Source organism: Schistocerca cancellata, chromosome 6 (assembly GCF_023864275.1).
Source record: "Schistocerca cancellata isolate TAMUIC-IGC-003103 chromosome 6, iqSchCanc2.1, whole genome shotgun sequence".
Classification (NCBI taxonomy): Eukaryota; Metazoa; Arthropoda; class Insecta; order Orthoptera; family Acrididae; genus Schistocerca; species Schistocerca cancellata.
Window position 1 is genome coordinate 711399819 of NC_064631.1, and position 144179 is coordinate 711543997.

Sequence of the window (144179 nt, forward strand, 5' to 3'; positions counted from 1 at the left end):
CTCTATATACTCCTTCCACCTTTCTGCTTTCCCTTCTTTGCTTAGAACTGGGTTGCCATCTGAGCTCTTGATATTCATACAAGTGGTTCTTTTCTCTCCAAAGGTCTCTTTAATTTTCCTGTAGGCAGTATCTATCTTACCCCTAGTGAGACAAGCCTCTACATCCTTACATTTGTCCTCTAGCCATCCCTGCTTAGCCATTTTGCACTGCCTGTCGATTTCATTTTTGAGACGCTTGTATTCTTTTTTGCCTGCTTCATTTACTGCATTTTTATATTTTCTCCTTTCATCAATTAAATTCAATATTTCTTCTGTTACCCAAGGATTTCTATTAGCCTGCGTCTTTTTACCTACTTGATCGTCTGCTGCCTTCACCACTTCATCCCTCAGAGCTACCCATTCTTCTTCTACTGTATTTCTTTCCCCCATTCCTGTCAATTGTTCCCTAATGCTCTCCCTGAAACTCTTTACAACCTCTGGTTCTTTCAGTTTATCCAGGTCCCATCTCCTTAAATTCCCACCTTTTTGCAGTTTCTTCAGTTTCAATCTGCAGTTCATAACCAATAGATTGTGGTCAGAATCTACATCTGCCCCAGGAAATGTCTTACAATTTAAAACCTGGTTCCTAAATCTCTGTCTTACCATTATATAATCTATCTGAAACCTGTCAGTATCTCCAGGCTTCTTCCATGTATACAGCCTCCTTTCATGATTCTTGAACCAAGTGTTAGCTATGATTAAGTTATGCTCTGTGCAAAATTCTACAAGGCGGCTTCCTCTTTCATTCCTTCCCCCCAATCCATATTCACCTACTATGTTTCCTTCTCTCCCTTTTCCTACTGACGAATTCCAGTCACCCATCACTATTAAATTTTCGTCTCCCTTCACTACCTGAATAATTTCTTTTATCACGTCATATATTTCATCTATTTCTTCATCATCTGCAGAGCTAGTTGGCATATAAACTTGTACTACTGTAGTAGGCATGGGCTTTGTGTCTATCTTGGCCACAATAATGCGTTCACTATGCTGTTTGTAGTAGCTAACCCGCACTCCTATTTTTTTATTCATTATTAAACCTACTCCTGCATTACCCCTATTTGATTTTGTATTTATAACCCTGTAATAACCTGACCAAAAGTCTTGTTCCTCCTGCCACCGAACTTCACTAATTCCCACTATATCTAACTTTAACCTATCCATCTCCCTTTTTAAATTTTCTAACCTACCTGCCCGATTAAGAGATCTGACATTCCACGCTCCGATCCGTAGAACGCCAGTTTTCTTTCTCCTGATAACGACGCCCTCTTGAGTAGTCCCCGCCCGGAGATCCGAATGGGGGACTATTTTACCTCCGGAATATTTTACCCAAGAGGACGCCATCATCATTTAATCATACAGTAGAGCTGCATGTTCTCGGGAAAAATTACGGCTGTAGTTTCCCCTTGCTTTCAGCCGTTCGCAGTACCAGCACAGCAAGGCCGTATTGGTTAATGTTACAAGGCCAGATCAGTCAATCATCCAGACTGTTGCCCCTGCAACTACTGAAAAGGCTGCTGCCCCTCTTCAGGAACCACATGTTTGTCTGGCCTCTCAACAGATACCCCTCCGTTGTGGTTGCACCTACGGTACGGCCATCTGTATCGCTGAGGCACGCAAGCCTCCCCACCAACGGCAAGGTCCATGGTTCATGGGGGGGTGTCAGACATATACATATATAAAAATGAAAAAGCTGGCATACTATGCTTACTTTCATTCCATAATGTCATATGGGATTATTTTTTGGGGTAATTCATCAAGCCAAGCTAAAGTTTTCCGGGCACAAAAACGTGCAGTAAGAATTATATGTGGTGTGAACTCAAGAACATCCTGCAGAAGCCTGTTTAGGGAACTAGGGATACTAACTACAGCTTCCCAATATATTTATTCCTTAATGAAATTTGTCATTAAAAATATATCACTTTTTCAAACCAACAGCTCAATTCATGGAATCAATACTAGAAATAAGAATAATCTTCACAAGGATTTAAAGTCACTTAGTCTTGTACAAAAAGGTGTGCATTATTCAGGAACACACATTTTCAATAAGTTGCCAGCAGCCGTAAAAAGCTTAACAACCAATGAAATTCAGGTTAAGAGAAGCCTAAAGGATTTATTGGTGGCCAACTCCTTCTACTCCATTGATGAATTTCTTAGTAAAACCAACTGATTTGTATATAAGTACAACATAACTTCTGCACAATTTCAGTGCAGTAATGTGTTCACTGAAAATTTGTGTGTGTGTGTGTGTGTGTGTGTGTGTGTGTGTGTGTGTGTGTGTGTGTAAGTATAATCTAACTTCTGCACCATTTCAGTGCAGTAATGTGTTCATTGTAAATAAGTATTTCAGTAGTTGTATTACATGTTTATTACCTTATAAATAAATAAAAAACTTTTTTATTTTAAATTCAGTGCATTAGTATTTGTAAAATGACTCTTAGTGTTCATTAAAAAATGACGATCATTCCACTTGGGACCTGTGGAATGGTACATTAGCTTATTTGTTTTAGTTGTAAATATTTGTCATGTATTGTTGTTTTTCTGACATGTTCCACATCCTGGAGGACCTCCTCACTACGGATCAATTGGAATGAAAGTAAATCTAATCTAATATGTAGTGAGCCACGTTAGATACGTGGTTCTCACCCCCACAGCCATTGTTGCCAGACGACTGTAACGGATATCTGAACCAAGTTTGGTCGAAGTCGCACCATTGTTTTAGGATCTCCCAATCTCTCTCTCTCTCTCTCTCTCTCTCTCTCTCTCTCTCTCTCTCTCTCACACACACACACACACACACACACACACACACTTTTATATTATGTTTGTTTACAGTCCAGAAAACTACGTAATGGGAGAACACTTTAACTATGCCGTGGTGTATCTTCATGACAGTATAGTATTTTAATGTGTTGTCTAATTCATGGATATTATTTTTGACTATTGTTAAAAGCGCGATAAGTGTTGTTTTCCATTGCCTTGAGTTTGGTAGCGTAGACAAGAAGTATGCTCTTAGCTGCTGAAGATTTTGTATGAAGTTGTCTGTGAGTGTCTTAAATGTAGTCCTTGGAAATAACGGAAATACGTTGAAATTGATTCCCGCCTGTTTTGACCAGTACGTTGTTCGTTTCTAACATGTGCACTCCGCACGAATTTAGTTGTGAGTTTTTTATCCCGTCCGCCACATACCGGTAAAATTAGTTAAGAGTACTGCATTTATCTGTTTGTTCTATAATGTGTCCTCGTAACGTGGAGGAGTATTTTATACTTTATATAGATGGTCTATGTAACAAGCGTTGATACGAGCCTTGGCACACGCACTTTTTATTAGTGTTGACTATTGCTGCGTTTTCTGCGCCTGTAATCAAATGGCTCTGAGCACTATGCGACTTAACTTCTGAGGTTATCAGTCGCCTAGAACTTAGAACTAATTAAACCTAACTAACCTAAGGACATCACACACATCCATGCCCGAGGCAGGATTCGAACCTGCGACCGTAGCGGTCGCTCGGCTCCAGACTGTGAGCCTAGAACCGCACGGTCACTCCGACCGGCCGCCTGTAACCTCTTGGAAATGATCACATGTCGAATTCCAACAGTGGATATTTTAATAAATAGAGTCTATGGCGAATATGACGTCATTTAAAAATTTCTGTGAGATTGTGATCCCACAACAACTACAATGTATAAAGATCAGAATGTTTTTACGGGTGTTTATGATTCGAAAAAAAGTTAAAAACATTTCCTGGAATATTATTCAGATTAGCCTGTTGCGGCATACAGGGGATAGGCAAAATAATGTGAACAGTGGCAGGAATGGGATGCTTGTGTTTGACGGTCAACAACGCAGGTAAGGCACGTGTCGCACTGGAATGTGCGTGTTCAGAACACTTCGTACTCGCATTCAAAGCCCGAGGTCGACGTGCAATGAAAGACCTAACAGAGTTCCAAAGAGAGCAGATTGTGGGGGAGCGATTAGCTGGAGCGATGTAGTAACCAAGGCAGCCAACTTATTGAATGTTTCAAGAGAAATTGTTTCAACTGTCATGACAGCCTACACAAATTAAAGACATCATCGTGTAAACGTAATAGTGGGCGCATATCAAAACTATGTGACAGATCATCATACTCTTAACACGAATTGTCTCAAAACACAATGTAAGTAGCTGTTTATGTTTTCTTATTTGCAACGTTACGTAGCGCTCTGTATGAAAATCACTGGCTGTGCTGTGTGCAGTCTGTCGCTAGTTTGCATTGTTGTCTGCCATTGTAGTGTTGGGCAGCTGGATGTGAACAGCGCGTAGCGTTGCGCAGTTGGAGGTGAGCCGCCAGCAGTGGTGGATGTGGGGAGAGAAATGGTGGAGTTTTGAAATTTGTAAGACTGGATGTCATGAACTGCTATATATATTATGGCTTTTGATGACTATTAAGGTAAATACATCGTTTGTTCTCTATTAAAATCTTTCATTTGCTAACTATGCCTATCAGTAGTTAGTGCCTTCCGTAGTTTGAATCTTTTATTTAGCTGGCAGTAGTGGCGCTCGCTGTATTGCAGTAGTTCGAGTAACTAAGATTTTTGTGAGGTAAGTGATTTGTGAAACGTATAGGTTAATGTTAGTCAGGGCCATTCTTTTGTAGGGATTTTTGAAAGTCAGATTGCGTTGCGCTAAAAAAATATTCTGTGTCAGTTTAAGCACAGTCATGTATAATTTTTCTAAGGGGACGTTTCATATGTCGACCCTTAGCCGAGGATACCTCACTGGAATCTTCTGATTTTTTCTTATAGTTTGTGTAATTAGTGTAGATTTTGTTTATTGCTAGCGCGTAATTGTAGAGAGAATCTCTTTTATAGTTGCAGTCTTTCATTGTTGTACAGTAAAACAGGTGTGGCACGCATGTAAATTTGCACCAAGTATTTCGCAGCTGCGCTTGCAATTAACTAGGTATTATTTTCAGTGCTATGTTAATGTTATTCCCCAACAATGATGCCATATTTCATTACGATAATGCACCCATTCACACAGCCAAGACAGTACAATCGTGGTATGAGGAGCGTGCAACTGAACTGCAGCGTCTTCCCAGTCTTCCCTGGCCAGCACAGTCCCCAGACATGAACATAATCGAACCCTTAATCTTCGTTGATCCATCATGGATCGCGGGACGACGGCTGGCACGAACTTCTTGATGCAATAATTTACCAACAGCCGTATGTATTGCAGAAATTTATTTTATTTTATGAACTTCTATGTCCTACCAGTTTCGGCATTACATTGATGCCAGCTTCAGGCCCCACTCGTCATAGTCAGACAGTCTGTGTCGCCTGGCCACCAAGAGCTGTTGCAGGACGATTTGATTCACGGATGCAGTTATATGGCTCCTTCCGTATATAGCGGTTTTACGACTATGACGAGTGGGGCTTGAAGATGGCATGAATGTAATGCCGAAACTGGTAGCACATATAAGTTCATAAAATAAAATAAATTTGTGCAATACACACGGCTGTTGGTGAATTATCGCATCAAGAAAAAAAAATCGAACCCTTGTGGGCTGTATTGGAGCGCAGACCCTGGAGCAGATTTCCGCCTCCCTCGTCACTACAGGAGTTAGAAGAGTTTCTGATTGAGGAATTGCGTAACATTCCACTGGAGACTGTACAATCACTATATCCCAATACTCCAAGAAGAATCGCAGCACTATTACAGGCAAGTAGGGGTCCAACTACTATGCCACATAATTGGAAAATTGGAATAATAGTCCCCATTTATAAGAAAGGGGACAGAACAGCATGTGAAAACTATAGAGGTGTAACACTCCTAAGTACAGCTTATAAGATCTTCACAAGTATATTAAACGAAAGGATACGGAAGTGTGCAGAAGGCATACTAGGGGAATATCAGTGTGGGTTTCGACCGGGCAGAGGAACTACTGATCAAATATTTGTGATAAGGCAAATGATGGAAAAGTTCTATGAATATGATATAGATCTGCATTTTTTATTCATCGATTTCAAACAAGCCTTTGACAGCATAAATCGGCAAGAACTATACAGAGTACTGAAAGAAGTTGGTATATGTGCTAAATTAATAAGACTAATCAGAATGACAATGACAGAGACAAGAGCAAAAGTAAAGGTCCTTAGCAGAACAAGTGAAAGCTTTGACTTTAATAAAGGTGTGAAACAAGGAGATAGTCTCTCCACTGTCCTATTCAACATTGCCCTGCATAGTGCAGTAAATAAAATCAACAAAAGAGGCACCATATTTATGAAAACTAGCCAGATATGTGCATACGCTGATGACATTGCTATAATAGGAAGAAATACCGATACACTCCTAGAAACATACCGGGCAATGGAAACAGAAGCCTTAAAAATTGGCCTCATAGTAAATGAAAACAAAACAAAATATATGGTAATGTCACAATCTGAGGCCAGAAGAACCCCTAAAAACCTAAACATCAATGGGAAATGCTTCAATGGAGTGTCCTCTTTTAACTACTTGGGAGCCCTAATAACAAATGATAACAGTATTGGAAAGGCTATAAGGGAAAGAATACAAGCAGGAAACAGAGCTTACTTTGCAAATATGCAGCTTTTCAAAAGAAGCCTTGTTACAAGAAAAACTAAATTGCTAATATATAGTTCCCTAGTCCACCCAGTTATCACATACGGCTCAGAGGTATGGACGTTGACAGAACACGATAAAAATGCTCTAAGAAGCATTGAGCGGAAAATACTACGGAAAATCTATGGGCCAATAAGGGAGGAAGAAGGCTGGAGAATACGCTACAATGCCGAATTACAAGAGTTAATACAAGGCAGGGACATAGTAAAATTTGTTAAATCACAGCGAATACGATGGCTAGGACACTTGATGGAATGGCAGAGGATAGAATTCCAAAGAAAATGATGAAAGGTACGATCCATTCAGTTAGGCGAAAAGGGAGACCTAGAAGAAGATGGATCGATGAGGTAATAATGGATATCACCACTATGGGAGTCCGGGGGTGGAAAAGAGCAGCAAATAACCGAGAAGTGTGGAGGAAGATTGTTGAAGAAGCCAAGGCTCACCAAGGGCTGTAGAGCTACTGAAGAAGAAGAAGAAGACGAGGGGTCCAACCACTTATTAATAAACCATTTCGAAGTAAGTACAGGAGCTCACATTATTTTGCTTATCCCCTGTATTTTAGATCTGAAACTTCCCGGCAGAGTACTGCGGAGAAATGGCTGGTAGTGAGTCCTGCCCGGCAGACAGTTTTAGTCTGCCAGAAGGTTTCAAAACGGAGCACTCTCCGATGCATTCAGGATTTTTCTGGTAATCTGGAAATAAAGGAGACTCAAAAGGTTAATCACATTCTCTGTAGCAAAGCTGCCGGTCGTGTTTTATATTTGGTAACATTGAATTACATACATACAAAGAATAACAACAATAATGAGAGCAGTTGAACACACTGTCAGAAACATTTTCTGTCCGTACTCCTGTGTTGTAGTGTCCGCGGCAGAGTGGGCGTCGGCACTACTTGACGCCTATGATGGCCTCCACAGAGAACGACAGCCGGGGCTTTGGCTTAGGCGGGGGCGGCACTGCGGTGACGACGGTGGCCGGCGGGAGCAGCAGGTCCGCCGCGAGCAACAGGCGCGGGGGCGGAAGGGGAAGCGGAAGCTGCGTCACGGCCCGGTGTGCCGGCGGCGGCGCTAGCGTAGTCGGCGGCGGCGGCGTCACAGGCGGGAGGATCGCCGGCGGGGGCGGCGGCAGCAGCAGCGGCGCCGCCTCCAGGGCGCGGTCGGCGAAGGCGCGCCGCTTGCGGAGGCGGTCGCGCAGCGCCGCGGGCAGCAGAGGGTGGCGACCGCCGGCCTGGCCCAGACCTGTGGCACGAGCACAACTTAGACGACTGTTTACGGCGTAGCACAGTGGCGGAGGCGACGTCGATACGAACAGTTTGATAGGGGACACTTGGGCCGCCTTCACACGGGACGAGGCAGCTAACGTTGAGGTGGACGCGGAAGGGACATCCGACCTGACAAGGGAGAGAGAGCACTGCCGGCTCACGGGACGAACTGGCTAACGTGCTTTGCTCTCTCAGCGCTCTCAAGAGGTCTTTATCGGCTTTGTTTGGCTCGCAAAAAACAGTATCCTTAAGCCGTCGGCACAGAGACCGTGCATCCGAACGTTGAGCGTTGAGCGTGCGAGTTTCTGACGTCATAGCGTGGAATAGCACGCTCGGGGTCTTTCCGAACGTGCAGAACAGAATCTGGCATGTCAGATATTCTGAGCGTGCGTCTGAGCGTTGACCAATGACATGGGACAACGCCACCTACGTCACACGGACGCCGTCTCCCTTCAGTACAGAGTTGTGAGGCGCCATATTGGCATTCATTTCAAGCCTATACGTGTACAGGGTGTTACAAAAAAGTTCGGCCAAACTTTCAGGAAATATTCCTCACACAAAAAGAAAGAAAATATGTTATGTGGACATGTGTCCGGAAACGCTTACTTTCCATGTTAGAGCTCATTTTATTACTTCTCTTCAAATCACATTAATCATGGAATGGAAACACACAGCAACAGAACGTACCAGCGTGTCTTCAAACACTTTGTTACAGGAAATGTTCAAAATGTCCTCCGTTAGCGAGGATACATGCATCCACCCTCCGTCGCATGCAATCCCTGATGCGCTGATGCAGCCCTGGAGAATGGCGTATTGTATCACAGCCGTCCACAATGCGAGCACGAAGAGTCTCTACATTTGGTACCGGGGTTGCGTAGACAAGTGCTTTCAAATGCCCCCATAAATGAAAGTCAAGAGGGTTGAGGTCAGGAGAGCGTGGAGGCCACGGAATTGGTCCGCCTCTACCAATCCATCGGTCACCGAAGCTGTTGTTGAGAAGCGTACGAACACTTCGACTGAAATGTGCAGGAGCTCCATCGTGCATGAACCACATGTTGTGTCGTACTTGTAAAAGGCACGTTCTAGCAGCACAGGTAGAGTATCCCGTATGAAATCATGATAACGTGCTCCATTGAGCGTAGGTGGAAGAACATACTGACGAAACTAAAATGAGCTCTAACATGGAAATTAAGTGTTTCCGGATACATGTCCACATAACATCTTTTCTTTATTTGTGTGTAAGGAATGTTTCCTGAAAGTTTGGCCGTACCTTTTTGTAACACCCTGTATATGCCGTTTCTGAGCACCAGCAAATTGAGAATCACTGGAAAACTCGTTGTTAACTGTGTGATTCGTTCCAATAAAATAATGAGAAACATCATATTCGTGGCAAAAAAATTATTGTAAGTTGCGTATTATGAGAGTATGCTATTTGAAGGCAGCGACACACTGAAGATCCACCCAAAACGTATTGTTCTTGGTACAATTTGTTATAATTAAATTTCAATTAGCAACATATCTACGATTACGGTTTTCAGCAAGGGGTAACATAATATGCTTATACATAAAAAATATGAATTTGGTTTAGCGTAATGAGTAGCGCCACTGTCCAGTATTGCGTTAGTAGGTGGGCGGTGATTCCCGTCGTGATACTTCCAAATTTTTTTCCGAACTTTCGCGTTTTTATTAGGTTCTTATACTTTATTATTAGTTTAATATAAACATATCTTATAATATTTGATGTTATGTAAATATAAGTTCAACTGTTTTGAGGGGTGACTTTGTTCGATTGGCTTAATCTACAGGACAGCTTGCGGTACTTGTTTATTTTCTCCGTTTTTCTTTTACGCTTCTTAATTCACATGTTGCAAAGATTCTGCTACTAGGTAGGAATAGAGATCAAGTAAGACTGACCTTGGGGTTTTACTAAAATGTGGGAATGATGAAATAATGTTTACCTTTTGCGGAGAAGTATTCCAAATTTGCAACGCACTGTTTGTAATGGAACATTTATAAGCCTGTGTCCTTATTGATTGGACATGGTACTTTCCTCTTCGTGGACGATGGTGGAAACGTGCGTTTTAATAGAGCTAACGTGGGAATATTACGCGAGCCCGTTGAGTAAACAGTGTGATTTACGAACTAGAAACATCCCTCAACTGACGCTGGAGTGCGTTGCGATCGCGTATACCACGTTGGGGCCCACGTACCGTATGCACAAGTCGCATCGTTCCTCAGCGTTCATCAGCACGTTGAACTTGGCACGCTCAACGTTAACGTTCGACAGCACGGCCCGTGTGCCGACGGTTTTACGAAAATGAACGCGCGTAGAACGGCTGCGTTAACTCTGAAAGCAGCTGTCGAAGAAGAGCGGAGAAAACCGCGAAGAAGATAGTAGAATCATCGACGCCTTGAACGGTGGATTTCTGGTAGAGGAAACTAGGTAAAGCGACTTGTGCATACGGTACGTGGGCCCCAACGAGGTATACGCGATCGCAACGCACTCCAGCGGCAGTTGAGGGATGTTTCTAGTTCGTAAATAACACTGTTCACTCAACGGGCGCGCGTAAAATTCCCACGTTAGCTCTGTTAAAACGCACTTTTCCTCCATCGTCCACGAAAAGGAAAATACCATATCCAATCAATAAGGACACAGGCTCATAAAAGTTCCATTACAAACAGTGCGGTACAAATTTGGAATACTTCTCCGCATAAAATAAACATTATTTCATCATTCCCCGATTTTAGTAAAACCCCAAGGTCAGTCCTACTTGATCACTGTTTCTACCCAGTAGCAGAATCTTTGCAACATGTGAATTATGAAGCGTAAAAGAAAAAGGAGCAAAATATCTTTATACAAGTACCGCAAGCTGTCCTGTAGATTAAGCCAATAGAACAAAGTCACCTCTGAAAAAAAAGGGAACTTATATTTACATAAGATCAAATATATACTTATATTAAACTAATAATAAAGTATCAGAACCTAATAAAAACGCGAATGTAAGTAAAAAAATTGGAAGTGTCAAGACACGAACCACCACCCCAACATACAACTCAAACCAAGACAGTGACACTACTCATTACGCTAAACCAACTACACACATATACCATCTGATCATGTTATGTTACCCTTTGCTGTAAACCTTAACCGTAGATATGTTACTAATTGAAATTTAATTATAACAAATTGTACCAAGAACAACACGTTTTGGGTGTGTCTTCAGTGTGTCGCTGCCTTCAAATAGCCTACTCTCATAATACGCAAGTTACAATAATTCTTTTGCCACAAATATGATGTTTCTCATTATTTTACTGTAACGAATAACACAGTTAACAAGGGTTTTCCAGTGATTCTCAATTTGCTGGTGCATATATACATATATGCTTGAAATGAATGCCAATATGGCACCTCACAACTCTGTACTGAAGGGAGACGGCGTGCGTGTGACGTAGGTGGCGTTATGCCATCTCATTGGTCAACGCTCAGACGCACGGTCAGAATATCTGACATGCCAGATATTGCTCTGCACGTTCGGAAAGACTCACGAGCGAACTATTCCACGCTATGACGTCAGAAACCCAGCACGCTCAACGCTCAACGTTCGGATGCACGGTCCGTGTGCCGACGGCTTAATGCTGTTCAACTATCTGAGATACACAATAGTACAAGTTATTACTTATCTGCTTCGAATTTTCATCCCATTTTCGGCTTTAAGTTGAACATAGTGTCTAACGTCAGTCTGCGCATCTACAATATCCATATTCTCCATGTTGCGTTGACTACCAACACTGAAATATCGCGCTACTTCACGTAGATTTCAAGATAAAAATTCGTTTCGTAACATTATTCGAATTGAAGAAGAGGTATTTTCGAAGCTGATAAAGATATATACTGGCAAGATACAAATACGAGCAAATCTATAAACTCACAGATACGAACATATATTTCACACAAAGTATCATAATGGCATAAACTTCCAGTGTGTAACTTGTGTTTATTTTCAGACACAAACTGGCAGTCACGTTAAGATTTCTGACCACTGGGGAAACATTCCATCGTTGGCCTTTGCAACATCAATTTTAGCAAATAGGTTGTTTTTAATAAATAATATGACTTTTGGGATAATACTTGTATTAAATGAATAAGAAAGACACAGAATCTTTTAGAAATGAGAAGGTGGGAAAAAAGTGGTGGGAGGTTGACAAGAACCTACTAATTTTCTTTTCACCCTTCATCAGCTGACGGCACTATCCACTACCCTATAATTTCGACATTGTAGCAAGGTCTCCTTATATTGTATACATCAGGGGTGTCCAGCACGTGGCTCGCATGCGGCCTAATGCAAGTATCAGTGCGGCCCAACAAGTGAGCATGTATCACATGCTAAGTAAAAAAAAAAATCCATTAAACCCTGTTTGTGTAAAGCTATGATGAATGAAATATTTTCCGTTTGGAACTCGTGCCACACAATCATGTGTGTGAGGTATATATGCATCCGACGCCCCCCTTTTTTGTCCGCTGTTTTTCTCAGTATAAATTATATTATGTGTGGCCCAGAAATACTCTTCTTTCAATGTGGCACTCGTAAGCTAATAGGCTGGACACCCCTGGTATGCACTATCTAAAGACTGTATGTCTTTTTATGTCTTTATTTAACATTTAATATGCAAACTGTACCAAAAAGAAGAGCTTTTGGTAAACCATCATTGTGCCGTAGCACTGAAACGGTACATTTTCGTACTAGCACACCAGTTATAACACTGAAAACAGCTACAGGAAGCCTCTATTTACCGATATTCATAGTAGTTTGCTGTCGTTTTATTACAACAAATCGCAGCTAAAACGACTCGTTTTCGGGAGAATCTCAATCTTCTGATGCTTTGTAAGAACTTTTATTCATATCACGTACCTACAAGAAAGAAAACACACCAAATACGGTTTAATGCCATACAGTATGGTAGGTCCTACGTTCTGCTTGTGACGTAAAACAATGTCGCACCTCACTGGCAACGTTCCTCTCGACGGGACAAAAATCTGACATCCCAGATGTTTTATTTCCCACTCCACAGTGCAGCTCCACGCTGTGACGCCACCAACTCCTTGAGCACGTGCGTCTTCACGTCCAGTAACAGTTCCTGTCTACTAAGGCGAGAAACAACAAATTGGGCTGCAAAAGCCGCCAAAGCTCCAGGTTTTCAAATATCCTCTCGCTCTCTCATGGCATCGTCTTAGTCGGTTGTTTTGTTGACATTATTGATCTAAGCTTACCCTTTAGGCTAATGAACCAAAAAAAAAAAAAAAGGATTTTGTAAACGTATGCAAAAACTAATTACGTTTACAGTTCGTTCTAAGGCTCGCATGGTACACATGTGCTTAGCACACATGTGTGCTTAGATAGCCGTTGTAGGCCAATTTGAGGTTACGTCCCGGTTTGATATTCCACAGGTGTCCTACATCAATCCGTTTACTTCGATTTCGCCTACCCGCGTCCGGCCATCCTGGTTTAAGTTTTCCGTGATTTCCCTAAATCGCTTCACGCAGTTGCCGGGACGTTTCCTTTGAAAGGGCACGGCCGATTTCTATCCCCATCCTTGACACAATCCGAACTTGTGCTCCGTCTCTAACGATCTCGGTGTCGACGGGACGTTAAATCCAATCATCCTTCCTTCCTTCCTTCGACTTAAGCTACACTACTGTGGTACGCTGTAAATAGTTACAGTTTACACTCTGTAGACCTAATCACACGCTCATGTTAACCCTTTGAGTACCAGTAGTTTCTGCCTGTTAATTTTTTTTTTTTTTTTTTTTTTTAGTACCGGCGCCTTTCACATCAAACCAATGATGCTACAGCAAAGACAGAGACATCTAGTGGTACACTGAAGTACTTCTACGAATGTAGTGCATTGTAGCAGTCACTTCAGCGTTCAAAGCAACAGTGAGAGCCGAGATTGAGCTAAGTGATTGTAGTCGTGACATGCAATTTCTTTTATCACTGACAGTGAAAGTAAGTATATCTAAAGTTATTGAATAAAATGTTCTCGGGTTTCCAGCCGCGTCAATTGCTTAAAACTACACGAGCTTTCGGCCAAGCACTCCTTGGACATTGTCAAGTGATATCACTTGATATCAGATGGAAACCCAGTTGTAAGCAAAGAAGGGAAAGCTGAAAGGTGGAAGGAGTATATAGAGGGTCTATACAAGGGCGATGTACTTGAGGACAATATTATGGAAATGAAAGAGGATGTAGATGAAGATGAAATGGGAGATACGATACTGCGTGAAGAGTTTGACAGAGCACTGAAAGACCTGAATCGAAACAAGGCCCCGGGAGTAGACAACATTCCATTGGAACTACTGACGGCCTTGGGAGAACCAGTCCTGACAAAACTCTACCATCTGGTGAGCAAGATGTATGAGACAGGCGAAATACTCTCAGACTTCAAGAAGAATATAACAATTCCAATCCCAAAGAAAGCAGGTGTTGACAGATGTGAAAATTACCGAACAATCAGTTTAATAAGTCACAGCTGCAAAATACTAACGCGAATTCTTTACAGACGAATGGAGTCACTAGTAGAAGCCGACCTCGGCGAAGATCAGTTTGGATTCCGCAGAAATGTTGGAACACGTGAGGCAACACTGACCCTACGACTTATCTTAGAAAATACACTCCTGGAAATGGAAAAAAGAACACATTGACACCGGTGTGTCAGACCCACCATACTTGCTCCGGACACTGCGAGAGGGCTGTACAAGCAATGATCACACGCACGGCACAGCGGACACACCAGGAACCGCGGTGTTGGCCGTCGAACGGCGCTAGCTGCGCAGCATTTGTGCACCGCCGCCGTCAGTGTCAGCCAGTTTGCCGTGGCATACGGAGCTCCATCGCAGTCTTTAACACTGGTAGCATGCCGCGACAGCGTGGACGTGAACCGTATGTGCAGTTGACGGACTTTGAGCGAGGGCGTATAGTGGGCATGCGGGAGGCCGGGTGGACGTACCGCCGAATTGCTCAACACGTGGGGCGTGAGGTCTCCACAGTACATCGATGTTGTCGCCAGTGGTCGGCGGAAGGTGCACGTGCCCGTCGACCTGGGACCGGACCGCAGCGACGCACGGATGCACGCCAAGACCGTAGGATCCTACGCAGTGCCGTAGGGGACCGCACCGCCACTTCCCAGCAAATTAGGGACACTGTTGCTCCTGGGGTATCGGCGAGGACCATTCGCAACCGTCTCCATGAAGCTGGGCTACGGTCCCGCACACCGTTAGGCCGTCTTCCGCTCACGCCCCAACATCGTGCAGCCCGCCTCCAGTGGTGTCACGACAGGCGTGAATGGAGGGACGAATGGAGACGTGTCGTCTTCAGCGATGAGAGTCGCTTCTGCCTTGGTGCCAATGATGGTCGTATGCGTGTTTGGCGCCGTGCAGGTGAGCGCCACAATCAGGACTGCATACGACCGAGGCACACAGGGCCAACACCCGGCATCATGGTGTGGGGAGCGATCTCCTACACTGGCCGTACACCACTGGTGATCGTCGAGGGGACACTGAATAGTGCACGGTACATCCAAACCGTCATCGAACCCATCGTTCTACCATTCCTAGACCGGCAAGGGAACTTGCTGTTCCAACAGGACAATGCACGTCCGCATGTATCCCGTGCCACCCAACGTGCTCTAGAAGGTGTAAGTCAACTACCCTGGCTAGCAAGATCTCCGGATCTGTCCCCCATTGAGCATGTTTGGGACTGGATGAAGCGTCGTCTCACGCGGTCTGCACGTCCAGCACGAACGCTGGTCCAACTGAGGCGCCAGGTGGAAATGGCATGGCCAGCCGTTCCACAGGACTACATCCAGCATCTCTACGATCGTCTCCATGGGAGAATAGCAGCCTGCATTGCTGCGAAAGGTGGATATACACTGTACTAGTGCCGACATTGTGCATGCTCTGTTGCCTGTGTCTATGTGCCTGTGGTTCTGTCAGTGTGATCATGTGATGTATCTGACCCCAGGAATGTGTCAATAAAGTTTCCCCTTCCTGGGACAATGAATTCACGGTGTTCTTATTTCAATTTCCAGGAGTGTACATTAAGGAAAGGCAAACCTACGTTTCTAGCATTTGTAGACTTAGAGAAAGCTTTTGACAATGTTGACTGGAATACTCTCTTTCAAATTCTAAAGGTGGCAGGGGTAAAATACAGGGTGCGAAAGACTATTTACAATTTGTACAGAAACCAGATGGCAGTTATAAGAGTCGAGGGGCATGAAAGGGAGGCAGCGGTTGGGAAGGGAGTGAGACAGGGTTGTAGCCTGTCCGCGATGTTATTCAATTTGTATATTGAACAAGCAGCAAAGGAAACAAAACAAAAATTCGTAGTAGGTATTAAAGTCCATGTAGAAGAAACAAAAACGTTGAGGTTCGCCGATGACATTGTAATTCTGTCAGAGACCGCAAAGAACTTGGAAGAGCAGTTGAACGGAATGGACAGTGTCTTGAAAGGGGGATATAAGATGAATATCAACAAAAGCAAAACGAGGATAATGGAATGTAGTCGAATTAAGTCGGGTGATGCTGAGGGAATTAGATTAGGAAATGAGACACTTAAAGTAGTAAAGGAGTTTTGCTAATTGTGGAGCAAAATAACTGATGATGGTCGAAGTAGAGAGGATATAAAATGTAGACTGGCAATGGCAAGGAAAGCGTTTCTGAAGAAGAGAAATTTGTTAACATCGAGTATAGATTTAAGTGTCAGGAAGTCGTTTCTGAAAATATTTGTATGGAGTGTAGCCATGTATGGAAGTGAAACATGGACGATAAATAGTTTGGACAAGAAGAGAATAGAAGCTTTCGAAATGTGGTGCTACAGAAGAATGTTGAATATTAGATGGGTAGATCACATAACTAATGAGGAGGTATTGAATAGAATTGGGGAGGAGTTTGTGTCACAACTTGACAAGAAGAAGGGACCGATTTGTAGGACATGTTCTGAGGCATCAAGTGATCACAAATTTAGCATTGGAGAGCAGCGTGGAGGGTAAAAATCGTAGAGGGAGACCAAGAGATGAATACACTAAGCAGATTCAGAAGGATGTAGGTTGCAGTAAGTACTGGAAGATGAAGAAGTTTGCACAGGATAGAGTAGTATGGAGAGCTGCATCAAACCAGTCTCAGGGCTGAAGACAACAACAACAACAACAACATGACTTGATATCACTTGACTTGACTTGATATCACTTGATAATGGCCAAGAGGTGCTTCGCCGAAAGCTCGTGTAGTTTTAAGCAATTGACGCGGTTGGAAACCCGAGAACATTTTATTCAATGTTATCGCCGCGAGACTGCATTCATACATCTAAAGTTATTGTAACATAAGTTTGAGTTTGTACTACTACTCTTTTGAGTGTTTTAGAAATGACGTCATTGGAGCAGTATATATTTTTGATATGTATTTATTAAATTTTAGCGCCATTTTTGCTTATAATTTAGAACTATAATTTGATTTAGGCATTACGAGTTCATGGAAGTTTCAGGGTATGGGATTGTTTATAGGAAAATGGCGAAATTGCCTTCAAATGTATCTCATGAAGTATTGGGTGATTGAAAACCCGAGGTCCCAGTGGTTCCATAGCGAAACCGTTTTCTTAAACAATTGATTGGTTACTTTTTGCCAATTTCTTCTTGCATTCCTTGCGTACTATGATGATAAAGGTCAGTTTTATTTTTTTATATTGTTGGGACTCAAAGGGTTAACAGGTAGGGCGGTGTAGCATGCCTGCAGGGTTGGTAACAGGGAATATGTTTTTAGCCATGGGTGTACACTATCCACATTACAAACAGCCAAACATCATGTTCGGCGTGATGCGTCGATCATTCGTGATGCGACACTACATTCATTTTACTATGGAACTAAGCGATAAATTAAAATACAGTATAAACCCTTCCTTCTAATTTTCTGCGTGTCTCCGGGACGAGAGTGACACGGAAATTGCTATACATTATTCCCTCTTTATGTTGCTGTTGTGGTCTTCAGTCGAAAGACTGGACTGATGCAGCTCTCCATGCTGCTCTATCCTGTGCATCTCTGAGCTACTACTGCAACCTACATCCCTCCGAATGTGTTTATTGTATTCATCCCTTAGTCTCCCTCTATGATTTACACTCCACACACTTCCCTTCAGTACTAAACTGGTGATCCCTCGATGCCTCAGAATGTGCCCTAACAACCGATCCATTCTTTTAGTCAGGTTGTGCCACAAATTTCTCTTCTCACCAGTTCTATCCAGTACCTCCTTATTAGTTACGTGATCGACCCATCTAATCTTCAGCATTCTTCTGCAGTACCACATTTCAAAAGCTGTTTTCTTCGTGTGATAACTGTTTATCGTCCATGTTTCACCCCCTTACATAGCTACACTCCATACAAATACTTCAGGACTTCCTGACACTTAAATCTATACTCTATGTTAACAAATTTCTCTTCTTCAGAAACGCTTTTTTTGCCAGTGTCAGTTTACATTTTATATCGTCCCTAATTCGACCATCATTCGTTATTTTGGTTCTTAAATAGCAAAATTTATCTACTACTTTCGGTGTCTTATTTCCTAGTCAAATTCCCTCAGCGTCACCTGATTTCATTCGACTACATTCCTTTCCATTATCCTCGTTTTGCTTTTATCGATGTTCATCTTATATTCTCCTTTCAAGACAGTGTCCATTCCGTTCAACTGCTCTTTCAAGTTCTTTGCTGTCTCTAGCAGAATTAGAAGGTCAAAGTTTTTATCTCCTCTCCCTGGACTTTAATTCCCACTCCAAATTTTTCTTTGGTTACCTTTGCTGCTAGCTCAATGTACAGATTGCATCAGGAATAGGCTGCAATCCTGTCTCACTCCCTTCTCATTCACTGCCTCTCTTTCACGCCCCTCGACTCTTTATAACTAATGTCTGATTTCTGTACAAACTATAAATGGCTTTTCACTCCCTATATTTTACTCCTTCCACCTTTAGAATTTGGAAGAGAGTGTTCCCATCAACATTGTCAAAAGCTTTCTCTAAGTCTACAAATGCTAGAAACGTAGGTTTGCCTTTCCTTAATCTATCTTCAATGAGAAGTAGTTGGGTCTGTATTGCCTCGCGTGCTCCTTCGTTCCTCCGGAATCCAAATTGATTTTCCCCGAGGTCAGCTTCTACCAGTTTTTTCCATTCTTCTGTAAAGGATTCGTGTTGGTGTTATGCAGCCGTGATTTTACTAAACTGGTAGTTGGATAATTTTCACACCTGTCAGCTCCTGCTTTCTTTGGAATTATTATATTCTTCTTGAAGTTTGAGGGTATTTCGCCTGTTTCACACATCTTGCGCACCAGATGGAAGAGTTTTGTCATGGGTGGTTCTCCCAAGGCTATCAGTAGTTCTAACCGAATGTTATCTACTCCCGGGGCCTTGTTTCGACTTAAGTTTTCAGTGTTTTGTCAAATTCTTCACGCTGTATCATATCGCTCTTCCCATCTTCCTCTATGCCTTATTCCATTTCCATAATATTGCTCTCAAGTACATCTCCCTTGTACAGACCCTCTACATACTTCCTCCACCTTTCTGCTTCCCCTCCTTTACTTAGGACTGGTTTTACATCTGAGCTCTTGATATTCATACAGGTGGTTCTCTTTTCTCCTAAGATATCTTTATTTCCTGTAGGCAGTATCTGTATTACTCCTAGTGATATATGCTTCTACACCTTTACATTGGTCCTCTAGCCATTCCTGCTTAGCCATTTTGCACTTCCTGTCGATTTCATTTTTTAGACTTCGTATTGCCTTTCGCCCGCTTCATTTATTGCATTTTCGTATTTTCTCCTTTCATCGACTAAATTCAACATGTCTTGTGTTACCCAATGATTTCTACTAGCCCTCGTCTTTTTGCCTACTTGATTCCCTGCTGCCTTCTCTATTTCATCTCTCAAAGCTACCCATTTTTCTTCTACTGTATTCCTTTCCCCTGTTCTTGTCATATGTGCTCTAACTTTCCCTCTGAAACCCTCTACAACCCCTGGTTCTTTCAGTTTATCCAGGCCCGATCTCCTTAAATTCCTGCCTTTTTGCAGTTTCTTCAATTTTAATCTGCAGTTCATAACCAATAAATTATGGTCACAGTCCACATCTGTAAGTGTCTTGCAATTTAAAATATGGTTCCTAAATCTCCAGCTAACCATTATATAATCAAACTGAAATCTTCCGGTGTCTCCAGGTCTCTTCTACGTATACAACTTTCTCTCATGATTCTTAAACCAAGTGTTAGCTATGATTAAATTATGCTTTGTGCAGAATTCTACAAGGAGGCTTCCTCTTTTATTCCTTTCCCCCAATCCATATCCGTCTACCACTTTTCCTTCTCTTCCTTTTCCTACTATCGAATTCCCTCCTCATCTGCGGAGCTAGGTGCAATATAAACTTGTACTCCTGTGGTGGGTGTGGGTTTCGTGTCTATCTTGGCTACAATAATGCATTCATTCACTATATCGTTCATAGTAGCTTAAACGTGTTCCTACTTTTTTACTCACTATTGAACCTACTCCTGCATTACCCCTATTTGTATTTATAGCATTGTATTGTATTTATAGCCCTATATTCACATGACCAGAAGTCCTGTTCCTCCTGCCATGTAATTTCACTAATTCCCACTATATCTAACTTTAACCTTTCCATTTCCCTTTCTAAATTTTCTAACCTACCTGCCCGATTAAGGGGTCTGACATTCCTCGCTCCGATCCGTAGAACGCCAGTTTTATTTCTCCTGATAACAACGTCCTCCAGAGTAGTCCCCGCCCGGAGATCCGAATGGGGGACTATTTTACCTCCGGAATATTTTACCCAAGAGGACGCCATCATCATTTAACCATACAGTAAAGCTGCATGCCCTCGGGAAAAATTACGGCTGTAGTTTCCCCTTGCTTTCAGCCGTTCGCAGTACCAGCACAGCAAGGCCGTTTTGGTTAGCGTTACAAGGCCAGATCAATCATCCAGACTGTTGCCCCTGCAACTACTGAAAAGGCTCCTGCCCCTCTTCAGGAACCACGCGTTTGTCTGGCCTCTCAACAGATACCCCTTCGTTGTGGTTGCACCTACGGTGCGGCTATCTGTGTCGCTTAGGCGCGCAAGCTTCCTCACCAAATGCGAAGTCCATGGTTCATGGGGGACCCTCTTTATGATGAAACATAATTATCCCCTCAGAACAGGAGTAATTCTGGGCCAGATTAACTTCAAGGCAACGCCTTTCACATTGTAAGCACTGGTGGTCTCCAAGATAGCGGTGGCCGTTAGAGACGTTCCTTGGTCTGAAGCAGGATGCCAGGATTTCAGGGATACATTCCTCAGAGATAGTTGGCGGTTAAGACCAGCCGCGTTATGCCAAATGGTTCAAATGGCTCTGAGCACTATGGGACTTAACATCAATGGTCATCAGTCCCCTAGAACTTAGAACTACTTAAACCTAACTAACCTAAGGACATCACACAACACCCAGTCATCACGAGGCAGAGAAAATCCCTGACCCCGCCGGGAATCGAACCCGCGCGTAATGTCAACATAACAGAACTGAAGATTGTAAAATGGAAACTTCGGCGGCGGGGGATGTCAGACCCATTAAAATGTTCGTGATTATTATGCAGTGGTCGGATGAGTTTTTGACTCGTCCCCAGCCGCGGAGGTTGTGGCTTGTTTTCCGCTCCTGCGCAGAAGTGTGACGTCACATGTTTTGAATACTCCAGTGCAGGCATTCGCAGACGCAGGTCTGCTTACCGCTGGTGGTATGCAAGGAAATTTCGGACTGTATGGATACAAGTAAACGAAATACGTACTGATATAACTAAGATTATTCTCTTACGTTACTTTGTTTTTAAAGTAAAATGATAGGCCGGCGGAGGTTCGAGTCCTCCTCGGGCATGGGTGTGTGTGTTTGTCCTTAGGATAATTGTGGATAAGTAGTATGTAAGCTTAGGGACTGATGACCTTAGCAGTTAAGTCCCGTAAGATTTCACACACATTTGAACATTTTTTGAAAATGATAGTGCGAAAACTGATTGATAAAACTAGCATTTGTATAACGTTAAAGGAAATGTATTTACTTCAGAATGTTTGCTTCGAGCCGTACTCGGTATACATGAAGGTTAGATTGTACCCTCGCACCCCCATCCCCCCTTTCTTCATTAGTCGTCGCAGCGTTGGCCGGAAATGATCCATCTTATTTTGAGAATGGCGATATTTTGATCAGATTTTGGTGATAATGCGAAAGTTTTCGTGCTGCTTTGCAACTGCTGCAAACTTGTGTGGTGTAGCGATATGTGGGGCTCAACAGTTATTACGCAGTGAACGCGTTGCTATTGTTACTGTCTTTGTTGCACGTTACGTTATAAGGGTGAGCAAGAGGGCGAAAATAGTTCCCTCCCTACTACGACGGTTGATAAAATATTGATATATCGATAACTTTTACAAAAACTATCGATACATACCGGCGATATTTCTTGCAACGTTATACGTATATATCGACATCGAAATGGCGAATTCGAGTACTGATATTTTTATTTTATATTGTATTTTTTCGCAAAGTAGTTCATTTGAAATTGTAGAAGAACATAATTTCACTTTCACTGTTTGAAGGAGTCTTACTAATTTTTGAGCTTTCATGAGCTTCTTCGTTCTTTGACTGTGTGAAGCGAGTATACATGGCACAAAGAAGTAGTCCCATTGCACAGGGCGTTTGGTGGTGTGAATGGAATAACAAGACATCCAATGTGAAGAAATAGCATACCAGTTGCGTAAAAAAACTTTAACGTAACTAGTGTGCTATTTCTTCACATCGGCATTCTTCAAAGACTCATGAACAAAAATCTAAATGACAAGATTGGTCATTCATGGATGTATGTGCCGTCTTTGCTAGTAAATGAAAGGCAGTTTTTTTTATTGCCTTACTCGTTTCGCCTCTTATTTGTGTAGCATCTTCAGGAGCCTGTAAGACATGTTTCTTTTTATACATATAATGAATGTATTATTTAGTAGTTATTATGTTACACTTTCTGATGTTTTTCTCTTGTTTTTCAGATTAGAATCAACTTTTATAGCACAAACTTCGTGAGGCGAAAATATCGTTCAGTGTTACTTACGATTTGCAGTGCTTTTAGCCCGTATGTGTAGTCGTAGAGATGTGTTCATTAGTCCCCATGACGACAAGATTGGTCTTTGGGGTGATCGGAGGCGCGTGAGGGGAAATGCTGACGCAATTGGCGCTCCCACAGAAAAAGCAACGTTTAACTTCACCACGCAATTTTGACACTGGAGCTGCTAGGTCTCTGGCGTTTGCAGAGATGAAAAGAACAGGGAAGTCGACTTGAAGTGTACCAGACAAATCCGATATGTGTCGAATCCGAATGACAGACCTATCGGACACCTTTTATTGTGCCACTTACGAGCAATTGCCATTGTCAGCAAAGTGGCTATCGCCAAGCTTGAACGTGCATCGTTTTCTTTTCATTTCTTGCCCTAAGGAGGATAAGTAAGCTGCTAGCATGTTGCTGTACAGAACATCTAAGAATAAATCAATTGTTAAATATACAGCTCTAAAACTGGCAGTATATTTACAATGTGCAGCGGATTTTTTTTGCCATGTACGTCGATACTTCTTCCGTTTATATGTCGATAATAATGATTTTTTAAAATATCGATATATCTGGTTCCCCATATTTGTAAGAATATCAACAGTCCTACTCCGTACCGTTCCTCACAAGCCATAGGGAAATCAGAGCTCGTACGCAAAGATACAGGTGTTCATTCTTTCCGCGCGCTATACGAGATTGGAATAATAGAGAATTGTGAAGGTGGTTCGATGAACCCTCTGCCAGGCACTTAAATGTGATTTTATCGATGTAGACGTAGATGTAGATAGTGGCATGCCCAGATTTCTAAAAATGTCATGTGGTGCAAAAAATCTGGGAACCCCTGCTGTAGTGCAGTTAGCCGTTGTTGGTTGCTGTTGGCAGGTATTGTTATCACCCTACGCTGGAAGACTGGTGTACACTTTCAGCATCGGAATCCAGGTATCATTCAGTTTGACACCCTCTTTCTTCCGTTTGAAATTTTGGGGCGTTTAAGATCTATATGGCTTTCTTTTACAATCTTTCATAGTATCCGTTCCTTCGTGGGTCTCTCATTCGTCGCCGCATCTGCGACTGATTTTATGTGGTCGCTCCGCTCTAAATCATTCCGGTACGCATATTCCTAGATATTTTATGGATATGACTGCTTCCAGTGATAGTTCTGCAATCGTGTAATCATATGATAATGGATCTTTTTGCATGTTTGTGTACAATAAGTGACATTTATTTTTATACTGAAGGTCAGCCGTCAAGCCCTGCACCTAACGTCGATACTCTGCAGGTGCTACAATCTTGTAGTGTTCCGACTTCTCTGTGTGCAGCAGCGTCGTTCGTGAAAAGCCTCATGGAACACCCACTAGTTCACTTACCAAATAGTTCACTTACGCAATAGTTCACTTACGCAATAGTTCACTTACGCAATAGTTCACTTACGCAATAGTTCACTTACGCAATAGTTCACTTACGCAATAGTTCACTTACGCAATAGTTCACTTACGCAATAGTTCACTTACGCAATAGTTCACTTACCCAATAGTTCACTTACCCAATAGTTCACTTACCTAATAGTTCACTTACCCAATAGTTCACTTACCTAATAGTTCACTTATAAGGCGTGAGCATTAATAAGACCGACAAACTGCAGGCACGAATTCCTAACTGGAAATAGCAGAAAAAAGGTCCTTCGAACGTATGCCCGGAAATGAATCGTTGCCACGGCAGATGGCGCTGACGAATGAAAGTTCCTCTGACCACGTGTCGTGTATTCCTTGTGTGTTCCAGGCTGTGTGATTGACGCAGCGTCCTTTAAGCAGCACAGTGACTTCGCAATGGTTAGTACACTGGACTCGCATTCGGGGGGGCCAACGGTACAAACCCGCCTCCGCCCACCCTGATTTAGGTTTTCCATTATTTCTCTAAATCGCTTCAGGTAAATGCCGGGATGGTTCCTCTGTACGGGCACGGTCGACTTCCATCCCCATCCTTCCATAATGCGATGGGGCCGATGACTTCGCTGTTTGGTCCCCTCAACCAACCAACTAAGCAGCAGAATGGTCCGGTATTCAGGTCGGGAACAAGCCGATATGGTGTTTGTGTACGCCAGTCAGATGCAAACGGTCGAGAGACAGCACGGCTATACCAAAGTAAGTACCCTCACAGACGCCAACCACATCACACAACTATTGGTGTTTGTGCGATCATGGGTCCTTTCAGACAGATGAACGTGGAGGGAAGCGGCCGACTGAGCGTACACCAGATTTGGAGGACCGGGCTCCAAAGGATGTTGAGACGAAGTCTCATACAAGCTCTAGGGAAGTGGCCCGCCAACACTGTGTAAGGCAAAGTACGATTATGTGTATCGTTCATGATAACTGCTTTTACCCTTATCACCTGCAAAGAACGCAAGGATTATCAGCAGAGGATTTCCCTCTACGGGCAGTATTTTGTCGATGGTTTTTGCACCAGAGTGCCACAATTATGGGATTTCTGTTGTCAGGCCTCTTTGCTACGAACCATTCGGTGTCTACAGTACACCTTCAAAACACAAGGAATACAGGGCACATGGTCAGAGGAACTTCCAGTCCTCATCTACCATGCCAACGATGCATTTCCGGGCACATGTTCATAGGACCTTTTCTCCTCCGTTTCCGTTCAGAAACCTGTTCCTGTAGTTCGTTAGTGAGCCCTGTATATGAAACAGTGAAGAGTAATGGTCATATAACACCTCTTTGTCGTACGTCCGGCGCTGATATTACGTCTGAGGATTTCTATTCGTTCAGAACGACATGTTCTGTTTGCTAGAAACTTTTCAATCCAGTCACATAGCTGGTCTGGCATTCCAGTCGATCATATTTTGTTCATCATGTGACAATTTGGAACTATAATGAATGCCTTGTGGAAGTCAAGGAGTGCGACATGAACGTGGCCGCTGGTATCTTCTGCTTTTTGGGTCTCTCTGACAAACAGAGCGAGCTGGGTTTCACCGGCTCATTTTTTTTTATTTTTTTATTTTTTATACATGTTTATTCGCACAGAAGGGATTTTCTTTCTCAGTAAGTGTCATAACACACGAGCACCAAACGTGTTTCAGAATTTTACAACAGACTATCCATAGTTTTTGTGCATCTGCACAAAAATCGTTTTTGAAAACTATTTATTAACTCCAATTTTCTGTACCATATTTCGATTATGGCCAAGCCGTCTTCTTTAGGTACAGTGACCTGCGTTATGTGTAACCGCTGCCTGGAATCCAGTCAGCTTGTGCAGTGCACGCCCGTTGACACGCATTTGTTACTCATTTGTTTTTCGGAATCCGCATTATTGTTCCGTAAAACGCACATTCTCTATAAGTGCTCCAACTCTGACGAATGATATTACCGGCGAGATCTTATAAATCGAATGCCAGATCCTAAGACTCACTTAAATCGAAATTTTCCGACATCTTTATTTCGACAGATTCCGTATTCACGCTGCCCCAAGGACTTGGCTCTAAGCACCAGTGGCCAGACGATACTGGCGTGGTCGTAAAAAACTTTCATTATTACACTCGAGCCAGTGTTCGGCGACAGCTGATTTGCTCCGTTGTTTTCGTGTCGCTGTTTTCCTTGCACATCTCGACAAATAGCCTGCCTAACATAAAATATGCCTCGTTCGCATAGAATTGATTCCATGTTTTTAGATTTCCAGAAGGCTTTCGATACCGTTCCTCACAAGCGACTTCTAACTAAACTGCGTGCTACTGGAATATCGTCTCAGTCGTGCGACTGGATTCGTGATTTCCTGTCAGAAAGATCACAGTTCGTAGTAATAGACGGAAAGTCATCGAGTAAGTAATACCCGACGTTCCACAAAGAAGTGTTATAGGCCGTCTATTGTTCCTGAGCTATATTAACGACATAAGAGACAGTCTGAGTAGTCGTCTTAGATTGTTTGCAGATGATGCTGTCATTTACCGTCTTGTGAAGTCATAAGATCAAATAGATAATGTGGTGTGTAGAGGAAACCAAAGACTGCAATTCATTGGCAGAATACTTAGAAGGTGCAACAGGTGTACTAAAAAGACTGCTTCCACCACGCTTGCCGGCCGTAGTGGCCGAGCGGTTCTAGGCGCTTCAGTCTAGACCCGCGCGACCGCTATGGTCGCAGGTTCGAATAATGCCTCGAGCATGGATGTGTGTGATGTCCTTAGATTTGTTAGGTTTAAGTAGTTCTAAGTTCTAGGGGACTGATGACCTCAGATGTTAAGTCCCATAGTGCTCAGAGCCATTTGAACCATTTGAACACCACGCTTGTCCAACCTATTCTGGAGTATTGCTGTGAGGTGTGGGATCCGCATCAGGTGGCACTGACGGATGACATCGACAAAGTTCAAAGAAGGGCGGCTCGTTTTGTATTATCGCGAAATAGGGGAGATAGTGCCACAGACATGATACGTGAATTGGAGTGGCTACCATTAAAACAAAGGCGTTTTTCGTTGCGACTGGGTCTTCTTATGAAATTTCAATCAGCAGTTTCCTCTGATTGCGAAAACATTCTGTTGGCACCCACCTACATAGGGAGAAATGATCACGATAAAATAAGAGAAATCAGGGCTCGCACAGAAAAATTTAAGTGCTCGTTTTTCCCGCGCGCCGTTCTAGAGTGGAACGGTATAGGTGGTTCATTGAACCCTCTGCCAGGCATTTTATTGTGAATAGCAGAGTAATCATTTAGATGTAGATGAAACTACTGGGTCGTCATTTCCTTCTTCCTCATTCGAATAGGTCTCTGATTAAAACCATTCCCGAAAAAAGTCTGGGGAAGTAAAAAGACCTAAAACGAACTGGAAATCGCACTGAAAGAGAAAACTAAAAAGCAAGCCAAAAGGGGAAAACGTGCACTAAAAGAGAAAAAAGCGGTAGAAGGAATTAAAATAATGTAGTTAATGACCTGGGCTGGCTGATTGCAAGAATAAAAAAAGGATGAGCCAGCCATTCTGCAATGCACTAAAATCGACACCCTAGAAACATAAGGCTAGGGAAACACAGATAGGGAAAAGACGAACATCAAGGCGAAAAACAGCTAAGAAAGTGCGAGGAAGAGTTAACATGGTGGGAGGACGGGTTAAGTCCTAATCTACCTTTCACCAGATAATAGACTAACTCGCACTCTTTCACGGATCACGTACGCTGACAGGAGAACCTAGTTCCTCGTGGACTCGGTATGTCTAGAGAGTAATTAAACGTGAGTTAATAAGTTGTAAAATACTGGAAAGTTTTTAGACAAGCAGAAAACCTCGGCCGAGGGATTAAACGTAAACACTCCCGGAAATGACCCCCGCCTTTCTCGACCTCACCGTCCGCGGCGGTCCCCAGGGGACACCCAACACTGCGGCCGCCCCGCTGCAGCAGGTAGCGGGCACCCAGTTCGCCCCGACCGTAAGCCGATCCCTTTGTTTCGGACGCGGGCGGAGGCGCGGCACACGACACTTATCGAGTATTTATAAACACGGGGGCCGCGGCAAGCTGTCCGCAGCCGGCGACTACCGGAGGAAGTGGAGCGGCAAAATAAACTCCACTTTACGACCTCTCCCGACCGACAATATGACGGCCCGCACGCCGAAAGGACCGCCGCACTAAAACCGTGTTGTTTTCGCGAAAGAGAAACCTTTGTGAATCCCTACGCCGCGGCCTCACACACGTACACACGACTGTCGGCCCCTTGTATACAAGGCTCGTTCGGAGCGAGTTGTGCTCTCGGCCGTTATCCTGCACGTGTCCGCCCACTATTTCCGAATTTTCCACTTTGTTGTCGAGCGGACAGCGTCTTCGGGCGGAACCACTGGTTAGGTGAGAACTTTTAACACTCCAGCAGTGTGTTCTCCTAGAATAGCACCGAGTTGGCCGCTGAGCTAAACGTCCCCGCATGATGTACAGATGAGCACCGACACCATCTATGGTGTCTTAATAATCAGGTGCATACACCTAGTAATCGGATCGATATGCATCCTGTTACATTTAAACAAACGCCGATGCATACACTGCTCAACAGTACAATCTGCACTACTGGCCATTAAAATTGCTAAACCATGAAGATGACGTGCTACAGACGCGAAATTTAACCGACAGAAAGAAGATGCTGTGATATGCAAATGATTACCTTCTCAGAGCATTCACACAAGGTTGGCGCCAGTGGCGACACCTACAACGTGCTGACATGAGGAAAGTTTCCGACCGATTTCTCACACACAAACAGCACTTGACCGGTGTTGCTTGGTGAAACGTTGTTGTGATGCCTCGTTTAAGGAGGAGAAATGCGTACCATCACGTTTCCGACTTTGATAAAGGTCGGATTGTAGCCTATCGCGATTGCGGTTTATCGTATCGCGACATTGCTGCTCGCGTTGGTCGAGATCCAATGACTGTTACCAGAATATGGAATCGGTGGGTTCAGGAGGGTAAAACGGAACGCCGTGCTGGATCCCAACGGCCTCGTATCACTAGCAGTCGAGATGACAGGCATCTTATCCGCATGACTGTAACGGATCGTGCAGTCACGTCTCGATCCCTGAGTCAACAGATTGGGACGTTTGCAAGACAACAACCATCTGCACCAACAGTTCGACGACGTTTGCAGCAGCATGGACTATCAGCTCGGAGACCATGGCTGCGGTTACCCTTGGCGCTGCATCACAGACAGGAGCTCCTGCGATGGTGTACTCAACGACAAACCTGGGTGCACGAATGGCAAAACGTCATTTTTTCGGATGAATTCAGGTTCTGTTGACAGCATCATGATGGTCGCATCCGTTTTTGGCGGTGAACTCACATTGGAAGCGTGTATTCGTCATCGCCATACTGGCGTATCACCCGGCGTGATGGTATGGGGTGCGATTGGCTACACGTCTCGGGCACCTCTTGTTCGCATTGACGGCATTTCGAACAGTGGACGTTACATTTTAGATAACCCGTGGCTCTACCCTTCATTCGATCCCTGCGAAACCCTACATTTCAGCAGGATAATGCACGACCGCATGTTGCAGGTCCTGTACGGTCCTTTCTGGATACAGAAAATGTTCGACTGCTGCCCTGGCCAACACATTCTCCAGATCTCTCACCAACTGAAAACGTCTGGTCAATGGTGGCCGAGCAACAGGCTCGTCACAATACGCCAGTCACTACTCTTGAAGAACTGTGGTATCGTGTTGAAGCTGCATGGGCAGTTGTACCTGTACACGCCATCCAAGCTCCGTTTGACTCAATGCCCAGACGTATCAAGGCCGTTATTACGGCCAGAGGTGGTTGTTCTGGATACTGATTTCTCAGGATCCATGCACCCAAATTGCGTGAAAATGTAATCACGCCCGTGTTCCCGGGTTCGATTCCCGGCGGGGTCAGGGATTTTTCTGCCTCATGATGGCTGGGTGTTGTGTGCTGTCCTTAGGTTAGTTAGGTGTAAGTAGTTCTACGTTCTAGGGGACTGACGACCATAGATGTTAAGTCCCATAGTGCTGAGAGCCATTTGAACCATTTTTTTGTAATCACATGTCAGTTCTAGTACATATATTTGTCCAATGAGTACCCGTTTATCATCTGCATTTCTTCTTGGTGTACCAATTTTAATGGCCAGTAGTGTATTATTACTGTAGAGATATTCTGGTGTGGCTCAATCATTAAGCAACCTCTGGAAGCCACTAACGGCCAGTTCCTACCCTTATATATCGGATAAAGGTACTAAATCCTAGATATGTTTAATCTGACAGGGACTGACAATACGACACTGCCTGGAAAGAATAACGTAAGAGCTCGGCAGGCGCAGTTTCGTCATTCTGCAGCGTGACTTACCATACAGTTACAAAATTGTTATACAACTGTGACTTCTCATAGACATCTTACTTATTCAGAATTAAGTTAAAAATCCGGAAAAGCGCTAATCACAAAACGTTAGTTTGTTATTACTTCATAAAGTCGTGAGATGGGAACGTTAGTATGACTAAGGTAATGTAAAATGGAAATTTCAAGTAAACTTATTATTTATTAAAGTAATTATTATGGCAAACTCTCAAGCAGATTAATACATGAACCATCCGCGAGGCTTGGGGCAGTCACGTGCTGCCCAATTCCTGAATCGGCAATAAGAGGCTATAAATTTTAGGTTGACAAACCAACGAAAAATAAGCTTCACACGAAAAAACGTGTAGAATTCAATGTTGATTATTTTCGAGGGTGACTTGCTGGTGCTAAAATTACCCCGCCCCCTGGGGGGTGGGGCGGGAGGCAATTTAAAAATTTCAAATGGGAACCCCATTTTTATTGCACAATCAGATTCTACATAAAAAACTACGTACATTTTGTCTTAAACATTTGTTTTGATTCTTGGTAGTTGGCGCTGTAATTCGAGAAAATCCATGTTCTCATTTTTGCGTGGAAAATGGTTACGGATGAATAAAAAATACTTATTTACTTCGTGAATTTTGATTCGCTAAAACTAAAACTCTCCCTCGCCTTTTAACTCCGTAAGCACAGTCATTGTAGAAACTGGAGTGGAGGTAGCACTTTGGCGCTCACAAGTGATTCCTTCTGCTAATTCCAGGCTGTTTTTACAACTACCGTCTGCAATTCTCGACGGTCCCTGTCTGTCAGTATTTCAGACCTGGTTGATCTTAATTTAGCTATGATTGTTCCTTCACTTTCCCACTTCAGAATCAAATCACCGACAGTCGACTTGGGCAACTCTAGAAGTGTTGAAATGTCGCTGATGGATCTGTCGCTCAGGTGATGACTAGTTCACGTTCGAAGTGACTGAAATCTCCTAATCGACCCAGTCTGCTGTTACTGCTACTTTAGTGACAACGCAATACGCCCGCCACCTTTTATACTGACGGGTCCGCCTCTCAAGAGATCTAGTGGTCAGTTCCGCTCTGCAGAGGTGTGTCCAGTACTTTCGATCAGATAGTGTATTTTGAAAAATAAAACCATTGAAATGTTCTGGCAGATTAAAACTGTGTTGCCGGACATAGACTCTAACTCGGGACCTTTGCCTTTCACGGGCAAGTGCTCTACCAACGGAGCTAACCCAGTACGACCTGTCCTCACAGTTTCAGTACTGCCAGCAACTCGTCTCCTAGTTTCCAAACTTCACAGAAGCTCCTCTGCGAACCTTGCACAACTAGTACTCCTAGAAGAAATGATATTGCGGAGATGTGGCTTAGCCATAGCCTGGGGGATGTTTCCAGAATGAAATTTTCCCACTCTGCAGCGGAGTGTGTGCTGATATGAAACTTCCTGGCAGATTAAAACTGTGTGCCGGATTGAGACTCGAGGCAAAGGTCCCGAGTTCGAGTCTCGGTCCGGCACACAGTGTTAATCTGCCAGGAAGTTTCGTATCAGCGCACACTCCGCTGCAGAGTGAAAATTTCATTCTGAAATAAAACTGTTTTTTACACGAAGAAGAAACTTAACTGGCTCACCTTGCAGAAGGTCTCTCGCAATGGCGTTCTGCTGGAGCGAGCGCAGGTGCTTCTGGTAGAGCCGCTTCTGGGCCAGCAGCGCTTCGGCTGACTGCAGGCGAGATCTCACGTCCGGGCTGTCCTCGCTCGACTGCTGTCTGCAACACACCGCAGAGTCCAGTTCCTTATCTGTCGAGCACAGGTTTCTTTCTGTTTAAATAAACTAACGGGAATTGAGAGAGCTTCACAGCGAACACTGGAAAAATTGGAAATTTGTGGTAAGCCCTATGCGACCAAACTGCTCAGGTCATCGGTCCCTAGGCTTACGCACTACTTAATCTAATTTAAACTTACGCTAAGGACAACACACACACCCATGCACGAGGGAGGACTCGAGCCTCCGACGCGGGGAGCCGCGCGAACCGTGACAAGACGCCTCAGACCACACGCACGAACACTTTGATCGAACGCTACCAAACGACAGTTTTTCCATGCCTGTGGGATACGTTAGTTAAAATTGCATCCTTAAGAGATCTTTTCTTTCAGTCTAGATAAAAGCCATTCCTACAGATGAAGGCCGGCCGGAGTGGCCGAGCGGTTCTAGGCGCTACAGTCTGGAACCGCGCGATCGCTGCTGTCGCAGGTTCGAATCCTGCCGCGGGCATGGGAGTTTGTGATGTCCTTAGGTTAGTTAGGTTTAAGTTGTTCTCAGTTCTAGGGGACTGATGACCTCAGAAGTTAAGTTCCATAGTACTCAGAGCCATTTGAACCATTTTGAACCGACAGATGAAGAATGGTGTGAGTAGACGACGGCTTTTGGATCTGCCTAACGTTGCTGGTACTTTTCAAGTGGCCATTGTAAAACAGAATGTCCAGAAGATGTGTACGTGCAGCTTATAACTATTTTTCGGAGTTTGAGAAAGGGAATCGTGGGTATGGGGGCCGTAGCAGCATTGTAACCTCCCCCCCTCACTTATCGACCTTAATGACCGTGAAAAATTAAACCGCGTGTACCTAATGGAAATTTGGGAAAAGCAATCGTCACCGAAGTTAACCTGTCGGTAAAGAGGGAGGAAAGGGTTACATCTAAATGAAAGGAAAAATGCAAATGAAACTGGTGGAAATTAATTTTGAAAAGGAGTAAAGTTAATAAAGAAAGTAAATGTGCAGCCGTTTCGTTAACAATCAACTAGTGGTAATTAGATATTTGAGATTTGGGGGAAATTATGGTCGCCAGTCCTAAGGACAATTACTATAGTAACTGGAAAAGAAAGATTATTACACATATAATTAGCACTAGAAGCGTGGCAACTGAAGGTTGACACGTGCAGTGTGAAAACTGAAAGTTTGTCAGAAGTAATAAATTTCGCTACACTCTGACTTAATTTAGCAAAAGAATTAATAAAACAGGAAAATCGAAAGTTAATTTAGTGACTGAAGTTAATAGTGAGCTTTCTTTCTGCAGCACATCGAAATTCAGTAAAATACAGTTAGTCTTGGACTACCTCAACAATCATTTCTAAAGCTACTTGAATCTACGCAATTTAGAAAGAAGAGATTTAACGTTGAACTTGAATTAAACGATTCTGAACAATTAACAATAGTAAAATTTACTACCTACCAAGCTGAGCTGCAGTCACAGGTATGCTAAAATACGGTAACAAAACTCGCACTCTTAATTCGTGCTTGTGTAATCTAAATATTGTAGCCAGCTATGAAAACTTTAACTGAACTTTGAAATTAAAGCAGTGAAATGCTATATTATTATTTTAATGCTGGCGTTTGAATTTCAACGACACTCGGGTTCATTCCGGAAAAGGAAGGGACCCTGCTTGGTAATGCAATTGGGACAATGAACAACAAATGTTCATGCTAAGTTGCTGTAATTATAGTTACGAAAATGGTACAGTTTGAAAAGCTGAGGTCTGCCATACAGTTCTAAAACTTTACGTGCTTCCAGTCTTCCTTGTTGGTTGATTGAAGGTTTGAAGCCGTCGATCGAGGAGGTGGCGACAGTCACTCATTGTCGGCCGTCGCTGTTGCAGAAGCTGGATGTTGGCGCGCCATCCTCTCGACACGGTCACCAGGCGAAACGGGCTCTTGACGTGCGCCAGCTAATGCTTCCCGTCCGCGACACCGTGTCAGAAACTATCATCGCAAGTCGAGCGCAATTACATGCTGCCAAACCCCGAAATCGCGGCAACTCGCGGGAGCTTTACACAACACACCTGCTCCACTCGCTACTCCAGCCAGACTCACTCTGCTCAGCCCGCGCTCCACGCGGCAGAGTTAACACTACCAAAGATCCTACACACTTTGATTCTTCACACGACCTATCGATGTAATCGTTCGATAGCAGTTTTCCCTAGGCAAGACCCAGCGTAAAAATACAAATAATATTTACGAAACAAACCAATTATACATCGACATAAATGCATATATATATATATATATATATATATATATATATATATATATATATATATATATATATACTCCTGGAAATTAAAATAAGAACACCGTGAATTCATTGTCCCAGGAAGGGGAAACTTTATTGACACATTCCTGGGATCAGATACATCACATGATCACACTGCCAGAACCACAGGCACACAGACACAGGCAACAGAGCATGCACAATGTCGGCACTAGTACAGTGTATATCCACCTTTCGCAGCAATGCAGGCTGCTATTCTCCCATGGAGACGATCGTAGAGATGCTGGACGTAGTCCTGTGGAACGGCTTGCCATGCCATTTCCACCTGGCGCCTCAGTTGGACCAGCGTTCGTGCTGGACGTGCAGACCGCGTGAGACGACGCTTCATCCAGTCCCAAACATGCTCAATGGGGGACAGATCCGGAGATCTTGCTGGCCAGGGTAGTTGACTTACACCTTCTAGAGCACGTTGGGTGGCACGGGATACATGCGGACGTGCACTGTCCTGTTGGAACAGCAAGTTCCCTTGCCGGTCTAGGAATGGTAGAACGATGGGTTCGATGACGGTTTGGATGTACCGTGCACTATTCAGTGTCCCCTCGACGATCACCAGTGGTGTACGGCCAGTGTAGGAGATCGCTCCCCACACCATGATGCCGGGTGTTGGCCCTGTGTGCCTCGGTCGTATGCAGTCCTGATTGTGGCGCTCACCTGCACGGCGCCAAACACGCATACAACCATCATTGGCACCAAGGCAGAAGCGACTCTCATCGCTGAAGACGACACGTCTCCATTCGTCCCTCCATTCACGCCTGTCGCGACACCACTGGAGGCGGACTGCACGATGTTGGGGCGTGAGCGGAAGACGGCCTAACGGTGTGCGGGACCGTAGCCCAGCTTCATGGAGACGGTTGCGAATGGTCCTCGCCGATACCCCAGGAGCAACAGTGTCCCTAATTTGCTGGGAAGTGGCGGTTCGGTCCCCTACGGCACTGCGTAGGATCCTACGGTCTTGGCGTGCATCCGTGCGTCGCTGCGGTCCGGTCCCAGGTCGACGGGCACGTGCACCTTCCGCCGACCACTGGCGACAACATCGACGTACTGTGGAGACCTCACGCCCCACGTGTTGAGCAATTCAGCGGTACGTCCACCCGGCCTCCCGCATGCCCACTATACACCCTCCCTCAAAGTCCGTGAACTGCACATACGGTTCACGTCCACGCTGTCGCGGCATGCTACCAGTGTTAAAGACTGCGATGGAGCTCCGTATGCGACGGCAAACTGGCTGACACTGACGGCGGCGGTGCACAAATGCTGCGCAGCTAGCGCCATTCGACGGCCAACACCGCGGTTCCTGGTGTGTCCGCTGTGCCGTGCGTGTGATCATTGCTTGTACAGCCCTCTCGCAGTGTCCGGAGCAAGTATGGTGGGTCTGACACACCGGTGTCAATGTGTTCTTTTTTCCATTTCCAGGAGTGTATATATATATATATATATATATATATATATATATATATATATACAAACAGTAAAACAATTACAATATAAAAAGAGACAGAAATGTCATATCTTGAGGTAACAAAACAAGGAAAAAAATTAGAGTACACCAGATGGAAATAAGAGGATATGCATTTCCAGCGTTACAGCATCATAGCGACAGTTCGCACATACAGCTGGCTATAATGCAATTACTGCAGAATCACTCGTGATGAGATCAAGTGAAGACGACAATGTAGGGCAAGTCCCTTCCAAAAGGGCTGGACTGCGACATCTTAGGATTGTATTGTATTGTACTGTATGTTAACCGGGGACCTAGAAACGACGCCGTCCCCGCCGCAGCCGCAGTGGTCCGCAACCCCACGACGACTACCGCAGTCCACTTCATCCCTCCGCCGCCCCGCACCGAACCCAGGGTTATTGTGCGGTTCGGCCCCCGGTGGACTCCCCAGAGAACGTCTCACACCAGACGAGTGTAACCCCTATGTTTGAGTGGTAGAGTAATGGTGGTGTACGCGTACGTGGAGAACTTGTTTGCGCAGCAACCGCCGACATACTGTAACTGAGGCGGAATAAGGGGAACCAGCCCGCATTCGCCGAGGCAGATGGAAAACCGCCTAAAAACCACCCACAGACTGGCCGGTTCACCGGGCGGATTCGTGCCGGGGACCAGGCGCTCCTTCCCGCCCGCACGTCTTAGGATAGTTCAGTTGGCTTTGTATAATAGGCAGGTGGCAACAACTGATATCCAAACAGTCGCCACTGACGGGACCATATCACTGAAAGCTCAGCAGGGATCTGGAGTTGCCAAGCGTCTTTTATCCTAGCATCACATCACTGACAACAGAGACTTCAAGTGATGCAAAGCCAAGAGTCAACTGGAACATTTGGTGGGATTCTTCGGTGTTCAGCAATGAGTCTCGCTTCTGTTCGCTGCGGTCAGAGCAGTGCAAGCGCGTCTGTAGACGACATGGTGGAACGTCACAGGAAGGAGCGTTTCTCGAGACTATTACCACACCAAATCTTGAAATCAGGGTGTGGGAAGCCACTGGATATGACAACGACAAAAAATGGCTCTGAGCACTATGGGACTTAACTTCTGAGGTCATCAGTCCCCTTGAACTTAGAACTACTTAAACCTAACTAACCTAAGGACATCACACACATACATGGCCGAGGCAGGTTCAAATGGTTCAAATGGCTCTGAGCACTATAGGACTCAACTGCTGTGGTCATCAGTCCCCTAGAACTTAGAACTAATTAAACCTAACTAAGGACATCACACACATCCATGCCCGAGGCAGGATTCGAAGCTGAGACCGTAGCAGCAGCGCGCCGAGTCAGGATTCGAACCTGCGACCGTAGCGGTCTTGCGGTTCCAGACTGTAGCGCCTAGAGCCGCTCGGCCACCTCGGCCGGTGCGACAACACTGATGTGGTAACTGTTGAAGGGAGGCTGAATGGTCACCAACATTTGGCGAGAATGGTAAACCCTATTGGCGTGCCCTTTTTGACTAGGGTACCACAATAATGCATGACGCTACACTTCACTTCATCCCACAAACAATTTGAGGAACGTACGAAACTTTGACTAACCTACTTTGTCGTATGATTTGTGACCTACAGAACACGTCTGAGATCTGGTATCGGACACTGATTCAGATTCCCCACACAGCCCGAGATTCGATATAGAGTAAAGGTCAGAGATACTCGGGCTTCATAGCACGGCCGCAGCTAGCTCCCTTGGACGGTGCTGCAACGGGCATATCACGTGGGCCTGTCCAATGCTGCAACGGTGTCCGCGAAAGGTGGCAGGACTTCCGGCCCTCCGACACATGATAGTAGACCCGTTACGCCAGTCCATCTGGCATTATTGTGTTTGATTCTGCATATACGCAAATTGCCTTTAATATGCGATGGACATACTTCGTTGTGCAAACCAGTCACCGGATGCTCTGTACCGGCGTGTAAGTGAAATAATTTGCATAGGTGAGGCACGTATTTGAGTACGTCACGGTACCACCACGCCCTTGTGTGTGGGCGGACTACTGAGACGTTGGGAGTGGAGAAATAGGAAGTACCCCATAACAAACCAAAACTCTGGACCGAACACAGTAGATGCTAAGTCGGCTATATCATAACTTCGCACTTCTTCCTCTCAGGCTGTAAATTCTTACGAGTGCAGTTCCACTCGTAACTACAGAACGCAGCATGTCATTCTCAATGGAGAGAAGTCTTTCGAAGTAAGAGTGATTTCAGGTGTGCCGCAGGGGAGTGTCATAGGACCGTTGCTATCACAATATACATAAATGACCTTGTGGATGACATCGGAAGTTCACGGAGGCTTTTTGCAGATGATGCTGTGGTGTATCGAGAGGATGTAACAATGGAAAATTGTACTGAAATGCAGGAGGATCTGCAGCGAATTGACGCATGGTGCAGCGAATGGCAAATGAATCTCGATGTAGACAAGTGTAATGTGCTGCGAATACATAGAAAGATAGATCCCTTATCATTTAGCAACAAAATAGCAGGTCAGCAACTGGAAGCAGTTAATTCCATAAATTATCTGGGAGTACGCATTAGGAGTGATTTAAAATGGACTGATCATATAAAGTTGATCGTCGGTAAAGCAGATGCCAGACTGAGATTCATTGGAAGAATCCTATGGAAATGCAATCCGAAAACAAAGGAAGTAGGTTACAGTACGCTTGTTCGCCCCCTGCTTGAATACTGCTCGGCAGTGTGGGATCCGTACCAGATAGGGTTGATAGAAGAGATAGAGAAGATCCAACGGAGAGCAGCGCGCTTCGTTACAGGATCATTTAGTAATCGCGAAAGCGTTACGGAGATGATAGATAAACTCCAGTGGAAGACTCTGCAGGAGAGACGCTCAGTAGCTCGGTGCGGGCTTTTGTTAAAGTTTCGAGAACATACCTTCACCGAGGAGTCAAGCACTATATTGCTCCCTCCTACGTATATCTCGCGAAGAGACCGTGAGGATAAAATCAGAGAGATTAGAGCCCACACAGAAGCATACCGACACGAACAATACGAGACTGGAATAGAGGGGAGAACCGATAGAGGTACTCAAGGTACCCTCCGCCACACACCGTCAGGTGGCTTGCGGAGTATGGATGTAGATGTAGATGTAGATATGTAGCAGCGCAATCAATCCGGAGCAACTACTTACATGCGCTGACAAATTTAAGGATAGAGCTTACGGACAAGGGAACCTCCCCATTGCACCTCCCTCAGATTTAGTGGTAAGCTGGTCCAGTGCATAGCCCGTGAAAAACTGAACACACATTAAGCATGCAAACAGGAAGAAGGTGTACTGAACTATGAAAAAAAAAGCAAAGTACAAACAGTGAACGGTCCAAGCTTAACAAGTGCAAGCTCGAGGAAAGCTCAAGAGCCGTGGCGTAGTGGTTAAGCGGACACAGCACTGGACTGCGAAGTGGGCGAGCCGGGTTCTTTTACCCTTCATGGCACTTCTTTTTATTATTTTTTTTCGCAACTTTATAAACTGTCCGTCCGGTCATTGGAATGTTTGTTCTTTTTCTGTAGTCTCGTAGTTGTCATACTAAACACTGGTTATGGAGTATCAGTCATGTGCTGAGAATACATTAACGTCGCAAGTAAATGTGATGAATAGCGAGAGCAGGCGAAATACGACATAGACGTCTCACAGAAACGAAAACAACAAATAAACGGATGTGAGCTATGTTACAACAAAGGAGTTTAAGAGTCGAAACTTCCAAAACGGAACGCAACTTCAAAAACGTTGAAAACATATATTTTGACGGAGCAAAAAGAAACTGAGTGACTGTGAAACTTGCGTTCATTTGTTGAAGTTTATGTGACAAACTATTATGTTTTCATCATTTCCTTGGGAGTCATCGCACGCACATTCATACGAACACCTATATCGGGCAAGGATGCATATCACACGCACTCACCACACGTAGAAATTAGGTCCTATCATATGACACAGGTAATGTTACTAATGCCGTGTGTGACACACCAGACGTCTTTTACGAGGATTCGGTTGACTTGTCGCCGTGTCATCAAAAGTTTGCGGTTGCCATTCGAAAGCCACTTCCCTTCGGCTGCTAATAGAGTAGTTGTGCAGAATCAAATTACGGGTCCATTCGTTACACCTCGCTGTTGGAAACGGACGTAACACCACGACACGGACGCAAATCTGAATACAGCGAACAGTGAGAGAGAGAGAAAAAAATTGTCACTGAGTTTTGGACACGGATCGTCGAACGCGGCAGTCCAACACTAACCAGTTACCCACGACGCCTCTATTGTTTCAGGCTGCTCTGTTCAAATGGCTCTGAGCACTATGCGACTCAACTGATGAGGTCATCAGTCGCCTAGAACTTAGAACTAATTAAACCTAACTAACCTAAGGACAGCACACAACACCCAGCCATCACGAGGCAGAGAAAATCCCTGACCCCGCCGGGAATCGAACCCGGGAACCCGGGCGTGGGAAGCGAGAACGCTACCGCACGACCACGAGATGCGGGCAAGCTGCTCTGTACTATACTTCTTGTTCTTGGACAGCTCACTGTTTCTATTTTCCTTTTTTTCCCCACAGTTCCGTACAGCTTCTTCCCGTTTTCATGCTTGATCTGTATTCAATTTTCGACGGTCTCCACTGGGCCCCCCTTACCACTAAATCTGATGGGAAGGGGGTGGGGGGTGGGGGGTGCGATGGCGAATTTCCCTTGGGAGGAACAACGATAACAACGAAAGGAAAAGAATACCGGCACGCAACCCAACGGACCCTGTCAATGGCGCGTCATCACGAGGTGCAAAGCCTTATCGTGGATCTCTGTGGCCTTAATAATCAGCGTGATGACAACGCTAGAGGGATATAATGTCTCTTACCATCCCTTTCTTTTAGCTCTCAATATGTATTAACATAAATGTACTCACAACCCCGTGGAAGTCATACTGTTTCTTTCGTCTCATATCATTACTGAGGAATTAATGTCGACAGTGGTATCTGAAAATTTGTTTCCTTGGGTGGGTGATGTTCACAGGAGTTGCACTCACGAATTACATTGGTGAGAGACTGGATATGCCTGGACAGCACGCTAACACAAAAAAGGTCAGGCTAGGTAACAGTTTTTTCTTGTCTCAAATAACATACTTATACATACCCTTCTTTCTTTTCTAGTGTTATCACAATGCACGCTAGTTTTATTGATTTCTTTACCTTACGTCTTAGCTCATAACTGTAATTTGGAGGAGTACAAGGTGGGGGGGTAGTCTTATGTGATGTTTACATTAGCAGTACTCAGATGTCTTAACACACGCAGTATCGGGGTACACCACACAAACAATTCACTTTAGTTGCGTCACATACGAGTAAGTATCCTTAAGATAGACGATAAGAATTTTCTTTGCTACATTTCATGCTATGTTTGAATATTCCTTTGTACTTGTCAAGTGCCGGCCGCGGTGGTCTAGCGGTTCTAGGCGCGCAGTCCGGAACCGCGCGACTGCTACGGTCGCAGGTTCGAATCCTGCCTCGGGCATGGATGTGTGTGATGTCCTTAGGCTAGTTAGGTTTAAGTAGTTCTAAGTTCTAGGGGACTGATGACCTCAGATGTTAAGTCCCATAGTGCTCAGAGCCATTTGAACCATTTTGAACTTGTCAAGTAAACACGTTACTATTATCAAAATATATTTCGATATTAATTTCGGGTCGCATCCCAAGTATGAAGAACATTACTAACAAGGGAACCTCCCCATCGTACCCCCCTCAGATTTAGTTATAAGTTGGCACAGTGGATAGGCCTTGGAAAACTGAACACAGATCAATCAAGAAAACAGGAAGAAGTTGGGTGGAACTACGAAAAAATAAGCAAAATATACAAACTGAGTAGTCCATGCGCAAGATAGGCAACATGAAGGATAATGTCAGCACAGGTGCGCCGTGGGCTCGTGGTTAGCGTGAGCAGCTGCAAAACGAGAGGTTCTTGGTTCAAGTCTTCCCTCGAGTGATAAGTTTACTTTCTTTATTTTCGTAAAATTATGATCTGTCCGTTAGTTCATTGACGTCTCTGTTCACTGTAATACGTTTAGTGTCTGTGTTTTGCGACCGCACCGCGAAACCGTCGACGAAAGGACGTGCCTCTTCTATGGGAACTGAAAACATTTGATCGCAAGGTCCACAGGAAAACACGTCTGATATATTCTATACGACACTGGTGACGGCATGTGCGTCACATGACAGGAATATGTTGTCGATCCACCTGACTTGTACACTTAGCGAATGGGTAAATAGATTCTTCTACCTTTCCCGATTTAGGTTTCCTTGTGGATGTGATAATCACTCCCAAAAAAGTGGTGAAAACATAAGAGTTTGTGACATAAACTGAAAATAAAAAATTAAACTTTCCACTCGAGGGAATACTTGAACCAAGGACCTCTCGTTGCGCAGCTGCTCACGCTAACCACAGGACCACGGCACTCCTGAGCTCACCCTCTCCTTGCCTATGTTGCGCATGGACTATTCAGTTTGTATATTTTGCTTGTTTTTTCATAGTTCCACACAACTTCTTCCTGTTTTCTCGATTGATCTGTGTTCAGTTTTTCAAGGCCTATCCACTGTGCGAACTTATAATTAAATCTGAGGGGCCTGCGATAGGGAGGTTCCCTTGTAAGTTTTATAATCCTTAATATTATTTTCTTAAGTGATTCAGCTAACGATGATTGCTACTGATAACAATGTTATGTTATGTTAGCCGGGGACCTAGAAACGATAGAGGGGCTCTATCCCCGCTGCAGCCGCAGTGGTCCGCAATCCCACGACGACTACCGCAGTCCACTTCAACCCTCCGCCGCCCCACACCGAACCCAGGGTTATTGTGCGGTTCGTACGGCCCCCGGTGCCCCCCCTCCCCCCCCCCCGGGGGGGGCGTCTCACACCAGACGAGTGAAACCCCTATGTTTGCGTGGTAGAGTAATGGTGGTGTACGCTTGTTTGCGCAGCAATCGCCGACATAGTGTAACTGAGGCGTAATAAGGGGAACCAGCCCGCATTCGCCGAGGCAGATGGAAAACCGCCTAAAAGCCATTCACAGACTGGCCGGCTCACCGGACCTCGACACAAATCCGCCGGGCGGATTCGTGCCGGGGACCGGCGCTCTTTACCGCCCGGAAAGCCGTGCGTTAGACCGCACGGCCAACCAGTTGGGCGATAACACTTTAGGTAAACATTTAGTAAGGGTTGTGGTCAGTGGTTTGGCGAATTTGCGTCCTAGGATTGTGCAGGCGACAACCGAGATGGAGAGACAGAATCATTTGCGGACGCGCACCGTGAGTGGCACAGGATGGTGGGGGGGGGGGAGAGGGGGGGAGGGTCGTTGTTGCACCGGACGTGGGGGGCGCTGGCCTCCGCCTGGCAGCAGGGAGAGGCGAGCTGGAAGCTGGAGTGGCCACTTTCCTGGGTGGCGCACAGAGGAGCGGGCAAAGGACGGGGGGATTCCCGGGCAGCAGACTAGAGATGGGGGATCCGCTCTTGAACTGATTCATAGAATTGAATCTTTCAAAGGAGTGAACAATCAGTGATTCAGAAAAAAAGAATGGTAGCTCCAAACGTTTCCCACGGGAGAGAGAGAGAGAGAGAGAGAGAGAGAGAGAGACGGAGCATATCAGCAGTGCCTCTGCTGGTCACAGCACAGAGCACGCCACACAACACAGCCAGCGCCGGCCTCTGCCCTGCTTCTACCTTGGCTGCCTGCATTGTGCAGTGCCCCATTGGATTTTGTGTTTCACATATGCCGTGCCGTCTCTGTGCGTCGTCTGCCGCGTGCAGTGTCTGGCGCAGCTTAACTTCGCATCGCACTCTGTCGGCGATCGTTTCAGTCGCACGTCCTGCCCTCTGGGCAGCTGATGCGAGCAACAGGACAGAGAGCCACCTAGCGGATAACATAGGAACTACTTGCAACAACCTGCTCGCAAGGGAACGGACGATTTGTATCGGAGTGGGTGAGTTCACCGCTCCCCCCACCCTCGGAACTCGCCCGCTCAACGCTCACCCCACCGTTCTCGACTCTAGCCAGAGCGTTGAGCAAAGCAACTCAGGTGTCACTCTGGTCTCTGCGGTCTTAGCTCACGCAGTAATACAGCTCGCGGCTCGACCTGCTCGACTCAGCACCTCTGCATCGGAGTTTGTCTCTACTCGATATTGTTCTTCGTAGTAATACTGCTATGTATTTTACATTATTATGTTATGTATACATAATTTGTTTTTATTTTATTTTTATTTGTTTAAACTGATCAGATTAGGTTTCTGACGACTCCTCTTACTATATGATTTTTATTACGGACACTCGAATTTACGCTTTAATTATGAGCGAACCGATAAACGTATCGCAAAATGTGATACACCAATATTTTCCTTGTTTTATTCTGCGTCAGGCTATATGCAGCACTTTCGTTTTACAGTGAAATTTATATTTTTTTCTCTTATTCTGGTACGGATTTTGCGATTTTAGGCGTCTTCGGAAGGAAACGTTCACTTTAAAAATATATGGCTTGCGATGTATTTGTATGAGGTTAATGAAATTTTAATACATTATAGCCAAATATATTGTTCATGTAAATCTCAAGTTACAACATTTTCCGATCACTCAAAAAACCACGATAGTGCAAAATAAATCAGTAATCAAAAACTTTGTCATATCGTGGAAATTTCAATAAACAATACAAAATTCTTACTCATTATCTGTGTTACTTCAAAATAGGATCAAATAAGATCAAAATACAGGTATAGTGCTGGAATAAACCAAGTTTAAAGGGCAATGTGCCTTCCATTTATTTTCTATTGTAAATGAGTGGTGAGTCATGAAAAAGAGCTAATTCATTTCAGCGAGTGAACAGTTCTGATCCGATCTCTGAAAAGAACAGTTTTGCCGATCTCTACAGCAGACGCGACCGCTGTAGGCGGCCGAGTCACTCCCGCCGTCGATGAGATGGCGTGTGCCACAGCCGCGGGCGGTCCGTTGCCCAACACAGGGCCCACCAGACAGCCGGGCGCCGCGTCGCATCGTGGCAGAAGGACCGCGCCGACGCCCAGGGTCACACGTCTCCTGGTGGGACGAAGCCGAGAGAAGCTGCAGAGCCGCAGGGCGTTCAGGGCCGCCTGCAACGTGCTGACTGCACGGCCGCCCGTAGGCACGCTAGCCCGGCGATCTCCAAACTACGGCCCGCGTTAGCTGGCCGGACATCCCTGGTATCCGGCCCGCCAAATATTTGAGGTGGTACCTATAAATACTGGCAACAATTGAGTTTCGAGGCCCATCGCGACTAATACACCGCAACATTCTCGGAGTTCTATCTTTACAAAGCGGTAGGTCATGGTTTAACTTGTGGCAATCCACAATAAACAGACAGACCATTCTCCGTGCGATAGTGAAAAAAAAAACTGTTAACAGACTAGTTTGGCGAAAACATTTTAAGTAAAAAACTTCTTTGCATTTTATTCTACTCACGAGTCTGGTGCAAGTCTTTCAAATGGACTCCACTTCGGCGACTAGCCTTAGTAATCAATCATTATGGAAGATGCTTCTTAAGCAAGGTTTCACTTTCTTTACGTATTTCGATTTTCAGAGTTTCCTTGTCTCTTCGAATTCATACTTGTCCGCAGCTCGTGGTCGTGCGGTAGCGCTCTCGCTTCCCACGCCCGGGTTCCCGGGTTCGATTCCCGGCGGGGTCAGGGATTTTCTCTGCCTCGTGATGACTGCGTGTTGTGTGATGTCCTTAGGTTAGTTAGGTTTAAGTAGTTCTAAGTTCTAGGGGACTGATGACCATAGATGTTAAGTCCCATAGTGCTCAGATCCATTTGAATTGTCCCACACCTACTAGCACAGAGCATAAAACACTAAAAAAATCGTGAGACACTCGCAAAATAGACACAATCACGCAACACAACTATCAAATATATGCTCTGGCTCTGCTACTCGCTACAAGACTACATAACTAAACATATTGTTGTGCTGCTTGAAATAACAAATCGTTGACATTATCTCTGTTACGTCTTGTAGTAATAGTGTTGCTAACAATGATTTTGAGATTTCGTTAACTTTGCAGGACGCTTTCGTGAAGAATGTGCAGTGACATACTTTTTTGTCGGTGAAATTCGCCAGAATAAAATATGTCATAAATTCGGTCAGGTACGTCCACCAATCAAAATTATGTAATTAAATAAGAATCGTAGTTCTTTTCAGTGCTAGCTATTCCCACAACCTCAGTCTTTTGCGATTGCATCTTTCCTTTAGCCTTACATTACGGTGATCATGGAGTGCTAGGGTGCTTTAATCCCACTAGGTAGATCTTGGCCCTTATGGAGGAGTCAATGTGGCCCGCAGACTAAAACGTTTGGAGACCCCTGCGCTAGCCTAAGTCGTCGGCACACGGGCCGTGCTTTTGAACGTCAACGTTCAGCGTGCCGAGTTCAACTGTCCCTGAACGCTCAGAAACGATGCGACTTGTGCATACGGCACGTGGGCCCAACGCGCTCCAGCGGCAGTGGTCGGCGTTACCTCGCTCTAAAACCACACTGTTTACGAATGGGCGGGCGTAAAAAGCCTATATAACCTCAATTAAAACGTATATCCCCTCCCCCTTTTCCATATGCTAGTCACGTCGTTCCGTCTGTAGTATACAGGGTGAGTCATCTAACGTTACCGCTGGATATATTTCGTAAACCACATCAAATACTGACGAACCGATTCCACAGACCGAACGTGAGGACAGGGGCTAGTGTAATCGTTTAATACAAACCATACAAAAATGCACGGAAGTATGTTTTTTAACACAAACTTACGTTTTTTAAAAATGGAACCACGTTAGTTTTGTTAGCACATCTGAACATATAAACAAATACGTAATCAGTGCCGTTTGTTGCATTGTAAAATGTTAATTACATCCGGAGATATTGTAACCTAAAGTTGACGCTTGAGTACCACTCCTCCGCTGTTCGATCGTGTGTATCGGAGAGCACCGAATTACGTAGGGATCCAAAGGGAACGGTGATGGACCTTAGGTACAGAAGAGACTGGAACAGCACATTACGTCCACATGCTAACACCTTTTTATTGGTCTTCTCACTGACGCACATGTACATGACCATGAGGGGTGAGGTACACGTACACACGTGGTTTCCGTTTTCAATCACGGAGTGGAATAGAGTGTGTCCCGACATGTCAGGCCAATAGATGTTCAATGTAGTGGCCATCATTTGCTGCACACAATTGCAATCTCTGGCGTAATGAATGTCGTACACGCCGCAGTACATCTGATGTAATGTCGCCGCAGGCTGCCACAATACGTTGTTTCATATCCTCTGGGGTTGTAGGCACATCACGGTACACATTCTCCTTTAACATACCCCACAGAAAGAAGTCCAGAGGTGTAAGATCAGGAGAACGGGCTGGCCAATTTATGCGTCCTCCACGTCCTATGAAACGCCCGTCGAACATCCTGTCAAGGGTCAGCCTAGTGTTAATTGCGTAATGTGCAGGTGCACCATCATGCTGATACCACATACGTCGACGCGTTTCCAGTGGGACATTTTCGAGCAACGTTGGCAGATCATTCAGTAGAAACGCGATGTATGTTGCAGTGCTCTCCGATACACACGACCGAACAGCGGAGGAGTGGTACTCAAGCGTCAACTTTAGATTACAGTATCTCCGGATGTAATTAACATTTTACAATGCAACAAACGGCACTGATTACGTATTTGTTTATATGTTCAGATGTGCTAACAAAACTAACGGGGTTCCATTTAAAAAAACGTAGGTTTGTGTTAAAAAACATACTTCCGTCCATTTTTGTATGGTTTGTATTAAACGATTACACTAGCCCCTCTCCTCACGTTCGGTCTGTGGAATCGGTTCGTCAGTATTTGATGTGGTTTACGAAATATATCCAGCGGTAACGTTAGGTGACTCACCCTGTATATATACATATATAAAAAACATCAATATCTGTGAACATGTTAGAAGGCAGAAACGAAAGTACTACAGATGGGATTACAAGTTCCGTTACTAATAGTGCGGTACAACTTTACAACAGTTTTCCACGAGAGGTAGAAATTATTTTACCATTCTCACTTCTTAGTAAAATCCTACGGTCATTCCTACTTGATCACTGTTCCTATTCAGTAGCAGAATTTTTATAACGTATGAAATACAAAACTTACAAGAAGGAAGGGCAAAATATGTTATTGCTAGTAGCGCAAGCTCTCTTGTAGATTAAGCCAATCGAACAAACTCACTCATCATAAAGAGCGGACCTATATTCACATATCATCGAATATTACTGTATATACTTGTACATCTGTGTGGCCATATGGTCCGTACTAGCTTCACAGTTTCTGATGCATTTTTGTTCCCTCGTTTCAACTACAAGAAAATGCACGTTTTTCTCACCAGACGCGTTTCGCTTTATTGAGGTAAAGCATCATCAGTTGTTTGTAATTAAAGATTTTTTTCAATTTGGTTTGTTTGTAAGATAGAAAAACAGTTCTTTGACAAACAGAAATTACCATAAGTAAAAACCAACAAACCAAGAAAAAAGGGTTGGTGCAGCACTTGTCCCTGAAAGGCAAAGATCCTGAGTTCGAGTCTCAGTCACACACAGTTTTAATCTCCCAGTAAGTTTCATATCAGCGCACGTCCACTGCAGTGTGGAAAATTCATTTTGGAAGCTAAACATTTGCTTGAAACATGTCTTAACACACGCAGCACTTGAAGAATCGTATTTGCCGAAAAATAGTAGCTATTTTGCTGTACGGTCTTCTCTTATTCATCATCGAAGTGCGAGTGTGGAGCGCAGTTCACGCGGGCAGTAATCGAAGATGGCATGACACCTGTGGACTACGTGAATGTTACACGGACCAACTGCATCCTTTCATGCTGAGAGGCTTCAGCTGGTAGTGCCTTTAACATGTCGGTCATATTCCTTTGAATGTTCTCCGGAGTTTCAAAATTACGTTGTTTTAAGATATTTTTCAATTTCAGGAAAAGAAAAAAGTCGTAAGAACTCAGATCAGGTGTACATGGGTACCGTGGATCAACAGGAATAGAGAGCCCTTGGATAGCATAACTGGCAGATGCGCAGTCGAGAGGGCACGTGAGGGGTAGAGCGGTAGTGGTGGGGGTTACTGGCAGGCGCTGGAGGGGAAATGCGCAGCGCTGGAGGAGAAGTGCCCGTTTAAATTGAAACCTGCGTTCTCATTTTTTCTAAATATTAAGTGGAGCCTCTCCACAACCACACTTGCATGGTGACCATTCAAAAAGATCTGTCACCTCTGCTTTGGTTAGTATCTAAAAAGAATTCCGCTGAAAATGAAAAAAATTATTTTCGCCTGGCGTGTTAACCATTTGTAACTTTCAGAGAATTGTCATCAGTGGCGAATTTTGAGTAAAACCTACAGGTTTCTCTTATAGCCATGTTACAATTTGCTTCGTTTGCCATAACACAGCGATTGCTGCTAATTTCATTCACAGCTATTTTCGTTGTGCTCTTAGATACCTGTCTGACCACATTCTCGGAAATCGCTACGTATCATCATCATCATCATCATCATCATCATCATCATCATCATCATCATCATAATTTAAGACTGATTATGCCTTTCAGCGTTCTGTCTGGAGCATAGCCCCCCTTATACAGTTCCTCCATGATCCCCTATTCAGTGCTAACATTGGTGCCTCTTCTGATGTTAAACCTATTACTTCAAAATCATTCTTAACCGAATCCAGGTACCTTCTCCTCGGTCTGCCCCGACTCCTCCTACCCTCTACTGCTGAATCCATGAGTCTCTTTGGTAACCTTGCTTCTCCCATGCGTGTAACATGACCCCACCATCTAAGCCTGTTCGCCCTGACTGCTACATCTATAGAGTTCATTCCTAGTTTTTCTTTGATTTCCTCATTGTGGACACCCTCTTGCCATTGTTCCCATCTACTAGTACCTGCAATCATCCTAGCTACTTTCATATCCGTAACCTCAACCTTGTTGATAAGGTAACCTGAATCCACCCAGCTTTCGCTCCCATACAACAAAGTTGGTCGAAAGATTAAACGATGCACAGATAACTTAGTCTTGGTACTGACTTACTTCTTGCAGAAGAGAGTAGATGGTAGCTGAGCGCTCACTGCATTAGCTTTGCTACACCTCGCTTCCAGTTCTTTCACTATGTTGCCATCCTGTGAGAATATGCATCCTAAGTACTTGAAACTGTCCACCTGTTCTAACTTTGTTCCTCCTATTTGGCACTCAATCCGTTTATATTTCTTTCCCACTGACATTACTTTCGTTTTGGAGATGCTAATCTTCATACCATAGTCCTTACATTTCTGATCTAGCTCTGAAATATTACTTTGCAAACTTTCAATCGAATCTGCCATCACAACTAAGTCATCCGCATATGCAAGACTGCTTATTTTGTGTTCACATATCTTAATCTCACCCAGCCAGTCTATTGTTTTCAACATATGATCCATAAATAATATGAACAACAGTGGAGACAGGTTGCAGCCTTGTCTTACCCCTGAAACTACTTTGAACCATGAACTCAATTTACCGTCAACTCTAACTGCTGCCTGACTATCCATGTAAAGACCTTTAATTGCTTGCAAAAGTTTGCCTCCTATTTCATAATCTTGTAGAACAGACAATAACTTCCTCCTAGGAACCCGGTCATATGCCTTTTCTAGATCTATAAAACATAGATACAATTCTCTGTTCCACTCATAACACTTCTCCATTATTTGCCGTAAGCTAAAGATCTGGTCCTGACAACGTCTAAGAGGCCTAAACCCACACTGATTTTTATCCAATTGGTCCTCAACTAATACTCGCACTTTCCTTTCAACAATACCTGAGAAGATTTTACCCACAACGCTGATTAAAGAGATACCTCTGTAGTTGTTACAATCTTTTCTGTTTCCATGTTTAAAGATTGGTGTGATTACTGCTTTTGTCCAGTCTGATGGAACCTGTCCCGACTCCCAGGCCATTTCAATTATCCTGTGTAGCCATTTAAGACCTGACATTCCACTGTATTTGATGAGTTCCGACTTAATTTCATCCACCCCAGCCGCTTTATTGCACTGCAATCTATTGACCATTTTTTCCACTTCCTCAAATGTGATCCTATTTCCATCATCATTCCTATCCCATTCTACCTCGAAATCTGAAACATTACTGATCGCATTTTCACCTACATTGAGCAACTCTTCAAAATACTCCCTCCATCTGCCCAAGGCATCCACAGGATTCACCAGCAGTTTTCCTGACCTGTCCAAAATACTAGTCATTTCCTTCTTACCTCCCTTTCGAAGACTGCTAATTACACTCCAGAATGGTTTTCCAGCAGCTTGACCCATAGTCTCCAACCTGTTTCCAAAGTCTTCCCACGATTTCTTCTTCGATGCTGCAATTATCTGTTTGGCTTTGTTTCTTTCTTCAACATAACTTTCTCTGTCTACCTGGGTTCTGGTATGTAGCCATTTTTGATACGTATTCAGAAAAAAATAGTGAATTATTTGTGACAAGGAAAAGTATAAATGTCACTATCAGTTATTTCGCGCTCGGCAATTTCATCTTTCATTTCTTAAACATATGGGAGTCATGAAAACGAAGATACGCGTTACTGAGAAATTGCGCTCTTACCTGTAAATATCAACGAATATTTCAGAAAAATGGTTAACTTTGACGATTTACTAGATCTCAGAATATGATACAAACACGAAGTGGAAAAAAAATACCGGATGGTATGCGAACCTACGACCTCCAACGCGGCAGTTCGTTGCCTTACCAACTTCACTACTACAACTCCCGTGGCATCACCTGTTATTCCACATAATAGCACTCGAGAGAGACACAAGCTGACTTCGTTGCCGAATGATGCGCGCGTAAGCCATAAATGCATAAAATTTTGGAACGTTTCCTCTATCAGGCTCCACAAAATTTCTTTGCATTGTTACTTAAAAGTTTTAAACGCGTCGATAGTTAATAAGTAAACCATTTGCGGAAACGAATACGCGAAACCGGCCGGAGTGACCGTGCGGTTCTAGGCGCTAGAGTCTGGAACCGAGCGACCGCTACGGTCACAGGTTCGAATCCTGCCTCGGGCATGGATGTGTGTGATGTCCATAGGTTAGTTAGGTTTAATTAGTTCTAAGCTCTAGGCGACCGATGACCTCAGAAGTTAAGTCCCATAGTGCTCAGAGCCATTTGCACCATTTGAATGCGCGAAGTCACTAGTCAATTCAGCCACCACTCACGTGATGCACGTAAGCCGAGCCGATCTTTTCAAATTTAATGATTTTTTAAACTCTTAATTACGTAAAAATAACCGGTATTTTGTGAGAATATCGACCGAAACGGTTTTTTTATGTTACGAGGGCAGTTCAATAAGTAATGCAACACATTTTTTTCTGAAACAGGGGTTGTTTTATTCAGCATTGAAATACACTAGGTTATTCCCCAATCTTTTAGCTACACAACACTATTTTTCAACGTAATCCCCATACAATGCTACGGCCTTACGCCACCTTGAAATGAGGGCCTGTATGCCTGCACGGTACCATTCCACTGGTCGATGTCGGAGCCAACGTCGTACTGCATCAATAACTTCTTCATCATCCGCGTAGTGCCTCCCACGGATTGCGTCCTTCATTGGGCCAAACATATGGAAATCCGACGGTGCGAGATCGGGGCTGTAGGGTGCATGAGGAAGAACAGTCCACTGAAGTTTTGTGAGCTCCTCTCGGGTGCGAAGACTTGTGTGAGGTCTTGCGTTGTCATGAAGAAGGAGAAGTTCAGATTTTTTGTGCCTACGAACACGCTGAAGTCGTTTCTTCAATTTCCGAAGAGTAGCACAATACACTTCAGAGTTGATCGTTTGACCATGGGGAAGGACATCGAACAGAATAACCCCTTCAGCGTCCCAGAAGACTGTAGCCGTGACTTTACCGGCTGAGGGTATGGCTTTAAACTTTTTCTTGGTAGGGGAGTGGGTGTGGCGCCACTCCATTGATTGCCGTTTTGTTTCAGGTTCGAAGTGATGAACCCATGTTTCATCGCCTGTAACAATCTTTGACAAGAAATTGTCACCCTCAGCCACATGACGAGCAAGCAATTCCGCACAGATGGTTCTCCTTTGCTCTTTATGGTGTTCGGTTAGACAACGAGGGACCCAGCGGGAACAAACCTTTGAATATCCCAACTGGTGAACAATTGTGACAGCACTACCAACAGAGATGTCAAGTTGAGCACTGAGTTGTTTGATGGTGATCCGTCGATCATCTCGAACGAGTGTGTTCGCACGCTCCGCCATTGCAGGAGTCACAGCTGTGCACGGCCGGCCCGCACGCGGGAGATCAGACAGTCTTGCTTGACCTTGCGGCGATGATGACACACGCTTTGCCCAACGACTCACCGTGCTTTTGTCCACTGCCAGATCACCGTAGACATTCTGCAAGCGCCTATGAATATCTGAGATGCCCTGGTTTTCCGCCAAAAGAAACTCGATCACTGCCCGTTGTTTGCAACGCACATCCGTTACAGACGCCATTTTAACAGCTCCGTACAGCGCTGCCACCTGTCGGAAGTCAATGAAACTATACCACACGAAGCGGGAATGTTTGAAAATATTCCACAAGAAATTTCCGGTTTTTTCAACCAAAATTGGCCGAGAAAAAAAATGTGTTGCATTACTTATTGAACTGCCCTCGTATAATCATTCACGGTAACAACAATACAAACCATATTGCTAAGAAAGTAACATGGTCTATTGTGAACCCACTTTCCACCCAGACGTGTCCTGGTGATTCTTCATTAAGACCACCACTAAATCCGAAGCTAAAACCTCTCAGTATGTTTAAAGTCAAATTCTAGGTGTAAATAAGCGACAGCAAACCGAACGAGAGGGCCACACCGTAACCCAAAACCTCTCGGAACAGTTGTCGGAAAATCGGCAGGAGAACCGATCGGTAGCAGGTCTCAGAAGCTTACTGAATAGGAACTTCGGATAAAGAACCGAAAATGACATCACTACCGAGGCTAACCTATTGCACCGATCGCTACGAACGATACAGAATTGGGCCCCAGGATGACAGCGCGACAATAGCGGCCCCTAGGTGAAGACAACATAAGCGCCGCGCCAAGAATGATTATTTTGTATGTCGCCCTTTGCATGCGACGCATATCAAGGTTAAGTACTTGTAATTGTCTTTTGTAATAAAACTCATTAATACAAGTTGTTTGATTGATTGTCTAGCGAACTGAGAATGCAGGATTCCTGAACACAACAACATGGGCAACTAGGTGTAAGAATATCATGGCGACGAAGGTGTCCAAATAACATAACAACCTGTAACGATCGAACTCCAAGCCATTTTCTGCCACCAATTACCTCTATTTTGTGTTTTTCTGGCGCCTTAATTCTACCTCGTCTTTTCTTGGCAGGGGTGTGCTTACATGTTTTAACAGTCTCTTATAGTGTTTTTTCTCTGTTCATTGTTTTTAGGTGGGTGTTGCAGAAATTTTCTTTGCCTGTGTGCCTTTTTTATTGGGTGCATTGTCTACTTATTACATTTTCTTATTCCAAAACGAGCAACCCATCTCTCCCAGCCGCTTCTCAGGCGCCTCGGCTGCAAGCAATAGGAGCAACGTAGCTAAAACAGGTGTTTCAGTTTCAGACGCAGCAGACTGCAACCCTTCTAAACACGGTACAGCAGTTACGCGCCAACCACGCAACAAATGCTACAACTGTAGCCCCGAGTGCCAAGCCGCCTTTTCGCCAGTTTAACGAAAAAAGGAGTGACTCGAGTGGCTGCAACAGTATGAAGTCCACACCATTGTTCACAAAGTATCAGGTACTGTGAAACTACATAACGAGGTGCATTCAAGTTCTAAGGCCTCCGTTTTTTTTTCTCCGGACTGGAAAGAGAGAGAAACATGCGCATTGTTTTAAAATGAGGCCACGTTCATTGTCAATACGTCCCAGAGATGGCAGCACCTTACGGCAGATGGAATTTTACCACCAGCGGCGAGAATGAGAACTGTTTTAAATACTTAAAATGACGACGTTTTCCTTACCTGAACACCATGCAATCATTCGTTTTCTGAATTTGCGTGGTGTGAAACCAATTGAAAATCATCGACAGTTGAAGGAGACATGTGGTGATGGAGTTATGGATGTGTCGAAAGTGCGTTCGTGGGTGCGACAGTTTAATGAAGGCAGAACAACGTGTCACAACAAACTGAAACAACCTCGGGCTCGCACAAGCCAGTCTGACGATATGATCGAGAAAGTGGAGAGAATTTTTTGGGGTATCGGATCGCCGAATGACTGTTGAACAGATCGCCTCCAGAGTTGGCATTTCTGTGGGTTCTGTGCACAAGATCCTGCATGACGACCTGAAAATGCGAAAAATGTCATCCAGGTGGGTGCCACAAATGCTGACGGACGACCGCATGGCTGCCCGTGTGTCATGTTGCCAAGCAATGTTGACGCACAACGACAGCATGAATGGGACTTTCATTTCGTCGGTTGTGACAATGGATGAGACGTGGATGCCATTTTTCAATCCAGAAACAAAGCGCCAGTCAGCTCAATGGAAGCACACAGATTCACCTCCACCAAAAAAATTTCGGGTAATCGCCAGTGCTGAAAAAATGATGGTGTCCATGTTCTGGGACAGCGAGGGTAATCCTTACCCATTGCGTTCCAAAGGGCACTACGGTAACAGGTGGATCCTACGAAAATGTTTTGAAGAACAAATTCCTTCCTGCACTGCAACAAAAACGTCCAAGAAGGGCTGCGCGTGTGCTGTTTCACCAAGACAACGCACCCGCACATCGAGCTAACGTTACGCAACAGTTTCTTCGTGATAACAACTTTGAAGTGATTCCTCAGGCTCCCTACTCACCTGACCTGGCTCCTAGTGACTTTTGGCTTTTTCCAACAATGAAAGACACTCTCCGTGGCCGCACATTCATCAGCCGTGCTGCTATTGCCTCAGCGATTTTCCAGTGGTCAAAACAGACTCCTAAAGAAGCCTTCGCCGCTGCCATGGAATCATGGCGTCAGCGTTGTGAAAAATGTGTACGTCTGCAGGGCGATTACGTCGAGAAGTAACGCCAGTTTCATCGATTTCGGGTGAGTAGTTAATTAGAAAAACAATCGGAGGTCTTAGAACTTGAATGCACCTCGTACTATTGTCGATGGTAGGCAGTACAGTCTTTCACCTCATTCAGAAATTGTTCCCTGGCGCCATTCCGAGTGAACCTTCCTATGGTTCTCTTAACTATTATGACCAAGAAGTGAATGTGGTGGCAGCTAGGTACCACCTCTTTCACTGCAAGGAAAGATCAGAACGAACTTATCCCAAGTGGGTAACAGATTTGCAGGGCATGACGAGGAAATGCAAATTCAAATGTGCTTGTGATGCTCTATATTTAGATGTTATGTTGCATGATGCGATAGTGTTCAATGTAACTGATGTCAGCCTTATAGAGGGGATTCTGAAACAGTCAGATCCATCACTTCATCACGTAGTGCAAGTTCTAGATCAGTATGATTCAGGTGCCGTAGCGGACGATGAATTGGAGCAGCCACCAATTTGTCGGGTTGAGTCTGCCCAGTAGGCAGCAACAGCAAGCGCGGACCAAGCCGCGTAAACACTTCTCTGAACAAGCGGCTACATCAGTGAACAGAATCCACGGCACAAACGTCAAGATTGCCCGTCCAGACAAGCGCAGTGTTACGCTTGTGGCAAGAAAGGTCACGTACAATCCATATGTTTGCAACGGAACAAACATAAGAATACCGCCCACTCACAAAAATCTAATCGCAAGGCCCACGTCATCAATGCTGTGTATTCAAAGTCTGCTGCAGGAACTAGCAAGACTAGCAAGCAAACAGTTTCTTCAGTGCTACGCCAGTCCAACAAACTTTTTGTTCATTTGCATCTTAGTGGAAAACGCGTAAAATTTCAGCTGGGCACGGGTATCTTTATTTATTTGTAATTTCTGCTACCAGTCACCTTTTTTATGTTTAATCTAACATAATACAATCCGTTTCGAACATGTTCTGTTCATCTTCAGGCGTTTATAGATACATACCTACAGATAAATATTACTTAAAAATAAACCGTTTTAAACTAGATTAATCTAGAACTCTTTGTCCATTGTTTGTTACTGTTGCGGCTGGTGTAGCATCTGGAGGGGGGGGGGGGGGTGAGGGCAGTGGATGGCCAGACATCGAGGTCAGTGATGTCTTCTGCTGGTTTTCTTCTTTGTGGTTGACTATGTACGACATCACAGCCTGTATAGGATGCAGATAATTTTGCATCAGGTGTGTTACGAAAATAGTGTGAAAGGCTTTTACATGACGGTTGATCACTTACGATTTCATCACCTTGCAGCTTCTCTTGTATCACTGGTGTACTGGCGGAGCTGTCGATTAACACTACACTATTGAACTATTGCACATTGTATTTATTACATTGCTGAATCGTAACACATGAACTGTTACGCTCCCCACGCCTGTCTAAAACTAGCAAGCACCTAACGGCCTTGATTCGTTTGGCTTTCAAATTCAGGACAGCTTGCTGAAAGAATTCCCTGAACTCTCTTCTGAAGGTTTAGGCAAGGCTAACAATTTTGTTGCTCATATAACTATAAAAGACACTGCTCAGCCGAAATTTTGCCGGGCCGGAACTGTTCCCCCATTGTATTACGGGACAAAGTGGCTGCGGAACTTAAAGAATTGCAAGATAGCGGACCTATTGCGCCCATAACAGCTAGTCAGTGGGCAAGTCCACTGGTTTTGCTCCCCAAATCTTCAGGCTGCATTCGCCTCTGTGTTGACTTTAAGACTACAGCCAACCCACAAACTGTGATACCTATTCATTGCCATGCCCAGAGGATCACATGGACTGGTCGCTACTTTTGAGAAATTGATTTGCGCGCCGCATATCTTCAAATACCACTAGGCGAAGAATCTCAATCCGTGTATGTTGTGAAAACTTATTTGGGTTTGTTTAAATATTTGCGTTTGCCTTTTGGCAGTGCTTTCGCAACCGCCGTTTTCCAGTGGCAATTGGAACAGCTGGCTGCTGAAGTACCGAACTTTTCAAACTATTTGGAGGATATTGTCGTAGCAGTTCATACACCTGAAGAACAAATTGCAAATTTGGGTCCTTTGTTTCGTGTGTTATCTGATGCGGGACTAAAGTGTAGAGTGGACAAGTGAATTTTTTTAAACCCGAGTTGCAGTATCTTGGTCATGTCATAAACAGTTAAGGTGTGCATCCTCTTCAGTCACATTTGTTAGCCATACGTGACCTGCCAGTTCCTCGCAATGTCACAGAATTGCAGTCAGTCATAGGGAAAATGAACTATTATAGTCGGTTCATGCCGAATACTGCCCAAATCGCAGCTCCATTGCATCGCTTGCGTCGTAAGAAAGTCCTCTTTGCTTGTATAGATATGTGCCAAGAAGCTTTTTCAGAAACTTAAAGATGCATTGCTCAGTAATCGATGCTTGGTTCACTTTGCTCGGAAAAACCAATTGTGTTGCAAGTTGACGCTTCTTCTTACGAAATCGGTGTAGTGTTTTCACAAAAATTTGGTTATAAAGACGTTCCTATTGCTTTCGCATCAAAAGTGTTGTCCAAAGGTAAGTGCAACTATTCACAAACAGAGAAAGAGGCAATGGCTATTGTGTAAGGTGTCACCACTATTTGTACGGCAGAAAATTCTACTTAGTAACGAATCACAAGCCACTGCAGTCCTTGTTTCATTCGACGAAGCCGGTTGATCTACGAACTGCCCAAAAATTGCAAAGATGGGCTTTGTTGTTGTCTCAGTACCGGTACGAGATTGTGTATCGTCTGGCAGCTCAACATGGAAATGCGGACGCACTTTCACATCTTCCGATTGGCCCTGGTACAGACTTGTCACATCGTTGCTCAGGATTTCGTATTGTTTGTCTATCATACCGAGTATGCAGGATTCCTAGACACTGTTGTTGTTGTTGTCGTCACCAGTCCTGAGACTGGTTTGATGCAACTCTCCATGCTATTCTATCCTGTCCAAGCTTCATCTCCCAATACCTACTGCAAGCTACATCCTTCTGAAGCTGTTTAGTGTATTCATCTCTTGGTCTCCCTCTACGATTTTTACCCTCCACGCTGCCCTCCAGTACTGAGTTGGTGATCCCTTGATGCCTCAGAACATGTCCTACCAACCGATCCCTTCTCCTAGTCAAGTTGTGCCACAAGCTCTTCTACCCCCAATTCTATTCAATACCTCCTCGTTAATTATGTGATCTACCCATCTAATCTTCAGCATTCTTCTGTAGCGTCTATTCGAAAGCGTCTATTCTCTTCTTGTCCAAACTACTTACCGTCCATGTTTCACTTCCATACATGGCTACACTCCATGCAAATACTTTCTGAAACGACTTCCTGACACTTAAATCTATACTCGATGTTAACAAATTTCTCTTCTTCAGAAACGCTTTCCTTGCCATTGCTAGTCTACATTTTATAACCCCTCTACTTCGACCATCATCAGTTATTTTGCTCCCCAAATAGCAAAACTCCTTTACTACTTTAAGCGTCTCATTTCCTAATATAATTCCCTCAGCATCACCCGACTTAATTCGACCACATTCCATTATCCTCGTTTTGCTTTTGTTGATGTTTCAAGACATTGTCCATTCCGTTCAACTGCTCTTCCAAGTCATTTGCTGTCTCTGACAGAATTACAATGTTATCGGCGAACCTCAAAGTTTTTATTTCTTCTCCATGGATTTTAATACCTACTCCGATTTTTCCTTTTGTTTCCTTCACTGCTTGCTCAATATACAGATTCAATAACATCGGGGAGAGGCTACAACCCTGTATCACTCCATTCCCAACCACTGCCTCCCTTTCATGCCCCTCGACTCTTATAACTGCCATTTGGTTCCTGTACAAATTGTAAATAGCCTTTCGCTCCCTGTATTTTACCCTTGCCACCTTTAGAATTTGAAAGAGAGTATTCCAGTCAACATTGTCAAAAGCTTTCTCTAAGTCTACAAATGCTAGAAACGTAGGTTTACCTTTCCTTAATCTATTTTCTAAGATAAGTCGTAAAGTCAGTATTGCCTCATGTGTTCTAACATTTCTACGGAATCCAAACTGATCTTCCCCCAGGTCGGCTTCTACCAGTTTTTCCATTCGTCTGTAAAGAATTCGTGTTAGTATTTTGCAGCTGTGACTTATTAAACTGACAGTTCGGTAATTTTCACATCTGTCAACACCTGCTTTCTTTGGGATTGGAATTACTATATTCTTCTTGAAGTCTGAGGGTATTTCGCCTGTCTCCTAGACACAACACTCTTGATAAGCAATGTTCTCCATAGTCCGGTTTCAACTTTTTTTCGTAACACACAGCAAAAATACGATTTCAGTGATGGCGCTCTCAAAAATCACTTGGTAACTGCACGGAGCTGAAACTCGGAGTGAGCATCTGGAAGGGATGAACGCACCTGAATAGACAAGTAGAACAACACAGCGTTGCCAGGTCGCTCGCAGTGTTGTCAGTCTCATTACTTTTCTGAAACACCTCGTATACCTCCGGAGTCCTTCTAAGGACATGTCTACTTCAGGACACGCAGAATTGTTGATGTATTGCATACCAAAACAATCACCGTCCAGTTTAGATCTCAAGTTATCAGCGGGTGAGTGTCATGCATACGTCATGGCGTGGGTTTGCCACTCAAGCACTGATGGAGTTGTATGATAGAAGCAGTCACCCATCGCTCTGTTAGTGCACGCCGTGTGTACTACACAGTTCCAGGATGGGCCTGAAGATAGCACCAAGTAATCGGCTTCAGCACCTGTGCCATGCACTGATCGATGGGCAGTGTGCAAGAAGAAGGAAAGGAAGATTAGGATCTAACGTTCCATTGATCTTGAGATCATTAGAAATGGAATCTTGGATAGAACAAAGATCCGGTAGGAACAGGCCATGCTCTCTCAAAACGAACTGCCATTCGTCTTGAGAACTCCTGTCTGGACAGGCCGAGGAGAATTTTTATCCTGCTCATCCTACATGTGATCACAGTAACTTAACCAATTTGCCATTTACTGTATCAGAGATGTAAGTGCCGCAGTAATTTTAATCTAACGATAATCTGTAGCAGCCGGCCGCTGTGGTCGAGCGGTTCTAGATGCTTCAGTCCGGAACCACGCGGCTGCTACGGTCGCAGGTTCGAATCCTGCCCCAGGCATGGATGTGTGTGATGTCCTTAGGTTAGTTAGGTTTACGTAGTTCTAAGTCTAGGGGACCGATCACCTCAGATGTTAAGTGCCATAGAGCTTAGAGCCATTTGAACCATAATCTATAGCACAGAACCAGGGTACGTGTCAATATGATGGTGCATAAGATATGAAATGAGCATACATGCACTGCAAGACATGAATTCGGCAACGATGGTGCTGTAAACTAAAGCACGATTCTTTGGAAAAGATGTGGCGTACCATTCGCCTTACCACGCCAACAGGTGTACACGCACTGCAACAGCAAACAGGTTTCGTGGACTGAAATTGTTAGCTGCAGTAATGGGCAACTGCTGCTTCAGATGCTGACGAATCAAACATGCTGACCCAGACGAATTTTTGGAAAAGTAAGTTGAGTAGTCAGTTATTTCTGTGATTGGCAGGCACACTAGACGGCTGTCTCACTGCTGCTCCGAAGCTATTTGAATAATTTGTACCAACACACTAACTTCATAAACAATAAATAGAGCGCAACGACAGAGGCTGTCACTATCGATGTCAACAAGGTCCATGCTGTATCTATCGGCAATAGTACGGAAGTTCTAGTACGCGAGTAGCTCGAAGACGTCTTAAGTACTAGAACCCAGTACGTTGTCCTGGAAGGCAAGTGTTCGTCAGAGAGAAGGGTACTGCCAGGAGTGTCCTAGGGAAGAAAAACCACCCTTGTTATCTGTACGTACAAACGCTGTGACGTATAGGATGAGCAGCAGTCTGTGACAGTTTGTGGTAACACTGTAGTATATTGCAAAGTATCGTCGTTGTGAGTGTCTGTAGGAGGATACAGGATGACTTTAACAGGATTTCTGTTTGATATGATGAATGGCAGCTTGCTCTAAACGTAGAAAAATGTGAGCTGATGGAGATGAGTAGGGAAAACAGACCTGCAACGTTCGAATATATTAGCGGTGTGGTGCTTTACGCAGTCGTGTCGATTAAATACCAAGCAGCAGCGTTGCAGAGCGGTGTGAAATGGAACAAGCACGTAACGTCTTGCAGAAAAGGGGAGTGGTCGACTTCGGTTTATTCATCCGTGAAGGAGACCACGTACAGAACACTTGTGCTATCCATTCTTGTATACTGATCGACGGTTTGGAATCTCCATTAGGTCGGACTAAAGGAAGACATCGAACCCATTCAGAGGCGTCCTGCTAGATTTGTTACTGGTAGGTTCAATCGACATGCAAATAATACAGAACTACTCCATTAACTCAGATGGGTATCCCTGCAGAGAAGACGACGTTGATTTCGTGGAACACTGTTGAGAAAGATTGGAGAATCAACATTTGTCACTTCAAAACGATTGAACCCCCTCTCCTCAACGACGATTCGTCGTAGATCCCTCAGAGTGGTTGGTGGGTCACGTCGTTCATAAACAGCCCTTTTCAGTCTAACCCAGGCATGTTCGATTGGGTTCATGTCTGGAAACACGCTGGCCACTCTAGTCGAGCCATGTCGTTACCCTGAAGGAGGTCATTCACAAGATGTGCACGATGGGGGTGCGAATTGTCGTCCATGAAGACGAATGCCTCACCAAGGCGCTGCCGATATTGTTGCACTATCGGTCGGAGGATGGCATTCGCGTAGCTTACAGCCGTTACGGCGCCTTCCATGACCACAAACGGCGTATGTCGGCCCCACATAATGCCACCCCAAAACAGCAGGGAATCTGCACCTTGCTGTACTCGCTGGACAGTGTCTAAGGCGTTCAGCCTGACCGGGTTGCCTCCAAGAAAGTCTCCGACGATTGTCTTGTTGAAGGCATATGCGACACTCATCGGCGAAGAGAACGTGATGCCAATCCTGAACGATTCGTTCGGCATGTTGTTGGGGCTCCTCCATGTCCGAACATAGCTTCGGTTCACTCCGAGACGCCTGGACACTTTCCTTGTTGAGAGCCCTTCCTGGCACAAAGTAACAAAGCAGATGCGATCGAACCACGGTATTGACCACCTAGGCATGGTTTAGCTACAGACAACACGAGCCGTGTACCCCCTTCCTGGTGGAATGACTGGAACTGATCGGCTGTCGGACCCCCTCCGTCTAATAGGTGCTGCTCATGCATGGTTGTTTACATCTTTGGGCGGTTTTAGTGGCATCTCTGAACAGTCAAAGGGACTGTGTCTGTGATACAATACCCACAGTCAACGTCTATCGTCAGGAGGTCTGGGAACTGGGGTGATGCAAATATTTTTTTGATGTGTGGAAAAACAATAGCTTTCTTGGTCATTCATTTTACATGATTGTAAACTGTCATATTTTAATACTATTCAGCTTTATTGAAAATAACATTCAGAAAAGTGGTTAAAACGTGGTTTCATTCATTTTTTTTTCGTAACCATAATAACCTCGCGAACCTATTAATTTTGGACACAGTCATTTTTGCAAAAAGTAGTTACTAGTACTATTGAGAAGAGTTAAACAATTTGGTTTCTTTTCATTTACTTTTAATGTCACTGTTCCCTTATTTATGCACTCTGCAAGTGTTTACCTATATTTGCATGTTTTATTGTTCTGCTTTAAACTTCATAGGAGTTATTGTGCACGGCCGATTCATTTTGCGCGCTATGCATCAATCGCCATTGCATCGGTAGATAGGAACACGTCATGAGTTGTCCAGTTTCTTTAGGAAAATATTTTACCAGTGGTTATATGTTGTATTCGTGCTAATAGGTAATCATTCTTATTGTTATAGTTTTTGGATAATTACTTGCATGTGTGAATGCAATGTTCAGCCTAACTGAAGAAAGGTAGAGTACTTCTGGTTCCAGTTCACTTAAAATTACCGGATGCGGTAAATTTAGGGGAAACGGATTGGATAGTTTGTAATGTCTCTTGCAGCCGTCTCTCCGCGATATTTTCAGAAATTTTATAAATTATATAACTCAGTACATATCTCGAAATATCTCTTCTTATCTTACCGATTATCAATGCAAAGTATTTTCAAGCCCAATTATTCCTTGGAGCGTCCATTTACTCTATGGAATAGGTTCTCTGCTATCTACGTTTTCTCTTAGGAAAAGAATGAAGGAATTCTTGCCGATTAGTCGTGAAAGAAGGAGGATGTATATGTGTGTATTGTTGAGCTAGTCGCCATCTTGATGAGATTCTGTATGAAAAGGAATTTAATACATGAACTAAACTAAAGTAATTGTGTTCGCGTATTATTTAACTGATTATTATTGACAGTGTCTGCTTACTACGCTGTGTCGCGCGGGATCAGTGGGGAACGTCTGATTTACACTGGACGAACCTGCCGTTTTGTATGCTCAAGATATCCAGTTATTTCAAATAAATAGGCTAACACGGTCTTACCAGCAGATCTCCGGTCTTCCCCATGTGATCACCGAAAGTTAATAATTATTACAAATGTTTCCAGGAGATCGACTGACAATTTTCGTCGCACCGAGACTTCGAAATTGCTTTACTGCCTTATGGAATTTAAGTTAAGCTCAATTTAATCAGGACAGAACAGTATTGAACTGTGTGAATGTCATAAGCCTGCTTTGTGAATGAAAATTCCCTTAACATACGCATTTTTTTACTATCCTGATCAGTGAAGCTAAATCAGGCCGGTGTGAGAGAGGTTTTTAAAATTTTTAGATAAGATCACCATCATCATCATTTAAGACTGATTATGCCTTTCAGCGTTCAGTCTGGAGCATAGCCCCCTTTATACAGTTCCTCCATGTTCCCCTATTCAGTGCTAACATTGGTGCCTCTTCTGATGTTAAACCTATTACTTCAAAATCATTCTTAACCGAATCCAGGTACCTTCTCCTCAGTCTGCCCCGACTCCTCCTACCCTCTACTGCTGAATCCATGAGTCTCTTGGGTAACCTTGCTTCTCCCATGCGTGTAACATGACCCCACCATCTAAGCCTGTTCGCCCCGACTGCTACATCTATAGAGTTCATTCCCAGTTTTTCTTTGATTTCCTCATTGTGGACACCCTCCTGCCATTGTTCCCATCTACTAGTACCTGCAATCATCCTAGCTACATTCATATCCGTAACCTCAACCATGTTGATAAGGTAACCTGAATCCACCCAGCTTTCGTTCCCATACAACAAAGTTGGTCGAAAGATTGAACGGTGCGCAGATAACTTAGTCTTGGTACTGACTTCCTTCTTGCAGAAGTGAGTAGATCGTAGCTGAGCGCTCACTGCATTAGCTTTGCTACACCTCGCTTCCAGTTCTTTCACTATGTTGCCATCCTGTGAGAATATGCATCCTAAGTACTTGAAACCGTCCACCTGTTCTAACTTTGTTCCTCCTATTTGGCACTCAATCCGTTTATATTTCTTTCCCACTTACATTACTTTCGTTTTGGAGATGCTAATCTTCATACTATAGTCCTTACATTTCTGATCTAGCTCTGAAATATTACTTTGCAAACTTTCAATCGAATCTGCCATCACAACTAAGTCATCCGCATATGCAAGACTGCTTATTTTGTGTTCACATATCTTAATCTCACCCAGCCAGTCTATTGTTTTCAACATATGATCCATAAATAATATGAACAACAGTGGAGACAGGTTGCAGCCTTGTCTTACCCCTGAAACTACTCTGAACCATGAACTCAAATTACCGTCAACTCTAACTGCTGCCTGACTATCCATGTAAAGACCTTTAATTGCTTGCAAAAGTTTGCCTCCTATTCCACAATCTTGTAGAACAGACAATAACTTCCTCCTAGGAACCCGGTCATAAGCCTTTTCTAGATCTATAAAGCATAGCTACAATTCCCTGTTCCACTCATAACACTTCTCCATTATTTGCCGTAAGCTAAAGATCTGGTCCTGACAACCTCTAAGAGGCCTAAACCCACACTGATTTTCATCCAATTGGTCCTCAACTAATACTCGCACTTTCCTTTCAACAATACCTGAGAAGATTTTACCCACAACGCTGATTAAAGAGATACCTCTGTAGTTGTTACAATCTTTTCTGTTTCCATGTTTAAAGATTGGTGTGATTACTGCTTTTGTCCAGTCTGATGGAACCTGTCCCGACTCCCAGGCCATTTCAATTATCCTGTGTAGCCATTCAAGACCTGACATTCCACTGTATTTGATGAGTTCCGACTTAATTTCATCCACCCCAGCCGCTTTATTGCACTGCAATCTATTGACCATTTTTTCCACTTCCTCAAATGTGATCCTATTTCCATCATCATTCCTATCCCATTCTACCTCGAAATCTGAAACATTACTGATCGCATTTTCACCTACATTGAGCAACTCTTCAAAATATTCCCTCCATCTGCCCAAGGCATCCACAGGATTCACCAGCAGTTTTCCTGACCTGTCCAAAATACTTGTCATTTCCTTCTTACCTCCCTTTCGAAGACTGCTAATTACACTCCAGAATGGTTTTCCAGCAGCTTGACCCATAGTCTCCAACCTGTTTCCAAAGTCTTCCCACGATTTCTTCTTGGATGCTGCAATTATCTCTTTGGCTTTGTTCTTTCTTCAACATAACTTTCTCTGGTATGTAGCCATTTTTGATACGCCTTCTTTTTCCTTTTACAGGCTGCCTTGACTGTATCATTCCACCAAGCTGTTTGCTTCGTCTTACTTTTACACACTACTGTTCCAAGACATTCTTTAGCCACTTCTAGTACTGTGTCCCTGTACCTTGTCCATTCCTTTTCCAATGACTGTAATTGACTACATTCAACTAACTGGTACCTTTAGATAAAAAAAAATATTAAAAGTTGAACACAGTCGGTGCTAGCTCAGTCGATGTTTGAGGAGGTGCTGTTACATTTCATGATGCCCTCTGATCCGTTATCGCCACACCTTCAGCATTATTTATTATCTCAGTGTTCTGACAACAACACTGAATGAGACAATAATGTTGAAAGCGGAGCAAGCGGGAGGGCTTTCATTCCGAAAGAACAACTAGGAAAGGAAAAGTTAGAATACAATTTTTTATCTTCACTGCCCAATGATAGGTTACATGATGTTATTTCAATGGTTACAAAATCGAGTCAAGTTTACACACTACGTGGCAGTATGAGCCCAGTTGTGTATAATGGTACTTCCCCTTTAGCCTGGATGCATGCACTGCCCAAGTGGGAAGGATGTCTAGAAGCCATTGCATCCTCTTCTGGGGTAAGATTGACCATAACTGTTGTAACGGTTGCTTGAAACCCTAGATGTTGGCATTGGGGTTAGCTTACATCCAAGCTGGTCTACCACATGTTCTTGACGGACAAAGGAGTACCATACCAGCACGCAGACTGTTAAGAGACATGTGCTATGCATGGACGAGCATTTTATTGTTAAAAAATTTCACGACGATTCTGCCTTATGAGAGGTAACACATGAAGTTGCAGGGTATCACTGACTTATTGCTGTGCTGTCAGTGTTCGCTCAATCACAACGATCGCTGACCTGAAGTCTCATGTGATGGCTCCCCACAGCATGACTCCATGCTGTGCCTGTCTAAAACATTGGAAGAATGAGACGTGTCCCCAGATCGCTCCCATACTCGCCGACAATGGTCAACCATGGTGCTGCAGGACCACGGTTCACCGCTGAACATGTGACGCCAGTCACCAGCAGTCCATGCCTCCCAATTGCAGCATCATTCCAAATTCAGGTATTGGGACTGTGGTAATGGCAGTCTACACATTGGATGGTAATTCCCTAATCCGAATGGTGCTGGTCTCCAATCAGTAGTGGTGGATGACACAGTGTTGCACGGAGTCCATTATTTGTTCCCGGACTGCAGGCCCAGATGTGGTTACGATGTGCTTAGTGCACAATATGACGGTACTCCCTTCTCATGATCTGACGTGGTCGACCAGAACCTTGAGGACAAGTATGAATGCCCTCACGCTCTCATGCAGTCCAAGCTCGAGCCTCTGTCACATCTGGTGTCCCACAAATCTGGATATTTGACCAGCCGACCAAATGGAGACCCTTAATGAGACCTCTTTTAAATTTTCAAGTGCTGACAATGCTGTCTCTCACGGGTGCGCAGCATCTCTGGTCCTCCAGTGGTCATCAGCGTCTGATGCTGTTCTCGCCGCTTATATACCCAACTAGTCCTGGTAAGAACACTCATGTACACTTGTGGTCGTTCTGCCTGTCACAGAGAAATGCAACTCTTAAATCATTAATGTTACTTAAAATCCGTCTTGATTCCAAAAAAATTTTTTATTATTCATATGACCGGTTTCGGTTCATTCAGAACCATCTTCAGATCTGTAAAAATAGTTATACTAATTTACTATTTCACGGAAGCAAATGTTTTTCATCCTATCTAATCAACATCAAATGTACCAGAACGTACCTGATATTTCAGTTACAGGAGTAGCCCGTCCAAATCCAGCAACTTTCACATGCTACGTCACATAAAATTGGTTGGCAGAGTGCACGTCATTTATATTAATTATAACACTATTACCGACAGGTGGCGTCTGGTACATTTGTAACATTCCATTTGTACATACTGTATTCAGTAGATCTTTTTTATATTAAAAATATTTGGTTAAAATATGTAGATGTCAAAGTTAAAATCTGAGATCCAGGCCGAGGGATGAGAGATGGTGCGCGGTGGAGAAGCTGGAAGACGCGTGCAGCGCCTGGCGTCGTTGACGGGGCCCTCCTGTGCGGCCCTCTTGCCCGCGGCGATGGACATCAGACGACTGAGCGCACCGCGGCACAACTCCAAACTGGCGGGAACCACGGAAGCAGACCGTAGAGGAAAACAAGTTCACACCAGCACCATAGATATATAAATCGCCCTATGCTTTTAGATCGTATAAAAATGATAATTTTACTGTTTTTTAATCCTGACAAGTACAGATTTTAACTTTGACATCTACATATTTTAACCAAATATTTTTAATATAAAAAAGATCTACTGAATACAGTATGTACAAATGGAATGTAACAAATGTACCAGACGCCACCTGTCGGTAATAGTGTTATAATTAATATAAATGACGTGCACTCTGCCAACCAATTTTATGTGACGTAGCATGTGAAAGTTGCTGGATTAGGACGGGTTACTCCTGTAACTGAAATATCAGGTACGTTCTGGTACATTTGATGTTGATTAGATAGGATGAAAAACATTTGCTTCCGTGAAATAGTAAATTAGTATAATTATTTTTACAGATCTGAAGATGGTTCTGAATGAACCGAAACCGGTCATATGAATAATAAAAAAATTTTTTTGCAATCAAGACGGATTTTAAGTAACATTATAAAATCACTGATTGCTGTTATCCCATAAGACATTATGTCTGTTTTTGCAAAATCTTAAATCATTTACGCACCCATCTATGATGTGTGCACATACGAAGCTACGCATCCAGTCACAGCTTTTGGGTGGTTCACTTTTTAGTCAGTGTCATGAAATAATTACTGGAAGGTGAGACGTATGTGGCTTGTGTTCGTGGCATCTCTTATTTAACATCCTGTTTTTGCCGTACTGCCACCTCGTTACGTTAGTTTCATTTACTAGTGCCACTGAGTTGCTGCTTTGCCTGCCCGTTAGGGGCAGCAGCAGCGCTTATCGATATAAGCCCTGCTGTATTATCTTTGCTGGTCTGCATTTACTTCCGAGTAGTCGTGTGTCGACCAGAGAGTTGGAAACGGACCAGCAGAGCAGTGAAGCCGGGGACGGAGCCCCGATGACGCGCCGACAGCCAGCACTCGCCCGACCGCTGGCGACACACATGCATTGTCCGACGGAAGGAGATTTGAGCGGGGACGACCGTTGGTTGGTCGGTCGGTCGTCTCATCTGGCGACGTGTAACTGGATCTCTGACCGCTTCTGGGCCCCTTCAATTACCATCCTGTGGACCTTGGGTCGGTCCTCTGCTGGTGCAGGGATGTCGGTTAGCCAGTGGGCGTGTTTCCTCTGCATGGTTGGGTCCGAGCCAGTATTTCCGCCGTCGTGTGTCTGGAAGTGAGTGGGAGCCGCACCAGCAGTGCAGTCGCGACGGAGCAGCAGTCGCGGATGGACAAGCAGGCAGTTGGTGTCGGTTGGAGTGGAGCAGCGAGATTAGATTAGATTAGATTAATACTAGTTCCATGGATCATGAATACGATATTTCGTAATGATGTGGAACGAGTCAAATTTTCCAATACATGACATAATTAAGTTAATTTAACAACATACTTAAGTTAATATGACAACTTTTTCATTTTTTGTGTTTTTTATTTTTATTTTTTATTTTTTATTTTTTTAAATATTTTTTTAAATTTATATCTAAAAATTCCTCTACGGAGTAGAAGGAGTTGTCATTCACAAATTCTTTTAATTTCTTCTTAAATATTTCTTGGTTATCTGTCAGACTTTTGATACTATTTGGTAAGTGACCAAAGACTTTAGTGCCAGTATAATTCACCCCTTTCTGTGCCAAAGTTAGATTTAATCTTGAATAGTGAAGATCATTCTTTCTCCTAGTATTGTAGTCATGCACACTGCTATTACTTTTGAATTGGGTTTGGTTGTTAATAACAAATTTCATAAGAGAGTATATATACTGAGAAGCTACTGTGAATATCCCTAGATCCTTAAATAAATGTTTGCAGGATGATCTTGGGTGGACTCCAGCTATTATTCTGATTACACGCTTTTGTGCAACAAATACTTTATTCCTCAGTGATGAATTACCCCAAAATATGATGCCATATGAAAGCAACGAGTGAAAATAGGCGTAGTAAGCTAATTTACTAAGATGTTTATCACCAAAATTTGCAATGACCCTTATTGCATAAGTAGCTGAACTCCAACGTTTCAGCAGATCATCAATGTGTTTCTTCCAATTTAATCTCTCATCAATGGACACACCTAAAAATTTGGAATATTCTACCTTAGCTATATGCTTCTGATTAAGGTCTATATTTATTAATGGCGTCATACCATTTACTGTACGGAACTGTATGTACTCTGTCTTATCAAAATTCAGTGAGAGTCTGTTTACAAGGAACCACTTAGTAATTTTCTGAAAGACGGTATTGACAATTTCATCAGTTAATTCTTGTTTGTCAGGTGTGATTACTATACTTGTATCATCAGCAAAGAGAACTAACTTTGCCTCTTCATGAATATAGAATGGCAAATCATTAATATATATTAAGAACAACAAAGGACCCAAGACTGACCCTTGTGGAACCCCATTCTTGATAGTTCCCTAGTTTGAGGAATGTGCTGATCTTTGCATATTATGACAACTACTTATTTCAACTTTCTGCACTCTTCCAGTTAGGAAACCTCGGTGCGTGTTTTGGCCGAGCCCGCGGGCCGCGTCAAAACACTGTCTGAGTGTGTGCTGCTGTTCCCATTCCTACGAGGTCTGTGGCTCACCGATCCTGGACACGAAAGTTAAGTTTGACTTAATCGACCAGCAAGTCACCACTGTTCGCATTGTGTCATTCGGATTTCGCTGTCGGCTGTTGGGACACGTTATCTTGTCCGTGGGTCCATTGACTGTCGGTTGGTTTGGGTTGTCGTCCGACCGTGAATGGTTGGCCCGACTGCTTGTCTCAACTAAGCAAGCGTTAGTGTTCGAATTACAGGCCGTCCCTCGAACATCTGGGTGCACTTGTGTGTAATGCCTTATTTTTTAAAAAATTGTTCTTGCTCTTGTTACTTGTATGGCTTGTAGCCGGTTTTGTGTTTTAAATGAGAGTTGTTTTGTCCATAACGTCTTCAGCCTAGTTTAAAGTACTGTTTCACATAAGCCCATTGGCATTTCAAAAATTTTTCAGTTGTTTGTTCTTAAGGCCTTCAGCCTAAATTAAAGAACTGTGTCACGTAAGGACTTTGGTATTTAAAAAAAATAATGTTTTGGAGTTAAGTGTTAGGCCTTCAGCTGATTTGAATTTAACTTGTTTACTTCAGCATAACTAAAGAACTGTTTTTAAGATAAGGCTAGCCTTTTAGAGTTCTGATTATGCTTGCGTTTTAAGTTATTGGCCTTGAGCCGTTTTTAAATTAAAGTGGCATTCAGCCGGTAATTAAATCCCAAAGATTAAAGCTGTGTGTTTAAAAAATTTTTTTTGGCTCTTGTAATGTCTGATCAAAGAATAAAGTTGTATGTTCGAATGTAACTGACAGATCCTTATTTTGAACCTTTCCACAATTTACGAGGTGCATTCAAGTTCTGAGGGCTCCGATTTTTTTTCTCCAGACTGGAAAGAGATAGAAAGATGTGCATTGTTTTAAAATGAGGCCGCATTCATTGTCAATACGTCCCAGAGATGGCAGCACCGTACGGCAGATGGAATTTTACCGCCAGCGGCGAGAATGAGAACTGTTTTAAATACTTAAAACGGCGACGTTTTCCTTACTTGAACAGCGTGCAATCATTCGTTTTCTGAATTTGCATGGTGTGAAACCAATTGAAATTCATCGACAGTTGAAGGAGACATGTGGTGATGGAGTTATGGATGTGTCGAACGTGCGTTCGTGGGTGCGACAGTTTAATGAAAGCAGAACATCGTGTGACAACAAACCGAAACAACCTCGGGCTCGCACAAGCCGGTCTGACGACACGATCGAGAAAGTGGAGAGAATTGTTTTGGGGGATCGCTGAATGACTGTTGAACAGATCGCCTCCAGAGTTGGCATTTCTGTGGGTTCTGTACACACAATCCTGCACGACGACTTGAAAATGCGAAAAGTGTCATCCAGGTGGGTGCCACGAATGCTGACGGACGACCACACGGCTGCCAGTGTGCCATGATGCCAAACAATGTTGACGCGCAAGGACAGCATGAATGGGACTTTCTTTTCGTCGGTTGTGGCAATGGATGAGACATGGATGCCATTTTTCAATCCAGAAACAAAGCGCCAGTCAGCTCAATGGAAGCACACAGATTCACCGCCACCAAAGAAATTTCGGGTAACCGCCAGTGCTGAAAAAATGATGGTGTCCATGTTCTGGGACAGCGAGGGCGTAATCCTTACCCATTGCGTTCCAAAGGCCACTACAGTAACAGGTGCATCCCACGAAAATGTTTTGAAGAACAAATTCCTTCCTGCACTGCAACAAAAACGTCCGGGAAGGGCTGCGCGTGTGCTGTTTCACCAAGACAACGCACCCGCACATCGAGCTAACGTTACGCAACAGTTTCTTCGTGATAACAACTTTGAAGTGATTCCTCATGCTCCCTACTCACCTGACCTGGCTCCTAGTGACATTTGGCTTTTTCCAATAATGAGAGACACTCTCCGTGGCCACACTTTCACCAGCCGTGCTGCTATTGCCTCAGCGATTTTCCAGTGGTCAAAACAGACTCGTAAAGAAGCCTTCGCCGCTGCCATGGAATCATGGCGTCAGCGTTGTGAAAAATGTGTACGTCTGCAGGGCGATTACGTCAAGAAGTGACGCCAGTTCTTCGATTTCGGGTGAGTAGTTAATTAGAAAAAAAATCGGAGGCCTTAGAACTTGAATGCACCTCGTATTCTATCTGTCCTGTCCTGCGGGTTAAGCAGGTCGTCTCAGAGGGCTCGGATCATGTGTAGTGTCACAGAATAGTAAAGAGATGGAAACGTGGAATATTGTCAAAGTTTCGTTGCCTATGCCGAGAGCCAGAGGCAGTAGGTTAGCCAAGAGGAAAGGGGATTGCACACGTATCGGAATGTGTCGTCACGCAGGGGCAGTGGCCTGCTTACACGCAACAGGCGAGAGAGAATCGTTTGGCACGCGGGTTTGTGTTAGACGGAGACTTTCGTAGAGTGCAAGACAGAGGTATAGTGTCAGCTGTTCTGCATTTCACAACTTCGCGTAAGTCTGCCGTAACAACACGTAACTCTGTCGCAAGAACACCTTAGGGGCGAGTACGGCAGATGAATGAGCAGTATAAGCGGAACGAATGTGTTCATTCCAAACGAGCATGACGTCAGGACGTCGCTCGTGCTTCCTTTAAATACGCCAGCTTTGACAGCAACAAGGCACTCGCAGTTAGACTTGCAGTTAGGTGTGTACTGGGTCGCTGCGTAGCGCTCAGCTCTGTGATCGACATGTTAACCTTTATTAAGGAGATGTTGCAGTAAGGGCGGCCCATCCAGCAGCAGACGTGAGGGGACAGTACCAGCTCCGGTCCTCTCTGCTGCCGCTGTCAATCAACAACCCAGGATTAGCAGACATCGCGGCAGACTCGCTCGCCGCCAATGCTGACCACATCAGTGAGCCGTCGTCGAGATCGTGCGGGGCGTAGGCCCTGTGCATCCGCCGTCACAACCGGGTGCCCGCATCTCGTGGTCGTGCGGTAGTGTTCTCGCTTCCCACGCCCGGGTTCCCGGGTTCGATTCCCGGCGGGGTCAGGGATTTTCTCTGCCTCGTGATGGCTGGGTGTTGTGTGCTGTCCTTAGGTTAGTTAGGTTTAAGTAGTTCTAAGTTCTAGGGGACTTATGACCACAGCAGTTGAGTCCCATAGTGCTCAGAGCCATTTGAACCATTTCACAACCGGGTGAGCCGACGACGCTGGGGGACTGCAGCCCGTTCCGCCCGACCACCGCGGACGAGCCACCGGGAGGAGCAGGGAAGGATTAAGGGGTGGGATAGAGCACACTCCGCACTACGGGAACGCCTCTCGTGCCGACGTCGCCGGGAATCCAACCCGGAGCCTCCTTCGCATCGGCTTGCTGTCCGCAGCCGAGCCGGCCGGCCAGCCGGGCGCCACCAGCCACGCACGGCCGAAGTACGAAGTAAGGACATTACTTCGCTACGTCACAGCACGCGGCGCTGCGCTAGCAAGACTGGTGTGGCCCGGAGCTGGTGTCATCGCTACCAGTGAGCGAGGACTCGGGAAGGTCATTGATATCACCAAGCCACATTGTACTCGGCAGGAATAAAGGTGTTATGAATTAATAATGTTTCTTTGGCGTTTCTGACGCGTCCACAGTCATTTCCTAGCATCCTGACAACTGGGGAGGTCACCACTCGGCCATCCAGTCCACTGTAGGCGACTGGGACCACCAGGGCGCCTACACACGTAACAGTGGTCTGCACCGATTAAGGGGCTCCGGAAAGGCTCAAAATCATGAAAAGTTCAATTTTTACTTTTCTGCGTTTTCTGAATCTGCAGACTATTACCTTTTAATAGATATATAATTTATTCAATTCCGAAGACTACAACTATTTTTAAATTTTTTTTGAAATGTGTTCTACGTGGGCGTAACCCACTGTGCCGCTGTTAAACTGCTGTCAAATGGTGTTATTATTAACGTCCGTGTTCGTCAGGTACATTTTAGTGATGTGAGATAAAGTATGTGTTGTGGCTAAACCTATTTTCAGAGACTTAGCAGCACCTGAACTGTTGAAAAAGTGTATTCACGGAAAAACTCAAAACCCCAATGAAAGTGGAAATAGTGTTATATGGTCGAGAATCCCCAAGACTGTATTTGTTGGAATAGAAACACTTCACTTTGGTGTGTATGATGCTGTTGCGACTTTCAATGATGGCAACATTGTAAGGTGCAAGGTATTTAGAAATATGGGAATGAAGATAGGTTCTAACATGGTACGAGCGATGCTTGCTTTAGACAAGGAACGCCTTCGGGCTGCAGACAGGGCTGTAAAGAGTCTAGAAATACAAGCAAGAGTAAACAGGAGGAGGAACAAGAATAAGCTGGAGGAGGAGTTTGCAGAGGATGAAGATAATCCATCCTATGGACCTGGAATGCACTAAAAAGTTAATCCAGTCTTTGTCGCTCGATTCCCAAAACTTTTATTTTCTCATACTAATTACATGTTTTCTAAGGATCTTCCAAACATATTTGTTTCAAACTTTCGGTAAATGTTACACAGTACCTTCTGCATAATTTAACACAGCCTTTTTCCAAAAAACTGTATATTTTTGAATATATAAATAAGAAATTGCAAAAAAATGTTGTGAATTTTCATTACAATTGAAAAAAAATCATCTTTAATAACTGAACTAAAATTTTGTAAAATCCCTGTGTTAAGTTGTAGCCCATATTTCAATAAATAATCTGTAAAAAGTTCAACTTCCTACCTCAAATACTTTGTGAGGAAAGATGTAATTTATAAGCGCTATTTTAACATTGCAAGTATAGGGCGTTCCGGAGCCCCTTAAGTAATAATGAGAATAAAAACAAGAACCCAGCCAGGTTAGAGGCATTGTTGTTGCCAGTGGCGACCGCTCTGAGTACTAAATGCCATATTTAATCACGCATTTCCTCGTGTAAAATTTCGTTATTTGCTGTCCTCCTCGGCGTTTGCAATTTCGACAGCTAGCAGTGTAGTTGAGATGAGCGATGTGTCACTGACCTGCGAAGAGCGACCTGCGCCGCCATGACGCGCTGCCGCTCGACCACCAGCTGGCAGGAGGCGCATGCGCACTCGCGCCAGCGGCACAGCCGCTTGTGGCCCTTGAGGCTGGAGATGACGCCGTGGTTGCGGCAGCGCGCGCACTTGGGTGTCCTCAGCAGCCTCCGCGCGCGCCCGCCGGCTGTAGCGGCGCCGTCTTCCCCCATGCCGCCCGCGGGGATCCCCGCCACCTGCTGGCAGCAAAAAGCGCCATCCGCACTTAGCCTCGGTCCGTAGCTGCGGGGCCTTACCTCGTTCAGCAGTTATAGAAGTTTCCAGGATGAGATTTTCACTCTGCAGGGGAGTGTGCGCTGATATGAAACTTCCTAGCAGATCAAAACTGTGTGCCGGACCGAGACTCGAACTCGGGACCTTTGCCTTTCGCGGGCAAGTTCTCTACCAGCTGAAGTTCATATCAGCGCACACTCCGCGGCAGAGTGAAAATCTCATTCTGGAAACATCCCCCAGGCTGTGGCTAAGCCATGTCTCCGCAATATCCTTTCTTTCAGGAGTGCTAGTTCTGCAAGGTTCGCAGGAGAGCTTCTGTAAAGTTTGGAAGGTAGGAGACGAGGTACTGGCAGAAGTAAAGCTGTGAGTACCGGGCGTGAGTCGTGCTTCGGTAGCTCAGTTGGTAGAGCACTTGCCCGCGAAAGGCAAAGGTCCCGAGTTCGAGTCTCGGTCGGGCACGCAGTTTTAATCTGTCAGGAAGTTTCAGTTATAGAAGTACTCGGAGGACCAGAAAGTGAAGTCTTTTTTATGCATGTCGGTATTTGTTTGTCATTTATTAGCTCACTGTGTACTTCAAAGTCTTGCCAAAGACATTTTGTGTTAGAGTGACTTGTTTAGTCGCAAATAACTTTTTTTTATTGCAGTTCATGGTGAAACGGCAAGTCAAATATCAGAAAAAGTACATATCGGTCATCGTATGCTTTACGAGTTCGTAGGGATATTAACACAATAGTTGCCACCAAAAACATTTGCGAAGTTTATCCAAGTGCATTAGACGTTCGCAAATGGCAAAGGCGGTTTCCTGAGTTCACACTGGTAATTTTTATCTTTCTTACTCCCATCGGTGGACTCTGACCACAATCTATTGGTTATGAACTGTAGATTAAAATTGAAGAAACTGCAAAAAGGTGGGAATTTGAGGAGATGGGACCTGGATAAACTGAAAGAACCAGAGGCTGTCGAGAGCTTCAGAGAGAGCATTAGGGAACGATTGACAGGAATGCGGGAAAGAAATACAATAGAAGAAGAATGGGTAGCTCTGAGGGATGAAGTAGTGAAGGTAGCAGAGGATCAAGTAGATAAAAAGACGAGGCCTAATAGAAATCCTTGGGTAACAGAAGAGATATTGAATTTAATTGATGAAAGGAGAAAATATAAGAATGCAGTAAAAGAAGCAGGCGAAAGGGAATACAAACGTCTCAAAAATGAGATCGACAGGAAGTGCAAAATGGCTAAGCAGGGATGGCTACAGGACAAATATAAGGATGTAGAGGCACATATCAAGATAAATACTGCCTACAGGAAAATTAAAAAGACCTTAGGAGAAAAGAGAACCACTTGTATGAATATCAAGAGCTCAGACGGAAACCCAGTTCTAAGCAACGAAGGGAAAGCAGAAAGGTGGAAGGAGTATACAGAGGGTCTATACAAGGGCGATACTCTTGAGGACAATATTATAGAAATGGAAGAGAATGTAGTTGAACATGAAATGGGAGATATGATACTGCGTGAAGAGTTTGACAGAGCACTGAAAGACCTGAGTAGAAACCAGGCCCCGGGAGTAGACAACATTCCATTAGAACTACGGATAGCCTTGGGAGAGCCACGCCTAACAAAAGTCTACCATCTGGCGAGAAAGATGTATCAGACAGGCGAAATACCCTCAGACTTCAAGAAGAATATGATAATTCCCATATCAAAGAAGGCAGGTGTTGACAGATCTGAAAATTACCGAACTCTCAGTTTAATAAGCCACGGCTGCATAATATTAACACGAATTCTTTACAGACGAGTGGAAAAACTGGTAGAAGCCGACCTTGGGGAAGATCAGTTTGGATTCCGTAGAAATATTGGAACACGTGAGGCAATACTGACCCTACGGCTTATCTTAGAACCTAGATTAAGGAAAGGCAATCCTACGTTTCTAGCATTTCTAGACTTAGAGAAAGCTTTAGACAATGTTGACTGGAATACTCTCTTTCAAATTCTAAAGGTGGCAGGGGTAAAATACAGGGAGCGAAAGGCTATTTACAATTTGTACAGAAACCAGATGGCAGTTATAAGAGTCGAGGGGCATGAAAGGGAAGCAGTGGTTGGGAAGGGAGTGAGACAGGGTTGTAGCCTTTCACCGATGTTATTCAATCTGTATATTGAGCAGGTAGTAAAGGAAACACAAGAAAAATTCGGAGTAGGAATTAAAATCCATGGAGAAGAAATAAAAACTTTGAGGTTCGCCGATGACATTGTAACTCTGTCAGAGACAGCAAAGGACCTGGAAGAGCAGCTGATCTCAATGGACAGTGTCTTGAAAGCAGGATATAAGATGAACATCAACAAAAGCAAAACGAGGATAATGGACTGAAGTCGAACTAAATCGGGTGATGCTTCGGGAATTAGATTAGGAAATGAGACGCTTAAAGTAGTAAAAGGTTTTTGCTATTTGGGGAGCAAAATAACTGATGATGGTCAAAGGAGAGAGGATGGCAAGGAAGCGTTTCTGAAGAAGAGAAATTTATTAACATCGAGTATACATTTCAGTGTCAGGAAGTCGTTTCTGAAAGTATTTGTATGTAGTGTAGCCACGTATAGAAGTGAAACGTGGACGATAAATAGGTTGGACAAGAAGAGAATAGAAGCATTCGAAATGTGATGCTACAGAAGAATGCTGAAGATTAGATGGGTAGATCACATAACTGTTGTTGTTGTGGTCTTCAGTCCTGAGACTGGTTTGATGCAGCTCTCCATGCTACCCGATCCTGTGCAAGCTTCTTCATCTCCCAGTACTTACTGCAACCCACATACTTCTGAATCTGCTTAGTTTATTCATCTCTTGGTCTCCCTCTACGATTTTTACCCTCCACGCTGCCCTCCAATGCTAAATTTGTGATCCCTTGCTGCCTCAGAACATGTCCTACTAAGCGGTCCCTTTTTTTTGTCAAGTTGTGCCACTCCTCTTCTCCACAATTCTATTCAATACTTTATCATTAGTTATGTGATCTACCCATCTAATCTTCAGCATTCTTCTGTAGCACCACATTTCGAAAGCTTCAATTCTCTTCTTGTCCAAACTATTTATCGTCCACGTTTCACTTCCATACATGGCTACAATCCATACAAATACTTTCAGAAACTACTTCCTGACACTTAACTCTATACTCGATGTCAACAAATTTCTCTTCTTCAGAAACGCTACCCTTGCCATTGCCAGTCTACATTTTATATCTTCTCTACTTCGACTATCATCAGTTATTTTGCTACCCAAATAGCAAAACTCCTTTACTACTTCAAGTGTCTCATTTCCTAATCTAATTCCCTCAGCATCACCCGACTTAATTCGACTACATTCCATTATCCTAGTTTTGCTTTTGTTGATGTTCATCTTATATCCTGATTTCAAGACACTGTCCATTCCTTTCAACTGCTCTTCCAAGTCCTTTGCTGTCTCTGATAGAATTCCAATGCCATCGGCGAACCTCAAAGTTTTTATTTCTTCTCCATGGATTTTAATTCCTACTCCGAATTTTTCTTCTGTTTCCTTTACTGCTTGCTCAATATACAGATTGAATAACATCGGGGAGAGGCTACAACCCTGTCTCACTCCCTTCCCAAACACTGCTTCCCTTTCATGCCCCTCGACTATTATAACTGCCATCTGGTTTCTGTACAAATTGTAAATAGCCTTTCGCTCCCTGTATTTTACCCCTGCCACATTCAGAATTTGAAAGAGAGTATTCCAGTCAACATTGTCAAAAGCTTTCTCTAAATCTACAAATGCTAGAAACGTAGGTTTGCCTTTCCTTAATCTTTCTTCTAAGGTAAGTCGTAAGGTCAGTATTGCCTCATGTGTTCCAATATTTCTACGGAATCCAAACTGATCTTCCCCGATGTCGGCTTCTACCAGTTTTTCCATTCTTCTGTAAAGAATTCGTGTTAGTATTTTGCAGTGATAGTGCGGTAATTTTTACATCTGTCAACTCCTGCTTTCTTTGATATGGGAATTATCATATTCTTCTTGAAGTCTGAGGGTATTTCGCCTGTCTCATACATCTTGCTCACCAGATGGTAGAGTTTTGTCAGGATTGGCTCTCCCAAGGCCGTCAGTAGTTCTAATGGGATGTTGTCTACTCCCGAGGCCTTGTTTCGACTCAGGTCTTTTAGTGCTCTGTCAAACTCTTCAAGCAGTATCGTATCTCCTATTTCATTTTCATCTACATCCTCATCCATTTCCATAATATTGTCATCAAGTACATCGCCCTTGTATAGACCCACTATATACTCCTTCCACCTTTCTGCTTTCCCTTCTTTGCTCAGAACTGGGTTTCCATCTGAGCTCTTGATGTTCATACAAGTGGTTCTCTTTCCTCCAAAGGTCTCTTTAATTTTCCTGTAGGCAGTATCTATCTTACCCCTAGTGAGATAAGCCTCTACATCCTTACATTTGTCCTCTAGCCATCCCTGCTTAGCCATTTTGCACTTCTTGTCGATCTCATTATTGAGACGTTTGTGTTCCTTTTTGCCTGATTCATTTACTGCATTTTTATATTTTCTCCTTTCATTAATTAAATTCAATATTTCTTCTGTTACCCAAGGAGTTCTACTAGCCCTCGTCTTTTTACCTACTTGATCCTCTGCTGCCTTCACTACTTCATCCCTCAAAGCTACCCATTCTTCTTCTACTGTATTTCTTTCCCTCACTCCTGTCAATTGTTCCCTTATGCTCTCCCTGAAACTCTGTACAACCTCTGGTTCTTTCAGTTTATCCAGGTCCCATCTCCTTAAATTCCCATCTTTTTGCAGTTTCTTCAGTTTTAATCTACAGGCCATAACCAATAGACTGTGGTCAGAGTCCACATCTGCCCCTGGAAATGGCTTACAATTTAAAACCCGGTTCCTAAATCTCTGTCTCACCATTATATAATCTATCTGATACCTTTCAGTATCTCCAGCGTTCTTCCATGTATACAACCTTCTATCATGATTCTTAAACCAAGTGTTATGTATGATTAAGTTGTGCTCTGTGCAAAATTCTACCAGGCGGCTTCCTCTTTCATTTCTTACCCCCAATCCATATTCACCTACTACGTTTCCTTCTCTCCCTTTTCCTACACTCGAATTCCAGTCACCCATGACTATTAAATTTTCGTCTCCCTTCACTATCTGAATAATTTCTTTTATTTCATCATACACTTCTCCAATTTCTTCGTCATCTGCAGAGCTAGTTGGCATATAAACTTGTACTACTGTAGTAGGTGTGGGCTTCGTATCTATCTTGGCCACAATAATGCGTTCACTATGCTGTTTGTAGTAGCTTACCCGCATTCCTATTTTCCTATTCATTATTAAACCTATTCCTGCATTACCCCTGTTTGACTTTGTGTTTATAACCCTGTAGTCACCTGACCAGAAGTCTTGTTCATCCTGCCACCGAACTTCACTAATTCCCACTACATCTAACTTTAAATCTATCCATTTCCCTTTTTAAATTTTCTAACCTACCTGCCCGATTAAGGGATCTGACATTCCATGCTCCGATCCGTAGAACGCCAGTTTTCTTTTTCCTAATAACGACATCCTCTTGAGTAGTCCCCACCCGGAGATCCGAATGGGGGACTATTTTACCTCCGGAATATTTTACCCAAGAGGACGCCATCATCATTTAATCATACAGTAAAGCTACATGCCCTCGGGAAAAATTATGGCCGTAGTTTCCCCTTGCTTTCAGCCGTTCGCAGTACCAGCACAGCAAGGCCGTTTTGGTTATTGTTACAAGGCCAGATCAGTCAATCATCCAGACTGTTGCCCTTGCAACTACTGAAAAAGCTGGTGCCCCTCTTCAGGAACCACACGTTTGTCTGGCCTCTCAACAGATACCCCTCCGTTGTGGTTGTACCTACGGTACGGCTATCTGTATCGCTGAGGCACGCAAGCCTCCCCACCAACGGCAAGGTCCATGGTTCCTGGGGGGGGGGGGGATGTCCTTACAGAAGGGTTGAATCATCAGCGGGTATGTCAGCAGTGTCAAGGTTGCAAAAACTTCGTCTTGTTGCTCATAGCGCTTTCCGACTGCGAAATGTGTGGGAATTAGTGTCGCAAGGGAAGGGGTGGTTTCATTGATCCCCTTTGTGCCCCCCCCCCCCGACGCATTTTAGTGTCACTTCTGAATGGCGGTGTGTCCGAAATGTATTTCTAGGATACCCAGAAGAAAACCGCGTGATTTCGGCACTGGGTGTCGCGGTTCTGACTTCCGTCGCACAGCCGTCAAGATGTAATGGGACACCCTCCTCTGACATTACCTTTCTATATAGAAATAGCCGATACCAGGGATATTTTCGAATCTCGTATATGTGAACATTATGTTGGCTGCTTCACTGAAAGAATTTCACATAATTTTGTATATGATGTGCTGTATTTGAGGCTAAAATGTATAAAAAGAAATTAATTTATTACAATCGATATTTACTAGTTCTGTCTGTATAGTTAAAATTATTCTTCTTTTAGAAATGTCTGGCATACTTAAAATTCATATTATTAATGGCACAAGCTAACGCTAATTATTAAGTTTATTTCTGGATTCATTTACAAAATAATGATTCTTCTTTTGTCAAAAAGCTTTGTCAACTCTTGTCAAAAAGCTTTGTCAACTCTTTTGTCAAAAAGCTTTGTCAACTCTTTTGTCAAAAAGCTTTGTCAACTCTTTTGTCAAAAAGCTTTGTCAACTCTTTTGTCAAAAAGCTTTGTCAACTCTTTTGTCAAAAAGCTTTGTCAACTCTTTTGTCAAAAAGCTTTGTCAACTCTTTTGTCAAAAAGCTTTGTCAACTCTTTTGTCAAAAAGCTTTGTCAACTCTTTTGTCAAAAAGCTTTGTCAACTCTTTTGTCAAAAAGCTTTGTCAACTCTTTTGTCAAAAAGCTTTGTCAACTCTTTTGTCAAAAAGCTTTGTCAACTCTTTTGTCAAAAAGCTTTGTCAACTCTTTTTGTCGATAAGCTTTGTAAACTCGTTTTGTCGATAAGCTTTGTAAACTCTTTTTGTCGATAAGCTTTGTAAACTCTTTTTGTCGATAAGCTTTGTAAACTCTTTTTGTCGATAAGCTTTGTAAACTCTTTTTGTCGATAAGCTTTGTAAACTCTTTTTGTCGATAAGCTTTGTAAACTCTTTTTGTCAAGAAACTCTGCAAACTCTTTTTGTCAAGAAACTCTGCAAACTCTTATTGTCAAGAAACTCTGCAAACTCTTTTCTCAAGAAACTCTGCAAACTCTTTTCTCAAGAAACTCTGCAAACTCTTTTCTCAAGAAACTCTGCAAACTCTTTTCTCAAGAAACTCTGCAAACTCTTTTCTCAAGAAACTCTGCAAACTCTTTTCTCAAGAAACTCTGCAAACTCTTTTCTCAAGAAACTCTGCAAACTCTTTTCTCAAGAAACTCTGCAAACTCTTTTCTCAAGAAACTCTGCAAACTCTTTTCTCAAGAAACTCTGCAAACTCTTTTCTCAAGAAATTGTGCAAACTCTTTTCTCAAGAAATTGTGCAAACTCTTTTGTCAAGTAACTCTGGAATCTCTTTTGTCAAGTAACTCTGGAATCTCTTTTGTCAAGTAACTCTGGAATCTCTTTTGTCAAGTAACTCTGGAATCTCTTTTGTCAAGTAACTCTGGAATCTCTTTTGTCAAGTAACTCTGGAATCTCTTTGGAATGTGTTAATACCGCAGAATGAGTAAGCAGTAGTGGGCATGCCTCTAATGGAAACGGACCTATTATTATGTTATTATGTCAACTGGAACCCACAAAGTCAAAATTCCAACCTCGTGAATGTACACTTAGACTACTGCAGCCAACAACGAGAAAATAAAGATTTTGAAACTAATGAAGAGACTGAAATTTACTGGTGATGTGTGTGAGGGTAAGATTACAAAGAGAAGGAGTGAAATGTGTGTAAGACGGGGTATGACGACTTTCCCATACTCTGACACGGATACGTAGGGCAGGACTGTGGAGAAATTTGATGCCAATATGACACCATGAACCCATTTACACCTCGCATGAGTTTCTGACCTCTGGTCTCTCTTTCGCATGTGTCGACACCGTGCCGTTTGTAGCGTCGCCGTGCCCGATGGTGGCGTCGCAGAGCGCCATTACAGAGGAAGGCTGCAGGTGCCTATGAACTAAATTTTCAAACTTCTGCGTCGCTATGGGAGACAAAATTGTGGGGTTAAGAAAGTGGCCCTTTAGTTGTGTCGCGCAGTGTATTTTGCTTCTTGTGTTTTAATAACCGTCGTCTTTTTACAGAGTAATACCTTCAACACTTCGTTGGTTTACATATCAGACAAATGTGTCAGTTACTCATTTACACACTGGAGCACCAAAGGAACTGGTATTCCAATACAGAATACGTGAACAGGCAGAATACGGCGCTGCGGTCGGCAACGCCTGTACAATACAAGTGTTTGGCGCAGTTGTTAGTTCGGTTACCGCTGCTACAGTTGCAGGTTATCAAGATTTAAGTGTGTTTGAACGTGCTATCATAGTCAGTTTACGAGCGATGGGACACATCATCTCCGAGTTACCGATGAAGTGGGATTTTCCCATACGATCATTTCACAAGTGTACTGTGGATGTCAGGAACCTGGTAAAAAATCACATCTCCGACATCGCTGCGGCCGGAGAAAGATTCTGCAAGAACGGGGGCTAAGACGACTTAAGGGGCTCCGGAACGCCCTATACTTGCAATGTTAAAATAACGCTTATAAATTACATCTTTCCTCACAAAGTATTTGAGGTAGGAAGTTGAAATTTTTACAGATTATTTATTGGAATATGGGCTGTAACTTAACACAGGGATTTTACAAAGTTTTAGTTCAGTTATTAAAGATGATTTCTTTTCAATTGTAATGAAAATTCGCAACATTTTTTGCAATTTTTTATTTATATATTCAAAAATATACAGTTTTTTGGAAAAAGACTGTGTTAAATTATGCAGAAGGTACTGTGTAACATTTACTGAAAGTTTGAAACAAATATGTTTGGAAGATCCTTAGAAAACGTGTAATTAGTATGTGAAAATAAAAGTTTTGGGAATCGAGCGACAAAGATTGGATTAACTTTTTAGTGCATTCCAGGTCCATAGGATGGATTATCTTCATCCTCTGCAAACTCCTCCTCCAGCTTCCTCTTGTTCCTCCTCCTGTTTACTCTTGCTTGTATTTCTAGACTCTTTACAGCCCTGTCTGCAGCCCGAAGGCGTTCCTTGTCTAAAGCAAGCATCGCTCGTACCATGTTAGAACCTATCTTCATTCCCATATTTCTAAATACCTTGCACCTTACAATGTTGCCATCATTGAAAGTCGCAACAGCATCATACACACCAAAGTGAAGTGTTTCTATTCCAACAAATACAGTCTTGGGGATTCTCAACCATATAACACTATTTACACTTTCATTGGGGTTTTGAGTTTTTCCGTGAATACACTTTTTCAACAGTTCAGGTGCTGCTACGTCTCTGAAAATAGGTTTTATCACCTCCATTATTGCATGAGGCAGACTATGCTTATGAGTGTACACTTAACCAGATAGCGATCCTTTGTTATATTTACACCAACTGTCTTCTTCTTTGGGACACAAGCTATGTTGGGGATTTTCATCGGTTGAAGAAGTATGAAAAAAAAGAGCCCAAACAGCCTTCTTCATTTCGTCGACACTTTGTGTATTTTGCCTAATAGCCATTCCATAATAGTTCTGTATTTTGTCAATTACACTGTCAGTTAACGCCACAGAGACTCAAGAAACAGAATTAATTACGAATATTTTCGAGATAACGTCAGAGTAAATAAACATGAAACAATCGACAATCACACCAGCGATGTATATTGAACCATCACAGGTTAGCCACAACACATACTTTATCTCACATCACTAAAACGTACCTGATGAACACGGACGTTAATAATAACACCATTTGACAGCAGTTTAACAGCGCCACAGTGGGTCATGCCCATGTAGAACACATTTCAAAAAAAAATTTAAAAATAGTTGTAGTCTTCGGAATTGAATAAATTATATATCTATTAAAAGGTAATAGTATGCAGATTCAGAAAACGCAAAAATTGAACTTTTCATGATTTTGAGCCTTTCGAAGCCCCTTAAGATAATCGTTCAACGTCACAGAAGTGCAACCCTTCCGCAAATTTCTGCAGATTTCTATGCTGGGCTATCAACAAGTGTCAGCGTGCGAACCATTCAAAGAAACATAATCGACATAAGCTTTCGGAGCGTAAGCCCCACTAGTGAACCGTTGATAACTGCACGACTCAAAGCTTTACGATTCGCCTGTGCCAGTCAACACCAACATTGGACTGTTGATGACGGGAAACGTGTTACTTTGTCGGACGAGTCTCGTTTCAAATTGTATCGAGCGGATGGACGTGTACGGGTATGCAGACAACCTCATGAATCCACGCGCCCTGCATGTCAGCAGCGAACTGTTCAAGCTCGAGGAGGCTCTGTAATGGTGTGCGGCGTGTGCAATTGGAATGATATCGGACCCCTGATACGTCTAGATACGACTGACAGGTGACACGTACATAAGCATCCTGTCTGATCACTTGCATCCATTCATGTCCGTTGTGCATTCTGACGGACGTAGACAATTCCAGCACGACAACGCGACACCCCACTCGCCCAGAATTGCTACAGAGTGGCCCCAGGAACGCTCTTCTGAGTTTCAACGCTTCCGCTGGACACCAAACTCCCCAGAAATGAACATTTATTGAGCATAACTGGGATGCCTTGCAACGTGCTCTTCACCTCGTACTGTTGCGGATTTATGGACAGCCGTGCAAGATTCATGATGTCCATTCCCTCCAGCACTAGTTCAGACATTACTCGACTCCATGCCACGTCATGTCGCGGCATTTCTGCGTGCTCGCGGGGGTCCTACACGATATTACCGAGTTGTACCAGTTTCTTTGGCTCTTCAATGTATTATCTTGCATACATCCGCTTTGCATAAAACCTTTCTCTTATTTTTTTAATCGTGCAAATGCGTCACCCAACAATGAACGAATAATGGCTGACGATGATAACTCACTTAGGTATTCATTACGGCACAAATTTTATTTTACTTATCTGTATCCTTTTTGGTCGCGCTGCTTCCCTTAACTTCAGGTACACCACTTGCACTGCAAAGGTATCAGATATCATTTCGGGTAAGAAAGTCATATGCAACTGTCGCATCTTTAAATGTATTACGCCTAATGTTTACCGAACAGGCATGAGTGGCTGATCAGGAAACCTGTCTCCAAACCGTAATCTGGCCCTGCTTTTCCGCTAAATTCAGTTTCGCTGAGTCACTGATGAGTGTCTGTTTTCCTTACGTTATGCCAATTTTTTTTACACCACTTCACGAATCACTAATTTCTTAGAGCTGCTGGAAAAGATTCATACAATTTCACAACACTATCTTCTACGTGAATGAAGACAGAAACTTGTGGCCAATTGTAACTTATGCGTCGGAAGTAGAAGTTTATCTTGGCGCCAGCTGCAGGTTGCCGGTTCATGTGATTACCAGCAGCGGTCTCGGTGGTGTTGCTAGCTTATTCACTCGCTCGTTCATTACACAATTACGACCATAAACCAAGAAAATTCATTTTTCAACAGGACAGAGCATGACAGTGCTGCCACCTGAAAGTAAAAAGAGCATTTTTTTCTTTTTTTTAAACAGCGAGCAGCCTTAGTGATGAATTGCCAGTGAGAGGCATACGGATCTGTTACTGCACCATTTGGCCCGTAAGGTCGCCTGATCTCACGGTAAGTGATTTTTTTAGGGGGGGGGGCGAGTTCAAAGACTATTTATACGCTTTCCCTTCCCTTCCGACAGTTGTGGATAAACTGCAACGTCGCACAGCAACAGCAATTAACTAACGACATGCACGAAAATGTTTGAGACGAGTTGCGCTATCATCTTAGATGTTTGTCGTGTGCGGTGGCAGACATTGCACATTTGTGAAAGGTAAATGAAAAACATTGATACTAAACGTCATTGTAACACAGACTCCTAGGTTGTACGTGCACGCATATAGAAGGCTACTACTTTTAACTAGATTTTTTTTTTAAAATAAAAGCATTGTAGTCCTTTGCCTAAGTTCAAATTTACCCGAAATTACTTTGTTCATTCATAAAGAAAACGTATTATGGTTATAACCTCCCCTTAGAAAAATTACTGTATTACTGTGCTGGTAAACCTCTACGTTATTTGATTTTCAAACAGCTGAGCAAAACTGAACGTACTCAGACTTATTCTGATCAACACTAAACTGACACACAATATTTTTAGTGCAACGCAATTTGACCGTCAATAATCCGTGACTAACAATAATCTATACCTTTCAATCACTTACCTCACAAAAATCTTCGTTACTCGGACTACTACAATGCAGCGAGCGCCAATACTCCCAGCTAAATAAAAGATTCTAACTACTGAGGGCACTAACTACTGTAAGTCTAGTTAGTAAATGAAAGATTTTGATAGAGAACAAACAATGTATTTACCTTAATAATGTTCAGATTCATGATATCCAGTATTACAAATTTACTCTTTCTGATGGACGCACGTCCAGATCGTCCGCTCTCAAAATTCTGCCATCTCTCTCCCCACATCCACCACTGCTGGCGGATCACCTCCAACTGCGCAATGCTACGCGCTGTTCACATCCAACTGCCCGACACTACAATAGCAAATATTCCAACAATGCTAACCAGTCACAGACTGCACACAGCACAGCCAGTGATTTTCATACAGAGCGCTACGTGGCGTTGCCAACATAAAAACGTAAACAGCCTACTTACATGGTGAAATCGGATGAACGTTTCCGAAGTGCCATGTATTGTTGACAAAGGAAGCACGCCGTCAATAGCAATGACTTTTAAGGCGTGAGATGAGACCACAAGAAAACTTTTGTTTCATATCCAGTGAATTCCAAGCCATTACATCCGAATAAATTTAAAATAGTTCGGCATGCAAAGAGACGCGAGCGTTTTCCGCTGTCATTTCCGTATATTAGTAAGTTAGCCGTCTCTAAGAAAGCATTTTGTTTGCGGGACGACGAAAGAGTGTTCTTTGTACAATTACCTAAATAGGATTATCGATATTAGAAACGTTATACTCACCATTCGAAAATTATTCGTAAGTGGTCAAGTACGGTAGTGGTGACGTCGCTAAAATCTTTGATTATAGCCTCCTAGACTGATTTTTACTGTACAACATTGTTCACATAGTGGTTTGAAACTACGAGGGCAGTTCAATAAGTAATGCAACACATTTTTTTTCTGAAACAGGGGTTGTTTTATTCAGCATTGAAATACACCAGGTTATTCCCCAATCTCTTAGCTACACAACACTGTTTTTAAACGTAATCTCCATTCAATGCTACGGCCTTACGCCACGTTGAAATCAGGGCCTGTATGCCTGCACGGTACCATTCCACTGGTCGATGTCGGAGCCAACGTCGTACTGCATCAATAACTTCTTCATCATCCGCGTAGTGCCTCCCACGGATTGCGTCCTTCATTGGGCCAAACATATGGAAATCCGACGGTGCGAGATCGGGGCTGTAGGGTGCATGAGGAAGAACAGTCCACTGAAGTTTTGTGAGCTCCTCTCGGGTGCGAAGACTTGTGTGAGGTCTTGCGTTGTCATGAAGAAGGAGAAGTTCGTTCAGATTTTTGTGCCTACGAACACGCTGAAGTCGTTTCTTCAATTTCTGAAGAGTAGCACAATACACTTCAGAGTTGATCGTTTGACCATGGGGAAGGCCACCGGACAGAATAACCCCTTCAGCGTCCCAGAAGACTGTAACCGTGACTTTACCGGCTGAGGGTATGGCTTTAAACTTTTTCTTGGTAGGGGAGTGGGTGTGGCGCCACTCCATTGATTGCCGTTTTGTTTCAGGTTCGAAGTGATGAACCCATGTTTGATCGTCTGTAACAATCTTTGACAAGAAATTGTCACCCTCAGCCACATGACGAGCAAGCAATTCCGCACAGATGGTTCTCCTTTGCTCTTTATGGTGTTCGGTTAGACAACGAGGGACCCAGCGGGAACAAACCTTTGAATATCCCAACTGGTGAACAATTGTGACAGCACTACCAACAGAGATGTCAAATTGAGCACTGAGTTGTTTGATGGTGATCTGTCGATCATCTCGAACGAGTGTGTTCGCACGCTCCGCCATTGCAGGAGTCACAGCTGTGCACGGCCGGCCCGCACGCGGGAGATCAGACAGTCTTGCTTGACCTTGCGGCGATGATGACACACGCTTTGCCCAACGACTCACCGTGCTTTTGTCCACTGCCAGATCAACGTAGACATTCTGCAAGCGCCTATGAATATCTGAGATGCCCTGGTTTTCCGCCAAAAGAAACTCGATCACTGCCCATTGTTTGCAACGCACATCCGTTACAGACGCCATTTTAAAAGCTCCGTACAGCGCTGCCACCTGTCGGAAGTCAATGAAACTATACGAGACGAAGCGGGAATGTTTGAAAATATTCCACAAGAAATTTCCGGTTTTTTCAACCAAAATTGGCCGAGAAAAAAAAAGTGTTGCATTACTTATTGAACTGCCCTCGTAGAATGCGATTGATAGTGGTTAAAGGGAGGATATAAAATCGTCTTGTGTATTGCAGGTGACTGAGTCATTAGAGATGGAACGAGTTTAATTGGTTGAGAATGAGGCAGCAAATCGGCAGAAGACTTTTCAAGGAATCATCCAGGCGTTCGAGTTATTCTAGTAAACCACTAGAAACTTGTATTTGGATCGAATCAAGTCCTGTTCCTTAACCACTGAGCCACCTCACTCGTTAACAAAGGCTAGTGAAGAGTAAAAGTGATTGCTAATGATGTATCGCGGCTTTACTTTTGTCAAAGCTGCAGTCAATACACTATTTTTATATGTAGTACGTAAACAGGAATGACGCATAATTACCACAACAACAACAATATAACTGACAGTAGCCTCGAAAACTAGTGTTGGGTCAGTATGTGTATAACATCATTGAAAAAAAATTTCTGAAGGAGTGCTAAAATTCTGATGCTGAGTGTGACGAAGAGTGACGAAAAAAGCTTCTGCCAGCTAAGCATGCGATCGGACGCAGATTTGAACCGTCGGCCTTCCCGAAAAGGCCCACAAGTTTCTTCTGATATACTATATGCAACTGAAGCCGCTCCATCACACCACTTAGAGCTAGCAAACTGCGAGGAGGTTTCATCCGCCAATGTAATCAGTCCCAGATATTTTCCATTGGATTAAGATCGCAAGATTTTTAGGATCAGCCTACGTGCGACAGGGTGGATGCGTGTTCTTCAAATCAGGAATCTAAGCGTGATGCTCTGTGAACACAGCTGTCGTCATCTTGGAAACTTGAGTTTCCTCAGGATACTCGTTAACAAGATGTAGAGGAGAGGGCAATTCTTGGTGAAGAGAATAAACATCCTGGTTCGTGTGTACGGTAACTCGAATCAGTGGGCTCAAGTCAAGGTATGAAAGACAGCCCCAAAAAACTGCGAAACCAGCGCCAGCCTCAAATAGACCGTCTACAAACTGCAGTTGAACGTTTCATTGGAACTTCAGTGTACTCTGCGCCTTATATCGTATAAAAAGAGCAAGATCGTGATTAGTCAAGACTACACCATTTGCCTTCAGTGAGGTACTGTAAACTTTGTGATGCTCAGCACCATTAAGACACACCACTTTGTGTACCGAAGTGAGCAATGATTTGTATGTAAGCACATTCCCTCAGAAATTGTCTGAGGTGGACCTGCAATCTCCGACATCAACTACTCTCCGGTTTCACACCGATTGACACTGACGTCACACTCGTCTTCGGTCCCTATTTCTTTATTCGTTTGATTCCCACTTCTATGAGTCGAGCGGACTGTTCGATTTCAGGCCCACTGAAGAGTCGAGGTTCTTTTCAGCCAATTATCAAACGAGCTGATAGTGGGGCAAAGGGTAGATCCTAATCGTGAATAAATGAGTATGAATTATCAGGTTCAGCATACGCCTTTAGTAAAGGACAAGTTCCCAAAAACCTTACAAGAAACCAGGAAGTTTAGACTAAATTAATGGTTTTGTGGGACAAAGTCCTTCAGCGTGAACACTGACCTATCTACAAATCATGATATCCCATACATGCAAAACAAATGTAGATATTGCATGAATTTGGAAGTGTCATTGACCAGTTTGTCTTGGCTAAGATATTTTTATGGTTGCACGCCGTATTACGTGTCTGCGAGTGGTACATTGTTCCTTACAGACACGTTGGACACTGCACTACAATACACCAAAAAAACAGGTGATTTCATTCACGATGCGACCAAGGCACGTATATGTGGTGTCACCGCCAGACACCACACTTGCTAGGTGGTAGCCTTTAAATCGGCCGCGGTCCGTTAGTATACGTCGGACCCGCGTGTCGCCACTATCAGTGATTGCAGACCGAGCGCCGTCACACGGCAGGTCTAGAGAGACTTCCTAGCACTCGCCCCAGTTGTACAGCCGACTTTGCTAGCGATGGTTCACTGACAAATTACGCTCTCATTTGCCGAGACGATAGTTAGCAAAGCCTTCAGCTACGTCATTTGCTACGACCTAGCAAGGCGCCATTACCAGTTACTATTGATGCTATAAAACATGTACCGTCAAGAGCGATGTTCACCAATTATGGATTAAAGTTAAGTATTCCAGAAGCTCCGTACTTTTTTTTACTAGACTCAACTCCTTTAACGGTTCCAGAACTCACGCCAGCCTGCGTTAGCTTAAACGCGTGCCTTTCGGCTTCCTCCTCCTAGTGGCTTGGCTGTCTTGCCAAATCACAACAGTGTAAACAATGTCGTTCCTCTCCGTCATTCTGCCAAATGTACTCGCGTTAAGGACGGTGGCGGTTCGAGTCTCCGTCCTGCCATCCGTATTTAGCATTTCCGTAGACCCCTAAATAACATAGCGTAAAGGCCGGGACGATGACTTCAGAAAAAAGAGGTTCGATTTCCTTTCCAAAAGCTAGCTTGTGTTAGGGTGTCTGATAGTCGGCGATACTTTAAACCCCAATCTTCCTTCCTTCTAACCTCCCTTCCTTTCGTGGATTATTTAAATAAACCATTCAGTCATTAAAAATTTACTGCCACCGCAAGTTATTTAGTTCATTTCATGTTGCATTGATCATTTGCACGATAATTCGTGCCACCGCAATTCCATGGTCTTGGGGATCTTCTTTCCGGATTTCTCTCGCAGATACTTGGATTTCTCTGGCTGGGAGGACTTCACTGATTCAGTGTCCAGGACTGAGGAGGATCGTGGAGCCCTACGACCAGCTGCTTTTGGGCACTTCAGCCACTGGCGGGTGTCATCTTTCCCACTAGCAGAAACATGGAAGGGAGTGACCGAGGGACTCCTTCCTAGCGAGAGGAGCCGAAGAAGACTTACACTTTTCCGGGTCAGAAGTGGGGACTGGTGTCCCCAATGGTTGGGGGACAGTGCTCGCGAGGTAGGCGGTGTGGGAGCAACAGGGCGGGAAGTGCCCTCTCCCCCCCCCCCACCATCAAGAGGATAGGTGCAGTCTTCCGGCTCTGAGAGCCGAGTGGAACTCGCGGAACTGATGGGGCTAAACTGTTCTCGTAGCGGCAGCATAAGAGGAGGTCGTAGCCACAGGATGAAGGCACTCAGGTTTCCTCTTGGCATCAGTATAGGTCAGTCGGTCCAGGGTCTTGTATTCCATGATTTTCCTTTCTCGCAGTAAAATCCTGCAGTCTGGTGAGCAAGAGTGATGATGCTCTCCACAACTGACACAGATGGGACGCGGGGCACATGGAGTATTGGGTTGGGATGGACGTCCACAATCTCAACACGTGATGCTGCAAGTACAGCGTGAAGACATATGGCCATACTTCCAGCACTTAAAGCACTTTATTGGGGGAGGGATATATGGCTTGACATCACAGCGGTAGACCATGACCTTGACCTTCTCAGGTAGTGTGTCACCCTCGAAGGCCAAGACAAAGGCACCGGTGGTAACCCGATTATCCCTCGGACCCAGATGGATGCCCGGGCGAAATGAACTCCTCGTCGCTCTAAGTTGCCGCGTAACTTGTCGTCAGACTGCAAAAGAAGGTCCCTGTGGAACATAATACCCTGGACGATATTTAAGCTCTTATGAGACATGATGGTAACAGAAACATCTCCCAGCTTGTCACAAGCGAGTAATACCCGTGACTGGGCAGAGGATGACGTTTTCATCAAGACCGACCCTGTCCGCATTCTGGACAAGCCCTCCACCTCCCAAACTTTAAAGGCTCTACAAAAAACTGAGGGTGCTTCGAGACAAAGGAGTCCCCACCAGCTCTCGTACATCCGAGGTACTGGGGCGAATAAGACTCACTGTCTGGCGTTCCTCCCATGGTGTGTCCAGGGAGGGGAACGATTTAGGAATATACTTCCTTGTATTTTACTGAGACTTGGAACGCTTCGAGACTGCTGGCGTTTGATCACCAGCAAGTGATGACATGGTGCGCTTCATCGCGCGTCATCCGCCCTGATGCCACCCCTCCAATCAGGGGCTCTCCACATGGGCACCATCTAGCCACAGCAAAGGCCACCTGGCATGATGGCCGTTGCTGGGAGTCCTGACGCCCCAGTAAGACAGGCATCTACTTCTTGGCAGACGTGGGGACTTACAGCTCAGGCATCAGCAATCGATCCCTGTGTTGTCAGGGGGCTACTACGAAATGGGTACATGACGGCCCCACCACAACGGACTGGCTACCTTGGTGGATATTGGGCACAGAGAAATCCAGTACTGTCCTGGGGGCGAAAGAGGACACGAGACAACGGAAGATGATGACATACCCCAGAAAGTGACCTCGCCCAAATAGTTGGATTGCAGGGGGAGCGGCAAAACCATGACAAGAGGTTCAGGAGAGCGAATCTAAGGACACTATGGATAACTCATGCAACACGTAACGCGTCCTTCCCCATATGGCCCGCACTTCTGTAGAATTTGAAAAGTGGCAGGTCAAACCATAAAATGGGACCTGAATTTATAGGGCAGAAAAGTGCGATACTCCTTTTAACCGCCTCTTACAACAGGCAGGGATGCCTCGGGCCTATTCTGACTCCCGGACCCGTAGGGGGAGGTCTTTTCGTGTCGTAGCTTTCTGAGGCGAATTAATTTTGTGTTTGTTTAAATGGCTCTGAGCACTATGGGACTTCACATCTGAGGTCATCAATCCCCTAGACTTAGAACTACTTAAACCTAACTAACCTAAGGATATCACACGCATCCATGCCCAAGGCAGGATTCGAACCTGCGAACATAGCAGCAGCGCGGTTCCAGACTGAAGCGCCTAGAACCGCTCGGCCACCGCGGCCGGATAATTTTATGTTGTTTCTGTTGGACTTGCGATCCTTACTCTACTGCATATCTCGGAAATGAAGCAATTTCTGTCAAACCTTTAACATTTTACTCTTCTGCTGATGCATATATTATACCCCATATCGTTGCTTGTCTGTCAAGTATTCTCTCTCTCTCTCTATTCATTCTCTCCCACCGTGCCTCTTGCTCACCATCTGTTTCGTCGCTGCTCCTTCGTTACATTCGTTATCAATTCACAACAACAGGGTCTCCCCTCTTTTACGTTTCGGCATCCTGTTAAACACGAATATTACTCAGCACACTAAACATCTATTTAATATATTGCTCACTGCCATAAACAGTTCACTCACATTTATTTCAATTTCCTTAGCCTTCATTTTTCCTTGAACCCCACTAGTCGATCTCAAAAAGTATACAGACGCATACATCTCGACATCGCCTGTGTATACGCTTCTGAACTGGAACGCGTCCCCCCCAGGAAAAAAAAATAGCGGAAAATGCGAGAACATTTTTGGGTGTAGAGTCTTCTAGAACATTTTCGATGATTCTGGAAAAGTCTAGATCCTTCTCGAAGATTCTACAACATTCTGGAACATTCTACAACATTCTGGAACATTCTACAACATTCTGGAACATTCTTAAACATTGTAGATGGACTATTCTGGCCAGTATTTGTGTCTTCAACGCTCGATTACACTTGCTTCACCGACTTCCACAAGAAGTCGATTGTTGCGATGCCCTCTTTTGACATCCGTATCTTCCAACCCAACTCCCATAGTTCTAAACTGAAACCTCCATCATGGATGGGCGTGGAGGGCTACCATACTAAGAGGGTTGGAACTTCAATTAGAGGCAACTATTTATTCACAACCGATACAAAAGAGTTACATGTTTGCCCCTGTTACTGTCCTTCGGAGGAATCACCAGCGTTGTGTAGAACTCGTTGTCAGCGATGTGGAAGGCGTAGTATACCGTCAGCAGAGCCTGTTCTGTTGATTGTGCGAATGGAGCGGTCTAAAGTTATGGTGATTCTCGTGTACGACTGTGATGGTATTATCCTAACGCATTAAATTCCTCCACGGCAGACCGTCAGTGCAAAGTATTACTGTTCGTTTTTGGAGCATCACCTGCGACCAGCTTTGCGAAAGAAGCGGCGACACTTTCTGCGCAACCCACCCATCATTTTGCACGACAATGCGCGGGTGAATACAGCGCAAGCTGTGGCTGCTCCATTCGGTCGATGGGACTGGGAAGTACTGTATCACCCACCATACTCCCCGGACTTTAAGTCCTTGTGACTGATTTGATTCCGAAGATGAAGGAACCACTTCGTGGCATTCGCTTCAGAACTGTTCCAGAGATTCTACAGGCAGTAGACCGCTCCATTCGCATCGTCAATAGAACAGGCAACGGGTTCTACACAACGCTGATGACTACTTTGAAGGACACGTGAAAACATGTAACGCTCTTGTATCGGTTGTGAATAAATAGTTGCCACTATTTAAGTTCCAACCCTCGTATAACACCTATGGGGCTGTGGACGTTGGTTGCGGAGTTAAAGTGGCACACATGGACAGACCGTGTTTACATTTGTTGTATATATTGGTTTTCGAGAGACGTTCGCAACAAGAACGGCAACTTATTTCTTATAAAACTTACGGCACTATTTGTTGTATTATATTCTGAGCAAATGATACGAACAAAAAGATGGAAGTTTCGGGTGAGTAATACCGATTTCATTAAAATAAAAAAAAAGAGTGTGGACAACAAATTTGTTGCGCTGTCGCATGATAAGTGAAACACTACTACCGCTGAACCGCTCCCCCCCCCCCCTCCCGCGAATGTGTCACCCCTTCCCCACGCCATCACAAAAACCATTTTTCCACCCGAAAGTTATACGCCCGATGTATAAAAGAAACGACGTGGGCGTATGAATCAGCATATAAGCTTAATAATTAGTAACTGACGTAAGTAATTAAAATATATGTACCAACATAGCAGTCGAAATAATAATTAACAACATAAGTAACAGAGCGTCTAAAAGGCTAGTAACGGTAACACTACTTTTACATCAAGAGAAAGTATTATATAGGAGCAAGGTTATTCAAATAAACTGAATGGAAACGAGAACCACAAATTCGTTGACACATCGAGGACCAGAAACACTTCTAAGTACTGAGAATTAATATTAAATTGTTTATGAAACAAACTGGAATAAAAGCCGAGAAAAGATCTCGCAGAAATGTCGTAACTGCAGAGAAAGGGTAATAATAATATAATCTGTATTCAAGAACATTTAAATACACTACTGGCCATTAAAATTGCTACACCAAGAAGAAATGCAGATGATAAACGGGTATTCATTGGACAAATATATTTTACTAGAACTGACATGTGATTCCATTTTCACGCAATTTGGGTGCATAGATCCTGAGAAATCAGTATCCAGAGCAACCATCTCTGGACGTAATACGGCCTTGATACGCCTGGGCATTGAATCAAACAGAGCTTGGATGGAGTGTACAGGTGCAGCTGCCCATGCACTTCAAGACGATACCACAGTTCATCGAGAGTAGTGACTGGCGTATTGTGACGAGCTAGTTGCTCGGTCACCATTGAACAGACGTTTTCAATTGGTGAGAGATCTGGAGAATGTGCTGGCCAGGGCAGCAGTCGAACATTTTCTGTATCCAGAAATGCCCGTACAGGACCAGCAACATGCGGTAGTGCATTATCCTGCTGAAATGTAGGGTTTCGTAGGGATCGAATGAAGGGTAGAGCCACGGGTCGTAACACATCTGAAATGTAACGTCCACTGTTCAAAGTGCCGTCAATGGGCGGCCGAAGTGGCCGCGCGGTTCTAGGTGCTGTAGTCTGGAACCGCGAGGCCGCTACGGTCGCAGGTTCGAATCCTGCCTCGGGCATGGATGTGTGTGATGTCCTTAGGTTAGTTAAGTTTAGCTATTTCTAAGTTCTAGGGGACTAATGACCGCAGAAGTTGAGTCCCATAGTGCTCAAAGCCATTTGAACCATTTTTTTGAACCGTCAATGCAAACAAGAGGTGACCGAGACGTGTAACCAATGCCACCCCATACCATCACGCCGGGTGATACGCCAGTATGGCGATGACGAATACACGCTTCCAATCTGCGTTCACCGCGACGTCGCCAAACACGGATGCGACCATCATGATGCTGTAAACAGAACCTGGATTCACCCGAAAAATGACGTTTTGTCGTTCGTGCATCCAGGTTCGCCGTTGGGTACAGCATCGCAGGCGCTCCTGTCTGTGATGCAACGTCAAGGTTAACCGGAGCCATGGTCTCCGAGCTAATAGTCTATGCTGCTGCAAACGTCGTCGAACTGTTCGTGGAGATGGTTGTTGTCTTGCAAACGTCCCCATCTGTTGACTCAGGGATCGAAGCGTGGCTGCACGATCCTTTACAGCCACGCGAATAAGATGCCTGTCATCTCGACTGCTAGTGATACGAGGCTGTTTTGATCCAGCACGGCGTTTCGTATTACCCTCCTGAATCCACAGATTCCATATTCTGCTAACAGTCATTGGATCTCGACCAACGCGAGCAGCAATGTCGCGATACGATAAACGACAATCGCGATAGGCTACAATCCGATCTTTATCAAAGTCGGAAACGTGAAGGTAAGCATTTCTCCTCCTTACACGAGGCATCTCAACAACGTTTCACCAGGCAATGCCGGTCAACTGCTGTTTGTGTAAGAGAAATCGGTTGGAAACTTTCCTCATGTCAGCACGTTGTAGGTGTCGCCACCGGCGCCAACCTTGTGTGAATGCTCTGAAAAGCTAATCATTTGCTTATCACAGCATCTTCTTCCTGTCGGTTAAATTTCGCGTCTGTAGCACGTCATCTTCGTGGTGTAGCCTTTTAATGGCCAGTAGTGTACATAAGCAAAGCGAACACCAGTTGTGCGACATACTTCTCCGAAAAACAACACAACAAGTATGAAAGAGGATGAAAGATGCTACGTTTAATGGCGCCAAAAAGCTGTAGCCACGAAAGAGTAATTAATAATGACATACTCTATAAAGACAAGTGACTTACCTAAAGAAAACAATACAGCTGCCGCATCAAAAAAAAAAAAAATGCTCATTTTCTTATTGACTGAATGCGTCAGAATATATTTTAACCCTAGGAATAACAACTAGTTTTCCATAACGTGTTTATTACCAGGGAGGGGAGGGGGGTGGAGGGAGCTGGGAGGCATGCGACTACCTCGCCGACACCACAAAAAAGTTAAACAGATTCCGTTAATTGTTAACTTTTAGTAACAACACACTTTTTAAATCAGTACGTTCCAGAACCTGAAAACATCTTTTAACAAAATCTTTGCAATACCAGTTCATTTTCCATAATATATGGTACCAATGTAGGGGTGTTAATTCATGATGCCCACAAAAAAATAACAAAATTACAAACTTCGTTAATTGTCTTTTACATTTATTCACAAAATACTTTTTATGTTAATATCTAAGAATGGTCCTGAATCTGAAAATACGAATATGACATTTGTTTTGAAGATGTCACATCCGCTGAGGAGTGGTACTCAAGCGTCACTTTAGGTTACAATGTCTCCGGATGTAATTAACATTTTACAATGCAACAAACGGCACTGATTACGTATTTGTTTATATGTTCAGATGTGCTAACAAAACTAACGGGGTTCCATTTAAAAAAACGTAGGTTTGTGTTAAAAAACATACTTCCGTGCATTTTTTTATCGTTTGTATTAACCAATTACACTAGCCCCTCTCCTCACCTTCGGTCTGTGGAATCGATTCGTCAGTATTTGATGTGGTTTACTAAATATATCCAGCGGTAATGTTAGGTGACTCACCCTATATATATATATATATATATATATATATATATATATATATATATATATATATATATGGTGAGTCACCTAACATTATATTGCGAACAGCAACGGTCCTATCCAACTTCACTGTGGTACTCCAGATATTACCTTTACATCTGTCGATTTAGTCCTGTTAAGAGCGACGTGTCGTGTTCTATCTGCAAGGAAGTCTTGAATCCTATCGCAGGTCTGCTCCGATACTCCGTAAGCTCGTATTTATTTCGCTAAACGGCAATGCTGGACGCTGTCATATGCCTTACTGAAGTCAAAGAACACGGCGTCAGCCTGAGCGCCTTTGTCCACTGCGCTGTTCATCTCATGGAGGAACAGAGCGAGCCGAGTTTCGCAGGATCTCTGTTTGCGGAATCCATGTTGATTTTTATAGAGGAGCTGTTTATTTTCCAAGAACGTCATAATTATTGAGCATAAAACATGTTTCCATAATTCTACAACAGATTGACGTCAACAATATCGGTCTCTAATTGTGTGGATCTGTCTTACGGCCTTTCTTAAAAACGGAAAGGACCTGCGCATTTTTCCAGTCGTTCGGTACCTTTCGTTGCTCAAGCGAACTACGATAAATTACTGCTAGAAGAGGAGAAAGTTCTTTCGCATGATCTTTATAGAATCTGATAGGTATTATGAAACGTCCCCTTTGAAAAATTATACATGACTGTGCTTAAACTGTCACACAATATTTTTAGCGCAACGCAATCTGACTTTCAGTAATCGCTACAAAGAATGGCCCTGACTAACATTAATCTATACCTTTCACAAATCACTTACCTCACAAAAATCTTCGTTACTCGAACTACTGCAATACAGCGAGCGCCACTACTGCCAGCTAAATAAAAGATTCAAACTACGGAAGGCACTAACTACTGATAGGCATAGTCAGCAAATGAAAGATTTTTATAGAGAACAAACAATGTATTTACCTTAATAGTGTTGAAAAATCATAATATACATAGCAGTTCATGACATGCAGTCTTACAAATTTCAAAACTCCTACATCTCTCTCCCCACATCCATAACGGCTGGCGGCTCACCTCCAATTGCGCAACGCTACGCGCTGTTCACATCCAGTTGCCCAACACTACAATGGCAGACAACAATGCAAACTAGCCACAGACTGCACACAGCACAGTCAGTATTTTCATACAGAGCGCTACGTAACGTTGCCAATAAGAAAACATAAACAGCCTACTTACAGTATCTCATCTGGTCCTGAAGCCTTTCCACTACTAAGCGATTGTAGCTGCTGTTCAATTCCGCGATCGGTTATCTCAATATCTGCCATTTCGATATTCGGACGACGATTGAAAGGAGAGACAGTGTCACGATCTTCCAGAGTGAAAAAACTTCGGAAGACCGAATTCAGAATTTCACCTTCTCTCTGTTATCTTCCGTATCGGTGCCGGTGTGGTCGCTGAGAGAATGAAAAGATGATTTTGACCGACTTACTGATTTTACATACGATCCAAAATATCTTAGGGTTTCTATTCAGGTCGGTTGACAACGTCTTACTTTCGAAATCATTGAACGCTTCTCTCAGTTCTCTCCTTACGCTCATTTTCGCTTCGTTCAGATTTAAATTCAATACTTGATTTTCGGACGCTGTTTCCCACCTAATGTGTTAATGGGTCTGCTCTTAATTATACGGTAGAAATAACGGAAATTTTAACGCATAAAATATCCCCATTCTCATTTCGACGAGAACACAATAGCTTTCGTGAAGATCGTGTCGTTTTCGCTGTAATCAGCTAAGAATGTCACCAGTACGTAATACTTATGTCTTAGTGCTAGTTACTGCACAAAAACACGTTTGAAGAGAGAACTGCTACTGGCTGCTGTCTCTTCTAAAGCAATCCTCAATTTTTGTGTTTAAATATGCAGGATGAGCCCCAAAACCCAGCGACCAAATTTCTGAGGTTATCAGGAATATTTTCTGAACATATTTATGTAGGAGACTCTTGGTCTCCGGTAGTTCATTAATGAGTATTAATGTAATTACGATTTATTGTTTATTACCCTGCTAGCCTTTTTCTGTTGAAAGAGCTTCACAAAAGACATAGCCTTGAAAGGTCTCTGTTGGATTCCTTCCATGTTAATTTCTTAAATCTGTTGTCGTTTACGGCATAAATTCCTCTTCTAAATTTACTGTGGCGTTTCTGCCTATCTGGGAGGAGACCGAGCAGTGGAACGTGTTACTTTTACACATAAACAAGAACGATCTGTCACACTACTACACTTTAAAACACAGTTTATATGTAATTCATGTCACACAGTCTCATACGGAACCTACATCCGTTTTCTTTTATATACTGTACATGATAAGATACTGTCATCCCCCTTCCCTTCTGTGTGAGGGTGAATGAGCAAATGTATTTCTAGTTGCATGCTCGAGGGTAGCAGACAAGCCTGTCTGCTAGAGAATAGTAGGACCAACGTCGGAACAGGTAGCTACGCTTTCTAAAAGCAAAGAGGTTTCTATCCTCAGTATGGTCCTGTCCGTCCTTTGTCATGTTGGTATAGGAAGCTGCCCCTCTGGCCACTTCCGTTTGTATTTGTGAGCCACCCCTCAGGAAGGGACCAGGTCAGTCTGTCCGTGGTGAGCGTCTGAAGTGGTAAGATCTCCGGCTAAGCGCGTGTCTGCTAACTCCGTAGGACAATGGATTTCTTAAGTTCAGCCTAACTGAAAATTTAATCACCTTTATTTCAGGTTTAGCTCTAAAATATCTAATGTTATCTTAAATTGCAGCGCAGTGTAATTCTCGTGTGAAGTTCAGAATATATTCTGGTAGTTGCTTTGTCACTGCTTTGTGAGTAAAGTGGAACCACGTGTTGATCAGTAACTCTAAGTTCATCAATCTTAAATGCGAATGTGCGTGAGATTATAACGTCTCGTGTTGACAATATTTTTCAATATAGCAACTTTTCTTTATGTTCAACCCATGTGGGGTGTACTTTGTGAAACCAGTACCACGTGCTTATACAATTGTTTGACCCATCAGGTTAATAGTAAGACGATAGTAACCAGTTCGAGGTTTTTCTTTTGTAAATTGCTTTTCGATCTAATTTATTTTAATTATCAAAATTATTGTGGAGTTACACTCTTTATGTAAACCAAGTTGACCACGTGAAGCATGTGGTGTAATCATCAAAGTAGCCCTCAGCTGTTCTTTTCGGGAAGATTTCACAAAGAGTTAATATGAATTTAGTATACCAGTGTGTGGTAATTACATGACGGACAGGATTGTGCTACGAACGTAACTTCTTTGGGTGGAAAATTGAATCGGTTGGTAGTGGTTAATTTTCTCTTGCATATGTTTCAAAGGTTCTTTGTGTGTTGTTTTATGAATGCAGTATTGTATGCAGTCTCCCAATCTTGGCTCCATATTTGATGTGTTCCGTAAGATTACAATCTCACATTTTCACAATCCTAAATAAGGCACCAGTTTAGTTAGGAATCAAGTTTAATATGCTGAAATTTCAATGATCAATGTTAAAACAAATTTACAAATATAAACTGATTTATTTCTTTTTATTTAAATTATCTTTTATATATATATCACCGGTTGTCGTATGACTATTAAAAGATTATAATTAATGTTAGTCTGGTTGGGAATTTGGTAAGCTAGACTGGATACCTGGTGAAACAGTTGCTCAGTAATGCAAGGTTAACTTCCCCAGACAGCTCACAGCTTTTAAACCGCTTTTATTGTCTATCAGTACCGCTTTCATAGCAAAATAAAGTAACAACGTTACAGCCTATACACAATTGCAGAAGCACAGCGAGACACCTCAACGTAACGTCGTTGTACCACTGATCCACTGCTTCTGGTGAATCCGACACAAGCTGCATATCGACCAACTCTTCATTAGTAAACCTACCCATACAGCTGTCTTTTACTGTAACGTACAACCAACACTGCTGGAAGAACAAACCCCAGACAATCGAGCGACAGCGAATGCGAGCTTCAGGACGAAAAGTAACAGTTGGCATTACTGCTGTCAACATTTAGTACTGTGAGAGACGAACAAATTTGTTTCAATACACGACACACAGCGCGTACAGTCCACATTTGCACTATTGGCAGATATTTTCAGTGGAACGAAGATAAATACGGTTAAGGATACCAAACGAAATGCAGTGACTCTGCAAAGCGCCATCGGAGATGACGTGTCCCTTACAACAAAATACCAAGAAAATATCCCATAACAACCTCCGAAATTTTGTCTCCTCCAACAAGAACGTCACCATGTCGCGTTGTGTAAACAGATAGGAAATGGGTCTCGATCACAGTTCCTACACACAAAAAACACCTGCAAAACATGAAAGTGGATGTTGAACACGTGTCGCCCGTAATAAAATTTAAATCGGTAGCTGGACTGTTATTCGCCATTATTTTATTTCCCGTTGTTCCTGACTGCCGTCATAGGCCCACCTAGCTGCATTATATTTTGTGACTACTTCCTCCCCCCTCCCCCACTCCACCCGCTTGGTTCTTTAAGGAATCAAACTTCCATACATAAAATAGCATCAAACGTGTGATTACTTTACAAATGAGTTAATCTATTAAATATTTGACGTTAAGCGTCTAAGCGAGAAAAAGTGTAGACTGGATCAGTATAGTCTGGCTAATTTGTGTACCGCTAAAAGCAAAAGCTAGTTTTTCACCCAGCTCAATGTTTATGACGTCATGTCTCCTGTACTATGTGTCGTACAGTTCTGCAGGTATATTCAGTGGTACATGTTGATACCTGTCTGAGACATGTGTTGCGAATAGAGTCGCTAGTAAAGAATTAATAAATTAAAACGTCGTGCCTGATGCAAGTTTTAGTGGATCAACAGCGAAAATGTACTGACAAAGTTTGGTGAAGACTGCCAGCGTGAAAAAGTTTGACAATGTTTTGAAACTGTATAAAGTTTGTTGGAAACCGCTAAATGTCGTCATTCTCAAACATCAGATGAATAGAGTCTGGGTAATTTTCGCACCACGAGTTACGCTGCCTCAAGATTACACAGTTTCTAATCTAATACTTGACTTACTACGTTAAACCTTTACTACCTATTAATAGGTAGAGTATGGCAACATTTAAATTTTTAAATTCTGTCAGTAATTATTTGAACCGTTGAAAGTCAAATTTTCGGTGTCCCTGGAAGCCATTAGATAGACAACTTGCAACGGTGACCGTGCATCGTGTCAGACTTTTAGTAATACAGATGATGAACTCAGAAGGAAGGCGCATTCACTGTGCTGTTCAAAAATGTTCAAATGTGTGTAAAATCTTATGGGACTTAACTGCTAAGGTCATCAGTCCCTAAGCTTACACACTACTTAATCTACATTACCCTAAGGACAAACACACACACCCATGCCCGAGGGAGAACTCGAACCTCCGCCGGGACCAGCCGACAGTCCATGACTGCAGCGCCTAAGACCGCTCGGCTAATCCCGCGCGGCTCACTGTGCTGCTACCTGTTTCACTTCAAGACAGGGTAAATGCCTAGTAGGAGGTGGGGTGACACTAACAAGGATATGGTCAGACTTGTCATGCCGAAACATGTATTGATTTTCTTAACAGTGTTAACTGTGAAACAGGTCCGCACGTAAAATTGCAGCTGCTGACATTATTGGAAATCAGCTAAACAAAATCCCGAAAACGGCTGTTTTCCTTGCTTGGCGCTTGCAGTGGAGGCTGGCCACCATCGAAAGTCACGAGTCGCGAACTGTTGGTATGCTGAGCATTGAGCGCATGGTCGGGAATGCGGCCGTTTTACTGCAGCGTTCACTAAAGAGGATTATAGTTGCAACGATTTGGTTCATCTGTTGGATGCTCTTTCCTTTAAGGCCTGTTACGTATTTCGAGACATATTGTCGTGATGCTAGCTGGAGTTGTGAAACAAGTTCTATGCATCTACATATGTACTGTGCAAGCCACTTTACGCTGAACATTCAATCTCCAATCACAGTTGATGGTGAACTCTGTAAATTTTTTACTGCTTGCTACAGAGATTTACAAAAGATGCCATATCAAGCCATCAACAGAAAACACGTGTGAAGACTACGTGATGTAATGGTAGTTAAAGTAAGTAAATGAAGCAAGTAAATAGCGCTAGAAACGACTGAAATACTTGATATTGTGTGCGTCCACAGACGCGAAGAAACTGAAGGAAGTTGTATGCATGAAGATTCTTCGAGTGATAGTTTCACGTATAATCATCAGTTATCTCCGAAATCAACAAAAAAAATGGCTCTGAGCACTATGGGACTTAACAGCAGAGGTCATCAGTCCCCTAGAACACACATCCATGCCCGAGGCAGGATTTGAACCTGCGACCGTAGCGGTCGCGCGGTTCCAGACTTCCGAAAGGAACTAAAATTACCCTGCCAGACAAAGAAAAAGTGGTGATGTGTTGGTTGAACGAAAGCGGTAAGAAACGCCTGTGTGTCAATAGTGTTCAAAATAAGTATCGCTTTGTCCGATCTGAACGTGAATTGTACAGATGGAAGTCGCTCGACGACATAAGAGTCGACTGGAAATTGTGACGAAGTTAAATGTGCGACTTTTTTAGCTATTCACCGAAACCAGACAAAAGTCATTTCGTATGAGCGATACAACTGTACTGGATTGGGTGTTAGATATCGCCGACGCGATAGCCTCTAAGGAATTTACAGTCTCTCAAAGTTTAGTCGCTTCAAAACATCACGTAGAATTGTAGCAAGAAAAATAAAATTTGTATCGAGAAACGAAAAATGAGGTGATTCAAACTGAAATTATAGAAGCTTTTATTACGAATGGGAAGCATAAAATCTCTAATCTCAACGAATCCTATATTTTTACACTGCTGCTCAGTCCTGTTTTCAAAAAGAAACGCTTGCTAAGCGAACACTGTCCTTCCAAGAGGAAAATCATACAGATGCGACTGCGCAGCCCACGACTACATTCATAAACTATAATACCCGTAATTAGCCTGGATGGCTATTGCTACCTAAACGATATGTATGCCTTCAAGAATCAACGGGACGTTTAGGACCACGTGTCAAAAGAACAATATTCTACGCAGTCAGTCTTGTGATAGACGCATCGAAGTCGTGCTTTTCTTCCGTTCTGCGGGAGCAAATCTCTTATAGATTAGTGGTCAGGTCATAAAAGTCCAGAGTCACTAAAAGCTGTATTTCAAGCTCATCTTGACGAAGCAGCAGAGATACTTCAGATACCACCCGGCACTACGAACGTAATTCAATCGCCGGCCAGAGAATTTTCCCGTCAGTGGAAGGTATTTTACAGAAATCTAATAGAAAATTGTGTGCAGACCACTACAGTTTCCACGCTACCACAGTGACAATATTCACAAGTTGAATCAGTAGTACATTATCAACATTCGGTTTGGTTTGGTTGTTTTGGGGAAGGAGAGCAGACAGCGTGGTCATCGGTCTCATCGGATTAGGGAAGGATGGGGAAGGAAGTCGGCCGTGCCCTTTCAGAGGAACCATCCCGGCATTTTCCTGGAGTGATTTAGGGAAATCACTATCAACATTCCTGTCCATTATTTCAAAATATGATTAAACATGTGTGTCACTCCTCGAAATATGGTGGTATCAGGGCCGATTCATTTCTAACACAGACCCAGTTTTGTCTAAGGACGCGTAATAACGTCTGTAACTCGCAGGTCTGTCATATGTCGTCTTAACTTTTATGTTCTTGGTGCACAAAAATATATGTTTGGAACATTGCATCAATATTTAGCATTATTGCGGTATTTACCAGAAATGAAATTAATTTTGATGGATTCTATACCGAATATTTATTTGTGTCTATTCCATAGCAATTTGGAAAGAGAGTTGTAGATAACGTATCAGTTGTACTCGTCAACGAATGGCCCTGAGCACTATGGGACTTCACATCCAAGGTCGTCAGTCCCCTAGAACTTAAACCTAACTAACCTAAGGACATCACACACATCCATGCCCGAGGCAGGATTCGAACCTGCGACCGTAGCGGTCGCGCGGTTCCAGACTGCAGCGCATAGAGCCGCTCGGCCAATCTGGCCGGCCTCGTCAATGAATGTTTGTCTTAAGGTCGCTTTCAATGGACAAAGCACCTCTTATTGCAGTGACAAGAGAGCGACGCGTAGCTAACGCCACCTTGTGGTGTTGGCATAACTTAACGAGAGATATCACTGTTGTAGTATAGGTAGTTACAAGCGCGGAAACCTTGCGACAAATGTCTTACTACATAAAGTTTTTTTTACAGACATCCAGGTCTTGTCAGCAGCTAAAATATTGCGTGCGGACTTTTTTCACGTGGTAAAGGAATCGATACAGGTTTCGACATGTGACCATTCTATTTTAAGTATATGAAATGAAATGATCGTATGGCATTGTTCGCCGGGAGACCCCATGCGGGGAAGTTCCGCCACCGTATTGCAAGTCTTTATTAGTTGACGCCACTTAGGCGACTTGCGAATCAATGAAGATGAAATGATGATGGACACCAGACTTGGCCACTGTTTCTATGTTTCGATACAGTGTATAGATACGTGGAACTGTTTCAGTGTTTCGTAACAGCTGTGGTTCACTGTTTCGAAACAGTGGTGTTTCATTCCGCCCCTGTCTCGGATAACCGGAATAGATTCGATCTCGAGCCAGACACAGAAACTGTATCGTTGTTTCAAAATAAGGCTGTTTCAGTCCACCTGTGCTTGGAACCGACTAATTGTATCGAAACAGGGATGTTTCATTCCGCTCTGTGTCGGACGAGATTCGGGCTCGGCACAGGTACTGAAACACAACATACCACTTCATGAAACACTTTCAAGAGTGTCGAAATCTTTTTGACAAGCATTAGCATGAAGCTTAAGATATCCGAAAATAAAGCTTCGTTTCTAGCTGACTGTCCTATTCCGAAATGGCGTAACATCTGCTTTATAAACACTAACCAAACAATAAAACAACGCATACTATTCACATTCAAAATAATAAATATGTGAAAATCATTCAGTTAAATTACACTTTTTTTTATAACATACGCTTCTCTGTTCATGTACAGTAATCATATTAAGAAACGCAAGTAAGCCTACAACATTTTGAATTAAAAAAGGCGTAGAGTGACAGTTATTAGACATGTACATAAATTTGATGTAGGTATAATTGCAAGCAATCTGTTTGACATATCACTTATAGTGTAATGGTGAACGGTAAGGGCTGAGAAGCGTGTTGAAATTATAGTAACGGTTCGAAACACCTAGAAATACAAAAAATTCTTTTATATTTTGTTATTTATTCGAATTATTTGGCGTTATTTGTGAGTCTATAGTGACTGTGCCTATTATCCACAATGATTCCCTTTGTTTGCATGGAAATTAGCAGGATGGGTATATTAACCATACTAACGGAATGTGGGAATCCCAGTAGCATATCCATCGTTTCTGCAGTTTGCTCCCACCTCCAGTTCCGTTCGTGGTGGTTCTTCTGTCTTCAGCTATGGCTGTCCTCAGCCAATTGAAAAGTATGAAAAGAACACGAAAGCAGCGCATTTGCTGCAGGAAATACGAAACTGCCAAGACGCCTAAGTGATAGTTTCATACTTTCTGCGACATGATTAGCGCTCTCGCACCTCATTTGTGTTTATTTGGACATACTTATACAGTAGACATTCAAGATGATAAAATTTGTAGGTTTATTAGATTACAAAACACAAACTGTTTCACTGTTTCGAAACATTACACTGTACTGGAACACGTGAGGCAATACTGACCTTACGACTTATCTTAGAAAAAAGATTAAGGAAAGGCAAACCTACGTTTCTAGCATTTGTAGACTTAGAGAAAGCTTTTGACAATGTTGACTGGAATACTCTCTTTCATATTCTGAAGGTGGCAGGGGTAAAATACAGGGAGCGAAAGGCTATTTACAATTTGTACAGAAACCAGATGGCAGTTATAAGAGTCGAGGGACATGAAAGGGAAGCAGTGGTTGGGAAGGGAATAAGACATGATTGTAGCCTCTCCCCGATGTTATTCAATCTGTATATTGAGCAAGCAGTAAAGGAAACAAAAGAAAAATTCGGAGTAGGTATTAAAATCCATGGAGAAGAAATAAAAACTTTGAGGTTCGCCGATGACATTGTAATTCTGTCAGAGACAGCAAAGGACTTGGAAGAGCAGTTGAATGGAATGGATGGTGTCTTGAAGGGAGGATATAAGATGAACATCAACAAAAGCAAAACGAGGATAATGGAATGTAGTCGAATTAAGTCGGGTGATGTTGAGGGTATTAGATTAGGAAATGAGACACTTAAAGTAGTAAAGGAGTTTTGCTATTTGGGGAGCAAAATAACTGATGATGGTCGAAGTAGAGAGGATATAAAATGTAGACTGGCAATGGCTAGGAACGCGTTTCTGAAGAAGAGAAATTTGTTAACATCGAGTATAGATTTAAGTGTCAGGAAGTCATTTCTGAAAGTATTTGTATGGAGTGTAGCCATGTATGGAAGTGAAACATGGACGGTAAGTAGTTTGGACAAGAAGAGAATAGAAGCTTTCGAAATGTGGTGCTACAGAAGAATGCTGAAGATTAGATGGGTAGATCACATAACTAATGAGGAAGTATTGAATAGGATTGGGGAGAAGAGAAGTTTGTGGCACAACTTGACCAGAAGAAGGGATCGGTTGGTAGGACATGTTCTGAGGCATCAAGCGATCACCAATTTAGTATGGGAGGGCAGCGTGGAGGGTAAAAATCGTAGGGGGAGACCAAGAGATGAATACACTAAGCTGATTCAGAAGGATGTAGGTTGCAGTAGGTACTGGGAGATGAAGAAGCTTGCACAGGATAGAGTAACATGGAGAGCTGCCTCAAACCAGTCTCAGGACAGCAGCAGCAGCAACAACAATAACACCATTGTACTGTTTCATTTCTTTCGAAACAGTTACGTGTTTCAGATTGCCCACCTCTAATGGACGCATCCAGTCGTTAGAGGCACAATAAAATCCATGACCCCGCCGGGACTAGAACCCGGGACCCCATACGCGGGAAGCGAGAATGCTACTGCAAGACCACGTATATAGCAAGACGGAAAACGAGTTTCACCTGCGAGTGCGTCACGCCGTCGTATCCTCTGGCGCAGGTCACCGGCTGGCGTGCGCTTCGTCTGGCGTAGCTCCGGCGTCTGGCGCGCCCCCTGCAGGCAGGCAAGTTTGACGTCTGCGCGCGGTCCGCCTCCTCAACACTCACTGACAGCTGCCGCCGCCGCCGCCGCCGCCGCGGCCGCAGTAGGAGGACCCACGCCCATTGGCCGCCGGCTCGCCCGGGGCGGAGCCCAACAGCACGTTGCCACCGCAGCCTCCTCCCGCCGCACTCCCCAAATCAAAGTAGCGTGCACGTGGAAACAGTAATTAAAGGCCCGACACACGTTCCAACCGACCGACTGACAAAGTGGACGTGTGCAAGCGTTCTGACCTTCGACCATAAATATAATAGACTGGCCATGACGTCATTTTCGTGGCTCCAACATCTCTGGGCTAAAGTCACGTGAATGTTGGCAAAACATGGTTGTTTCGTGTTGCGCTTATGGCTGTACTCAGCGTTTTTTCGGGGGAAATGGCATTACATTTCACGTGTTTTTCTATGATAATGCAGATGCGTTTATTGAAATCTGCTGAAGTGACTTTTATATGTTTTTTACACTTGAAATAGAGTATCACGTAAATTAAAGCGTTGAAAGTGATGCCTGTAAAGTCAGACTCATATTACATTTTGGAAAGTATCTGTGATAATTCCGTTACAGAAGTAAGTATAAGTGTTTCTCGTTCCTACGCATAGGTTCCCTAAGGATGAAAACCGAAGACAGCTTTGGATACAGGTCCTGAAACGGAAAAACTTTAAGCCATCTGCACATAGGCGCCTTTTTGTATATACAAGTGAGATTATAATAAGGTAAGAGCACCTGTAATCGACACATGAAGAGCATTTTTTTCTACCTTCTAATACTCTTAAATAAATGTAGGCTCCAAAATTATTTTCTGAAACTTCAGAGTCTCACCTTTCATCTAAAATATTTTTTTAAACTGATAGTTTAAACTTTTGTAAAAATAGTAGGAACTGAACCTTTGAAGTGCACCTAAAACTGATACTCTAAAATGGACCTGCTCCTAAAGTCGACAATTTTGGGACCTATAGTTGACATAATTCCCATATCCCATTTTCTTTTATAAGTGACTAGAGCTCAAAACGCGGCGAATCCAATATTTAAAGTTTTGACACGAGCCCACTCTTATTGTTTAAAAGAATTTTAACGACGTTTTACTTTAACTGATAGTTTATAGTAATTTAGTCCCGCTGCCCACCAGAGGGGCCCTCGATACATTTTTTAGATTTTATAAATGGTACTGTGAACAAATCCAGGTCAAATGTAGTTCTGACATAATTTTTCGCAAATAAAAAAGTAATTTTTGTTGGAAGCGTTTGGCAGTCAATTGAGAAATGTGGGTAAAATACGATACAAACACAGGATGGCAGACCGCTCATTTGAAATCCCGCCACGTTTTGCCAACAGTCACGTGGTTTATGTTGGAGCCACACCAGCCCTATAGCTTCTGCACTGCAAGGCCAGTCTACTAGTATCTATGGTCGAAGGTTCTGACTGACCGACCGACGAACTTTGGGATGTCAGGCGGGTAGGACAACCAGACAGCCAACCTCCACCCCCCCCCACCCCCCTCTCAACTTCCAACCAACAAATTGTGCCGTTTGTAGCGCTGGTGTGCCAACCGCCCGACAGAAGTTCGTCTTCGGTAGCTGCACGCAGGATATTGTTTCTTTATTGTTTAGAGCGGTATATACAGCGTGATTTACGAAGATTGCGAATATTTTAATATGTTACTCTACAAGCAAAAAAAAAAAAAAATTATAAACAGCCGACCAGTTGCAATGGATAAAGAAATTCTTTACCTAGGTTTCGACAAATTTAAATTTGTCTTCTTCAGAAGGTAGCATTTTTACATTAGTAAGGACTAATGTACCATCGCCGTTTTTACAATTGTCGGCATAGACCAATGTGACAAAAATAAAATATAGCCCTAGAATTAGGGTTTGTCACGTAAATATAAAATAGCTCATTGATCTTGCAGAGCTCACAACCGACGCAGTCTATGCTGACAATTGTAAAAACGGCGATGGTGCATTAGTCCTTACTAATGTAAAATTGCTACCTTCTGAAGAAGACAAATTTATATTTGTCGAAACTTAGGTAAAGAATTTCTTTATCCATTGCAACTGGTCGGCTGTTTATAATTTTATTACGTAAACCGTTGCTGTTGTGCACCTATATTTAAAATATTGAACTACAAGTAAAACTAAAGAAAAAAATCAGATAAACACAGGCCCGCAAATGTTTAGTTACGGCTAATAAAAGATTTTTCCTGAAATTTAGCAACTTTGCTAATATGAAGCAATCGCAAAACTGTACGAGGTTAAAGAAGCACAATTTCCATTTATTTTGTTGTCGTTGGTCTGGTGAATCTAATAAAACATGCCCCAGACGTGTATCTGCAGTAGCTTTCCAAAACATCCAGAGAAGCAAAGATTATTACACAAGTATATTTTTTTACTTTCCATTAGGAATGTAGCAACTTTTGTCATTGTTGGCAACCGTTAGTTGTTTCAGTCGTTTCCTAACCTTGAAATGAGTTAGTTTTCTGTATTCTTCAGTGAAAGAACATAATATCAGCAGTGTATTTGAGTGAAGCCACACAGTAACTGCTGTAGTTTGTAGATTATTTATGAAATAGGGATGGTGCTATACGTCTAGGGCCACCCATATCGCCCGATTTAACACCAACGGATTTTTGTGTATGGGGATGGACTAAAGGCATAGTTTATGAGGACAAAATCAATACACGAAAGGCATTACTTACTCGCACTATGAATGCAATAAACGAAATTAACAACAACCCTGTGAAACTGAAACAGGCAACGAAATCTGTTCACACACGTGCAGCTTAAATGCATTGAACTCGGTGGAGACATTTTTGAACATTTGTTTTGAATGTATTGTGAAATTTTATGTACACTGTACAACTTCCTTAGTACTGAACTTTGTTTTTTCCGGTTTAAGATGAAGTGTGCTGTCGTATTAATAAATGCAGATTATCTGGCACATTCATACAGTTTCAGTTAACGTTACTATCATCATCTTTCCAAAATTATAATCTCTACAACTTCTGTAGATATCTTTGTGCGAGTGTCTGGAATTTGAAAAACAAATTGGGCCAAGTAGTTCATAAATTAAAAATTTTGTTAAATTACTTCTTCGCTTCTCTGGATGTTCTGGAAAACTACTGCAGATAGACATATGGGACATGTTTTATTAGATTCACCAGATCAATAACAACAAAATAAATGGAAATCGTGCTTTACTTTAACCTTGTACAGTTTTGCGATGGGTTCATATTAGCGAAGTTGGTAAATTTCAGGCAAAATCTTTTATTAACCGGAACTCCGTAACTAAAGTAACTAAACATTTGTGGACCTATGTTTATATGAACTTTTTTCTTTAGTTTCACTTGTAGAATAACATATTAAAATATTTGCATATCTTTGTGAATCATCCTGTATAACGAATCCATAATGGTTTGGTGTGACACGCAGAGAAAAGAAAAGACCGTCGACTTTCTATATTTATACTTTTAGGTTTTATTTCCGATACTTATCGGAAATTAAATCTACGGGGCCCAAGGTACTTTATGTTTTTATATATTTTAGTTCATCTACATCTACATGCATACTCTGCAAGTCAAGACTTAAAAAAAAAAGGAAAACAGACGCCTATATCTTCCCGTGCGAGCTCTGATTTCCCTTATTTTATTATGATAACTTTTTCTCCATGTGTAGGTCGGTGTCAACAAAATATTTTCGCATTCGGAGGAGAAAGTTGGTGAATGAAATTTCGTGAGAAGATTCCGTCGCAACGAAAAACGCCTTTCTCATGTCAGTGACACTCTCTCCTAAATTTGGCGATAGCACACAATGTGCTGCTCATTTTTCAACTTTCTCGACGTACTCCGTTAATCCTATCTGGTAAGGATCCCACACAGAGGAGCGGCCCTCCGAAAGAGGATGGACAAGTGTAGTGTAGACAGTCTCGTAACAAATCTGTTACATATTCTAAGTGTTCCGCCAATAAAACGCAGTCTTTGGTTTGCCTTTTCTGCGTGTTCTTCCTAATTTAACTTGGTCGTAATTGTAATTCGTAGGTATTTAGTTGAATTTACGGCCTTTAGATATGACTGATTTATCGTGTAACAGAAGTTTAACGGATTCCTTTTAGCCCTCACGTGGACCTCACACTTTTCATCATTTAGGCAATTGCCAATTTTCGCACCATTCAGATATCTTTTCTAAATAGTTTTGCAATTGCTTTTCTTCTTATGATGAGTTTATTATACGATAAACGAAAGAATCATCTGCGTACAACCTAAGACGGCTATTCAGATTGTCTCCTAAATCATTTATATAGATAAGGAACACCAGAGTTGCTAAATACTTCATTTCTTATGTATTTGTTGTGGTACTTATTAGCTGATGTGTGTCATCACCATATGTAGTCTTTCTTCTTCGAATTTGAAATGAATTTCTTAAATGTATAGGTAAATTTTTATGCTACATACGTAAATACACTCCTGGAAATTGAAATAAGAACACCGTGAATTCATTGTCCCAGGAAGGGGAAACTTTATTGACACATTCCTGGGGTCAGATACATCACATGATCACACTGACAGAGCCACAGGCACATAGACACAGGCAACAGAGCATGCACAATGTCGGCACTAGTACAGTGTATATCCACCTTTCGCAGCAAAGCAGGCTGCTATTCTCCCATGGAGACGATCGTAGAGATGCTGGATGTAGTCCTGTGGAACGGCTTGCCATGCCATTTCCACCTGGCGACTCAGTTGGACCAGCGTTCGTGCTGGACGTGCAGACCGCGTGAGACGACGCTTCATCCAGTCCCAAACATGCTCAATGGGGGACAGATCCGGAGATCTTGCTGGCCAGGGTAGTTGACTTACACCTTCTAGAGCACGTTGGGTGGCACGGGATACATGCGGACGTGCATTGTCCTGTTGGAACAGCAAGTTCCCTTGCCGGTCTAGGAATGGTAGAACGATGGGTTCGATGACGGTTTGGATGTACCGTGCACTATTCAGTGTCCCCTCGACGATCACCAGTGGTGTACGGCCAGTGTAGGAGATCGCTCCCCACACCATGATGCCGGGTGTTGGCCCTGTGTGCCTCGGTCGTATGCAGTCCTGATTGTGCCGCTCACCTGCACGGTGCCAAACACGCATACGACCATCATTGGCACCAAGGCAGAAGCGACTCTCATCGCTGAAGACGACACGTCTCCATTCGTCCCTCCATTCACGCCTGTCGCGACACCACTGGAGGCGGGCTGCACGATGTTGGGGCGTGAGCGGAAGACGGCCTAACGGTGTACGGGACCGTAGCCCAGCTTCATGGAGACGGTTGCGAATGGTCCTCGCCGATACCCCAGGAGCAACAGTGTCCCTAATTTGCTGGGAAGTGGCGGTGCGGTCCCCTACGGCACTGCGTAGGATCCTACGGTCTTGGCGTGCATCCGTGCGTCGCTGCGGTCCGGTCCCAGGTCGACGGGCACGTGCACCTTCCGCCGACCACTGGCGACAACATCGATGTACTGTGGAGACCTCACGCCCCACGTGTTGAGCAATTCGGCGGTACGTCCACCCGGCCTCCCGCATGCCCACTATACGCCCTCGCTCAAAGTCCGTCAACTGCACATACGGTTCACGTCCACGCTGTCGCGGAATGCTACCAGTGTTAAAGACTGCGATGGAGCTCCGTATGCCACGGCAAACTGGCTGACACTGACGGCGGCGGTGCACAAATGCTGCGCAGCTAGCGCCATTCGACGGCCAACACCGCGGTTCCTGGTGTGTCCGCTGTGCCGTGCGTGTGATCATTGCTTGTACAGCCCTCTCGCAGTGTCCGGAGCGAGTATGGTGGGTCTGACATACCGGTGTCAATGTGTTCTTTTTTCCATTTCCAGTAGTGTAAATTAATAACATTTACGTGAACGTCTTTCGTTTAGATAGTTTTTATTTTTGCTGGAACCACAGTCATGCTCAGATTTTTGAATGATTCCGGCGTCATTTAGCTGTAATAATTTGTATTTTATTGTTATACGATTCAGATTCCTACTTATAACAGGTCTCACCTAAATGACCGGACATGCTTCTTCGTCAAAGACTTGTATTTCATACCGGTCTGATGTCATTTGATATATTAAGAATTTTCTGCATTTGAAAATGGCCTAAGGCCGATATCGGAATCGTATAACAATAGAATAAAAATTATCACACTCAAATTGCCGCAGCATAATTAAAAACGTACTTTATTTTATTTGTCTTACTTTAACGTGATGTACTTCCGCAGTCAACTATAAAGTACGTTGCAGGATTCAGGTATCATTTTAGTCAATAACTGAGGGGATATAATAGCACTGAATCTGAGGTCTTCTTAACTTCTGCCAGTAGCTAGAAATCGTAATATAGCTAATAGCCTCTCCTCGTACCTTACAGCTTCTCTCTTGAGTGTATAGTTTTCCGTTAGGAATGGTTTGATGATGTTCAGGAGCTCCGAAATGCTTGATACACCCATTGTCAGCTAATTACAGAAATCATCGGCTCCCAGCTGCTTAAATAAAGGAACGTGGGTGAATTTCTTTCCTTCCATTAGACACTTCTTTGCCCACGACATTATCTCTTTTTTTTTGTGGCCTGAACTCGAAAACAGCCAAGCCAAACGCCCGTTTTTGTTTCGTGTAAAACCAAGCTGGCTCTCGTAGAACATAAACTCATTGAACCTAAGACAAACCAGTCCAGTCACAACAACAGTTCGGCGCTGTAATCTTTAAGTACGGCCGGTCGGGGTGTTTGTTAACAGGCTGCCACGAAATTGGTCGGTCGGTGACCGACAAATTGGTTGGTGCATGGGTAAGGGACTCGCGACATGTACTTGCACGCAAGGGCCAACGGAAAGCTTAACATTTCTGCTTGGCGTTAAAGAAATCTGTATTACTAAACGACAATGGCGGAACTTGGAAGACTGTTCCAATTGTACGTTGTCTATCTACCGGCTTCTAGGTGGAACAATTCGCGTAATTATTGATCGAATTTAAAAATCAAAAGGCTGCCGAAACCTAATTACGAGGTATAATCTTACGTCAAAACTTTTAACACAATAAGACAAGTATTATAGCTAGAAACTGTGTGTTCGTCTTGAGGCAACGTAAGTGAACAGCGTGCAAATACCCGAGCTTTATTCATCCAGTATTCGAGAATGAGAACACTTTATGACTTATAACAAATTTTACAGAGAATTTCTATCGCCGACACCCTCCACAGTACGATGAAAGGAGAAACGTTTATCACTTACTATACTTTCGCTGTCCTTGCAGTGAAACTTCAGAATTAGCAATGACGGTTTAATTTATTACTTTTTTATCGCTAACTGTATTCGCAACAGTCTGCAGACAGAATCCACCTATACCAATGAATACCCCTGCATAATTATATCATTGTACAAGACGTCACAGACATTTAGATGTGTGAAAAATTAGCTTCTTTCTGAAATAGCCCGCAATGCCACTACGGCATCGGACATAAAGTTTTAATTTATTACTTATTTACTACCAACTTCGCAGACAGTATCTATACAGGGTGTTACAAAAAGGTACGGCCAAACTTTCAGGAAACATTCCTCACACACAAATAAAGAAAAGATGTTATGTGGACATGTGTCCGGAAACGCTTAATTTCCATGTTAGAGCTCATTTTAGTTTCGTCGGTATGTACTGTACTTCCTCGATTCACCGCCATGATTTCATACGGGATACTCTACTTGTGCTGCTAGAACATGTGCCTTTACAAGTACGACACAACATGTGGTTCATGCACGACGGAGCTCCTGCACATTTCAGTCGAAGTGTTCGTACGCTTCTCAACAACAGATTCGGTGACCGATGGATTGGTAGAGGCGGACCAATTCCGTGGCCTCCACGCTCTCCTGACCTCAACCCTCTTGACTTTCATTTATTGGGGCATTTGTAAGCTCTTGTCTACGCAACCCCGGTACCAAATGTAGAGACTCTTCGTGCTCGTATTGTGGACGACTGTGATACAATACGCCATTCTCCAGGGCTGCATCAGCGCATCAGGGATTCCATGCGACGGAGGGTGGATGCATGTATCCTCGCTAACGGAGGACATTTTGAACATTTCCTGCAACAAAGTGTTTGAAGTCACGCTGGTACGTCCTGTTGCTATGTGTTTCCATTCCATGATTAATGTGATTTGAAGAGAAGTAATAAAATGAGCTCTAACATGGAAAGTAAGCGTTTCCGGAAACATAACGACATAACATATTTTCTTTCTTTGTGAGTGAGGAATGTTTCCTGAAAGTTTGGCCGTACCTTTTTGTAACACCCTGTATACATCGCTGAATGTAGCTGCAAAATTATCATTGTACGGTACGTTGTTCAGTAAAAAGAGTTCATAAATTTTGAGATGCGCCAAAAACCTGCTTTTGCTGAAAATGCAGCGCTGATTACCCAGACTACATTCATCCAACGTTTCATAATGAGAGGACTTAGCCGTTTCCAACAAACTTTAAGCATACTTTCAAACCGTTTCTAAACTATTAATGACTGATGACACCCATTCACAGATGTATTAAATTTTGCTTGCCAGTAAAGGAGAGCACAGCCAGGTTTCACGTCAACAGTCTCGTGTTCAGGTGCACAGATTACCCATACCAGTCAAGTAAAAGGGCACTTCAAGATGGGACTGTTGTCGTAAAATCTGGTTGTGCTCTCCTTTTAAAGCAAAATAAAATTTAGTACAACCGAATGTGGATCTCATTAATTTGTCCTATCAAGAGAAAGACGTTTTTCTAAACTTCTTCTCGCTTACATGCTTAACGTCTAATATTTAACAACTCAACTCATTTGTAAAGTAATCAGACGTTTGAAGCTGTTTTCTGTACGGGAGTTCGATTGTTTGAAGTATCAGAGGTTTACACGCACTAAGTCAATACGGTATGGAAACGTGAGCTGTCTCATGGTGTTTCAGACGGAATAAGAAATATTGCAGTAGTCGTTTTAAAAGCACCCGGAAATTATTAAATTTCAATAGAAATGATTAAAACTGGAGAAAGTAATACAAAAGAAATTTACAAAGTTGTCTAGGGGGTACCTGGGAAGGCACATTATTCTGAATTGAGACAGTGCTGTTACGAGGACGCCACGGGAAATTTTTAGAAAATCGGACAAAGCTTAGTTTAATAAAATTAAATGATAGTATTGTTTTTCGAAACATTTCCCTTTCACATCAGTAGATTTTTGTATTCAATGAAACCAGTCCTCAAAAGAATGATGCCACTCTTCCCGAGACACTTCAGAAATCAGGTTTCTATTTGCATTTGACGTCAAAAATTGATTCCACGTACTTTATATTTAATTTTTGGAAATAAAAAAGAAATCAGAAGTTGCTAGGCCAGGGCTGTATGGTAGAGAGTTCATGGTGTTGACCTTTAGGGCACCCACGCACTCAGTCGTTGGTTTTGCTGTATGCGACGATGCGTTGTCCTGGTGGAAAATTATTTTTCCTTTTGGGCGTTTTTCACAAACTTTTTCAAAAATTTCCGGTAAACAGACAACTGTATACCCAACGGCAGTAACAGTATGTCTATGTCTAACGCTATAGTAACTCTTTGGTCCGCTTTAGGAAAAAAAAACTAGAACCTTACTCTCGATGCGAATTCGTCGGAATTTTGTAGTTTTTGTTCTGTTCGAAAGACCCATTGAGCCAACTGACTTCCTTTTCGGCACCATAACAATATATCCAAGATTAACCACCAGTAACGATACTCCAACCAAATCTGAAGAGCCGACTTTGAATTTTACAAGAGTTTTTCTCCATCAATCAGTGATTTGTTGTTTTTGATCGGAAAACAGTTCATTTGGAATCCGTGACAACGAAGTTTTCTCGCGTCCATCTTTTGATGTGAAATGTTTTGAATTTGACTCATACTAATGCTGAATGTCGCCAGAATAGCCTAAATTCAAAGTGCGTGTCGCTCACCTTCAAACGTTGCTCGAACAGCGGCGATATTTTCATCAGTAACAGCAGTTCGTGGACTCCGTTCACGAAATTCATCCCTAAGAAACAAAACCAGTGTCTCTGGAATGCACCGTACCCATTATAAACTGTTACTTTATATGGGGCTTCTTCGCCAAATGCATTTCTAAGCCGATTTAAATCGGTAGAAGACCGTAGCTAGGAATGTTCTGTAGTCAAATTCGTTTCTCGGTGCACGTAAAAATCCTTAAATTGTGGTTATTAACGAACTATTAGATCAAATCGAACAAACTATACGGCAATCGACTCGCAAAATATTAGAAATTAGCTAACAAATATAAACAGTTTTCCTTTGGTTTTAGAGCCGTGGCAGTCTAAAATTTTTGACAGCCTCTCTCATATTTTTCTGATTCGCAACGAAGGAGACAGACCACACAAAAAGTCTATAATGCTATCACCATCCTGTACGTAATATAAATGACTAGCTTAGTGCCGGCTGTTTGCTCGCGTAGACTGTATGGCAGAGATATTTTTGTTTTTATTTAATAGAATTTTTATGTTGTTCACAAATTGCAACAGCTTCTAAGCTTTTTACGATAATTAAGGCCATACAAGAATAGTCTTTCCTGTATGTACTTCTGACCAAAAAGCGGTTCTGGTAGCTGGAGCGCAAAGTTTTTGTTAATCACGCCTTTTGCGTTCTTATGGAGATATTTTCATAGCAACCTTCATCCCCTAACAGATATTTCTTTATTTATAAGCGAGAAGTCAAATAGCAATTGTCATAGATGTAGCCTCAGAAATCCCTTAGCAGTTCTTTAGCAACTATTTATTTTCAAACAACTGTCTCCCACTACTTTACCCCCTTAGTGGCTGAATTTCCAAAAATGCTGAAACATGTATTTTTTTTATTTGCTGGATGAGAAACCAAATAACAGTTTTCGTAGTTCCTTTGCGGCTGATCCCGGCGGAGGTTCGAGTCCTCCCTCGGGCATCGGTGTGTGTGTTTGTCCTTAGAATAATTTAGGTTAAGTAGTTTGTAAGGTAAGGGACTGATGACCTTAGCAATTAAGTCCCATAATATTTCACACACATTTGAACATTTTTTTCGTAGTTCTAGCTTCAGAATTCTCTTAATAGCGACATACATTCCATAAGCCTTTCCTCCCCTATTTCACCCCCTTAGTTAAGGAATTTCCAAAGATTCCTTCCTAAACGACACCTACAATATAAAATCCACACCTTCTCCAAATTTCAACTTTCCATCCGTAGAGGTTTGGGCTGGGCCTTGATGAGTCAGTATATATATATATATATATATATATATATATATATATATATATATATATATATATATATATATATATATATATATATATATATATATACACTACTGGCCATTAAAATTGCTACACCACGAAGGTGACGTGCTGCAGAGCATTCACACAAGGTTGGCGCCGGTGGCGACACCTACAACGTGCTGACATGAGGAAAGTTTCCAACCGATTTCTCATACACAAACAGCAGTTTACCGGTGTTGCCTGGTGAAATATTGTTGCGATGCCTCGTGTAAGGAGGAGAAATGTGTACCATCACGTTTCCGACTTTGATAAAGGTCGGATTGTAGCCTATCGCGATTGTCGTTTATCGTATCGCGACATTGCTGCTCGCGTTGGCCGAGATCCAATGACTGTAAGCAGAATATGGAATCGATGGGTTCAGGAGGGTAATACGGAACGCCGTGCTGGCCCCCTACGGCCTCGTATCACTAGCAGTCGAGATGACAGACATCTTATCCGCGTGGCTGTAACGGATCATGCAGCCACGTCTCGATCCCTGAGTCAACAGATGGGGACTTTTTCAAGACAACAACCATCTGCACGAACAGTTCGACGACGTTTGCAGCAAGATGGACTATCAGCTCGGAGACCATGGCTGCGGTTACCCTTGACGCTGCATCACAAACAGGAGCGCCTGCGATGGTGTACTCAACGACGAACCTGGGTGCACGAATGGCGAAACGTCATTTTTTCGGATGAATCCACGTTCTGTTTACAGCATCACGATGGTCGCATCCGTGTTTGGGGACATCGCGGTGAACGCACATTGGAAGCGTGTATTCGTTATCGCCATACTGGCGTATCACCCGGCGTGATGGTATGGGGTGCCATTGGTTACACGTCTCGGTCACCTGTTGTTCGCATTGACGGCACTTTGAACAGTGGACGTTACATTTCAGATGTGTTACGACCCGTGGCTCTACCCTTCATTCGATCCCTGCGAAACCCTACATTTCAGCAGGATAATGCACGACCGCATGTTGCAGGTCCTGTACGGGCCTTTCTGGATACAGAAAATGTTCGACTGCTGCCCTGGCCAGCACATTCTCCAGATCTCTCACCAATTGAAAACGTCTGGTCAATGGTGGCCGAGCAACTAGCTCGTCACAATACGCCAGTCACTAGTCTTGATGAAATGTGGTATCGTGTTGGAGCTGTATGGGCAGCTGTACCTGTAGACGCCATCCAAACTCTGTTTGACTCAATGCCCAGGCGTATGAAGGCCGTTATTACGGCCAGAGGTGGTTGTTCTGGGTACTGATTTCTCAAGATCTATGCACGCAAATTTCGTGAAAATGTAATCACATGTCAGCTCTAGTATAATACACTCCTGGAAATTGAAATAAGAACACCGTGAATTCATTGTCCCAGGAAGGGGAAACTTTATTGACACATTCCTGGGGTCAGATACATCACATGATCACATTGACAGAACCACAGGCACATAGACACAGGCAACAGAGCATGCACAATGTCGGCACTAGTACAGTGTATATCCACCTTTCGCAGCAATGCAGGCTGCTATTCTCCCATGGAGACGATCGTAGACATGCTGGATGTAGTCCTGTGGAACGGCTTGCCATGCCATTTCCACCTGGCGCCTCAGTTGGACCAGCGTTCGTGCTGGACGTGCAGACCGCGTGAGACGACGCTTCATCCAGTCCCAAACATGCTCAATGGGGGACAGATCCGGAGATCTTGCTGGCCAGGGTAGTTGACTTACACGTTCTAGAGCACGTTGGGTGGCACGGGATACATGCGGACGTGCATTGTCCTGTTGGAACAGCAGGTTCCCTTGCCGGTCTAGGAATGGTAGAACGATGGGTTCGATGACGGTTTGGATGTACCGTGCACTATTCAGTGTCCCCTCGACGATCACCAGTGGTGTACGGCCAGTGTAGGAGATCGCTCCCCACACCATGATGCCGGGTGTTGGCCCTGTGTGCCTCGGTCGTATGCAGTCCTGATTGTGGCGCTCACCTGCACGGCGCCAAACACGCATACGACCATCATTGGCACCAAGGCAGAAGCGACTCTCATCGCTGAAGACGACACGTCTCCATTCGTCCCTCCATTCACGCCTGTCGCGACACCACTGTAGGCGGGCTGCACGATGTTGGGGCGTGAGCGGAACACGGCCTAACGGTGTGCGGGACCGTAGCCCAGCTTTATGGAGACGGTTGCGAATGGTCCTCGCCGATACCCCAGGAGCAACAGTGTCCCTAATTTGCTGGGAAGTGGCGGTGCGGTCCCCTACGGCACTGCGTAGGATCCTACGGTCTTGGCGTGCATCCGTGCGTCGCTGCGGTCCGGTCCCAGGTCGACGGGCACGTGCACCTTCCGCCGACCACTGGCGACAACATCGATGTACTGTGGAGACCTCACGCCCCACGTGTTGAGTAATTCGGCGGTACGTCCACCCGGCCTCCCGCATGCCCACTATACGCCCTCGCTCAAAGTCCGTCAACTGCACATACGGTTCACGTCCACGCTGTCGCGGCATGCTACCAGTGTTAAAAACTGCGATGGAGCTCCGTATGCCACGGCAAACTGGCTGACACTGACGGCGGCGGTTCACAAATGCTGCGCAGCTAGCGCCATTCAACGGCCAACACCGCGGTTCCTGGTGTGTCCGCTGTGCCGTGCGTGTGATCATTGCTTGTACAGCCCTCTCGCAGTGTCCGGAGCAAGTATGGTGGGTCTGACACACCGGTGTCAATGTGTTCTTTTTTCCATTTCCAGGAGTGTATATAGACGTAGTATTATGCAAGGTGATGCTGTGGCGATGTCATAAACTTTCAGGGATGATTTGAGGTAGGGGACCCTGGTCCGGAGATGACAGAGTCCAAAGTTAAAAGCGAAAATAGTTTTGATACCTCTTACGGTGAAATACATGTACCAGTACTGTTGTTGCTAAGATTGTAGTGTAGGCAATTTCGACGAGCGCTGAGGTCTACAGATTGGGGTGATAACTCAACTACTCCAATGCAAATGGCGTACAGCGTACTGATATGAGTGACCCTGGCGTGTAATGTCTGTGTATACAAGCTGAGGTAGTAACGTCGATCAGCCCTAACCAAATGGAGATGAAGACGGTGACGGAAATAGCAGACATGATTTCCGTTTATGGGCAAGCAAATGGAAGCAGCAGGAAAGCTTGCACAGACCAAATATCGGCGTAAGAGACGTGCGGTTCACACCTTATTCCCAAGACTGTTCCAGCGATTAACTGAAGCAGTACCACAGTACAACGACCCAGGACGGCGACGAACTACTCGGACTCCCGACTTAGAAGACGCAGGGCATACTCGAGTGTATTGTGAGTAGGCTGTTTAGGTTTTTATGTTGGTAACGCCACGTAGCGCTCTGTATGAAAATCACTGACTGTGCTGTGTGCAGTCTGTGGCTGGTTTGCATTGTTGGAATTTTTGCTATGGTAGTGTCGGGCAGTTGGATGTGAACAGCGTGTAGCGTTGCGTAGTTGGAGGTGAGCCGCCAACAGTGGTGGATGTGGGGAGAGAGATGGCAGAATTTTGAGAGCGGACGATCTGGACGTGTGTCCACCAGAAAGAGTAAATCTGTAATACTGTATATCATGAACTGAGATATATATATGATGACTTTTGAATATTATTAAGATAAATCTTTCATTTGATAACTATGCCTATCAGTAGTTAGTGCCTTCAGTAGTTAGAATCTTTTATTTAGCTGGCAGTATTGGCACTAGCTGTGTTGCAGTAGTTCGAGTAACGAACATTTTTGTGAGGTAAGTGATTTATGAAAGGTATAGGTTATTGTTAATCAGGGCCATTCTTTTGTAGGGATTATTGAAAGTCAGACTGCGTTGCGCTAAAAATATTGCGTGTCAGTTTAGTGTTGCTCAGAATAAGTAAAGAGAGACATGGGTGAGTACGTTCAGTTTTGCTCAGCTGTTTGAAAATCAAATAACGTAAGAGGTTTATCAGCACAGTAATTCATAAATTTTTCTAAGGGGATGTTTCAGTATGAGGAACCTACAGTCAACACTCGATCACTGGCACCTCAGATGAATGCTTCGCAGAGTACTGTGTGGCGAGTATTACGAGAAATGCAGCTACAACTCTACATCTACAATCGACAGACGGTGCATGCTTTGACTCATGCTGACTTCGGACCTCGTGTCGTGTTCAGCCAATTGTACTTGAAGTGCCTTACAGTCGAACCTCACCTTCCTGCGTGTGTAATTTTCACGGATAAAGTCTGTTTCGTCAGAGGTGGAATTTAAATAGCCGTAACAGTCATGTTTGGGCCTATGACAACTCTACGTTACAGTTGTGAATGAAACCAACTTGCTTTCACAAAAAAATGTGTTGCAGTTCTTATTGCAACTTGCGCAGAAGGATTTAAGTGTTCGTTTCTCCCGCACGATGCACGAGAGTAGCCTACAACGGTAGAGAAACAATGTGAAAATCGTTCGATGATTCCTCTACCATGCACTTAAGCGTGAACTGTAGAGTAGTCATGTAGACGTAGATGCAGATCTTGAGAACATGATGGCCAGGGCAACGCTCCAACTTCCATCGTATCGAGATAGGTTGAGAGGTGGCATGAGCCCCCTCTCATATTTCTATCTTACGATTCTCCTCTCTAATTGCATGCGGTGGAAAGTTGCTATTCCTTCACACGCGGACTTCCCACACAGCGTCTCTCGTCACCCGGGTGGTCCGGTGACAGGCGGGCTCAGCTGACTTTGAAAGGGTAAGCCGACGGGTGTGAGAGAGTCGAGTGAATGCTTTCCAGACGCCGACATTGTCAAGAGGCACGCCCGCAGGAGCCTGAAGTAGCGGCTGGGCTAGAGGTTCCGTTACTTCGCAGAAACTTAGCGAAAACACTTTCTGGCGGGCTACCAGCGAGGCGTGGGAATGACTTGTGTACGCAGGCAGTTGTGGCGGGCAAATTCCTGCGCTCTCTGCAAAATCGTAACTGTGATTGGCTTACTCAGGGCATAGCTCCATGACGTAGCAAAATCGGCGCAGAAATTGGCGCCAAGAATCTCCATTGGTGGAATGGTAGTGTTCCGGCAATGGAGTGGAATTTTCCGCCGGTTTTCGAATTGCTGATTGGAACGGTTAACCACGGCCACTGTCGTGGGGGCGGGAATGTTCTGTGTTCGGTTTTGTACGGGTGCTCTTGGGGGTAGTCGGCTCTCGCCTTTCGGTCGAGGACGTCGAAGCAACCAGCCATCGCCTCCGGTACGCCAGATCGTGTTCTGGCAGTTAAGAAGACAGTTTGGTAAGGTATGTCCGCAGCACCGGCAGACAGGGATTTTCCTAGGTGATAATCAGAGCTCAGCAGAGCGCACCTGTTCGTCTTTTTCTAACTTTGTTCTGTCTTGGGTAGCAGCAATTAATGTTGGGTTGGGTATGTGTTTTCTCTAAGATTTGAGTTGCAAGGAATTGGCTGCACATACCACTTCGTCATAATCCTCACAATCTAGTTTAGGGACAACTTCACATACACAGCGTTTGTTTGAGTCTCCAATTGGAGCCAATTTGATGTATTGTAAATGTTTCATGTGTTTTTGTTTATTATTGTGTGTTTAGTCTTAATAAATCATATTGTTATTTTGGACAGAACTTTCATTCTGTTAATCGGTAGAGCAACCCTATCATTCCTCACTATGTTAATGAAACCTTCGTTTATTTAACTTATTTATCAAATTAAATTATTGCAGGTGCCAAACTCTCTTCTACTCCACTGGCAGGGTTGATTAGAGTCAGTTCGCGTTTTTTTTTAATCCTTGTGCAACAGCAAAAGTTGGAGTTAGAATAGGGGGGGCTTAGAGCATCATTTACTTAGGTAGATTCTAGAAGAATTTAGTGTTAAATACACTGCTAGCCCCGGCACCTTGCAAGGTCAGCAGAACGGGGGAAATGCCGTCTTATGTCATCTTGTTGAAAGATAATAGCATGGAGACTCTGAAGACAGTGCAGGTCACCAGCTCTAAAGGGTCAGAAAAGTAACTTCTGCTCTCCAAATTACCAAGGGTGGTCGTGCTGTGTATCAAATGGCACGCTATGCCATCGCGCTGATGTTTGGCTCATGTCACGATGGCGAATGCAGCCTACCAATATTCATTCTCTTCGCAGCCTCCACTCCCGTGTACTTATTTTTATTTTATTTCTTTATTTATTGTTCCGTGGGACCAAATTAAGGAGAAGTCTCCACGGTCATGGAACGAGTCAATACATGAAATTATAACACGATATTAGAAACAGATAAAATGAAATATAAAAAAACATATTCAGGTGACAAGTCGTAAGTTTAAATCAAGAAAATCAACAATGTAACACTGGAATTTGCTTAATTTTTTAGCTCTTCCAGGAGCTCCTCGACAGAATAGAAGGAGTGAGCCATGAGGAAACTCTTCAGTTTAGACTTAAAAGAGTTTGGGCTACTGCTAAGATTTTTGAGTTCTTGTGGTAGCTTATTGAAAATGGATGCAGCAGAATACTGCACTCCTTTCTGGACAAGAGTCAAGGAAGTGCATTCTACATGCAGATTTGATTTCTGCCTAGTATTAACTGAGCGAAAGCTGCTAACTCTTGGGAATAGGCTAATATTGCTAACAACAAACGACATTAAAGAAAATATATACTGTGAGGGCAATGTCAGAATTCCCGGATTTTTCAATAGGGGTCGACAAGAGGTTCTCGAACTTACACCACATATAGCTCGAACAGCCCGTTTTTGAGCCAAAAATACCCTTTTTGAATCAGAAGAATTACCCCAAAAAATAATACCATACGACATAAGCGTATGAAAATATGCGAAGTAGACTACTTTTCGTGTTGAAGTGTCACTTATTTCAGATACTGTTCTAATGGTAAATAAAGCAGCATTTAGCTTCTGAACAAGATCCTGGACGTGGGCTTTCCACAACAGCTTACTATCTATCCGAACGCCTAGGAACTTGAACTGTTCCGTCTCGCTTATATTATGCCAAAAAAAAAATGGCTCTGAGCACTATGGGACTCAACTGCTGAGGTCATTAGTCCCCTAGAACTTAGAACTAGTTAAACCCAACTAACCTAAGGACATCACACACATCCATGCCCGAGGCAGGATTCGAACCTGCGACCGTAGCGGTCTCGCGGTTCCAGACTGCAGCGCCAGAACCGCGCGGCCACTTCGGCCGGCTTATAATATGCCTATTCTGTCTGATCAAAATATCGGTTCTTGTTGAATTGTGAGTTAGAAACTAAAAACTGAGTCTTACTGTGATTTAGCATCAAATTATTTTCCACAAGCCACGAACTTATTTCATGAACTACATTATTTGTTACTGTTTCAATATTACACACAAGATCCTTCACTATCAAGCTGGTGTCATCAGCAAACAGAAATATTTTTGAATCACCTGTAATACTAGAAGGCATATCATTAACATAAATAAGAAACAGCAGTGGCCCCAGCACCGACCCTTGGGGAACGCCCCACTTAACAGTGCCCCATTGGGACTGAACATCACTACCACTCTCAATATTGCGGAGAATTACCCTCTGCTTTCTGTTCTTAAAAGTAAGAGGCGAACCAATTGTAAGCTACTCCCCTTACTCCATAATGGTCCAACTTCTGCAGTAATATTTTGTGGTCAACACAGTCAAAAGCCTTCGTTAAATCAAAGAAAACACCTAGCCTTCGGAACCTTCTGTTATACAGTCACAGTGATACTATAAGCATAACCGGGACTCGTCTGAAACAAAACGACGTGGCGCCACTCCCGTGTTCAGTGCCGTCGTTGGGCGCACCACTAAACGAGCTGTGCCTCTTCCTTCTCCTCGGAAAGCCGTAACAATGGCCGCCTTGCTAACAGACCGCGATGCTTCAGATGCAATGGCGCTCTCACAACAAGCCAGACAGGGCTCCATAGCTACGCGTCGGAAGGGGAACGAATCACACACTGACGCGATAGCCACATCATGTCCAACGACTGTATTATTTCTGGTTTAGCCATCATATTAGGCTCCAAGAAGCTGTTCCCAGAGCAGCGGAGATGCAAGAACTATATAGATGACGAAATGTAGTGTGAGGTACCTGTGACAGATGTTAGATTCGGTACCATTCCCGTGAGAAAGACCGCCTGCATAATGCTAATGCTCTGTGATTTGCTGCTGTGTTCGGAGCAAGGTCGCCAAAACGTTAAAGTATAGTTATTATTATTAGTTAAAGTGGTCATTGGAATGACTTCACTTTTTAATATAAATATCTCTCAACAGCTGAATATCAATCAGTCATTTTAGAATTATTAAAAACAATTTAAATCAAAAACAAAAGACTGACGAAATTGCAGACGATGCACTTCGGAAGAGTTCGGGTCACGCCTTTTCTGGTATGGCGCGCGAAGCGTTTCGGGCTGTTCGTCACTCTGGATTAGGCAGTCGAGAAGAACAGACATGTTGTCTGTCGTAGGATGTGTTTCCAATTTTTATTTAAGTTCCTGTTCGTGACTCTGGATTAGACAGTCGAGATGTACAGTCATGTTGTCTGTGGCAGGATGTATTTGCTAGTATTCAGTATTAAAAGAATCAATCCGGTAGTCATGAGGCACAGACACGTTCCACAAATAGTGTAAAGATACATTTTCGTAAACATTGTGTTTGATCATGTACTTTGCTGTACTATAAGGTATTGTATTAAGATCACGTATGAAACGTCCCCTTTGAACAATTTATACACGACTGTGCTTATACTGACACACAATATTATTTAGCGCAACGCAATCTGACTATCAAAGATCCCTGCAAAAGAATGGCCCTGAATAACATCAAACTATACCTTTCACAAATAACTTACCTCACAAAAATCTCCGTTACTCGAACTACTGCAATACAGCGAGCGCCACTACTGCCAGCTAAATAAAAGATTCAAACTACTGAAGGCACTAACTACTGATAGGGATAGTTAGCAAATGAAAGATATTAATAGAGAACAAACAATGTATTTACCTTAATATTCATAATTGACATCCAGTATTACAAATTATCAAAACTCCGCCATCTCTCTCCCCACATCCACCACTGCTGGTGGCTCACCTCCAACTGCGCAACGCTACGCGCTGTTCACATCCAGCTATAGCAGTTCATGACAACAATGCAAACTAGCCACAGACTGCACACAGCACAGCCAGTGATTTTCATACAGAGCGCTACGTAACGTTGCCAATAAGAAAACATAAACAGCCTACTTCCATAAAGAAAACATAAACAGCCTACTTACATAGCCCCCACGCTCCCCAAAAAAAATTTTACAAATTTTGTTGGGCAGTGGCCAAAACAGATTTGAAAAAATTTTTCCTAGTTACAATCACAAAGATATCAAACGCACACACTTATTAATACAATGTTGGTCAACAGCTAAAATTTTCTCACAGCCAATAAAGACAGTCCTGATCATTCATCAGAGTAAAACTGCCATTTCATTTCTCAAAGTCTGAGCAGTAAAAGACAATGCACACGGAAGTAGTGGATTTCCATGCAGTCTTGAAGAAGTAGTGTTGTCCTTCCAACGCAAAGACAGTGCTGACTCTTGACATGCAGACAGGTAATGGGCCACTATAGAGCAAACCCACCGCAGAGTCATTCGACGTTTTGAAGAATATTGGTAGGTAGGTCGTCACAGAGCAGACCCACTGTAGTCCTGGTAGAGAGTATGGTATTGGTGGGCCACCAGAGGTGCAGACCCACTGCAGTCCTTGTAGAAAGTGTGGACAGGCCCACTGTAGTCCTGGTAGAGAGTATGGTATTGGTAGGCCACCAGAGGTGCAGACCCACTGCAGTCCTTGTATAAATAATTATATTGGTGGGCCATCGAAGGTGCAGACCCACTGTAGTCCTTGTAGAGATTGTGGTATTGGTGAGTCAGCAAAGGTGCAGACCCACTGTAGTCCTTGTAGAGATGGCCAGCAGCCATCTATTGCGACTGTGCAGGTGCACAATCACCATCGAAGAGTCTTGCAGAGAAGATAGCAAGTCCATAAACCACCACTTGTGCACGCACAAAGTTTTTGGAATTGTTATTAGAAGACTTGCAGACAGAATAGCAAGTCCATAAACCACCACTTGTACACTCACGTAGTTTTTGGAATTGTCCTTTGAACCAGCAATGCTGTTATCCAGTCCCTTGCTGAATTATCAACACACGTGCAAACACTAACAGTCCCTACTTCTCACATATTGTCCATATACTATGACCAACAGAAACGTGTGCAGTGAAATGTAACGTACAAGTTACTTAATTAGATGAACTGGTGTCAGTTACAATTTTATAACATAAAAATACAATAACAAAGGTACAAAATACAACTTTGAAAACATAACAATACAGATAACATTTGTAGTACAGGCTTTACAACAGAATAGAAATAAACATATACATCAGTGTTACAGGAATTATGACATAAGTACATACATAAAAGATCAGAATAACTTGCGAAACATCAACTTCACACATGAGCATTAAAACAGAATAAATAATGTCTCAACATCTTTACAAAGTAAGTAACATAGTATTAGAAAAATTCTAAAACATAACAACATCAGCTAAACACATAAAGACAGGAAAAACACAAATACACAATGGTACACAAACACATAGAGGGATAAGACAAAAGGAAAGGACAGGGTTTGTTTTACTGCAGTATTTTGCATGGAGATCTCCCTTCGTTCATCATTATTCCCAAAAGTACTATCTAAGCCTGCTTTCTGTATTCTGTTCACATCCTCTTTCAAAATAGTTTTTCTCCACTGTACACTACTTTTTTTTTTTTTTGGCCAAACCATTTTCTTATGCATTTCGTCCAATTCATCATAGTTAGTTTCTTATATAGTCTACCCCCTCTTAAGCTAACTTAAATCTACTGAGCTCAGATGCTATACTAAGGGACGAGGCAATGCAGCAGCACATAACAAATTAGCACAAACAGCAATGCAAAAAAAATGGAAAATCGCAAAGCAAGCTACAGTAAATCTAAATTACCAAGCAATGCAACATTACAAATAATATGAGCCAATGTGCAGCAACAATAAAAATAAATCAATAGTAAAACTAGCTTAACAGAGTAATACAAAGTCAAATTCAATAACACTATGCCTGGCAAACAGCAGCAACTTATACCTAAACATGACATAGCTCAAGCAGAAAAAAACATTACACTAAAGACAATAATGCAGACAAGGGAAATGCATATTCACATCTTAATGTCTATGTAATTAAAGTGGTGCACCATAACAACTTATTGTAAAAAAATATTACCATGTACTTGAAAAGAAAATTATGTGTTACTGTTACTAGTTCCTTCTTATTGTTCTTTCCTTTCCAAGTGCTCCTTTTTTAAAGAATGTGGATCATAAAATAATTATTTAATAGATCTGTTGACAGAAAGTGTTCACATTAGCAAATGTATTTTATTTTATAAAAGCAATGCTGCAACACAGCTGGAAACCAGATATCAAATGAAATAAGCAATTACGCAAACCAAAGCATAAAAATATCATTCAATAGGTATGTGACATTTCATAAGTTAGTAGAAATTCTCTCAACTCTCGTAGAAAGACGCTTGTCGTAATCAGGTGTGCAGATGTAAAAATATTTCTCGTCATTTCATTAGGCATTTCAGTAAATATCATAAATTACGAGCTCCACAGTATGCTTTCAACAAGGAAATGTCAGTAGCACTGACAATGGCCTCCCCTTTCTTTTTTTTCTACCTGTGCTTCTGACGAGGCACTCACACTAATGGCTTGTTCTCCAGGTGTCTGACACAGCTGTGTGCTGATGACGCACGTGCAGGTGGTCACTTACCTTTCTTATGGAAATATTTATGACAGCAATTTCCGATACAGTGACAGTCTCATATAAAAATTTCACAGGTCGAGAATTTACGTTGGAAATGTGTAGAAACAAGATCCTATGAATATAACAGTGTCCAAAAAATTCTTCGCCGGCATTGTGATACGTTCACGCATTTACACACACATTTCATAACTCTTAAAGTACGATTCTTGGTTTCCAACATCCTTTTTCACAAGTCAAGAGTCCTTAACTTCTTTCATTATTCATATACATATAAACACGTAATCACATTCCTCATATATGGTAGCATCATCTTATTGACATAAACATACCTCAACAGCATAATACACATCGTCGTCGTAAAAATAACATCATAACACCTCAGTCAACTCTCAAAAAAGTCGTAGCTTTCTGCAATAATTTCAAACCATAAAAAATATTCTCTGCTCATTTCAATAGTGTCATCTGCCTCAAACGTACTTTAAAAATCATGATCTCATACCAAATACATCATTCAAAGCTCTCATAGTATCACAATGGTTCCGAAAAAATATGAACAATTCACGAAGTACAGACAAAATACAATTTCATAAGTGTGAAGTTACCCAACGGTGTAATTACGTAAACATGTGTCACTGACGTAGTAAAAAACATGTTTATCTCTCTCAGTTAAATGATCAGATAGGTGTGTAATTTGTGTGTTAGAGAAATATGGTACCGATGTGTAAAGTTGTATAAGCAAATGCCATATTAGCTAGGGCTCCTTGTGCTTGCCAAACACATGATACACAAAGTAAGCGTGTACCCCCCTGAGGATGATTGTAATTATACCCTCAGGTGTTACAGATTACAGCAATGGAATGAAATGTATCACGAAAAACTTTCTTTGTAATTCAAAAATCTTTAAAAATAAATGTTTTAAGTACAAAATTAATCACTCAAATACGTGTCCTGTAGCGCTAAATGTGCGTCTTGCTGTAAGATAATCTCTGGGAAGTGTCGTAGTTATTGTCCTCCGAAAGCTAAGTTCTGCAGAAGTCAATGTACTTACCTCATGATACACAAAAGTGAAATGCTTTGCGTATAGATAACTTAGTTATTACGCTTATTGCCGTGATGAGGAAAGTACTGTGCTGTAACGTATTGTTGTCCTACGAAAAAGGCTGTCTCCTTGCAGCAATAGCACAAAAGTTACTACTAAAACATGTTTTACTTTACAGAAGAATTCAGAAAAACTGTGCAGATATCAAACAGATACACCGCAAAAGCAACATTGTAAATTGTCGCTCATTAGTAGCATCGTGGTATAATCGTGTAGCTGTCAAAGAAACCAAATACTAAGTCATCTTTAATCTCACAGAAAGTACTTTAAATCCCAAATGTATTTTCCAGTAAACCAAAATGTTGTATTAAAATCTCATTAGCAGTACTGGTAAATGTTCTAAGTATGTGAGCCTTATAGTCATTACGTAATCGTGCAACTAACAAGCAAGAATGTACACACACCATAACACTGTGTCCTCTGTTCACTATCACAATGCAGTGGTAATTCCTGTCTAAATATGTACCCTAGGTTCTAGACTGGATAGTTAACTTCAAACATTGTTGCATGGTAACAGTTTCTAAGTGTGACAAAGCATACTAGAAATGTGAAGTGAAACGTTTTATGGCAAAGACAAAGTTAAAAAGCAGATTATTTTTCAATAAACGGTTTTACATGTGAAATGTGGTGTAAACCTTTACTCTTCCTAGTACGCAGAGTTTCAACTTTAACGCAATTATCATGTGGTATACGTCGGTAAAGAATACTGGAATTTTGCTCAAGGTTAGCGTCTATGTTATTTTTCCCTGAGCCGGCGGGCGCAAGTGGCTGCCTGCGGTGTGAGTCATTGTCTGTTTCTTTGTTGGCGTGCGTCGTTATTAGGATTTGGAGACCTAACTTCCACAAATTCACCATGACGAGAGTGCGCTGCTCCGTTTAAATCCTGCCAGTTCTGATGAAATTCACGTCTGTCGTTACGATCACATCGTCTGTCGTCATGTTGGTAGATTCCATAGTTTCTTTCTTGTCGGTCACGTGGTGGAGAATTTCTCCCTGAGTCGTAACTGCGCGCTAGACCGTTGCGTCTAAAGTTATTCTGTCTCCCTTGATAATAATTATTTTGGTTCCCATATTGTCTGTTTCTCTGATTATCTCTATGATAGTCATTACTGCGGAGAGGTGATCTTTCCCTGTAATTGTTACTACTCTGCCAACGGTTGTCATACGGGTGGTGTCTATTTTGGTCACGATTTGTGTGGTGAGAATAGCCTTGTCGCGTCCAGTTATCATTTCTGTCGTCACGGAATTGTGACGGATGTGACCTGTAGTGATTGTTTTCCTGTTTTCGCATCCTGCGACTGTCTGTGTCAATTTCTAATTCTTGTAACAGTCCCTGAAAAGCTTCAATGTCGTCTTTGCAATGTCCTGCCAAAATAATATGCCGTAAATGTTCAGGTAATTTGATTAAACAAATACGGATGAGTTCTGAGGGGCTGTATGGGTTTGACAGCTATTGATTCTTGTGCAACATGTCTTCAAAATATTTCACAAGACTGGAAAATTCAGATTGTTCGAAGTGTTTCATCATTATGATGCTATGTTTTACTCGGTCTTGTGTAGCTTGAGACCAATATGCTGAGAGGAAGGCATGATAAAAATCTCCTTCACTGTGACAGTCATGAATGACCGATCGCATTCTTACACCTGGTTCATTCTCTAAGTAGCCACACATAAATTCTAACCTGTGCTCCAATGACCAGTTGGGAGGGAAACAATGAGAGAATTGATGGAGCCACGCTTGTGGATGAATGTCGTTGGCAGAATTCTTAAACGTTTTGAATTTACGTGTAGTAATGAACAGCTTATAGTCAAAATCATCATGTCGGCGAGTAGCATATCGGTCATTGTTACGTCGTGTCGGCGGTTCCATCTCAAAATTCGGTGTACCTTGCCAATTTCTTTCATAATTACCGAAATGCCCTGTGTTATTATTTTGTGGCTTTTCCATATTTCTAAGTTCCTCTTCCCGTGTTGGAGCGCGAGTGTCCTCTGAAATATGTAATTCTTGTATTACCTGTGTCAGCTGATCTTGTACTTCCCGGATTTCTCTTTGGTGTTGCGTATTAATTTGATTCTGATTTTGTTTGAATTTCCTAATTTGTTCGCACTCTTCTGTGTCATTAAAGACTACTGGTTTTGTGTCATTCAGATTATCATCTACCTTCGTAGATAAATTATTTAGCTGATCCGAAAGTTCAACTACTTTCTCTGATAATGAACTAATTTCCCCCATGTGTCTTTCTACTGTGTCCTTTAAGTTTTCCTGAGTTTTTGCAAGTTGCGTAACCGAATCGGTAGATGCAACTGAGTCCATTTTAGCTTGCAAGGTCTCATGATTTTCATGAACAATGGTTTGCAGTTCTTTTATGGCTGCTTCGTGATTCTGTAATGCATTTTCATGACGCGAAAAAATAGGTTGGAAATACTCACAAATTTGTGTTTTTACGTCATTACAGACTTTTTGACATTTCGATTCGATGTTATGTAACTCAGTAGTTAAATCTTCACGTGTTTGTTCAAGTGTGGTGTCTAACTCTTGAAGATTTTGTTCCATTGTGTCTAACTTTTGAAGCTTTTGCTGTGTTTGTCTCTGATTTTGTTCCATTGTGTCTAACTTTTGAAGATTTTGTCCCATTTGTTTCTGATTTTGTTCAAGCGTTGTGTCTAACTTTTGTAGCCTTTGTCCCATTTGTTGCATTAACTGTAATAACAATGCACTGGTGTCTGAAACATGTTCCTCAGTGCTTTTCGGCAGTGAATTTGCACCGGCAGCATTCACATTTTGACAAGCGGAAAATGTGTCTTGACTCATTTGAGAAAACGGTGAGGACGCAAAACCTGAATCTACAGTATTTGCAAAATTGTGTCCTATCATTTCGGATTCCTGAGGCGAGCTGTTGCCGACCGATCGATCGATAATGCTTCCATGTTCACTACCTGTTTCACTGCCTACGCCATTGTTTGACGCCCGCTCCATTTCCCTATGCGCAGTTACCAAATTACTACTTTGAATATTAGTTAATTCATTACATGGTGGGGCCAACACACTGCTTTCGTCTTCACTGTCATTTCTCAGTTTACTTTGGAGCCGAGTGTTACGTTTTTCACACGCCATTATTGTCACAATATTTCACACGATAACACAGAAAAGCAGAATTTGAATAGCAAAAATAAGAGAACACATTAACATAGCACTGAAAATAATATGTAGTTAATTACAAGCGCAGCTGCGAAATACTTGGTGCAAATCTACATGCATGCCACAACTGTTTTACAGTAGAACAATGAAAGACTGCAACTACAAATGAGATTCTCTCTACAATTAGACGCTAGCAATAAACAAAAGCTACACTAAATACACAAACTACAAGAAAAAATCAGAAGATTCCAGTGAGGTATCCTAGGCTAAGGGTCGACATATGAAACGTCCCCTTTGAACAATTTATACACGACTGTGCTTATACTGACACACAATATTATTTAGCGCAACGCAATCTGACTATCAAAGATCCCTGCAAAAGAATGGCCCTGAATAACATCAAACTATACCTTTCACAAAAATCTCCGTTACTCGAACTACTGCAATACAGCGAGCGCCACTACTGCCAGCTAAATAAAAGATTCAAACTACTGAAGGCACTAACTACTGATAGGGATAGTTAGCAAATGAAAGATATTATTAGAGAACAAACAATGTATTTACCTTAATATTCATAATTGACATCCAGTATTACAAATTATCAAAACTCCGCCATCTCTCTCCCCACATCCACCACTGCTGGTGGCTCACCTCCAACTGCGCAACGCTACGCGCTGTTCACATCCAGCTATAGCAGTTCATGACAACAATGCAAACTAGCCACAGACTGCACACAGCACAGCCAGTGATTTTCATACAGAGCGCTACGTAACGTTGCCAATAAAAAAACATAAACAGCCTACTTCCATAAAGAAAACATAAACAGCCTACTTACACGTAGTCTTCTCGTGTAGCTGTATTAAAATACGCGAGTGGCATAATAAAGAAGTGATACATTATTTCAGAACAGAACCTCGCTAAAAGTCAGTTGCAGCCGAAAGATACAGAACCTACGACCTGTGTGCTGTTTTCTGCGCTGGGGACATCAACTTGAAGACAGCAGGTTGGTGAACTACAACAGAACCTTCGTATTCCACACAGTGCAGTGGAAACGCCGAGGCGCCTCACGTGTACTGCATGCACAGAACGAATGTGTTCAGTGACACGTCATCTGCAGTAATGCAGAGGAGGTAAAGGAGGATGATCGTTATTAACACCAACAGTCAAATCATTCTACCTTTCTTGCCGTATGACTCCGGTAAGTACCTAGCTCTCACCACTTCCTGCTTTGCGCTCGCTAGATAAACAAGTCGTACGCCAGCGATGTACCATGACTCGCAGGAGGAAGTAGTGCCAAACTCGGTGGCGTTCCAACCACGGGACACTGTTTATGCAGATGCTTCTCTTGCTGCATTCAAGCCCGTTTCCTGACTCAAAGTAAGTGCCGTGGCTGTACAATCCTGCACGGTCGGGCAAACTACGAGTATACACTGATCAGCCACAGCGTTATGACCACCTTCCTAATAGCAGTACGTCCACCCTTGGCACGCTTAAAAGCGGCGGTGCGTTGTGGCATGGAAGCAATGAGGTTTTGGCAGGTCGCTGGAGAGAGTTGCCACCACATCTGCACACACAAGTCACCTAATTGGAAATTTGTCGTAAGGGTTATGGGACCAAACTGCTCAGGTCATCGGTCCCTAGGCTTACGCACTACCTAATGTAACTTAAACTAACTTACACTAAGGACAATACAAACACCCATGCCCGAGGGAGGTCTCGAACCTCCGACTGGGGGAGCCACGCGAACTGTGACAAGACCCCTTAGACCGCACATCTACCCCACGCGGCAGTCACCTAGTTCCCATACATTCCAGGGAGGGGCACGATGAGCTCTGAAGCTCCAGTTAGATCCCAGATGTGTTCAATAGGGTTGAGATCTAGCGAGTTGGGTGGCCAGCACATCAATTGGAACTCTCCACTGTCTTCCTCGAACCACTCCATCACACTCCTGGCCTTGTGATATGGCGCATTATCTTGCTGGAAAATGCCACTGCCATCGGGAAACATGATTGTCATGTTGGGATCTGCGTGGTCTGCGACCTTTGTACGATACTCCTTGGCCATCATGGTGCCTTGCACGAGCTGTACTGAACCCATGGAAGCCCACGTGAATCTTCCCCAGAGCATAGCAGAGTCGCCGCCAACATGTCTCAGCCCTGCAGTACAGGTGTCAAGGAGCTGTTCCCCCGGAAGACGACGGGTTCGTGTGCTCCCATTGGCATGATGCAGAAGGTATCGGGACTCATCAGGTCATGCAACGCTCTGCCATTGCGCCAACTCCCAGTACCAATGATCACGTGCCCATTTCAGTCATGTTTGCCGATGTCATGGTGCTAACATTGGCACATGCACTGATCATTGGCTGTGGAGGCCCATCCTTAGGAGTGTTTGGTACACTGTGTGTTCGTATACTCTTGTACTCTGCGCAGTTTTAAAGTCTGATGTTAGTTCCACCACAGTTCGCCGCCCTTCCTGTTTTACCAGTGTGTGTCCAGCCTATGACGTCCAACATCTGTAATGAACGGTGGCCATCTAACCGCATGACATCTGGATGCTATTTCAACTTGGTTTTACCACATATTGAAGATACTCACCACACCTCTCTTCGAAAACTGGACCGGCTGTCCAGTTTCTGAAATGCTCATGCCGAGCCTCCGGGCCATCACAATCTGCCCTCGGCCACACACAGGTATATCGCGCGCCTTCTCCATTCTATACACGGACAGCACACTCGGTAACACGTGAACCGTTCCTGTGTGTCACTAGCAGTAATTACTCGCCAGGTGCCGCTGCTATCGCCTGGAGAGGTTCATATCGACAGTAAGTCGCGTATCATAATCTTCTGACTGACTAGTGTATGACTGACCACTTGAGCGCTATTCACATGGCAATGTTGTGGTACAAAATCGTGCTGAGTATGGTCCTCTGAACGCACTTAAATGTAGCCAGCCTCGTGTTTCTTTCTTTTTCCCTCAGCACACTTAATTTCTCGGTATGGTAGGTCTAATGCTTACGGCGTTGCTGCAGTGGTCACACTGGTTCCAGTCAGATCACTGAAGTTAAGCGCTGTCGGGCTTGGCTAGCACTTGGATAAGTCACCGTCTGGGTCTGCCGAGTGCGGGATTCACTCAGCCCTTGTGAGGCCCCTTGAGGGGTTACCTGACACAAATAGTGGCACCGGTCGGGAGAACGGTGTGTTGACTGCATGCCCCTCCATACCCGCCTGCGGTGACGCCTGAGGGATATTTCTGGCTTATTCAGCCATCATATTAGGCTCCAGGAAGCTAATCGCAGGGCAGTGGAGATGCAAGAAGCATAGAGATGACGCAGTGTGGGATCAGGTACCGGTGACAGATGTTAGATTCGGTACCATTCCCGTGAGAAAGACCGCCTGCATGATGCTGCTGCTCTGTGATTGGCTGCTGTGTTCAGCGGTAGGGCGCCAAAACGTTAAACTTTAGTTGCTATTATTATTTAAACGTGTCATCCAAATTACTTCATTTTTTAAAAAATAAACATCTCTCAACAGCCAGCTATCAATCAGTCATTTCGAAATTATTAAAATCAAAGTATTACTAAAACAAAAGATTGACAATATTACTGCTGATGCGCTTCGGTGGCGTTCGGGTCATGCCTTGCTGGCTTGGCGCGCGAAGTGTCTCGGGCAGTCCGGCTCTCCAGTTCTGACCGTTCCAGTAGACAGACATGTTGTCTGTGATAGCAGTATTTGTTTCATGCAATTTTATTTACTACAGTTCCGACCGTCGCTAGGTACAGACATTTGTCTGTAATAGTAGTATTTGATTCATGTAATTTTGTTCTCCAGTTCTGACGGTTCCAGTAGACAGACATGTTGTCTGTGGCAGGATGTATTTCATGTTATTTTAGCCAGATATAATGACTGTGGAAAGATATGTTCA

General features: G+C 43.4%; 1 protein-coding gene across 1 annotated transcript; it reads right to left on the reverse strand.

Moving 5' to 3' along the window:
• Positions 1 to 7553: 7553 nt before the first annotated feature.
• Positions 7554 to 112890, reverse strand: LOC126088488 (doublesex- and mab-3-related transcription factor 2). The gene is made up of 4 exons (XM_049906628.1): positions 112756 to 112890; positions 77079 to 77308; positions 32517 to 32653; positions 7554 to 7903 (listed from the first exon to the last, which is right to left on the reverse strand). The coding sequence occupies exons 2-4, from the start codon at positions 77282 to 77284 to the stop codon at positions 7554 to 7556; spliced, it is 693 nt and encodes a 230-aa protein (XP_049762585.1). The 5' UTR covers positions 77285 to 77308; positions 112756 to 112890.
• Positions 112891 to 144179: the final 31289 nt, after the last annotated feature.

What these genes read in the sequence shown, in the direction of transcription:
- LOC126088488 (XM_049906628.1), bottom strand. Translation starts at nt 77,284, where the DNA reads ATGGGGGAAGACGGCGCCGCTACAGCCGGCGGGCGCGCGCGGAGGCTG. An exon ending in GCGCAGGTCGCTCTTCGCAG is followed by an intron (nt 32,654 to 77,078) that starts GTCAGTGACACA and finishes GGTGTGTTGCAG; the next exon opens with ACAGCAGTCGAGCGAGGACA. An exon ending in TGCGAGAGACCTTCTGCAAG is followed by an intron (nt 7,904 to 32,516) that starts GTGAGCCAGTTA and finishes CTCGTGCCACAG; the next exon opens with GTCTGGGCCAGGCCGGCGGT.